At 40.0% G+C, this 114,705-nt stretch overlaps 14 protein-coding genes and 2 pseudogenes across 15 annotated transcripts; 11 read left to right on the top strand and 5 right to left on the bottom strand.

The window, feature by feature from the left end:
• Nucleotides 1–7,796: 7,796 nt before the first annotated feature.
• Nucleotides 7,797–10,097, bottom strand: LOC102710732. The gene has a single exon (XM_006661763.3). The coding sequence runs from the start codon at nt 9,978–9,980 to the stop codon at nt 8,055–8,057; it is 1,926 nt and encodes a 641-aa protein (XP_006661826.3). The 5' UTR covers nt 9,981–10,097; the 3' UTR covers nt 7,797–8,054.
• Nucleotides 10,098–15,348: 5,251 nt separating this feature from the next.
• Nucleotides 15,349–20,516, top strand: LOC102706324 (plant intracellular Ras-group-related LRR protein 8). The gene is made up of 10 exons (XM_006662347.3): nt 15,349–15,597; nt 15,696–15,790; nt 16,305–16,463; nt 17,197–17,307; nt 17,400–17,500; nt 18,116–18,253; nt 18,625–18,673; nt 18,783–18,848; nt 19,825–19,944; nt 20,264–20,516. Exons 1-10 carry the CDS (start codon nt 15,432–15,434, stop codon nt 20,384–20,386), a joined length of 1,128 nt encoding a protein of 375 aa, XP_006662410.2. The 5' UTR covers nt 15,349–15,431; the 3' UTR covers nt 20,387–20,516.
• A 3,793-nt stretch (nt 20,517–24,309) lies between these two features.
• LOC102706041 (NADPH-dependent aldehyde reductase-like protein, chloroplastic) lies at nt 24,310–25,374 on the bottom strand. Its single transcript, XM_006662346.3, has one exon. It carries the CDS (start codon nt 25,372–25,374, stop codon nt 24,499–24,501), a length of 876 nt encoding a protein of 291 aa, XP_006662409.2. The 3' UTR covers nt 24,310–24,498.
• Nucleotides 25,375–28,362: 2,988 nt separating this feature from the next.
• LOC102710241 (protein ENHANCED DISEASE RESISTANCE 2-like) lies at nt 28,363–39,170 on the bottom strand. 2 transcript variants are annotated; one of them, XM_040528080.1, is made up of 22 exons: nt 38,984–39,157; nt 38,390–38,650; nt 38,223–38,276; nt 37,795–37,860; nt 37,427–37,533; nt 35,456–35,535; nt 35,245–35,361; nt 35,113–35,153; nt 34,923–35,023; nt 34,734–34,829; nt 34,298–34,362; nt 34,095–34,166; nt 33,828–33,983; nt 32,233–32,444; nt 32,100–32,139; nt 31,861–32,015; nt 31,649–31,750; nt 31,152–31,196; nt 29,510–29,650; nt 29,256–29,351; nt 29,006–29,107; nt 28,363–28,914 (listed from the first exon to the last, which is right to left on the bottom strand). In XM_040528080.1, the coding sequence occupies exons 2-22, from the start codon at nt 38,621–38,623 to the stop codon at nt 28,816–28,818; spliced, it is 2,181 nt and encodes a 726-aa protein (XP_040384014.1). In that variant the 5' UTR covers nt 38,624–38,650; nt 38,984–39,157; the 3' UTR covers nt 28,363–28,815. The 2 variants fall into 2 exon arrangements, with proteins under 2 accessions (XP_040384014.1, XP_006661825.1); XM_006661762.3 differs by lacking the exons at nt 28,363–28,914; nt 29,006–29,107; nt 29,256–29,351 and adding an exon at nt 30,930–30,991 and having other exon boundaries at nt 29,562–29,650; nt 38,984–39,170.
• Nucleotides 39,171–46,979: 7,809 nt separating this feature from the next.
• LOC102709960 (glycine-rich cell wall structural protein 2-like) lies at nt 46,980–47,564 on the top strand. Its single transcript, XM_006661760.1, has one exon. The coding sequence runs from the start codon at nt 46,980–46,982 to the stop codon at nt 47,553–47,555; it is 576 nt and encodes a 191-aa protein (XP_006661823.1). The 3' UTR covers nt 47,556–47,564.
• A 5,978-nt stretch (nt 47,565–53,542) lies between these two features.
• Nucleotides 53,543–54,283, top strand: LOC102709680 (putative glycine-rich cell wall structural protein 1). The gene has a single exon (XM_006661759.1). It carries the CDS (start codon nt 53,569–53,571, stop codon nt 54,142–54,144), a length of 576 nt encoding a protein of 191 aa, XP_006661822.1. The 5' UTR covers nt 53,543–53,568; the 3' UTR covers nt 54,145–54,283.
• A 7,308-nt stretch (nt 54,284–61,591) lies between these two features.
• LOC102709402 (putative glycine-rich cell wall structural protein 1) lies at nt 61,592–62,329 on the top strand. The gene has a single exon (XM_006661758.2). The coding sequence runs from the start codon at nt 61,617–61,619 to the stop codon at nt 62,190–62,192; it is 576 nt and encodes a 191-aa protein (XP_006661821.2). The 5' UTR covers nt 61,592–61,616; the 3' UTR covers nt 62,193–62,329.
• Nucleotides 62,330–69,353: 7,024 nt separating this feature from the next.
• On the top strand, nt 69,354–70,084 carry LOC102709112 (putative glycine-rich cell wall structural protein 1). The gene has a single exon (XM_006661757.1). The coding sequence runs from the start codon at nt 69,378–69,380 to the stop codon at nt 69,951–69,953; it is 576 nt and encodes a 191-aa protein (XP_006661820.1). The 5' UTR covers nt 69,354–69,377; the 3' UTR covers nt 69,954–70,084.
• A 3,406-nt stretch (nt 70,085–73,490) lies between these two features.
• On the top strand, nt 73,491–74,216 carry LOC102708834 (putative glycine-rich cell wall structural protein 1). Its single transcript, XM_006661756.2, has one exon. It carries the CDS (start codon nt 73,517–73,519, stop codon nt 74,090–74,092), a length of 576 nt encoding a protein of 191 aa, XP_006661819.2. The 5' UTR covers nt 73,491–73,516; the 3' UTR covers nt 74,093–74,216.
• Nucleotides 74,217–77,839: 3,623 nt separating this feature from the next.
• On the top strand, nt 77,840–78,418 carry LOC102708560 (putative glycine-rich cell wall structural protein 1). Its single transcript, XM_006661755.1, has one exon. The coding sequence runs from the start codon at nt 77,840–77,842 to the stop codon at nt 78,416–78,418; it is 579 nt and encodes a 192-aa protein (XP_006661818.1).
• A 453-nt stretch (nt 78,419–78,871) lies between these two features.
• On the top strand, nt 78,872–79,460 carry LOC102708281 (annotated as a pseudogene).
• Nucleotides 79,461–87,083: 7,623 nt separating this feature from the next.
• Nucleotides 87,084–87,665, top strand: LOC102708000 (glycine-rich cell wall structural protein 2-like). Its single transcript, XM_015841814.1, has one exon. It carries the CDS (start codon nt 87,084–87,086, stop codon nt 87,663–87,665), a length of 582 nt encoding a protein of 193 aa, XP_015697300.1.
• Nucleotides 87,666–96,803: 9,138 nt separating this feature from the next.
• On the bottom strand, nt 96,804–98,244 carry LOC102705753 (annotated as a pseudogene).
• A 1,225-nt stretch (nt 98,245–99,469) lies between these two features.
• LOC102707713 (putative glycine-rich cell wall structural protein 1) lies at nt 99,470–100,169 on the bottom strand. The gene has a single exon (XM_006661754.2). It carries the CDS (start codon nt 100,167–100,169, stop codon nt 99,594–99,596), a length of 576 nt encoding a protein of 191 aa, XP_006661817.1. The 3' UTR covers nt 99,470–99,593.
• Nucleotides 100,170–106,560: 6,391 nt separating this feature from the next.
• On the top strand, nt 106,561–107,148 carry LOC102707433 (putative glycine-rich cell wall structural protein 1). Its single transcript, XM_006661753.1, has one exon. The coding sequence runs from the start codon at nt 106,573–106,575 to the stop codon at nt 107,146–107,148; it is 576 nt and encodes a 191-aa protein (XP_006661816.1). The 5' UTR covers nt 106,561–106,572.
• A 6,390-nt stretch (nt 107,149–113,538) lies between these two features.
• Nucleotides 113,539–114,204, top strand: LOC102707156 (glycine-rich cell wall structural protein 1.0-like). The gene has a single exon (XM_006661752.1). The coding sequence runs from the start codon at nt 113,539–113,541 to the stop codon at nt 114,115–114,117; it is 579 nt and encodes a 192-aa protein (XP_006661815.1). The 3' UTR covers nt 114,118–114,204.
• The last annotated feature ends 501 nt before the right edge of the window (nt 114,205–114,705 follow it).

The following is a 114,705-nucleotide window of genomic DNA, read 5'->3' as shown; positions in this document are numbered from 1 at the left end:
GAAATAGTGGAATAAAATTTTATATTGCGAGCACTTGTTCTGTTTATTCACTCAAATACGTTTTGATGATACAACACTATTGAAAACTGCGCAACAAAATCTTACACTCACAATGGCCTTATAGCGAGCAAAAATTAGTAGTGTACCAGTGTTAGGCTAAGTTTGACGTAGCAACTCGGCTGAGCTAACTTTCTCGTTCTTTATTAGCATACTTTTCGACTATTAAACACTATGTTTTATATAAAAGTTTTCTATATGAAGGTTGCCTTAAAAATTTAGCTAAACCCATTTTTAAGCTTAAAATAATTATTACTCAACTAATTATGCACTAATATCTTAAATTGTTTTGCGTGCAGTGAAGTTGCTATACCAAGGCCGCGGTCGGCGGAGAGCAGAGGTAAGTTAACTCACCCGACATGAAAAACATAGTAATAAATTAGTACATGATTAATTAATTATTAAAAAAATATATAAATAGATTAATATGATTTTTTAAAACAATTTTTCTATAATTTTTTTAAAAAAATACACCGTTTAGCAGTTTGAGAAACGTGCGTACGGAAAACGAGAGGAGCTTAGTTAACTTATCCCCATGGCCGAACACGGCCCAATTTGTTTGATCGAACTCACCCAGTTTTAGCTAGTTTTATATATACATTAAAATAAATGTATTAAATACATGAGTAGGAGAAAGAGATATAAAAATACTTGAGTCAACTTTATTGCTAATCTAGTACATATTTTAGCTCTAGAATGAGCTTAGAGCTATTAGTTGACTTTGCTATCGAAACTTGTTCTAACTGATATAAGCGGTCTGTAGAAATTGCCATGTCAGATGTTCTATTTAGAGAAAATCTAACAAATGCCATTGACAAACACTATTCTAAGAAATGCCATCGATGAGCGTGAGTTCTACAAAATATCATCAAACAAACAAATTTGTCTAAGAAATGCCATCGCCGTTAGGGTTCCGTTAACTTTTTACGTTAAGTGCTATAATATAAATAGTGCATTTAACGACAAAAAAATAGATGGAAACCTAACGGCAATGGCATTTCTCAAATAAATTTGGTTGTACGATGATATTTCTTAAAACTAGCATTCGTCAATAGCATTTCTTAGACTCGGACGTTTTTTCAATGGCATTTTTTAGATTTTCTCTTGTATTTATATGGAGGAGAGTGAAGAAAAAGCGTGCAACAGATTTACACCCTAGTCTTTTCACTTCTACTTCTATTTTATTTATAAACCAAAATTTAAATTTTTAACATTAAATTTGGAGTTGATTTTTGAGTTTTTCATATAAGTTTATTTTTTAGTCTTAGTTTTTAGATCACTAAGAACATGTATATATAAGTTTTATTTATTAATTATATTTTTTATTTGTGAATAAAACTTTTATATACGTATTTTTCACTATATAAAACTAAGACCGGAACATAAACTTCAGTGAAAACCTCCTAAAATCAATTTTAAAGTTAAAGTTAAAAATTTAAATTTTAGCTTATAAGTATAAACAGAATAAAAAAGATTAGAGTGATATTCCTGCATTGAGTTAATGACTTGGAAATGATGAAGCTTAGATTTTTTTTTTAGGGGGAATGGACGGCACCCCAAACCCATTAAAGGAAGATTGTTTGAGGGTCGCTCTCCATAACTGCCAAAATGTCTGGATACTGGTCTTTGTCACATAATCAGCAGAGGTGCCTTTGCCAACGAACTTCTGAGCTACGTACAGTACTTGTTTATTTTTGTCAAAAGGTCTGTGAACAAAGATAGGGGTGATTTTTTTCTTATTCAGGTAAAAGGACAAACAGTATATTTACAAATAAAAAAATAATTGATAAGTAAAATTTTTATATACTAGTTTTTAGCGATGTAAAAACTTTGACTGAAAAATAAACTACGATAAAAAAACTCAAAATTGTATTTTAAATTGAAGGTTAAAAATTTAAATTTTAGCTATAAATATAAGTATGGCTGTTATAGTACATAGGACTTGATCGATAGCACACTGTTAATTGATTGACTTTCGAATCCTCAGAGATGCTGATAGGTGAGTAGTTGATGATCAGGTGAATGCTGGGTTTTGTGATTAGGATGTGTTCTTTTGTCGGGAGCATGAAATATTATTTGATTTTTAATAGCTATTTAATAATAAAAATAATAAAAATTAATCACTGCAAAGTTAAAATTTTATAAATATAGGATGATAAATTTATATATACTCTCTTCAGGAAAAAATTATTGTTTAGGATAATATTTAGTCAAACTATTATAGTTTAGCTAAGTTTATATGGCTTGTAGTTTGAATAAATGTCAATCGGATACTGCCACCACTTCAATCTGCCACAGATTGTTTGGAATGTGGATACACGGGGTTAGAATAATCGCTAAAACAACCAAGTTTTGCTGGGGACAATTGGCAATTGCTATAGGACGATGTTATTGAGTTGAAATGATATGGTTTTTTTATAAAGCAAAAGTTTTTTCTACTATAAAATAATCTTTACAATACTTATCGAGTTTGTTGTCGTGCAAATAAGAATAGGACCATATAAAGATTGGAAAAAGCTAGAGGGTGTAATCTCGTCCCTATCACCATGCATGGTATCGTCTCCTCCAATCTTTCTACGTATATCTTTTCACTTCCTTTCTTTCCATATTTTCTACCCCCTTCACTATCCTCTTTGCTGGTCTACCCCTCCACCGCTACCATCGTCTCAAGTGATGATCGATGTAGGGGCATGGCTATCCTAGAGAGCTTGGGGAAATAGAGCAGGGAGGCTATCCGATACACAACAGAGGAACTCATGAACACCACGGTAACAGTGGCCATGTGTGGACCAAATCGATGTTGATGCCGACGTGGTGGTTGGTGGTGAGAGAAAAGATCGTGGATATAACACAGGATCTATTACACCACTTTTTCCTTTTAGTAGAGGGGTTTATCATTTTATTGGGCGGTTCTACCGTCCCCTGTGATACGAGTAGGTAAGCCACAGTGACGTCTCATCCCCTATAGCGCCCTCTCCTCTCCTCTCCTCATTCTTCCCTTCGTACTTGTTCCATCTTGAGCTCAATCTCTCCAATATGAGTTATCGGAGAAGGTTTTTTACGCCGTTGGAGTTGCTGAAAATCATTGAAGAAGGGGAGAGGGAGAGGAGATCGATGAAATTGGAAGATGATCGAATAACGACAAATCTAACTGGTCCAAATTAAAATAATAGGTTGAATAGTGATCCAAAATAAAACTTACTCCCTCTGTTTCATAATGTAAGATATTTGACTTTTTTGCTTGCAATGTTTGACCATTTGTCTTATCCAAAACATTAGGAAAGATCATTTTTTCTTGTGACTTCCTTTATTATCAAAAAACTTTAAGTACGACTTGTCATTTTTTATATTTATACTAAATTTTTAAATAAGACGAATGGTCAAACGTTATAAAAAATCAAACATCTTACATTATGAAACTAAGGTAGTAGTTAATAAAAAGTGCTCTAAAGCGTAAACTCTTCTAATTATATTCGCGAGAGTGAAGTGCACCAGCGGTCCCTAAACTTGTATGCATGAGTCATCTAAGTCCCTGAACTCTCAAAATATATTTTTGGGTCTCCGAACTTGTCCGGGTGTGTCATATAGGTCCAAACGGGCTCTGACCTGCTCCATCCGCTGACATGCCATACCACGGTGGCGCTTACCAGAAGGGAGAGAAAAGAATAAGGATAAGAGACATACTGACATGTGGGACCCACATGGCCACACCAACACGTAGGCGCCGCCGGGGCATGCCACGTCAGCGGATGGAGCGGGTCGGAGCCCGTTTAGACCTATATGATACCCCTGGACAAGTTCGGGGACTTAAAAATGCATTTTGAGAGTTCAGGGACCTAGATACCACATGCACATATGTTTAAGGACCGCTGGTGTATTTCACTCTATTGGCAATATAGACATACAGTACCCGCACATATGCACATATGTACGTATCGGTTCCACCGCTACGCACTCTCATGGCTGCTGGGCTGGACTGGGCCCTTGAACCAGGAGTCCGTACGTACTTGGTCCGTCGACCCAACAAACAGGGGAGAAACCGGTGGCAGAAAACGACCTAGCTACGCATGCCTGGACCCTGGATCACACGCCTCTCCACTACTGATCAGCACACGACGTGATGCCGCACTGCAACCACTGCACCTCCATGCTATGATCATCGTATCAACGGACCAAAATTGCGGTGTATTTTAAAAAATAATTTATAAATAAACTTTTATATATGCATTGTTACCGATGTTCTTAAAATATATTTTTTTAATAAAAAACATAAAATTAGCTAAAAGTTTAAAGTCATAAATTCATATTTTGGCTTATAAGTATAAGCAGAAACGAGCAAATTAGGGGGTAGAATCAAGTTTGCTGTGATCTGTATGTACAGCATCACATCAGCGCCCAGCCTAAGTGCCTAACAGTACGTGGCATTCTGGCTAATCAGGAGGCTTAGCTATTGCGCACCTGACCGACCGACCCATGATCCATCCATCCATCCATCTACCCAGTACCGGTGCAAAATGCAATCCAGGCCAGGCGTGTGGGGCGAAAAAAAAGTGGGGTGAAATAATACGTGCATCGCGCGTGCACGCGGTACAGTGGTGGTGCGTCCGCATCGCACTCACGCTCGCGGGGTATAGCTAGCTTAGATTCATTCAATTCCTACGCAGCCTTGCTTTTATCCCGTAAAAAGGCATGGCTGCAGTACTACCCCATCATCATCATCATCATCATCAGGGATGCTGTACAGCAGATTATCCTATTCAAAACTCCCACCACCTTGTTATCCTCTCTGGAACAATTTCGTTTTGGACGTACCGATTTATCCAAAGCAATTTTCCTAAAAATCCCATTCTCAATGTAGCACGATAAGCCAATGGGTTTTCATTTATCCCGTTTAATGAATCGCTTTTTATTATAACCTAGCCGAGAAGACTCTTTCAATTTATGTCGTTGTCACCTATAAAAAATGCTAACTAAATGAAATATAAATTTATGTTTTAATAATCTTATGATCAAACTACTAAAATATTTAAAATTATCAATATGAATAGAGGCATAGAGACGTAGAATGACATAGGCCATAATTGGGCTGACCCAAGGGCCGTCTTAAAAAATTAGGGGCTTCTATTCGAAATGCTAATTGGGGTCCTTTAATGAATGGCCAACGAAACTAATTTTACTCATCAAATACATAACTTAAATATATATTCTTCAATACAAATATACAATATGCAGAAATATAACAAACATCAACTCTAAAATAAAAAAAGGTATTGCTTACCTTAAGTTCTATTGAAAAGCATCATCCATCAGCGACGACGCAAGACGAAGAGATGAATACCATAGGGTCCAATGATACGAGATGAATATATAATACGAGAGGTCGTGATGATGCGACTCACAGCTCAACGATAGGTGATGAATATAGAATACAAGTGGTTATGATGATGCGACTCGTGGCTCACCGCTCGCGACGGTACTGTTGTTTCCACTTCTAACTATCGTGTGGTACTAGATTGATGGATGCAAGATGGAGCCCATGAATTTTGGGGCCATGTTCGGCCGTCCACCTCGCACATATCTATCAACGGCAGTTGACCAACCCATAGGGCCCAATGGGTAAGTCCACCCATGTCGAGCAGGATAGGGGGACTAGGGGTCTCGAGGTTCTACCATCCATGTTGAATCTGTCCCACATACGATGACGATGGTATGTTACTGTTGAGCGTTTGCTATACATACGAGAATATTTGTACGAGAAAATGTTTCTCTGCTAATTGGGTTTTAGGGCCTGCGAGCGCCATTACGTTTCTTTCCTACCCTTTCTGTTACGTTTGATCGTATCAAGACTAGAATAAATGATTGTATGCATATTATTTTCCGTTACTATTCTCCTATGCGTGAACCGTGGCGGCGCACGGGCTTGCAAAGTCGTGCGATGATCTATTGCCTTTGTACGCGCGTACGATGTGTCCAAAGTCGTCGACTAGCTGTATTAATCCTTCGTGCAATCGTACTCCATTTTCAAATAGTCGTTAGAGCATAAACACACTGCGCAAGTAGAATTCAGTGTTCCAATTGCAAAATTCAGTACCATTTCCGTTTGGGTCAAGCAGGTCAATTAACGCTCTTTTCTTAAATAAATACTAGTAGTATATCCATGCATTAGAACAGGTACATACAGCCCACGATGAACTACACAGATCCATGAGAAAAAGAACGATCCATACAACAAGTGATGATGGACCTCAGACTCATGAGAAAAAAGAAAGGTCCATATAACTACATCGGATGATGGAATGCACTGGCATACAGAGAAAATAAACAATCTTTTTAACAAAATCACTTGATTTTTTTGTGATATTTAAAGTGGTGGTTTTTATATGACGTAAGATAGAAAAGAGGATAGACGACTCCATTAAGTTATAGTGATACTGTGCCATCGCTCCGTTTGTCCGGACATTCCCCACATGTTAACCCCAAAACATTTCCTTTCACAATGTAGGAAAGGCCACCTTCTCTACATGTGTAGGGTTATTAATCGGCGGAGAAAATGCCGTAATAGATTAGTATATAATTAATTAATTATTAAAAAATAAAAAAAGATTAATGTGATTTTCAAAATTACTTTTATATATAATTTTTTCGTAAAAAACCTATCATTTAGTAGTTTGGAAAGTGTTAGTATGAAAAACGAGGAATCTGATTGTTAAATGGGGGTACAAACGAACTCGGCTGTAGTCGTCTTGTATAACTCACAATCGGGCCCAACGATAATGGGCCGCACGTGAGTTACAATGCCGTTCTGGGCCCATGTACTACGGGCCCACTCAAAGCGTCATAAGAGCGTGCATCACCGATGGATGGAGATAACACAGGGCACGCAATGAACCCGACAGAACCCTGAAGATGTCGAGACTGCAAAGGTAAAAAATGCAAAGGAACATGAAAACGCTCAAGGAGAGCCACCATGAAATATTGTGTTATGCAGTATTAAATCAAACCATACTGATGGACAATGCAAATTGAACTCTAGGTAACTGACGAACAAAATGGGCAAATCATGAAGAATCAAGAGAACGAGTCACATTGGCCGTGTGCATTCACCTTAGGATGCAGAGGCCGGGCTTTGCCCATTATCTAAAAAGGGAAAGACAACGAGTCACAAAAACTGTACACTCTAGTTTTTCATGTTTAACTCTGTGACGTTTGAACATGCATACTAATTTATATTTTTTTATACCGTGTGAAACTTTTAAATAAGATGAACAATAAAACGCATATCCAAAAGTAACGGAGTCGATCATTAAAAATCAGAGGCAGTAGAGTGTCAGCTGGCACAAATATAGAAATACAACTATAGAAACTTGCCGCACCGTCATCCTACTAAGGATTGGAAGCAAGATGAACAGAGTTCTTGGCATAACATGACAGTGTAATGTACAAAACCCCCAGATGGAAAAAAAAGATGCACCCAATCAATTATCTTCACAAAGCAATACTTCTTTTATGTTTTCAGCTCACACAAGAAAGGTACACATGCACTTCCCCTCCACAAAACGGAAGGGGAAAAACAATGTGCATCATAACTCTGTATATATACAAAACCTTCAATGTCATAGAAAAAAAATACTTCGGTTTTTTCAAACACTAATCTAAAAACGGAACTTTACTGATCTTCATGTTCGATTAAACTGATTTTACATCAGAATACAGAAGATACTAAAAACAGTAGACTTGTGCCTCACAATTGAGGCATAGCATGGTCACATTGAGCAAATTTCTCGTTTAAGCAATCAGTACAAACTACAAAGTGCTGATGCATGAATTCAACAAACTAATTTGATCTGGGTGATAAAATACAACAACAGTGTCATGCGGAAACACTCATACGAACTAGCTAGCTACAACAAAGCCACATGTGTTAAGATACACAGTAATCCAAAAATATCATATCAAGCACAATATTTGAGACTCAGCGCACATACTTCATGGGATGTTCAGGAGGAAGCAGGGCATGTGTTGACACCATTTTTGCAATCATGAGTAAGATCATTGAATGTCTCCAATTTCCTCTTCCCCCTAAGGAACACCTCAGTGTCAACTGCAACCCTCATGTATCCATCGAATTCAACAGCATTACCATTGCTCAGCTCTTTTGTTTCAGTGTACCATTCACTGTTCTCATCCCATAAATCCTTGAAGTCATCCAGGAAGTGTGTCCGATACTTACTCTTCATTGGGTCAAAGAATGATTTATCAGGTTCATTGGTTGCAATGTACAAATGCCGGCCAGCTCCAACCTTATCATTAAGTGTCGCAAGGAGACTATCCGGCGAGGTATCTCTATCAAGATTTGGCCACAACTGTGTGTTCTGAGCTTTCTCACCTCTCACAACGTGGACTGAATCAAAGTCCCAATCCATCCGGGAGGAAATGGCAGACACGATCTCCATCAGTCGCCGTGACTTCCACAATAAATACCATGGTCGCTTGATAACAGCCTCCGTTTCACCCTCACAAATGCGAGACCAGTAGTTATCCGGCTCAACATCCCCAAACTTCCTCATGATCAGTGTGTCTTTGACGTCACGAAGCTGCATTGGAGTTACCTTGATGTCTTCAGTATAGTGATTCTTCAACCTATCCTTTTTGTGCCACTTCCCCCAATCTGTCCAGAACTGGCTCTGGTCAATCACCGACGCCGATTGCTTCAAGTGCTCAAAATCAAAGTAGAGCCTAAAATCTCTATTCTCATCCTTGCCAGTTGCGGTATACCTAGAATTGAGGCAGACATTAAGGTCCATAACAAGCGTCCGATTCAAGTACTGTGCCTCACCAAGCGCGCACAAGAATCCCCAAACATAGTGGTTCATGCTCTTGCATCTCTCGCCCCCACCCATGTAGATGAGGTACTTTCCACGGCTGAAATCAGACTCCGATTCAACCACCGGTAAATTGTCATTGACAGCTTCACCAATAACCAGCACCGGCTCAGAAGCAGCTGTGCTGTCTGCATTGGCTGCGTTCTCATCGAGCCTCATCTGTGTCTTGGCCGGCACAAAGTCGGTCACCGGCGCCTCGCGCTTGCCCTTCTTCCCCTTCTTGCCCTTGCGGCGCCCACTGCGCTTGGCGCCAGTGCCCGAGTGGTACTCGCCCACATTGCTGACGACGAGGGTGCAGGTGTCGACGTCGCGGGTGAGCGTGAAGCGGCGGTAGTCCTTGTAGTAGGTGGTGCGGCCGTTGGTGTCCTCGGAAGGGCGGAAGCGCCAGGCGAGGTCGCACTCCATGGGGCTGCCGGGCACGGCGACGGGGCGGCCGAAGCGGTAGAAGTGGAGGTCGGAGAACTTCTCGATCGCCGTGCGCATCAGCAGGTTGAAGAGATCCTTATCCCCCGTGCAGTCCACCGGCGCCTCCGTGTCGCAGGAAACCGCCTCGACGATGGGGTTCTCCTCGGCCGCCCCGGCCGCCGCGGCGGCGCCCGCGTCCGAGCTGGCGTCGGTGTCAACGGTGACGGCCCGCTCCGCCGCCGCCCCGGCCGCCGACTCCTCCTTGGTCGCCACGTCCTCGAGCCTGATGAACGGGACGGCCTCGGCGACGACGCCGCCAGCCTCCCCTGCGACGAGGGCGGCATCGGAGGAGTTGGACCCGCCGGCGAAGTCCTCCCCGGTGCGGAGGACGGAGTCGTCGGCGAGGAAGGTGGAGTTGGAGGTGGCCGAGGTGAGGAACGCCGTGAGCTGGTGCGACGACGGGTGGAGCAGCGGGTCGTCGGGGCTGTGCACCGCGGCGAGGAGCGTGAAGGCCAGGACGGCCGCCACGAAGAGCGCGAACAGGAGGTTGCCCCCCGACCGCAGCGCCGCGCGGACGTCGATCCCGATCCCGATGCCGCCGCCGCGCCACCGCAGCGCCGCCGCCCGGCCCAGCATTCCGCCGCGCGGATCTGGGCTCGCCGGCGGGGCCGGCCGGAGACTGGGGCAGTGAGAGCGAGTGGAGGTGGGAGTGGGATCTGGGACTGGGAGGGAGGAGGAGTCGCCGACAAGGGGAGCGTGCGGGTGACTGCAGTGTTGGGTGTTTTTGTTTGTGCCATGGGGATGAGGCCGCGGTTGCTTGCGGCGGTCGCCGGCGATGGTGCGGTCGGATGGCCCGTTGACTGTGGAGGCCCGGCGATTCCGGTCTGTTTTTCCGGGCTTTGATGGGCCGGCATTGGGCCCTCTAAACAACGTTGTCCTTATAAATGAATAAGTTCATCACAGGTCCCTTGACTTACTTCGAGTTTGCGTGAGGTTCCTTAACTCTAAAACCAGAAATGTGCATCTCTTTAGCTCACAAAAAATATTTTACAAAAATCACTCAGTACTATTTTTCTTTTTCTTTCTTTCTTTCTTTTCTCTCTGTTCCCCTCTCTCTTCTTCCTCTTCTCTTTCTCTGTTATCTAACATGCATCTAGGGGGACAGCGTTGGTGATGGCGGGGGGCAGCGCTGGGGCACGGATGGCAACGAAGGCGTCAGCGTCGACGAGGAAATTGAGCCATTGGAATTGTGCGACGGTGAGCTTTCTCACATCATCGTGCGGGCTGGGGACAGGCTGCAGCGGCCGACTAGCTGGGAAGCGTAGGGTGGTGGGGCAAGGCTAGGGATGGGCGGCAACAACGGTTGGCGGGCTGGGGACGCACGGCAACAACAGACAAGCTAGGCACGGATGGCAAACGGCGGCGCGAGAGGGGGAGGGTGGGCAGCGGCGGCTAGCAGTTGCCGAGCTAGGGTGCGCAGGGGACTGTCGGCGATCGCTGAGTGAAGGAGCCAGAGGACGATGAATGCAATGAGCCGGCTGAGCTCCTCTTCTTGCTGCTCTCTATAGCTTTCTTCACGAATGGACTGTCACACCCGGAGTTTCGTCCTAAGCCTAAGTCGTAAAAAGAAATCCGTAAATAACAATTGGCTTAATTAGCTCAGGAAAAATCCCTCTAAAAGGAATTAACTCAATTAAATCGTGGCTCGCAAATCGACTAACAAGATTTAAATTCAAATTGCAGAAGTATAAAATTCGGCCAAACAAATTAATTTAAAACTCGGCAAAAGTGGGGTTTTCCTTTTTCTCTCCTTTTCCTTTCTTTTTCCCTTCCTTCTCAAATTGGGCCGAAGTCCAATTTTCCTCCCTCTCTCTTTTTCCTTTTTCTTTTTCTTTTTCTTTTCCTTCCCGGGCCGGCCCAGCCGAGCCGGCCCGTCTTCCCGCTCGGCCGGCCCCGCCGAGCCGGCCTCCCTCCGCCCGCCGCGCGCGCCCCCGCCTGGGCCGCGGCCTCGGCCCGTCGCCAGCTCGCCCGCTCGCCGCACCGCGAAGTCCGCGCCGCCTCCTCCTCTCTCCCGCGCCACTGACAGGTGGGGCCCACCTGTCAGTGACCGTTCGCCGCGCCGCGCCCGCGCCCGCGCCGAGTCCGACTCCGTCCGCCGCCGCAACCGCCGCTGCCGCAACTGCCGCCGCCGGGACCGCGTCGTCGCCGACTCGGTCTCCAACCTCCGCCCGCCCTAGCCGGTCGCCGCCACCCTATAAATCCCGAGTCGCCGCGCGCCGTCGCTCGCTCTCCATCGTCGCTCGAGTCGCCGCCGCGCTGCCGCCGTTCGCCGCCGCCGCGCAATCTCGCCACCAGTCACCGGTCGTCGCCGCCTAGCCGCGTCACCACCTCCGTCCCTCTGTCGCCGGCTTGTTGCCACCCTCGCCGTCACCAGGGAGCCTCCTCGGCGCCGCGCGTTCCCTCGTCGCCCGGCCGCCGCCGCGTCTCGCCCGTCGCTGCCGCCGATCGATCTCCACCGCCACCACCGATCTCCCGCACCCGCCCGCGTCGCCACCTTCGCCTCGGTCTCGCCGACCCGTCCGCGCCCTCGCCGCCGCCGGTGAGCCTCCGCACCCACCTCCCCTCTTTCTTCCCCCTTTCCGGCCACCGCCGCCGAGTCGCGTGCCGTCGCCGGACGAGGCCGAAGCCCGCCGCTCCCGTCGGCCACAGTGGTCGTCGTCGCCTCCGCGTCGCCGACGCCTGGCCGCCGTCTCTTGCGCCCGCGCGTGCCGCGCTGCCGCCGGTCCCGCCGGTCGCCGCCGTCCGCCGAGCCGCGCTCTCTCTGTTCCCTCTCGCTGACGAGTGGGTCCCACTCGTCAGTCGCTCCCCGGGCCCGCGTGTCAGCCGCCCATTCCCTCTCTCTCTCACCGACAGGTGGTCCCCACCTGTCAGCCGTCAGTACCCTCTCTCCTCGCTGACGTCAGCAGCCCCATTAATTGCGCAATAATTGATTTAGGACTTTTCTGTTTAGTTAAAAACCTAGAAAACTTCTAAAATTCATAAGTAATTCATCTAGTCTCCGTTTAGGTCCATTCAAATTTCATTAAATTCATAAAATTATCAAGAATCCATTAAAAATAGTTTCTTTTGCTGTTTCAGTAGAGTTTGTGCCTGTTTTATTTATTTTTGTGCTTTGTCGCTTAGATTCGGACCCCGCCGAAGAGCCGGTTTACTTCGAGATCGTCGCCGAAGTTCCCCAAGGGCCAGAGCAAGGCAAGTGACACTCATCCTTGAACATATTGAACCCATTATTGCAAATTCCCCGCTTTATTATTTCAAATATGCATTGTTTTAATTAAAATACTTACTTTATGCTATTTTCGGGTAAACCTTGTTATTATGCCGTTGTTTATCCAACTTTGTTCGTTGCTGGACCAGGGGTAACTTGATTAGAGTCAGGCCTAGGTTAATGCTTAGCCATGCTTAGAACAAATAGCTCATGGGATCACATATAATTATGCTTAATTCTGGATAGCCGAGATAATGATTCACTACCCGGTTCGGGTTAATGTCAACTAAAATATTGATAATGGTGGGCTGTGGGTGCATGGTTTCGAGAGTCGCACCCATGGTAATTAAGGACCGGTTCACGGGAAACCCTGGAAGTAAATAAGTGCTAACCACATGCCGAAATGGGTAAGGTGGGATTTGAAGCATGACTTCGAACTATTTGACGTACCCAGGCAAGGGTAGGCGTGATGGAGTATGGACGGGCAATCGTGGTGTAACGAAAGCTTCTCCTGCTTCCGGATCTACTGAGGCACAAGAGGGGACCGCCCGACTTGGTGTAAAGGAGGGGGTGAAACCTGAAGTGTGGTACGATTAAATAGGGAGGGTTGTGTAACGGGTCCTATCACGGTCTCCTTTCCGGTATGCCGTGGTGGTATGTCGGCGCACGTTCAAGTGTAGTGGAGTCGTGTCTTGTGGGTACAGTAGTACACCTCTGATCAGAGTATAAACTATTCGAATAGCCGTGCCCACGGTTACGGGCGAACTCCCAGCTTCACTGTGATTAGTGAACCCTAATAACTTGAGTAAAATCTGGTATCACTTGGGACTACTGCAACGTGGTGTAACGTTGAGTAGTGGTTGGGCCTGTCGCAACGTGGTGTAACGTTGGACAGTGTTGTGGTATTTTACAACTGCTTATTTTATTTATGCTTCACTGTATTTAATTACCTTTATTCTTTAAGCTCTGTTATTTATTTAAATTGCTGCTTTATCGCAACTAACCCTAGCCTGTCCTTGTTAATCCCTATGCATCATTTGTTTTCCCCTTGTCCGTGTTACTTGTTGAGTACGGTGGTTTGTACTCAGCCTTGCTTAACTTTCCCAACCCAGAGCTAGAAGCAGAGTCCGATGGAGGTGCCTCTCAGGAGTGAGCTGTTCCGCCGTCGAAGTGTTGCCTGTGGACTGGAGCCGTACCCGCTGGAGCTAGTCTACCCCTTTGTTTTTCTTTCCGCTGCATTTCCGCTAGAATAAGTGTAATTTTCAGTTGTTTCTAAGAACGATGGTTATGTAATCAACATTGTCTTTTTGTGTACCCTGGCTGGTCCTGGACAGGGATTTAATACACAATTAAGTTCAGAAATTCGTGTGAGGAATTTCTGGGCGTGACATGGACCACCCGTCGCTGCCGGACCAGGAGTATGCACCTGACTTTTGCTAGTAGCACGACCGTGTCGTCAACGGCGCCCCCAGCCCGCCGACCGCCGCTGTCCACGCAGCGAGCCAACTGCATGGGAGAGAAGAGAGATGGGAAGGGAGAGAAAAGAAGGAAAGAGGATAAAAAACTGACATGTGAGTTTTAGAAAACCGGATAAAAAATGAGCCGATACCGCCGAATAATCTTTTTTGAGTTAAGTTTTAGAAAACCACTGGGTTTTACATATGGCAAATAGTATAGTCTCAGAAAACCACACTTTAATTAAAAATATGACCTATGAAATTATATTGGATTTATAAGTTGCTTCCCACATCATATAAAAAGTTATATACACCTACCATTTTATCTTCCTACAGTAGCCAGTTAAACTGATTAATAGCGTGATTTTGTAAAACTTTACACGGCGATAAACTGATATACGCTATGTAGCAAAAACGAGATGGTTTTAATTTTTATATAACGTAGACCACCGTAAATCGTAATGCTTGTCGTGGTTGGGTTAATTTGATCCGTGCCATTACAACTATGCATATTCATATAAATACCATTACAATTCGTCTATTCATAAAGATGTCACTCAAATTTTACAAAATTGGAACCATGCCATCGCCGTCACGTTTTCCATCTTCTCCTCCATATGCACGTGGGACCCACATGTTAGATTCATCTTCCTCCTTTCAATCTTCACTTTCCTCAACCTCCACCGGCCTCCGTCTCCACGGCGTGGACCTGCGTGGTGGGCCTCGAGCGCGGCGGCATGGACATCGCCGGGCTTAGCGGTGACCGAGCGGCGGAAGTAGTGGGTGAGCCTCGGGAAGTTGAGCCTCGCTCCGAGAAGCGGTGGCTGGGCGGCGGAAGCAATGGTGTAGGCTGAAGTAGATCTGCGCGGCGGCTTGGACGTCGTAGGACTTGGCGGTGGCTGAGTGACTGAAGCGGTCGCGGATCTGGCTAGGGCACGAGTCGAGGCTCAACTCACCATGCTTCAGCGGTTTAGCCCTACCCTTCATTCTCTTGCTGCTTCGGTTTCAAGCTTTCACGAGATGAAGCTGAAAAAAAAGGAAGAAGATGAATCTAACATGTTGGTTCTACGTGCAGATTGAGGGAGAAGATGAAAAACATGACGACGATGATATGCTTTTAATTTTGTAAAATTTGAGTAGTATGTCTATGAATAAATGAATTATAATAATACTTAAATGAATATGTATAGTTGCGTTGGCATGGATCAAATTAACCCTAAATACTTCTGGCCTCCGCTCTCCCTTCTAATTTTTCATGAATCAAAAAACCAAGCGGGATATTACAAACGAACAATAATACTCTCTCCGTTTCATAAAAGAACAACTTGGCTTCTTCACTCGATCTTGCAGAGGGAGGCCGCCATGGAGAGCTCGCCGCCGCCGCCGCGGGCCATCACCGTGCAGGTCAAGTTCGGCGGCCGCACCATCCCGGTGGAGGTCCCCGCCTCGGCCTCCGTCGCCGACCTGAAGCGCCTCCTCCAGCCGCTCACCAACGTCCTTCCCCGCGGCCAGAGGCTCATCTGCAAAGGCACCGATTCCCCCCCAAACCCTTAACCTTCCTGGCCACCACTGGTCATGGATTCCTCATCGTTCTCGCTCTCGGTCTCTCTCCCATGTGGGTTGCAGGAAAAGTTCTCGCGGACGCCGCCAGCCTGTGCTCGGTGCAGGTGGGGGACGGATCCAAGGTCATGCTCATCGCCTCGCAGGGGCTCCATCAAGGGGTAACTCGCCTCGATCCCTCCTATTTTCTTCAGGTTTTAGCAATTTTTTTGGGGGGGATGTGGTGTGAGGCCTGGTAGGTCATGTGCAAAACTTCGATTTGGGGGTGAACTTATGTGAATGTGGTGAGCTCATCTTCATCCTTGAGATTTCGTTCACTGTGATGTTTGGGGCGAAATGGCTACACAGTCTCTAGTTCTGCCATATTCTTATTGCAATGCTAAAGCAGCGTGAGAAGTCGACCACCCCATCATTTCGCTTATGCTTGTAAGCCAAAATTCAAATTTCAAAGCTTACATTTTTGAAGTAGATTTTGAGGGTTCCTTTTACCGTAGTTTTTTTTACAACATTTGCTTTTAAAACGATATGAACACATATGCAAAAGTTTTACGCACATTTTTTTTTAAATTGCTAAAATGCCGTTTTGCTTATGTTTGTTATAAGCGAAAGTGCGAAACAATTGATTTCTTGTCTCATTCATTGCATTGAACTTACATGTGCTCTACTTTCCAAAAGGACGGCCCTATCACTAAGAATAGTAGCGCTCCAGCACCAAGAAGAGCATCAAATGTAAAGGAAGCCCAACCACAGAAGTCAGATACAAATGTCAGTAAAATCCGACCGGAACGCTGGAAATCAACTGGTATTATTGCATTGTCTGATTCCAGCTTGAAGGTATCTGATTCCAACTTTCTTATATTATTTTTAAACTAAGGAAATCAACTTAGCTGTTTTTTCCTTCTACTACCTCTGTTTTGTATTGTAAGAAGTCTTGTCTAAATTCATCAATTGATGAATGTATATAATTTATATATATATATATATATATATATGTCTAGATTCATTAGCATCCATATGAGTCTAGGCAAGGTTAGAAAGTCTTATATTGTGAAACGGAGGGATTGTGAAACGGAGGGAGTACCTAAAACAGTTTTAAGTGCCTGTGCCAAAACTGCCAATTGTTGGTGAGGAAAGAGATACATATGATTACAGTTATTATCTGTACACTTATGGAAATTTTTTTATTTTTTAAACCTTTTTAATAAATAATACAGTTATTATCTGTGTACTTTTGTAGTCACCATAGCCTCTAGGAGATAGTACAGTAGTCTTGAAGAGACTTTTTTACTGTACCTGTTTGCAAAATGCTATTCATGAATCATGGTTGAGAGACTGATTTGTTGCACAGCCATTTGACTGCTACTATCCACTGTATCAGGTCTTTTAATGCATATCAGACATTTATTATTCATCACCACGTGATTAAGCAGACCGTTTAGTTGGTTAACCATCCATTGCTTCTACAGAATGAATTTTATTTGCTGCTTCTGACACATTTGTTTGTCTAACACACGATTCACTTTTGGTTGAATTTTTGGACTTATGTTGTGGTTGTCTTTTTGAGTAGGCAGTGCCTGAAGAAGTATGGGGTTGTGGTTCTTCCATTAGAGTACTGGATATTAGTAACAACTCTGTTGAAGCAATTCCTCAGGAAATTGCTGCTCTGAAATCTTTACAAGTAATTGTTCTTTCCCAACATGTTGATTGAGGATTTTTTTTCTTTCAATCAGAAGGAAATATAATTGAAAGTACTATCCTTTCATCTTGTAGAAATTGATCCTGACAGCTAATGATATAGCCGATGGGAACATCTCCTGGGAAGGTCTAATATGTATTCAAACATTGACAGTTCTGTTGTTAAGCCAGAATCGGTAGGTTTGTTTTTGAACATCCTGTTTTATCATGCTATAAAAATTTGTATGTTGCCACTTGCCAGTGAATATAAACAACCCTTTACATTTCCCTGAAATGGTATTCTCTTTGTGCTCTTTCTACGATAGTGAAAACCACTAAGCTAAAATGTTTTTGCTCCCGACTCTTATATATGTTCTTTGATTTACTCACTCGATCATTGCCAAAGATGTAGGTGAGAACCAACTAATATTTTGTCCTCCACTTAATAGTTAGATTCATACATTGAAAGGAAAAAGGTAGCAATGCATAGTATCTTAAGCTGATAATTTATCTTGAATAGCTGGAGAAACCTTGAGGTGCTCAGTTTATCTCAATGGTTTATGTGGTGCAAGCTGTTCCTTTTATCCCTTAAGTTTCCTATCTTGTGACAACAACATCGTCATGTTGGGTCAGCAATATCAGAGTAATCTGTCCACAGTAGCAGCAAAGGAGGCTGGGGAAGGCATTGTAGACCTTCGATCTTTGTGCATTAGGAAGTTAAAGATTGCATTAGGAAGTTTTATGTCTATTGTTCTTGTTTAACATTCAGGAGGGCTAGATGATATGTTCTAACTTTCTAATTTGCCATGCAGGCTGGTCGCTTTACCTTCAAGTTTGGGCTCGATGACTCATCTACGTGAACTTCGTATTGCAAATAACAGGCTTGAGACCTTACCTGTTGAAATAGGATTACTGAAGCATCTGGAGATTCTGATAGCAAGTAATAATAGGTACTGTGCTACAACTCACTAGTTTGTTGAACTCTAGTAACTCATTGATGTCATCATGTCAGCATATTTTGATTTCCTTACATCATAATTTATACACTTTGTGCTCATATATATATGCCTGACTAAATTGATGTATACCGTAAGTGAAGCAATATGAAGTTACATCAAGAGAGATTAATCTAGTTGGTGGTAGATACTTTCGACTTGTGATCAGTTCTATAATAGCAAAACTTATAAAGAAAATACATTCTATCAAGCCATAAATTTGGTTTATCTAATACTTTCAATGAGAACTTACATAATTATTTTTGTTCTGAGAACTGGAAGGTATCCTGATCTTTGGCACTGCTACAATTTTCACTTGTTCTCAGGATATCTTCGTTACCTTCATCTATAGGAGACTGTGAATCTCTCAACGAGGTATGTGCTTTCTCTCTGTTTTAGTATTCTTCTAGGACGTATTGCGAACTTAGCTCTTCTGAGTTTACACCTGGCAATTTTTGTTCATAAAATAATTGAATTTCATTAGGTTGATTTGTCTTCAAATCTTTTGGCTGAACTGCCAGAGGCTTTTGGAAACCTTCAAAATCTCAAGGTATGTGCCTATATGCCAGACATGGAGAAATATATTCCTTAATTGAAGACTAAATCTACATGCATACTTCTGAGCTATCTTGCTCCTAACATTAAAAAATGTGCCTAAGGGGCTCATCAATCATGATACAGTATCTTGTTGATGATATTACTAGTACCCTTGATTTAAGATGGTACAACAACACACTTAATCCCCAACTATAAGGATGTTAAATCTACATGGGTGTTTAAATAGCAGGTCCACTGTTCTTTTGCATAATAGAAACTCCATATAACAAACCTGAGACGTTAGTTGTCAGCGTGAAATAGTCCATGTAATTTTGTAGTACCATGTAGCCTGTAGGTTCAATTTGAACCTAAACTAGTTTTGGTTTTTAACTTGAGAGTTGAGAAAGTCATTATTATCCATTATTTATTTGGTATATATGATTATTGCACGACATCAGTATTAAACTAGAGGATGGCTAGTTAAACTTGGTCAAAAACTACCCTGCTGTTCATACTTTTCATATCATTAAACTAGAGGATGGCTAGTTAAACTTGGTCAAAAACTACCTTGCTGCTCATACTTTTCATATCATTTACGTCAGGGCTGATGGTTTATTCATTCTTCTGTTGTGTTACATACTCCCTCCGACTTTTTTTTGTTTGATGCCGTTGACTTTTTTATCTATGTTTGACCCTTCGTCTTATTCAAAAAATTTATATAATTATTGACTATTTTATTATGATTTGGTCTATTACTAGAGTAACTTTAAGTATGATTTATAATTTTGTATATTTGAACAAAATTTTTTGAATAAGACGAAGGATCAAACGTAAATAAAAAAGTCAACGGCGTCTAAAAAAACCGGAGGGAGTATTTGTTTCCATTCAGTCCTTTTTCTTTTGTCTTGCATGGGTGTAATAAGCAGTTACACTGTACTGAGATCAGCTTGTAATGCTCCTTGCTTCTTAAAAACTTCATTTTCTATCAGGTTTTGAGTCTAAGGAACAATGGTCTCACATCCCTACCTTCAGCATTTTTCACAAAGTGCCGGCTGCTCATTACACTTGATCTCCATGGCACTGAAATCACAAACGATGTTCTTCGGCAGGTATAAGCCCCCTAAGTGACTAAACCCTTCCACAATTATTTAGTTTTTGCTACTTTGTTATTGTCAGTGCTCTAGTGGAACGAAGATTCCAACGAGCAAATGTTTAGACTTGGAGAATTGAGTAATCAATCTCTTGTATAGCTAGCTGGTTTCATTTTGGGACCCCCATTATGGATACCACGTTGATCAAGTCATATACATTGCTCCCGTTGTGAAATTGGCTGATAAGTACCTTTATTTGCTGTTGCCTGATTGTGGCTCCTGATAGAGATATTCCCAGTTTTCCACTGCTGACGCCAGTTTCCACTGTCCAAAACAGGTCGATGGTTGGGAGGAGTTCGACGAACGTCGGAGGAAGAAACATCAAAAGCAACTCGATTTCCGGGTGGGATCATCAGGTGTCTTCGATGAAGGTGCAGATGACGATCGCAGGCGTTCATAAATAATCTATCTGGATAAGATTGTGTATCTGTGCTTCATCTATTTTTTAAGAGTAAATTGCTGGTTAGTCCAACCATTATTATCAAAGTGTCACATTGGACTGCCTCTAACTCAATCTTTCACTTAAAGTCTGCTATTGTTATCAATCCTTTGCAATTTTGACTAGGGGTCCACGTGACTAGTGGCCCACATGTCCGCTGGAGTAACAGGGAAGCTCCCTGGGTAGGGATGACCACAGGTTTGGGAATATGTCGGTATATGATGGGCATGTGTATGGGTATAGGCGTAATTTTTTTTGTTCGTAGCCATGTCTGCCCCCAACCCAAAAACCTAGTGGTCTGCTATTTATGTAGAGGTTAATTTTTGTCAATCTCTTATACCTATTTTTCATTGGCACATTAAAATCTTGTATTTTGATGAAATTATGCTAGCTTAGTAATAATTTGCATTGCTCTTTTAAACCATTGGTTATAATTTTATGATTTATTGATTGTTGCTGTTTGTTCATAATGTATCTATTGAGATTTTACTCATGTGAAATCCATTGGATATCCACTTGGCATACTTGTGTCTGAGGGACACAGAGTTCTATGTACCAAAACCCTATTGGGCATGGATTTTTTGTTTTTTTTTTGGGGGGGGGGGGGTGGGGAGTGTAGGGGTGCTCTACTCATGTGTTGAAGGAGCGCAGGAGAAATCGTGAGAAGGCGTGAAGAAATCACATAGACAAAACGAATATACATGTTCGGGTCACATAAAGGCGAAATACCCTATTACCATGGGTGCTGTTATGTTTTGTGTGTACTAGAAGATGTATGAGTGGGAGTACTCTCAGTGGCTGAGAGTTTCCTTAGCTTGTGACATGTTCATTCCCTAGCTCTCGAATGCTTGTTTCTCTATATTAGTATATTAGTATAGTGGCTGTTTGGATCTAGAGATTTTTTTATAGTCCTTTGTCAAATTGGATGTTTGATGTTAATTAGGAGTATTAAATATAAACTGATAATAAAACTAATTGTATAAATAAATGCTATTTCATTAGATAATTTTTTTTAAATCTAATTAATCCACGATTAATAAATATTTACTGTAGCATTACATTTGCTAATCATGAATTAATTAGGTTCAATAGATTCGTCTCGCTAAATAGTATAGAGTATGAGATGAGTTTTATTAATAGTCTATATTTAATACTTCTAATTAGTATCAAATGACAGGAACTTAAAAAAAAAGTCCCTGGGGATCAAACACCCCCACATAGTCTATCTTATTTCCTCCGACCTCTTCTTCCTGGTTTGGTTTTTTTATAGTGTCAAGGGGATACCGTAGTGGTTTAGTTCTAGCTGAGGAATGTGCTATTACATGATCTTATTAACTCTGTTTTGTGTCTTCGGGGTAGCCATTTAATGGGCATGCTCTTTCCCGCTGATGAGACTTGTGATGGGACAAGCGTCGCTGGAGGCTAGTGAAAGTCCCACGAGGTCCATTTGGTCCTCTTCTAGCCACATTTCTAGGGTAGAGACAGAGCAAGTAACCCTTCGCTTACCATTGGACTTTTCATCGGTGGCCCCCATTGGCCTGTGACAGCGGATATTAGGTGACCACCAAGCTCGGCTAAGTTGCGTAAGTTATCATGAACTTGGGTGATGGTAATAGGATTGAGGGGACTCTAGCGTACACCTATGTTCCATACCTACTTAAGAAACCTAAGAAATGACAGGTGTCTTCGCGTTGCATTTAACGTTGTGGCGTGGGGCAAACAACGCTTGGTGCTGCGTGTGCTTGGCACCACACGCGCCTAGCATTAAATGTGGTCGATGGTATGTTAGAGCTAGGGGTGGATAACAAGCCGGCTTAGCTCGGCTCAAGCCGGTTCGTTATCGTAACGAGCTAAAAACGTAGCTCGGCTCGGTTCGTTATAAAGCTCGAGCTGACTCGTTAGACTTATGAGCTATATATAAAAAGTTAATCTAAACAATTTTTCAATAAGTTATACAAGCAAATTTTTATTTCAAACATGCAAATCATATGAAATTGTATTTAAATATTAAAGTTTGAACCAACAAATCACATGGTGAACTATGAAGTACTAAACACATGCATTCCACGGTCGAATCAATGAATGTCGGTGAATCGTGTGTCTTTGGTCTAGCTCGTTAAGCTCGCGAGCAGCTCATGAGCCAGCTCGAGCTAGCTCGTTATCTCTAACGAGCTAACGAGCTAAAATGCTAGCTCGGCTCGTTAGAAAAATAAAACGAGTCGAGTTGAGCCGAGCCGAGTTTGTCACAAGTCGAGCGAGCGAACGAGCCACGAGCTTTCTGTCCACCCCTAATTAGAGCCTTGTAGGCCTTCCAAGGTGAGCTCCTATCGTTGGGACCCAGTAGGCACACCACTCTTTCATGGAGGGGTTAGGGTGGCCCACCCCTTGTTGGGGGTGCACCGCTGGTCTTGAGGCGCCATGATCCACTGGTGAGGGAACCCTAGTTCCTATAATACCGACAACATGCTTGACTTGACCCATTGCCATCCCTGTTAGTGGGGATGATGACAACGAGTTCCTTTAGCATAGGTGCTCCCTAGTTGTGCCGCTCCATATCTACTTTGGTCTGCCATGACAAACAACATTAGTCCTCTCGTCTCTATTAGTGGGGATGGTGACAACGAGTTCTTCCAGCATAGGCACTCTCTAGTTGTTGCTCCACATCTACTTTGATTTGCCATGATAGAAAACACTAGTGTTTTCTCTATGCCTCTCTTCTCCTTCTTCGTCATTGTGCACAACAATTATTCTTCCTCTTCTCCACCATGGTGTATAGAGTCGCTTCTCCTTTGCTCCACACGTACATATGCCCTCCACCACATCCTCTCCTCCCATCATCATGCAAGATGTCATGATGGAGGTTGAGGCCAGCGGTACGAGGCCAGGGAAACTTAAGCCATAGTTAGGCTCGTCTTCATTGGATTTGACGGTTCCCCTAGCGACCTCATCTTTGGCTTCCATCGTTTTATTTCTGCTTCTGCTTATAAGTAAAAATTTGAATAAGTTTAATTTTTGAGTTGATTTTATATTATTCATGGTTTATTTTACATCATTTGCTTTTAAATTGCTATGGGTATACACATAAACGATTTACAAAAAATATTTTTCAGTTACTAATAAGTTGTTTTTTTAAAAAGCGAAACGATGGGAGCCTTTGTCACTACTAAAGAAGAAAGAGACGGGAGAAAATGTGTTTCGGAGGAGGGGCATCGACGAAGGTAGATGCAGCTTGTGTCGATGCACGCAAAAGCCGATGCGGTGGATCGCTAGAATCGGAGGTGGAGGTGGTCCAACTTGAAACAAGAGGTAAAATTGCTTGGTGATGAGCGCAAAGATTTATTTGTTGAGCCGTGGTCTAATGTGAAAATTTGGTAAAGAATACCCGATCCAAACTACAATCTACCCCTTTTTTTAAATAACAATATCTGGTTTCTTGCAAAATTTTAAAACCTTAAAGTTTCAATGCGCAAAATATGTAAAAATGTAACCGACACTTAAATTATCTTTAAGACAAATAAAGTTACAAAATAATAAAAACAATTACATAATTTTTCAACAAAACAAATGACTAAGACCCCCCGCTCTACACATAAGCTGAAAATGGTATTAAAACGAGCAATATGATTACCAATGATTACTTAGTATTGATTATTAAAATTTTACAAACTTTTAACGTTCGTGCCGACGGAAATTGAGGAAATAGCTATTCCCTCCGTTTTATATTATAAGATAACTTTCTGACATTGTCTAGATTCATTTATATGCTAATTAATCTAGAGTCCTAGACATATATACAAACATATACGTTAAGACATGTATGAATCTAGTCAAACCTAAAAAGTCTTGTAATATGAAACAGTATAGACAAAGTAATTAGAACAAAACTTAAATATACATCCAAAGTACACACTAGAGGGTATTATTGCTCACTGGACATTATATTATTACACAAACATACATTAATACTCATATCTTATTATGTCACTGCACGACTGCCACACTTCATGCCAAAGCTCCTCTTATTTCAACACTCCAAAAATATACACCAGCGTATATATGGGAGAGAGCCGCGCTCAGGCGAAGCCGCCGTTGACCCTGATGACCTGGCCGTTGACCCAGGCGGCGGCGTCACTGACGAGGAACGCCACCACGGGCGCGACGTCCGTCGTCTCGGCGATGCGCCCCATGGAGCGCTCCGCCACCTTCTTCACGAACGCCTCGTCCTTCCCGGCCATGAACAGCTCCGTGCGCACGGGGCCCGGCGCCACCACGTTCGCCGTGACGCCCTTCGCCGCCACCTCCTTGGCCAGGATCTTCGTCATCGCCTCCACCGCGCCGTTGGTCGCCGTGTACGCCGCGTACCCGGGCAGGAGCGTGCCGAGGATGGACGACGAGAACGTCACGATGCGGCCGCCGGCGCCGGCGCCGGCGGGTGGGATGCGGTTGGCCGCCTCCCGGCACACCAGGAACGTCCCGCGCACGTTGACGGCGAACATGGCGTCGAAGTCCTCGACGGTGGTGTCGGCCAGCGACGGGTACTTGGGCTCCAGGAGGCCCGCGCAGGCGACCACGATGCGCGGCGTCGAGCCGAACGCCTCCTCGGCGCGGTCGAACAGCGCGCGCACGGCGGCCGGGTCGGACACGTCGGCACGGACCGCCACCGCCACCGGGCCTCCGCCGCCGCCGCGGGAGGCGCTGTTGAGCTCGGCGGCGAAGGCGTCGGCGTTGGCGGAGTTGGAGGCGTAGTTGATGACGACGCGCGCGCCGAGGGAGGCGAGGTGGGCGCACACCTCGCGGCCGATGCCGCGGGAGCCGCCGGTGACGAGCGCGACGCGGCCGTCGAGCGGGAGCACGGCTGACGCTGGCGCGGCCATGGCTCGCACGCAGTGCACCTGATGTTCGCGTGTTGTATGTACGTGTTTTGTTGAGCTGCAGACTGACCTTGGCATCTATATATATATATATATATATATATATATATATATATATAAAATGAAACTACTCTCTACCTCCCTAGATGTTTGATGCTATTTTTTTATACGTGTTTGACTATTCGTCTTATTCAAAAAATTTATGTAATTATTAAATAATTTTATATCATTTTATTTATTATTAAATATATTTTTATGCATATATATATAACTTTATATATTTTAAAAAATTAAATAAGACCAATATTAAATGTTTATAAAAAATCAACAGCTTAAACATCTAGGTACAGTTGGAGTATAAATTCCGACGTCTGCAGTGACAGGAAGATACAGTCTTAATTAGGTTCTGAATTCAATTTTACCACGGAAAGAAAAATAGTTAAGTCTTTTCTTCTTTTTTGACCTGGCTGTCCCTGTTTTTTTGCGTACGACTAAAATGAATATAGACATGTTACTGTAATCTAGTACTAAAAGATCTTCTAAAATAAAATGGATGAAGGAAGTACAAAAAGAGAAAATAATTGTCTTCTTTGTGGAGCTTCCTCGTCTTCTTCCTGCTCCATGCTTCCTCTCATCTCTCTTTGCTCCACGTGGATCCGGGCCGGGGTACATATACATATATATATATACATATACATATAAATTTTAATAAGGTAAATTGTAATGCAATAAGCTACTACACAAACATGCATGTCTAATTTATATCTACACATCAAGAAATAAACACAATAAATTTTATCTGTGCTCCACAAGTACTGTTTGTTACCTGGTTGTGTTAATTTTTATTTCTGTAGTTGTAGTCAAATTTAGCCTTATATATTTATGCATACACCTGAAATCATCGTAACCAATGGTACTAGTTTAGTATTCCATGTGTTTTAGTGTATAAGATTTTTTTTGGCATTACATAGATTCATCCATGTCTCAATGTATATATTTTAGATATGTGTCTAGATTCATTAGCACATATATGAATTTTGCCAATGCCAGAAAGTAAACGGAAGAAATACTTTTCAAACTTTTTTACAATGAGTTAAAATCACAAGTATATAATGGGTGGTACATGAAAAGAAAATCTTTGTCCCGTTAGAGCCCTCAGTGATGTATGGGGATGATTGTTTTGCTTTTTCATGACGACATATTTGTAAATAAAAAATAATTCGTAAATAATAATTTTATATACGTATTTATAGTTGGCTTTTATAAAAGCCAAGGCTAAAAAATAAATTTTGATGAAAAATCTTAAAGTCAACTATAATTTAAAATTAAAAATTTAAATTTTAGCTTATAAACGTGGAAAAAGAGGGGTGATAGCTCGCATATACGTTACATCCGCGCATGGACTCGGTGACTCTATGAGATCAGCAAATAAGGCCACAGCGCAGGCGTTGGAGTTTTCTAATCAACGTATGGCCGGCGGCTAACAACAAGATATTATTGGCTACGTACGTTAAGAGCTTGGCCATATCTAGGGTTGATATGTACTGGTGGTTGGTAGTGTTAGAGATAGTGTTACAGTTAATCATAACTAGCGTATGAAGTTACACGTTCGCGTGACTCGCATCATGTTATAGTGTTGTGTTATTTTATTACAAAATATTTGTTTGAGCTAAGGCGTCTCTTCGTTAAATTTTGCAACTTCTTTGGTATAAACATTTTTGAGTATGAGCACAGATATTTTTCGAAATTTTTTTTACTGCCTATTGTAGTATAAAAAAGGGATTAAACAGTGGTTAATAAAATGCAAAATGACAACATCTGGCTATGAGAGTTGTGACGTACTCTCATTTACTCTCTCTTTATACCGTGGATATGAAGTTTCTTTTCAACTGCAAAGCTTACTGCTTTTACTTTACTTTGATAGTCCATTACTTCACAATTCGTATTAATAGTAAAATTTAGCAGTACGTTTAACTATAGGAGTATATATTCTATATATGCATGTAAGATGAAGTAAGCCCCAAATCTCTCTAATGTTATCTTTATTGCATAGTGCTGTGAACCATAAAATCATAGATAGAAATAATGTTTTAGTACAGAATTTAGGAGTTTTGTCGGGGTTACCTAACCCCAATGAAAAGGGCTAGCTCCGTACCCTCATGTTCATATACAACAAAACTTCTTTCTTCAATCTTTTGAGGGCCTTGTTCGGTTATTCCTCAAGATGGAGGGATCAGAGAGAATTGAAGGGGAATAATTCCACACAATAATAGCTGTGAAATAAATCTCTTCCTGATTCCCTTAAATCCACCCGAGTTAGGGATTAACCGAACAAGGCCTGAAGCATCCCACCACCATAGACATGAGAAACTCAGCAGGTTTCGTGAACTTGCTGAGCTCTTCAACTCCAAACAAAAGTTTGAATCCACAAATTCAAACAACGAATGACATCAAAAGTTCTCCCACCTCTCAATTCATGGCATATCCACCATACCTTGCCTCTAATTTCCATCTTTGCCAACCACGAAACTTCCAAGTCTTCAATCATGTAGGCTGTCAGTTAATTTTCTGACGCTTCAGTTATGTATATACGATGTGTATGTATTAATTTGTTCAGCAGGTTACATGAATGATACTATAAACGTGCAAATATGTTATTCTAAAATGTTGCACTGCAGTTTCTAAAATACCAGCCATGTTCCTTAGTTTCTTGCACTTCAGGTTATCCACATGAAAAAACGACTGCAGACAATAATGCAGATTGACGTTCACCTTGGTGGTCCTCTCTAAATATTACAAGGAAACAGCGTATTTATAAACAAAAAATAGTTTATAAATAAAACTTTTATATACGTATTCTTAGCGATCTAACAGCTAAGATTGAAAAATAAACTTTGATAAAAGAACTCCAAAATCAACTTCAAATTTTGGTTTATAAGCATAAACAAAAACGAAAACATGGAGATGATAATTCAAATCTGACATAATGTTGGTTCCTTACAAAATGGCACAAGACATGAGCTAGATCCATGACACCTTACCCTGAAGAAATACAATTTTAATAGCATCTTATCATATAAGTAACATTACAACGATTACATGCAAGATGGTGCAGTGTGTTTTCACCTTGCAGATGTAGGCACCTCAATTCCTTCCTTACTGCCTAACGTAAACAGAAGTAAACATGCCTTTTTTTTATTTAAGCTGAGCTGACCCTAACCTGGGCCTCGCCGGTCAGTCTCCTAATTTCTAAATTTAATCTCTTCTCTTTCTTTTTCCCACACAAGTCTAATCCTACCAGAATGATTGAGCACAATGCACAATTACATACATAGAAACATGAATCATTTTCTCCACTTCCAAGTCAAAATAGGCCAGATTGTTTGACATGACATGAGCGCCGGTGGTTGGTTCCTCTATCACTGTACACATGTATTGTATTGTATGCTGTCAGGAGTCAAGTAGATGGTGCCCAAAGTTGCGACCATCAGTGTGCAATAGGCAGCAGTAATTAGTTTGTTAATCTCCAAGCACCGGAACTATCGCAGATTTCAGTTCAATGTGTGAAACACGAACTGCACCGATCAGTCGTTCTGGGAGTTCCTCATATGTATTGCCCTATCAACAGTGTTCAATTTTGCCAACTATTAGACATTGCACCATTAAAATGATTTAGAGTTAAAACAACTTCGAAGCCAAAACTGCCTACCTGGACAAGAAAAGCCATGTCAACAACCAGTGTCGTGATCACACCACACACTAGCCCCAAAACTCCATTTGCAACTGTAGACGAACCAATGTCTACATCTATCTGCACCATAAAGCAAGCTTAATTTCTTAGCTAAAAGGGAGCAGCAGCCACAAACGATTCCTACTTTTACAAGCACAGGGAAAACTCGCATATCCAAATTTTGCTATGAAAAGGGATACCAACAAATGAGTTAAGTTACAAAACTTACTTCCAAATAATTTTCACCGCGGATATAGGTAATGTCAACTGCTTTGCCTAGCAGGCAAGGTGTGCTGCCAACGCTTTGACGGACAATCCATGAGCCCTGGGATTCAAATTACACACCATCAGATGGGGTTCAATTCACACGAACTAATGAGGATGAAGCTTACTCTTCCCTTTGTCATACTAGAGCAATTCTTATACTTTGCACTATAACCTTACAGATCATTTCTAAAGCATTACAGACAGAGAGCACCTTACCTTAGGGACAGATGGAATCAACTTAAACCTACTATTGCGGAATTCATCATCTCCATCAACAAAGCGTTGCAATAAGGAGTTTGGTATCAGTTTCTTCGTAACAAAATAGAACACCATACTATAGTTAGTTGTGCCAGGTACCTGCAATAGCAGTCTTCTGTCATCAAAAACCATATTGGAAATGCAGCAGTACAACATAATCAATTGTAGTTGGTTCACAGGAATGCAAAAATGATGGTACAACACATTACACACTGTTGTTGCAGTGCAACAGTTAGAAAATAAGGAGGGCGTTTGTAGGAGTATTTTTGACCCGAGTGTTACTGTAAACCAAAGAAAAGAAAGTTAAAAGAAAAAGCTCCCTGAAGTCTAAACTTGAAAGTGACTTTTTCCTCTACCTAAATTAATGTATATTGGCATAATCAGGCCATTTCAGTGATGAGTAAGGCTGCGCTTCAGCTGCGCCCCGCAAGTTAACTAGGCAGCGTTCGGCTGCGCCCCGCAAGTTAACTAGGAAGCGTTCTACTGTTTCGCAACGTGAGACGGCCGTTTTCTCCTTCACAGCGACCGTAAGCGGTGGAAACGGCAACCCCAGCTATGTTGACTCCTGTTCTCTCTCTCACGGGCTAATCCCCTTTGTGTGTTTCCCCTTTCCTTGTCGATGCTTTCCTTGTCGATGCAGGCCGAAGTTTTTGGGCACAGGCTAGTTTTTCTGGCCTTATCATGAAGCATGCTGCGCTGCATATATCCCAGCCAAGGAGCCACAATATGATATGCTAGACAGCGGCCGACAAACCTTGCGCCGGCAAGACGAGTGTCGGTCGACCCGACGAGGTGCGATGTGTGCAGGGGAGATGACGGCTGCGCGCGCTGACGATCTGCAGCCGACGAGGAGGACACGACGCAGGCTGCAACCAACAGGCAGCAGTCTCCGGCCGTCGCAGCGGCAAGCAGGGGCGCACCGCCGGAGGGCACCCTCTCCGCCACCCCAACCAGGGGCGCAGCAGCGCAGGCCACCCACTCCGTCGCGGCGGCAATCACATGACCTCCAAGCAAAAAACCGGATGCCTCGTCGCTACCTTGTTTGTTCATTCGCAGTCAGGAGAGGTTGGTTCTCTGCTTTTACTCCACTCGACGGCACCTGGGACGAACGTGACGGTCACCGACAATTTCCGTCCAGCCGCACAACCGTCCAGCTAACGGCATTCTACAGTGAAACACTGCCTAGTTAACTTGCGGGGCGCAGCCGAACGCGGCCTAACAAAGCTTGTGTGGTGTACATGATATTGATTTGAAGTGGAAAAAACAAGGCACATTATACCTATCCTATGAGATCAAAAATGAGAAAAGGAAAAAGAAGAGAGGGCCAAGTATCCCTTCAATTGATGGGCTACACTGGTAGAGTGATGGAAGAAATTACTTTGGCAATTGTGCAGAATAACAATGCTGATAAGGGGTGATTCATTGCCACATCAGCAAGTTCTGTTAGTATAGAGCGAAAAGGGTTATATGAGTGTGTGGACTCGCGAGCCAAGAAAGTATTTTTCATGTTTAGGGTATAGTGAGTGACACAAGTGTGCAAGTATATATTTTATTTTGTCAATGTAAAAGTATTATTTTTTTTGGTAACGGGAATACTTACTTGCAGATTTATTGCCAATGCAAAAAGTCCCTTCTCAGCAGCAACCTATTAAATAGAAGGATCACGTTAGCAGGTGCTATGGTTCACCACATAAACACAATACGAGGAAGCTCAACATAAATAAATAACAAAAAAAAAAGCAATCTGGGTTGGGAAATATCAACCATATACTACCTCCATCTCAAAGTATTACAACCTTTGTAGTTCAAATTTGAACTATCAAGGTAGTTGTAGTGAGACGGAGGTAGTACATAAAAGAGTGAAAACAACACAAGGCTGTCAGTATAAAATAAAACATGTTTTATCTGTAACAGATGATGTTCAATAAGCATCAATTTATGCTATAAATGATAATTCAAAAGTTGCATCAATAGTCATAGCAATATTGCAGTTTCACATACCAATGGGTGAGTTCTCCATTGAACGGAAACTAGAACCAGCACTGTTTATTTACATTATTACAGATTCACTAATATCAGGACAAAAATATGACTCACTTGTACTGCACAGCCTTTTCTTCTAGCAACATGATCCATTCGTTTGACATCTCTAAACCAGTCAACAGCAACAAGTTTCATAATAGGTTTTCCAGCAGGAATCTATGCATAAATAGTAAAAAAATTAGAAAGCCTGCAAAATAAAGCCAAAAAAGATTCCACAGTATTCTTAGCAAGATAATGTGTGGTCTATTGCCAGGGCAGATTAAAACCTTGCTTTTATCATATATAAAAGTCTTGCTGCGCACTCTGAAGTTATTCCCGTCAGATGTTCTCCAACAATCACGAGCATTGTCATTATCATTCCGGTGTAAATTTCCAGAAAACTCAGAAGCATCAATCTGATCTGAATCCTCCTCATCCAGCACTACAGTTAATGAAACAATATAGTATGCAGACTAGACTCTTATTATGTTATAAAAGTCTCAGGGAAAATGGAAGCACAATATACCTGGCAGTTTAACACCTGCATTAGGCCCATGAGTTGATGTCTGCATAGGAAACATAATCTTATTTAGAATGTAACGTGTGCGAAATTTAGGGGAAAAAACACTACAAGTAATTCATCAACGACTTGCTCAGACCTCAGATTCAGCTATTGGATCTTCATCTTCATCAGACTCCTCATCGAGCATTGTAGATTGTTTACTTTGGTCCATTGGGAGGCTGGCTTGCATAGTATTATCTTGTGCTGTTCTGCCTTTCTTAGAGGAAACAGGTGGAGCCATATTGGCCATAACAGGAATCCTAGGAAGTATCAGACTTTCATCACTTTGTGAAAACCATTCCCTAAGCCCTGTCAGCGGTAGGGAAAAAAAACGCGCATCAAAATTTTGTAAGTGAAAGAGTACAGACTGTAAGTCTGCAAGTAATGGAGCACAGCTCAACCACCCAACTCATGTAATAATGCTGGATATCCCTAAAATGTATTATAAGAATTGATTGAAAGAGTACTAAGGCCGCGTTCGCCTCCCCCTTAGTTACCCCAAATTCCCTCGTTTTCCGTGCGCACGCTTCCCAAACTACTAAACGGTGTATTTTTTGCGAAAAAATTCTATAGTAAAGTTACTTTAAAAAATCGTATTAATCTATTTTATATTTTTGATAATTAATAATTAATTAATCATGTACTAATCTATTACTACATTTTCTGCGTCGGATAACCCTTATCTCCCTCAATGCTGAACGTGGCCTAAAAATGGTGTCAGAGACAAAGGTGGTACAATAATGATACACTATATAGTGGCAATGATATATGCTAATTGGCTGCAGGACTAATCATATCTTAGTATAGAGAAAACACGAAAAATGCAACCTAGAAAACATGGAAGACAATCTTTTCTTTCACTAAAAAACAAAAATCTCCCAGGCCTGTGTCATGCATTCACTCAGTCATTCGCACAGATCAATATTTCAATATAATCTAGCAAGTAACAAGCATATACTATAGTTCCAACTTCCAACTCTCTCAGATATGCCCCTGGTTTAAAGCAGTTTGCCATGATGCAAAATGGGAAAACTGAAAACCGAAACTGTTGAAATCCTACTGTGAAACTGTGGACCCATGGGACCTTTGGTGAAATTAGCTTTGTAGATCATTCGCAGAAAACAGGTTCAAACCAACAGGGGGCAAGACAATGTGAAAAGAGAATATGTTGTTCGAAACAACATCCACAACAATAGTCATGTTAGTAGTGTAACATAATTTATTGCAAGCAACATCACTTAACTTCAATCTCCCAGGAAAAAACTGTTACTTATCCAACATTACTTGGAGTACTAGTTACTCGCAATGTATTAACACTGAATCTATCGCAAACAACATCACCTCATGCACCCAGGACAGAAACCTGTTGAATCATCCAACATTATTTGGAGTCCTGTTTACTTGCAACATATTAAGACTGAACCAGCTAAAATAACAAAACATGTATGGGAATTACACAAGCTAGCACCCTACGATGCTTAGACAATAAGAAACTGATCTAATCAAACCAATCCACCGAGATTAGTTAAAACATAAAGTCCTAAACCACACACCAGATAAAAAAAAGAATATCCTTTTGAGTGTTACAAAGAAATTTGCGGAGGAAATTAAGTGTCTATCTGAAAGAAAAAAGTTCATTCACTATATATATGGGAAACTTATGATAAAGTTATTCCAGAATCAAGAGTTTACCTGCAACACTGTTTAGCATATGAAGAAGACAATGCTGCTGAAAAGAAGGTACATAACCAACTCCCCAGCCCTTTAAATCTATCTGCATAAGATGTTGTACTTGAGTTCGGATTCTTCCATTACGGGATTTCAGAGGAGAGATATTAAAACCACCACCTAAAAACATACAAACGAGAAAATGGATTAAGAAAAAGGAAATAGTACCCACAGTACAATAGTATTAATACAGATGGTGTGCTATATTGAACTGAAAAGCAATTTCCTTACTCTCTATATGTGCCCTCACAAATCCTGGTTGTGCGCCACAGTTTGGGTGCTCTCTGGATTGGAATAGCACAACTACAAATAAAAATTGCAAAAACATAAACATCAATAAAAACCAAGAAAACAAACTAATCCACATCCATATATGTATGTATGGTGCACACAAGCATGACTAAACGACTGTCTAAAACCCCAAGAATACCAACCATAGCTCCCATCATCATTGCGTCGCCAATATCGCACATAACAAAGATCACGAGGCCAAACAAACCTGTAAGATATCAATCAGATCCACGTTAGACCCTATAGATATGTAAATAACTGTGAAACTCATCAAATTTAATGGGGAAATATGATGAGTAATGATAAATCATAAAGCTTAATGCAGAATATCAGAAAATGCCAAGAAGTATTAATTTAAGTTCACCTGAATTGTATTTGAACAAATAGATGCCAATATATTAACATTGTTAGTCTAGATGATTGTTTCTAATTATCAGCAGCACAGCAGAGATAAAATAGAGAGTGGTAAACATCTGTCAGGAATTTGTAAGTATAACCTATTTGCTTGTGAACTGAGTTAACCCTTGTGGACCAACAAAGGAAAACAGATAATGTTTCCAACAAAAAGGCAAAGCATACATTGAGAACCAATCCAGTTGTAGCCTATGGTACAATATTGCAGTGTGACCATCTACCTCCTCCACCAGACTACCATACTGGAAGCTGCAGTCCCACCTGGAGAAAAAAATAGTAAGGACAATTGTGCAAAGAGAAATGGAAAGCACAGTTTGGAATTAATTTAGAAAGTTGAAACAAAAGTAAATTTACTCATAACGGGTGGTATCCATGCTCATCACAAGCTGAAATATAGCCTCACAGGATGCCTCAACCACACCAACAGCCTTCATTGCTCTGCTACAACTTCTTGCCTGTCAAAATTACACAAGCATCAAGCAACAAAAGAATGTAGCCAAAGACTCAAACTACCTGTTCATACCTACAATCATCAACAACTTACAAGGTAATCAACATCTTGGAGCTCCTCAAAAATGCGTAAGCCTGAAGCCAAATTTAAATGAATACTGTATCAAAAAACCAAACAAGCATCCCAGTTACATGAGAGAAACTGGGTAAACATATAAATACTTGCCATTTTGGCATCTGACAAGGCGCCAATGTCTTCTAGAGAAAACATGATCAGGACTTCCTTGATTTGATATTCCCAAATCATTTTCACGTGTCCAATCATATAATGATGCTGGAGGACCTACAAATGACAAGAATAGAACTGTCCAGTTTGAACTAGAAAGAAAACATACAAGGAAGAACAGGCAAGTCACGCCTAACGCCATGTCACAGACCATTTCCAATCGTTGTTCTCCGCATTAATGATCGTTGATTGTCCTCTTCTTCTTCTTCCTCCTCCTCTTCATGACTGTACCTGACAGAACAAAATAATGGAACATGCCAGTTTCATAAAAGATATAACAATTACAACAGGCTATAAGTTGAACAAATGGAAACAAAGGTTATGCAAAGCATCAGTTGATGTGAGTAATATATATAGACAAACCTGAAAACTTCAAATATATTTCTATAAGAGTAAATTTCACAAAATCACACTTATTATGGTCTAATTTGCACAAAACTACAAGGGTTTTGGCATGTCACACATAGCCACTAGTATTATGGTCAAAGAGTTCCACAAAAACACCATTAATCATTTTAATGTGGTACTGTAGCAAAATAAAATGGCCAAGTCTTATATGGCTATAACTTGTATATGATGTGCAATATACATTTTAAATGTAATTTTATAACTGATAATTATGGTGGATCAAAGAATAATTGGTCAATAGTGTGGTTTATGAAACTTTAAGACCTTATTACTTGTGGTTATGTCCCATGTACCAAGAAACCTGTGGTTTTATGAAACATGGCGCATAGCCCCCTGGTTGTGTGAAATTTACTCTTTTTGTGTGGAGCTAAAAAGGTTTTAATATTCAACATCTACCAAAATTAAATGGGTTAATTAGATCAATGCCATTATAATTTTTCCTGTTTTGAAATATGTCATTACTATTCGACTAATTGGAATAATGTCATTACAATTTTAGAACTATTTAAAATATGCCATTGCATACCCCTTCGGTGCATTTAAAAAATTTTTTGGATCAAATTGCCCTTTGCACTTACAACATTGTCCCGAAGTGTGCAGTGAACGGTATAGAGGGCAATATGGTCCAAAAATTTAAAAAGTGCACTGAAAGGGTACACAGTGCCATATTTCAAATAGTCCTGATTCCTGAAATTGTAATGGCATTCTTACAATTAGTCAAATAGTAATAACATTTTTCAAAACAGGTAAATTTATAATGGCACGGATCTAATTAACCCAAATTAAATTGCTAAGGCAGTTGTTCCTTTATTTCAAGATCAGGTTTTTGTTCTTTCATCAACCATGATAAGTTTACAGCTCCAGAAACTATTGAAAAAACCAAGAGCATCCCCAACAGCTCATGCATCCTATCCTCCATCCTAGAAATAGAAGATGAAGAATAAAAGTTGAACTCCAGCAGAACATCTATCTCATCATCTATTTTTGGATGCCATCCATATTAGGAGAGAGAAACTCTATATTTAGATGTTCTCTCTCCGATCCTCCAAATAAATATGGAGGATGCCATATATAGATGATCTGCTGGAGTACAAAGGGATATGACGGATAAAAGTGTTTTAAATGATCATCCAAATGAAGATATAGATGACCAAATTTAGATGAGCTGTTGGGCATGCTCTTAATGCCAAAAGAGTTGAGACATTCTTCCTATATTTTTTTTATTTGAAACAAAATGAACTGATCAGATCACACAGTATGATCTCATAACAGCACACCACATAAATGATTAAAGAATGGGCGTGCCATGAAAGTCTGTAATTGTCTAACTGATTACTCAAGTCACTATGAAATTATTAAAAAAAATGACTACTCTGTCGAAGCACACGTTGTATAAATGCTAGCACCATCTCTCACAGGAAGATATGAAAGATGCATGCAAAAAATCATTACAGTGGGAAGAAAAATGCTGGTAACTTAACAGGTAACATTATCAAACTATGTTCTCAGCAGAAATAGATAACAATTGTTCAATACATTCTTTGGCATTTGATGAAGAAGGGCTCAACTGGGAGGCGTAACAACAGAAGGCAGAGAAGACAACATGGGGGTTCAATAAAAAAAACTAAGATAACCAAAAAAACAAAAGAGTAGATCACAGTACTAATATGACATGTAATTAACAGGCAAAAGAACATGACAGACATCCACTTACTGACTCTCACGATCAGAGAAAGAAGATTTCCTTCCATTTTCAAAGTTATCCTTTTGTTGCGATAAGCTACTGACTATATTACCATCAGATGCCACTAATCCTTGTTGCTGCATTAATTCAAAAGAGTCAATAGGTGTGGTAGTAAGTTAGTATCCAGTTAAGAAATAGTAGTGAAAGGTTATAGATGCTGCATTTATCATCTCCAAAATCTACATTACACAACAGTCCACAACATAGGCGCCAAAAAAGTAAGTGTGTTGTGTGTTTGGTGTGTGTGCGCATGTGTTTAGTGTCTCCATAGAGGAGCAATAGAGGTTAATTAAGCAAAACGGAGGAAAAGGCGAGATTTAGAGTTTGTCATAGTGAACCTGGTCAATGACCATTTCAATTTTCTCCTTCCAAATTAAAGCCTCCTGGATGTTGAAGGCAGCCATCTGGTACAAGTTATGAAACACTGAATGAGGACAATTAGATTATTTAGAATGTATGGAGCAAAGCTCTCTCCCCATGCCAAAAGAAAAGGGATGCCTGACTAAAACGAAATTGTATTTAATAAAGAAAAGTGACTTATATTGTTGGTATATCAAACATACTAAAAAAGATTAGCAGGTCTGCCGTTTGTTTGTGCTGAAAAAAGAAACACTAGATTTGCCTCGTTTATTTTCTTTTCACATGTAAAGGAAATTCCTTCCTATGAAAAAAATCATATGAGTGACAGACCATATATGCAATGCAGTGGAAGTAACCAGAAAAAAAAATGACTAATGTTAATGTGAAGGATAAGGGATGAATTAACCGTGATGCGCTGGTGCTTCTCCCTTTTGTTGTAAACGCACAAAACATAGAGCATCTGCAGGACATAAAACAAATGCAGAGAAAATCAATGGCATGGAATTCAAAGGCTTACAGTGAGAGGGGGGGGGGGGGGGGGGGTCAAGCGCATGGAAGAGAAGAGGTATATACATGGCCATGGTGCATCTTGAGGCCTCTGTCCTCAACCCTGCAGTTGCCATCGATGTGAAGGGACTTAATGGGGAGCTTGGGCATCTTGTGCTGGGGCTTGCGTTTGTAGTAGGACAGCAGTCGGGTCTCCAGCACGAAGTAGCGCATGTGGATGTACGACCGCCCAATCTTGCGGCGGCCATACCTGACCATCCACCCCTCATAGACCACGGATGACGAAGACGACGACGACATCCCCCACACCCTCCCAAGGAAACCGCACTGCAGACGCAGCAAACCAATTGCACAGGTCAATTATGCCATCAGCGAGTTAAAAACTAACATCGATTGCTATTTTGATCTACTTAGTCATTGCTACGCGCATCATTTACTTCACAATATCAACATCAATCCTCCGTACACATACCCAACTAACGTGAAACACCATCTACCTAAAAAGGACCACCGCAAGTAAAAATCGACACGACGAAACTGGCAACGATCCATAGACCACACAGCTAGCAAAAAGCCCTCGCACAAACCGAACTGATCCTCCGTACGAGCCTCCGGAATGGAGCGAGCGAACGACGCACCAAACACCTCTAGCCCACCCACCTCTCAGACAAGCACGGAAGCAGGGGCGCGGTCGCCGCCGCCGCTCGGGACGACGACTGCGGGCGGCGATTGGGGAGACGACGCCGACGGACTGCAGCCCCGGAGTAGCGGCGGCACGGGCCGCGGACGCTCCCCAAGGATCCAGATCTGGGGGAGGGGTGCCCCCACAGCGCCGCCGGCGTCGGCGGCGGCGGCGGCGGCTGGGGCGGTGCCGGCCACGTCGAGGTGGGGAGGAGAGAGAGTGGGGGGAGGGGGGGGGGTTGGAGAGAGAGTGGGGAAGTCCAACCCGGAAAGGGGTGGAGGAGAGAGAGAGAGAGAGGGGCACGTGCCTGCCGCTGCCGCTGCTGCTCCTTCCGGCGGAAGCCGCGGCCGAAAAGGTGGAGCGGCTCGCGGACACGTGGGCCCCGCGGGAGACGATGGGCGCCGGTGCGGGGTCACGGACATGTGGGCCCAGCCGTGGACAGTGGGCAGCGGGCATCCGCAACCGCTGCTGCCACGCAGGCGCACGCGCACGCGCACGCGCCAACGCCAGGTGGCCAGTGTTGCGGGGGCTTGGGCTAGTATGGCAGGCTAGGATGGGCCCGTGTTGGTGGGCCACGGCGAGCCACCGGAGTCCTTTGGTTGGCCGGGCCATGGAAGCAGGTGGAGGCCACCGGATGAGAGCCCATTATGGCTTTAGGGAAAAAAACTCTGCTCTACTGTAGCTCGAGTTTCATCTATGATCCCTCGACCATAAAACCACGGTATAGGTCTATAGGATGTTCTTCCAACTCTTAAAGCCAGTGTAAGTTAAGTTCTTCTGTAGATTGGTTCTGGCTGGTATCGCGCATACATGGTTTGTTTGATTGGTTTGTGTCGTATGTAGTGTTCACGTGGTGTTTATGTGCTATTAGAAGAAAAATGGAAATACTAAAACATATATATGGGACCCATATGTCAGAAAAAAGGAAGAAAATCTGGTCACCAGGACACCAAAAAATTCGTTAACTTATCCAAAATCTTGACATTGTTACCTACTAGATGTTGTCCTCGAGGAAACACACATCGACCCATCGTGGCCATGCTGCCTCGCCTCGCCGCGCCAAAAGCCACACCCCTATGCCACCTCCATCACCGGGACCCAAGGCAGAGGCGACGGCCATGTTAGAGCTCGATGACGAGCCAAAGGATGATCTTCGGCGTTCGTGGTCGTCTTCTCTCCACTTGATTGCTCGGACGCCTCCACCATGGCCACTACTGCTGTCACGATAAACTTCTGGTATGCCTCGCTCAGCTCGGTGCATGGGAGATCGTCTTAATTAGACATGGTCAGATTTTCATGGGCTGGAGTCCCGAGTCCCTGATGATGTTGGCCCTACCAGCTGCCTCCCTCATTTCTATGGCTGGACAAAAAGCTTGTGGTTTGTTAGTTTGCTTGACTCGTGGTTGGATCGAGTTGTTATATTTTCTTAATAAGCTGAGTTAGCATTTAGCTTGAACGGTACACGAGCCACTCGAGCTAGCGCACAAGCTATTCATGAGTTAAACAACATCATAGACCATAAGACATAACAAACTAACCCAAGTGACAAGTGCAAACATGTAACCCAACCCAATCTCAAAGACAAGAATTTTAGATAATGGATATAAAAGCCAGCCTCTATATCCACGGGGATACACAGACAAAACACTACATAAAGACTTAGCCTCCCATAAATAAAAAAAACAACCTCCCACTGAGAAACATAGACTTGAGCATGCAGGCTCCACACTACAACAAGTCGAACAATATGACATATAGACTAACAGTAGTTTTGCAACCTTTAAATGCATATCCTAGCCAGCGTAAGAACTCCATTTTGGTAGTTTCTGATCTCTTGCATCCTTGTTTTACCAAGTTCTCATCCTCTTTATTAAGAAATAAAGACCACTGACACTCCTAGTGCCCCTCCCTAAAAAAGCTCCTGCACAAACAATTAGTTTTTGAGTCTTTAAAGACGATATCTAGCCAAATAGCCCAACATAGTGCCCCAACTCCCACGAAAAATTGACCTTTTAACCAAGGCCTTAGTTTCCTAGTCCCGTAGGCCAACCTCCTAATAGGTATGCAACAGAAATGGGTGGATTCAACTCAACAATATCAACACCACTTCAAAGACAAAGATATAATCCCTTGATCCCTTTCCTAGTCCAAATCCAAGTTTCTTGTAGTCCTTCTAGACCCTAGCTATCGCCCACCTGGAGACAGGTCACCACCATGCTTGGTGCATAGCCATAATGTACCAATGGCTGGACTGGTTGGTTTGCAATTAAATTTGTCTTCTTGTTAGTCAAGACTCCAGTGTTTCATTGTTAGTTAGTCTTTGTCATGAATTTTATTACATCCTCTGTCGTTGTTTTAGCTACTAGATTCAATAAAAGTTCCTTCTGAGTTCACACATTTGCCTCTTCTCCTCTTTTCAGCTTGGTTTTGTTTTGTCTGATGAGGGTTTTCGCTTGTGCTAGATTAATGCTAAAATTTGTGTCTTCAGCCCACCATTACTCACTTTGCCCTTGCTTTGCCGCTTGTAGCGTAGAGAGATAAAGGGAGAGAGGAGTTACCATTTCACATGTAGGCTCCACACTGATAGGCAGATGGGTAAGAAAGAGAGAAGGGACTGGCTCATGGGCCACTATGCCCATTATTTTTTATTTTGTTTAATGACTAACATGTGAGTTCGGTTGAGCATTTTTATTTTTATAATAATTGAAAATGCTATATCTGTTTTATAATATGCTACTTTCTAGCATTGTTTACATTCATATATCTTACAATATAAAATAGAGGGAGTCCATGCAAGCATCGTGTAATCACCACGTAAGGCCAAGACTAAGTCAAAGTGAGGCGCCATGCAGCAGAAATCACTCTCAAAACCATTGAGGAACTCGATTTGCACGAATTTTACAAGGTACTGACTGGTTTGCAGTGAATGGATATATATGAATAAAACTGTACCTAGAGCTGAAGGACGTAAAATGCACTTCATACATGGATATATCATGGCCTGGTTTGTATGCGCCGAATATCCTGGCCAATCCAGATGTACTGAAATTTTAGCGTGGGCACCTCAACCATGGGCCAGGACTAGGCTTTAGGCCCTGGTTCTACTACATTATCATCACAATGAGACCCACAGCGAGTCAAAATTCAGAGAATACCACTCGCCTGAACTAGTACTGATCATCCCCACAATCGTTTAGGGTGTATTTGGTTGGTGGGATATGCCTGGATGAAAGATGACTGTCTAGGTTTTTGATGCGTTTGGTTCGTGGATAAAACTGGATATGGTGGTCCAGAAAGAAAATATTCCATAAAAATACTAGATAGATGTATCCGACTAAATTGGCCGGATTAGCTTGCTCGCGCTCGCTACTAGGGTCCTCGTCACAAGATAACCATACCATGGCATCGAGTTCTTCGATCACCACGACGACCTAGCGCTGGCGGTGCAATGCAAGTTGCTAGACGATGCGATCCAGAGCTAGCTAGCAGTGCAGCAAGTTGCTTCACGTACCTCGCGGTCGGTCAAATCCATGGAGTTTTTTCCACCTGGAACGATGAACAGCACGCAGATCGATCGCCCGGCATACACAACATACTGCACATTACGTACGGCAAAGTGCCTCGATCAGGCCTGCAATGTATAGTTGACCAACATGGAAATTTTTTCATTTAATAAACATTTTTAGTAACTAATTTTATTACTAAACTACCGGGCAAAATTTTTCCAAAACTAAACCTTTTGGCCACGTCAGTGTTGGTGACGTGGCAAGCCGTTTGATCGGTATGGCATGGCGTGACAGTCTTGGCACACCATTGTTGGTAGCGTGGCATGCCGTTCATGGGTGAAAATATTTTCTCCGAAGGTTTAGTAATAAAATTATTTATTAAAAATGTTTAAAAAATAAAAAAAATTCACCAACATGCATGCAGATTAATTAATTAACACGTACTGCACTACGGTGTGCTTAATCAACTTCTAATCAGTACGTAGTATTTGTCTACATGAGCTAGCTGACCGGGCTTGCTTTGGATGCAAGTTCAGATATTTGACAAGGTACTGTTGCTGCTTGTGGATCGATCGTTGCTTTGCTTTTGCAGTTGTGCTAGCTGGCTGCTTTGTGTCTGTGCAGTACTACCGTCGTCAGAAATTTCAGAATGCAATACGTATTCAGTAGTAACATTAGCACTCCAGGCAGGTGATCGATTAATTTACTAATCCAGTTCATATCAAACAATTACTAATTGAAAAGAGATCTATGGAGGACACGTCACACCCTCTCTTTTCGTTTCTGTTTATAAACCAAAATTTAAAATTTCAAACTTAAATTTTGGAAAATTTTCATCAAATTTTATTTTTCAGCCTTAACTTTTAGATGGCTATGAATACGTATATAAAATGTTGCCAATAAAGTACTAACTGTTACGGTAGTTAAAATAATCAACCACAGCTAGATCTGCATGCAAATGCCTTTAGCTAAAGTAAATTAATAAGCAGCCGTTGTGTAAATTTCAGTTTCTTTTTGCAAGTGTGTGTTGCCATGCATGTTCACCTACACTTATTATTCAATCTTTTTTTTTCGCGTGGAATTAATTAATTAATTATTCTGTCCATATATTACTACTGCACTTGTATTAAAATGATCTTGTCAGCGCGTCTCACTCATCCCAATCTCCGCATGCATAACATGCACAGTGTTCTTGATTGTATATGTAGCCAGCTGCGTGGTCAATCCAATGGTCGGATCGCCACTTTGGGGTGTTTAGATTAAGAAAATTTTTGGAAGAAATATCATATCAAATATTTGATCGGATGTCAGAAAGGGTTTTTGGACACGAATGAAAAAACGAATTTCACGGCTAGCCTAGAAACTGCGAGACGAATCTTTTTGAGCCTAATTAATCCGTCATTAGTATATATTGGTTACTGTAGCACTTATGGCTAATCATAGACTAATTAGGCTCAAAAGAACGTCTCGAGATTTTTTACATAACTGTGCAATTAGTTTTTTGGTTCATTTATGTTTAATGCTTTATTTAGGTGTCCAAAAATTCGATACGATGTTTTTGAAAAAAAAATTTAGAAACTAATCGAGGCTTATCACGGCGTACGAATGCGTCAAAGTCAGCTGCCATGGATTCGAGAGCTTCGAGGTCGCATCCTCTGCAGTGTCAATTCCCTGGATACAATTAATTATGTTCATCGGTAGATGCCTGTGCTTATTTGCATAAGTCAAGTCAATTACAAGACTTAATTCGGCTAGGCGTAGTAGTACGACTGGAGTTTTTTTACACATCGGTAGTTAATTTTTATGCGTAGGTTTAACCGTTTATCGTATTTAAATTTTATACGTAAATTATAAGTTACATTCAAAGTTCCTACCATAATAAATTAAATCACAATAAAATAATTAATAATTATATAAATTTTCAAATAAAACGAATACTCAAACTTATACCTATACCTATAGTGTCAAATAAAAAAAAAGTGAAGGGAGTACTGTAGTCTCCTGCGGTGTTCAATTAAATGATCTTTCATACTCGATCTCGATCGATCTTAATAATGCACATGGCTAGCGTAATCATGCTGATGCTTGCATTCTCTCCAAAAAGAGTAGTAAAAGAATTAACATTTCGGAGCCATGCATGCTAAGGTCTTGATTCGGATTTACTGTTTTATGAAGGATGTTTACGAGTACTTATGCGACCTAACATTTTTAAGAATATATGCTATATAAGCTATATATATATATTTTATTTTGAGTACTTTTAGAAGCCAAGAGCAGGTGCTGTAATTTTCAGTGTTAAATTAGTATGATAACATCTAACAAGTAACAAAATTTACAGTAAAAGTCGGAGATGTCTCTATACCTCTTTAAGAACTATAAAAGTTTCTCTTTGAGTTGCATTTCACATTAATCATTTTTACAATGAGGATTATCATAACTAGTTAAATTTCTTACACAAATTACCCTAGATTAAATATATTTTAAAATGTAATTATATGTGAAATTATATGTAACTATGTATTCAATTCTATAAATACAGTTATATTTTGCATATCTTAACTACTTCAAATTTAGGGACGGGGAGGGTAGTCAGTAGTTACACCGTCTCCCCTTCTTGTGCAGTGCATCCCCTCCCCAAGTAAACCCAAACAAAAACCAACCTATGAGAAAACAAAGTAAAAACAAACCGGTGTTTAATTTCTACTCAAGATCCCATTGCTCGGCCCATTGGGCCCGGCCCCTTTCCAAAAATCAATAGGTTATCATAATGCAATATATATCTCGTTACAAAGACAAACACCTTAAATTAATTCTAGATACGTCTCCAGCGGCCGGGCATACACTATCGTGGAGCTCGAAAGTAATTAAACTAGTGGAGCTACGAAGGCCTGTGGTATGGCAAACTACTAGAGCTGCATTAGAGGCCTGTGGTTCTCGACTTTTCACATGCATTATGTCCTATTGAACCGCTAATTAAGTAGTTATGAACATAAACAAGTTATGTAGCTTGCTTTTGCCTTACAAGTTCCGATATTTGACTTAAGGATGGTATCTAACCGTAGAACATGGTTTCAACGTTAATAGAGGCAGACATTTTTTAAGGACGGTAAAATTCCCTGATATAATTATATATTGTTTTTTCATCAAACACCTATATTATTTGAGACAGATCTAAGAGATGATCGTAGTCAGGACAGCACGAAATTAAGGACTTATTTTGCTAACATGGATAATAAGATCTGCAATTAATTACACCTTGCCGTAACATATTTAAAACGATTTTACTGTCAACGCCTCTCGCGCGCTAGCTCATCCCAATCTCCGCGTGCAGATCATGCAGCTATATATTCTGTGTGTGGTTGACCGGCCGGTCGATCGAATTGTCAGTTTGACGTCGCTTACAACGAGGTTTGATTGTGTCAAAGTCAGCTGCGATATCGATGGGATCGGAAGCTAGCTAGCCTGCAAGTCGCCTCTGCAAATGTCAATTCTTCTAGTACTAGCTGGTAATTTACGGTAAGAGTTTTTTTTTTCCGGAGAAACAGGAATATATTAAACAGTTCCAACTTACTCCATCACCAAACGTGCATGATACGAGGTTACAAGAGTTATCTCTCCAAAACATAGAACTATCGTGAGTTCTAGCATAATCTGCTAAAATCATGGCTAATTCTATTATGAAAACGAGTAATTTTGCGAATAACTATCTTCCTGCCTCCAGTCAGGAGACGCTTGGCTTCCATAACGTTGCAAAAGATCAGTTCCTTTGAATTTACTGTAAGAGTTTAAGCGGGCTGGGAATGGATCGGACTGTCATTTACCAAGTGTTTGAATTCTCACCAAGAGTAAAAGATACTAACATTTTGAGCTATATACAGAATTACAGAGGCCATGATTTAGAGACAATAAGTTATGGAAACTACCGATCCCGTTTCATTTTTTAACATTTGTATGTTAATGATTATAGACATATACATAAACAATATATGAATATAGCTATAGCCAGTACATTGGTTCGAAACTTTGCAACTTAATTTGTTTAAAAGCACTGTGTTATATATCTTGAGTCACCTTTTGTATCGTCTAAGTACTCACATCTTGTTTGATAGATGGGCACGCATGGTTGTAACTATCTTGTTATGTAGTTAATCCAGCTAGGATGGCCTTTTCTTATCGAACAAATAATAATTAGCTAGGATATCTGTCTCATGTAAACTCTAGACATATGGGATAAAATAGAAATGTAAACCTGCTGATGCACGCGATCTCTTGAAGTAAATGAACTTCTTTGCTGTAGTTTTTTAAGCCTCAACTTGATCACTACGGAAGATGCAAATGAAAAACTAACATGGATGCTATTAGGATGAACAAGTGATGCACGCGGCCTCAAGCACTATAAATAGACGTGTAATCCTTCACTCAACACTCATCGCTTCCAACACTCATAGCTTATAGGTAAGCTTTAACAATGGCGGGGACTAAGCTAGCAGCTCTTGGGTTTGTTGTCCTCTTGAGCATTGGACTAGTTAGTGCCGTGAGGGTAGAAAGATACTCAAATGCCCAAGGTTCGGGCACAGGAAGTGGAGAGGGGGTAGGATCCGTGAATGGTGGGGGAGCTGGGGTAGGAACAGGGAGTGGGTCTGGTAGCAGTGGTTACTATGGTGCCCACGCAAGTGGTGGAGGAGGAGGTGGAGGTGGTGGTTACAGTCAATACGGTGGGTCAGGATCTGGTAGTGGATCCGGCTCAGGCTCAGGCTCTAGTCAGACTAGCCAAAATGGATATTATGGTTACGGAGGATCAGCTAGTGCTGGTGGTAGCGGTGCCGGTGGTGGAGCTGGACAAGCTGGTGGTTACTGGCCATCCTACGGTCATGGGTCTGGCAGTGGTACAGGCTCAGGCTCTAGTGAGGCTACTAATAATTATTATGGTCAATACTCTAATGCAAATGCCGGTGGCAATGGTGGCGGTAACGGTCAAGGCCAATATGGTGGCAGCGGCAGTGGATCAGGTGTTGGATCTGGATACGGTGATGCCAACCCTTAATTAACTTCGTAAAGGAAATTCTTGAAATGGAGCTCACCTATTGTCATGTCATGTCTACAAACTAGAATTTATTCCTTTCTGTTTGTATTTGTTTCATATGTTATACAACAAGAAATAAAGGGCTTCATTGTTCCAGTAAAATTCACTGGGATATACCTAACACTATTGAGAGATTTATGTTTGCTAAGAGCATGATGCGATTCAATCGGATTGTTATCAGTCTAAGAGCGATGACTATTTAAGTGGTTTGCAGTCGGTTTGTTTGCGTATGCATATTACGCCGACCTGTCTTTAGCTTTGTGTGAGCTAAGGCTGCGTTCTTTTGTAGATGAAAAATCAAAGATTTTTTAATTTTTTAATAGGTATTTAATTGTATATATAATGGAATTAATCACTAAAAGGTTTAAAATGTACTCTATAAAGGCAAGACGATAAACTTTATATAAAAACTTTTTATAAACAATACACCATTTAGCTTAATTGGTAAGCGTATATGTAAAATCTGAGAAAAATCTAGCAAAATAAACAAGCCGTCTCAGATTAATCAATGTATATATTTAAGTGATCTGTGCCTTTTGTAGTCTACGGTCTACCGATAAGTTTCAGATGAAATCATGCCATTGCAGTTAGCCACACATATGGTACGGTTCCAATCGTTGGGAACAAGTGTTAGTACAAACCAGGTTGACTGGTCAGATCACACAAGCATGAAATCCCAATGCTATTAATTAGCTAGCTCACATGATTAAGAGTAAGCTCCGACACAACAAGTGGCCTGCAGGCCACTCCTTGTCTACACCTGATGTGGCCTATCATGTACCACCTGCGTGTAACATTCCATGCATATTTCACTCGAGTCTTGCCACAAGCTTTTCTCGCCTTTTCCAGAGGTACTATAACAGTATTATCTTTTCGCTTAAAATAAGCACCAGCAAAACATTTTATTAGCGATTAAAACATAATTGGTAAATAAAATTCTTATATGTGCATTCTTAATAATTTAAAGCAAATACTGAAAAATAAATTAGAATAGGAAGCCTAATATTTCAAATATTTAAAGTTTAATTTATTCATTTCGCCACACTACACTATTTCTTTTCAGCTGGTAGATGTTGCCATATATTAGGGGTTATTCATGCTCTTTCTCCTCCGTCTCATCATTCAATTTTAAGTGATATCTTGGAGCTTATGCTTAGGGCTCGTTGAACAACCTGCTCAAAGTGCACATGTATTGGTGGAGAAGATGGCGGAGAGGCGACCAGCCCTTAGGAGAGGACTTGATGATGTGATATTGGTGAAGTTGCATAACATATGATAGTAGGAATCGTCACCGGAAGGACGGAGGGAGGAGAAGAGTCTAAACATGGGAAAAGAATGACCCACATTCATAAGATCCATAAAAGACTACAAATATATATTAGTACAAGGTGCTGGTTGATTTATCGGCTTAGTTGATTTTTAGGAGAGATATAACCACCTAATATCTATCCGTAATCTAAATTCGTAACCCTAATGGCTATTTACTGTGATCGGTGGAAAACGAGCCATAATTGTATGTGGAAAAGCCCTCGAGGCACACCGGTACATTATATAAGAAAAGGAACCTACAGGACACTTGTGTGGTTTTCTACGTACTAAAAATTCATAACTAGACTCTCCCGTTCAGAGAAAAGCACTGGAAGGGTTTTGTGAGGTGATTCCAGGGTACTCCGCTGAAGACCCGAAGTTCAGGAATTCAGAACAGATCACTGGCGATCTGATTTCGGCGACGGCAAAGAAGAAAAAACAATAATCAAGAGAAGAAGAGAAGATGGATCTATGGCTTCGTTTGTAGGTACAATATTTAATTTCCGCATCCAAATTAACTGGTGATCATGTATAAGTTAAGTTTAAATTCATAATCTATTTTATAGATGTAATCATTTATCCAACATAAGGATGTTCAAACACATGGTCTCAAATATGAAGTTAAATTTTGTCGTCTCGGTTGCAATTACATCATATATATATATATATATATATATATATATATATATATATATATATATATGTGTGTGTGTGTGTCAATCCGAGTTGTAAATAGTGTGCTATAGTAGAGCTAGGCGACCGGGTCCCAACACTATACTTACTATCAGCACGTGCGGCTGCCGTAGTTGCTTCGATTCTCACTCCCGATCCTGAGTGCAATTGTTTGGCTTATTTAGAAAAAAAAATCAAACGATACATTTATAAATAAAAAATAATCGAAAGAACTCACGCAGAGTACACAGATCGATCGATGACGTTACTCTCTCTCAGACACCAGCAAATTAAATATGTGGGATCATATCATATCATCACGTCCAACGCATGCAGCTACTGGAAGCAAGGTCGGCCGTGTGTTACTTGACTTTAGTAGAGTACTTTCACATGATGATCACTCTTTCCCTAATCAATCACATGTATATCAGTTAATGGACTAATTTAATTCAACCTTACGTACGCTAGCTGATTGTAGCAAGTCGATTGCCTTTCCTTGCTGGTTAATTAACTACAGCTGCTGGGGCCAGTAAAGTGTGTGAGGCTGTAACTTCTGATCACCAGCTACTGGCAGCTGTCAAAATAAATACTGATACAAATTATAATTATTTTTCGATTGTTTATCATATACTAAGTAGATGTCAAAATATTCATGCTTTATCATCTTACTGGTCGATTTTTGAAATTTGAATGGATTAATTTTTTCCAATCATTTAATTGGCTCCGAAATCATTGGAATACTTAAAATAATGAGAATTAGTAAAAAAATATTTATATCTTACAATACAAAATTTAAATTATACAAATACTTATATTTTGGAACGGATGAAAGCATACAGGGATAGGACATAACGATGGTGTCGCAGTGGCATCCTGCAGGCTGCAGCTGGTTCATATTAAAATGATCAAGCAATGTCAGCTTAATAATTAGCTGTCTGATCTCTCGCTCATCCCAATCTCTGCATGCGTGCATCGCGGCCTCCTGCATGAAAGATTTTATATATAATTTGTGGTCGAGTTTCCACGTTTGAATATAGTACATGTCAAAGGATCAAAAGTCATCCGCTGAGAGAATTTCGAGGTCACCGCTGCAACGTACGTCAACTACGAGATATCATATATACCAGAAGGATCGTATTCTTTAGGGCGTGTATGAAAAAACAATATAAAAGTAACATTTTTTTCCAACAATTTCTGTCTCTAAGTTTAGTTTTTTTAAAACAATCCATCGGGAAATCACAGCAAGTTCACTACTCTCTGCTCTCCCACAGTCGCGCAGTGTCTGAAGATTGTCGAACTAGCTACAGTAGTCTGAAGATTTTCAGAAAACGAACGCGGAGCAGAAACAGTGTGTGGACATGCATAACAAAAAGGCAGCGTTCGAAGTTGACTATGTCACTGTGTGTAATCAGCGCATGTAAAACGAGAAAAGCCATTAACATATGATTAATTGAGTATTACCTTTTGTAAACTTGAAAAATGGATTAATCTAATTTTTTTAAACAACTTTTATATAAAACTTTTTTTTCAAAAAATATTGCGGAAAAAGAGAGAAAAGTATTGCTGCTTGGTCGGTTTCGAATGCAGCCAAAGTAGATTTTCAGTGTTTTCTTCTCCTTTTGTTACACCATAACAACCACTGGCATCGCCGGATCCGAACTCGCTAGCTCAGCCATCTACGACTGAAGAACCGGTAGAATGGCTAATTACCGAATGACTGATCCTCTGAAACTTCAGACAACCGTTACATGCATAATTCAGAGAAAACACAAACTGAACAAAAAGTGCAGCTAATCGAGAACAAAAGCAATATGAAGATTTGGGGCACAGGATTGTTTCTTAGTTTCTTCAAGAATTATCTGCTAGGTATTTGTCAGCATAAACGAGTATGTCCAGCTTGCTTTGCCGTGCAATTTTCGAGATTTGACGAAGGATGGTCATCTAGAACTAGAACGTGGTGTCCAGGGCATACTTGTTTGTTTTATTTTGCTCACAGCATACGTTTGTTTATTAAAGTTTAGAATGCATGCAATTTGTGTATTCAGTAATTAATATAGTGATGCACTGGCGCTGTACTAGACTACTAGGGCGATAGAGTTGAAGCACTGTTAATACCGATTTCAACCTCCTCATCTTTTCACTTATGCTTATGGTTATAAGCCAAAATTTAAATTTTTAGCCTTAAATTTAGAATTGACTTTAGGGTTTTTTACTTAAGTTTATTTTTCAGTATTGACTTTTAGATCGTCAAGAATATGTATATAAAATTTTTATTCACAAATTATTTTTCGTTGTAAATATATCATTTTACTTTTTTCATAAAACATCAAAGCAATCATCCCTTCATCAAACGGCAAGCTAGCTAAGTGAGACGGATCTACCACAACACTACATTACAAACTACACCGATTTACTCCCCCGTTCTAAAATATATGAATTCCTAGTGATCAATATAGACAAATACTTATCCAAATTTATTCCCAGAATCTCGCTATTCAGACGATCGATATCTGTAATAACTTTTGGCACTTTTACTCGGTGGTGCCAGTGTACATTCATCACTAATTAATCGCAATCCTTAGAAATCATCAGTAAAAACAATTACTGTATCAGCGCGTCTCGCTCCATGCAGCTAGCAGTGTGTCCATTCTTGCATTCTGTGCTTGGTCGGATTTGCCACTTGCAACGGCGTTTGAATGTTTCAAAGTCAGCTGCGTTAGTATCGAGATCCTCCAAGTCGTCGTCTATCTGTTGATGTCAATTCTTCCACTAGGCCGAGTTCGGCACCACCGGTTAGCTAACTAAGCTACTCTTGTTTTCGCGCACGCTTCTCGGACTGCTAAACGGTGTACTTTTTGCAAAAATTTTTTTATAGAAAAGTTATTTTAAAAAATCATATTCATCTATTTTATATTTTTTATAATTAATAATTAATTAATCATGTATTAATCTATTACCACATTTTTCGTGCCAGGGCATAAGTTAACTTATACCAATCTATCGAACGCGGCCTAGCTAGCTAGCCTTAATTATATTCATCGGTAGTGCTATGATCCCTTCGTTCCAAAATAACTTTATATTTCTGGTTCAACTTTGAATTAGAAATGTGATGTTATTTTGGGATGGGGCAAGTGGTAGATTGTTGTGTTGATTTGCAATAATAGTCGGTGCGAGGTCACGTTCTTATAATTCAATGAATTATTGAAACAAATATTTGCTTCATACTTCTATAAATATGTTTTCTCAAAACATTTTTTTCTTCCATATTTTATAGATCACTCGTTTTAGCTGTTTTATATTTTACAACCAACAGGACAATCTAAGAAATAATTTGTTTCAAACCATAACTTAACTCTTTCTCGTATAAGATCTTCCTCTTTTTTTTTCCCCCTGAAGACAGTGATCTTGATCTATGCTCATGATTAGCTTAATACGTATGACGTGTGGGCATAACTTCTCATCAAGACTAGTGAAATAACATAATTTTGAGAGATTTATATAGGGATCTTGATTCAAAGATATAATTAATGGCTACATATTGGTTTAGAACTTTGGGACTTTGTTTATTTCAAATAACATTTTGTATCACCTCATTTTTCGATGATAGATTATCACAGAATAAGTAACACATGCTTATAGCTATCTAAATACATGTAACAACTTGAGGATGTATTATTATATCGGACATAAAATAATTAGTTAGGATATACCATGCATGTAAACTCTAAACAATCTAAATACAACGGAAACAAATGAAATTGAATGCGAGTCTGTTAGTTAAAATGAACTAAATAACTAAACGAGCTTTGTCTTCTCTCTAGTTCTTTAAGCCTCAACTTGGTCCCTCAAGAAATTAATTGCCCACTAAAGAACTAATGTTGACGCAATTAAGAAACTAGTGTTGCATATGGCCTCAAGCACTATAAATAGCCATGTAGTCCTCCACTCCATACTCATCTCCTCCCACACTCATAGCTAATAGAGTAAGCTAACAATGGCAGGCACTAAGCTTGCAGCTCTTGGTTTTATTGTCCTGTTGAGTATAGGACTAGCTAGTGCCGCCAGAGTACAAAGATACTCTGCTTCCCAAGGTTCTGGCACTGGAGGTGGAGAAGGGGGAGGATATGTAAATGGTGGTGGAGCTGGGGCTGGAACTGGGAGTGGATCAGGAAGTAGTGGTTATAATGGTGCCCATGCAAGTGGTGGAGGAGGTGGCGGAGGTGGTGGTTACAGCCAATATGGTGGTTCAGGAGAAGGCAGTGGGTATGGCACGGGCTCAGGTTCTAGCCAGACTGCCCAAAATGGATATTATGGTTATGGTGGGTCATCTAGTGCCGACGGTAGCGGTGCTGGTGGTGGTGATGGACAAGCCGGTGGTTACTGGCCATCCAACGGTCATGGGTCCGGTAGCGGTACGGGCTCAGGATCTAGTGAGGCTAATAATTACTACTACGGACAATATGCTAATGCAAATGCTGGTGGCCATGGTGGAGGTAATGGTCAAGGCCAATATGGTGGTAGCGGACGTGGTGCAGGTGTTGGCAGTGGATTTGGTGATGCTAATCCTTAATTTCCTTCGTAAAGGAAACCGTAGAAATGAAGCCCAATGCATGTTTTGTATCATGCCTACAAAGTAGAATTTGTTCTCATATGTTTGTACTTGTTTTATGTGTTATGCAACAAGAAATAAAGGGCTTCATTTATTCAGTGAAATTTGGTATCACAGTAACTAACCTTGAGATTTACTAGTATGTGTGCTGAGATGGTCATGTCATTCGATTGGATGGTTATATGCTAATAAGCTAGTGTATACCTGCCGGGGAGAACATTACGCTATAATTCAAGAGCTTTTTTTTTTTACCTTTCTTGAAAAGTACTTCAATGTACCACATTAAAAGCCAAGCAACTTAAGGTACTAGTTACTAGAATTTTGCACTAAAAATTTTAATATCTCAAGGTTTTTTTAACTATGATAAAAACTCCCATAATTCAAATGGACTAATACATCCAAACCCAGTTAAATAAATGGTCTTTGATATCCTTATACGTCTACCTCTATTCAACTGTGTGTGTGACTCTGAGTAACAGGATGTGTGCTAGCTAACTTTGCAAAATTGAAGGAGCTGCAATGCTGCATTTATGCTCGCTGAGGATACCCATGGAACTTCACATATTTACGTGTACCATGGTCTAGCTAAAAACTTCTTGAATTGTACCTGCATGGCTCCAATTTGTGGAAAGTATTGTTAGGTTAGCCAAGTCCATAGTTAAGAGTCATGTCACATGAGAGTTTGGTTAGGTCACACATAGATGAAAGCCCAAGTATATGAGCTACCCCAACATAATAAGTGACCATGGCTCTGATCCTTTTCTGTACCTGTTGTGGCCCATGTACCCAACCCAGCTACAAGTTGTGTTACATCTACTCTATTGCTCTTAATATTTTTTTTTGACCAAAGTAAACAAAATTTTGATGCTTATATTTAGGATACACCCCACTTTAATAAGTAATAAAATATGACATCCTAACACCAGCTTGAGGGCACAATTAATAATTAAAAGTCCTAAACCCCATATTTTGCTTTGGCCAAGATATGGGTTTTTTTACCATTCTTGAAAAGTATCTTAAGGTACCAAGAATTTTAGTACAAATTTTTGATATCCTAAGGTACAATATACCTTAAAATACCACACCTTTTGCACTAAAAGTGTGGTAACTTGAGGTTTTTCAAGCATGGTAAAAAAACTCCCAAAATATAGGTAGATACTTCTGGAGCATTGGATGGGGCATTATTTGTCATCTTTCCTAAATAATTTGATTATTTTACGTTCATGCTTGCTAAGTAAGCTCTTCCTATTTGCCACTATTGGGCAGAGATCACTCGCAAGCAGCACCATTGCCAACTGGATGTGAACTCGGCCTGCACACCATATGATCTTCACAAGTACTATTTTCAAATGATTATTTTAGCACTAACAATCATGCATAGCATGATTTAATTACTTTGAGATCACACAAATTAAACTATAACTCCCTTCGACTTTTTTGTTTGATGCCGTTAACTTTTTATCTATATTTGACCCTTTGTCTTATTCAAGAAATTTATATAATTATTAACTATTTTATTATGATTTAGTTTACTACTAAAGTAACTTTAAGTATGATTTATAATTTTATATATTTGGATAATATTTTTGAATAAAACGAAGGATCAAACATGAATTAAAAATCAACAACTTCAAACAGAAAAAACCGGAGGAAGTATATCCCACTAGGAGGCAGAAAGTTAAACCACAAGTACCCTTCTGCCAAAAAAAATACATGATACCCAGCTCCTTTTACGGGGTTTGAGGATTTAAAGCCTTAGAGCTGCTTAAGCCGTTCCAGTCGTACAATCTACCAACCTTCTAATTGGAGCAATTTGTTCCAACGTAACATATATATAACATCCAATGAAATGTGCATTGGTAACTCGAGGTACCAAATCATTTTTTATCGTTAGATCATTTTTGGTCTTTAAATATAACAGAACACATCTTACTCAGCTAGATCTAATAGTAAAAAATAATTTGGTACCTCGACATCCAACGCATGCAGCTTCTGGAAGAGCAAGGTCGGCTTGCGCAGTGGCCGCCGTGTGTTCTTGACTTAGTAGAATACTTTCACATGATGATTATTCTATCACTAATTAATCACATGTATATCAGTAAATCGACTAACTTAATTCAACCTTACGCTAGCTGATTGTAGCAGGTCAGTTGCCTTTCCTTGCTGGTTAATTAACTACAGTTGCTGGGGCCAGTAGAGTACCGTGAGACTGTCACTTACGATCACTGGCTACTGGCAGCTGTCAAAATAGATACTGTTCTAAATTATAAGTATTTTTACATTGTTTATCATGTATTAAGAAGATGCCGAACGATTCTCTTTTGGTCATCTTACTGGTTGATTTTTGAAATTTGAATTCATTAAATTCTCTTCCTAAGCATTCGCATGATTGGCTCTGGAGTCATTGGAATGCTTAAAATAATAATAAGAATTAGTTTGAAATGTATATATGTGTTATAATATAAAATTTAAATTCTAGGTATACTTATCTTTTAGAACGGAGGAGAGTATATATACGGATACGACATAATGATGGTGTCGCAGTGAAGGCAGCAGCTGGTTCGTATTTCTCTAGGCTAAACAATGAGTATTTTAAGATATCACATGGTACCACTGTTTTATATGTAAAATTTAATACTTTATAGTATTTAAGATAATAAGAGATACCAAATTTTACGTAGAAAATAATGTTACCTTTGATACGTTATCAAAGAGGATAAAATTGCTCGTAAACAATACCGCGACGATGGTGGTATTAAAATGATCAAGCAATGCCAGCTTAATTAATTAGCTGTCTGACCTCTCGCTCATCCCAATCTCTGCGTGCATCGCGGGCTCCTGCATATATGAAAGATTGTATATATAATTTGCGGTCGAGTTGCCACACGTTTGAATGTACACTTCGTCAAAGGCTCAAAAGTCATCCGCTGAGAGAACTTCGAGGTCTCCACTACAACGTAAACTACGAGATATCATATACCAGGAGGATTGTACTATCTAGGGGCGTGAATGAAAATTTTTCACCGTACCGATAATGTTCCTGAAAAAAAATAATAGACAAGTAATATCTTTTTCAACAATTTTTGTCTCGAAATTTAGTTTTTCTAAACAATCTATTGGTGTTATATTGAAAGAACACTAAATAGTTATATATATATATATATATATATATATATATATATATATATATATATATATATATATAATAGTCAGACTAATACGCGCACCCCTTAGTATAAGTTATTCTATACCCCATCACTTCTAAGGCGTCCCAAGACCCATCCCACCCCTCTTTTCAAGACCTAAAAATTACCCCGACCTCATTTAAAGGTTGGCCAAACACTTTTCCCTATAGGTCAACCCATTTATGGGCTTTCCCTCATGTCTATTTAAGCCCACCCTTCGTCTCACATGAATTCTACAGTAACACGACAACTAATTTGTTATAACAACATCGAAACATATTCATGAGGGATCTGCTTTTTGAAAGCACTTTTTCTAATTCTAACAAGGTGGTACAAACATTTAAAAAAAATAATATACGAGGTGAGATAAAGTTGTTTAAAGTTTAAAATCTTAAGAAATATTTATAGAATTTGTATTAGTATACACTAATGTTATGACAATAGCTACAGTAACGCTACACATTCTATGTAGAAATAACGTCATGTTACTATAAAATATGTATATTATTATCGCATAATTATAGTAACGTAGCGATATAAGTGCAGTAACATAGCGATATAAGTGCATTAACATGTGCGCTGTTAATAACATCGTGATATAAGTATACTAACATCATAATTAAAGTGCAGTAACATAAGATATCACGGTATACTATTGCTACAGTACAACTAATACATGTGAGAGAGCTAAAATGTTGTATTCCCAATCTTTAGAGAGCAATATCTCATGTGTGTTATATTAATTTTTAAAACCGTTTTTACTAGAGTGGTTAAAAAAGTATGATTTAAAAAACTAATCTGTTATTATATTGTTACTGCATTTTATAAGACATGTTATTATATTTTTGCCTTTCGTGTTACTACACTCTTCAGATAGACGGGATTGGTCAAAGGTGGGGTGTGGAGGAATGTCAGAAGGATGGGTTTGACCTGTGGGAAGAGCTTTGACCAGGCCAGAAGACATGTTTTTGGTCCTTGGAAGGCGTGGGAGATGAGTTTGGACCTTACGAGAGCAGGAGGGTATACAATAGTTTATTCTAAGGGGTGCACGCTATTAGTTTTGCTATATATATATATATGTTTTATAAATACAAAAAATGTCTAATATTTTAAATTTATGATAGTTAATACTTTTTATGTTCCATAATATATAAAGTTTTAGAGCTTTACACGTGTATCAAGAAAGTTCGTAGAATTAGGTTTGGGAAGGTTGTGATTTGTTGAGAAAAGAAAACAAGTCAAAATTTTAGTGGTCGAAGTTTATGGTTAGCAAAATTAAATATAAGTGTAGAGTTGTTATATTTTGGAGCAAATTTTAAAAGCTAAAAGTTATTATCTTTTTGGACGAAGGCGTATTTAATGACATGACAGGTCTCGCGCGTGGGTGTTCAGCTCAGCGAACAAACTCCAGCGAACCGTACGAGATAAATAAACATCGAAATATGTACGGAGGTAACTCTCCCATGTATTTTACCGATAATATTTTTTACTTCGTTAATTATTTAATTAGTAGTATTTTATAAATTTATTTTTTATGCAATAAAGATGACAATAAAAAGAACGATATTACTCCTTCAAAGTTCTACTACACCGAATATTATTAATAGTATAATTTAATTATAGTCGTTCGACGAGAAAAGATCATAAATGCACCGGAGTCCTTTCTCCAGATTAAAGTTTGGACAGACGCCGACATGGGGGACTTCAATTAATTTGTGCTCGGATGATCTCCAAATGTGAAATTAGCTACATCTCTATGAGCTTTATATGGTAATTAAGGATTTGATTTACAATATGCTTTCAGCTTCTTCCTTCTAATCGCATTGCTGATCCAACAGATCATCGCTGATATGCAAACTAGGAACACCCCTGTGTTTCTTGACATTTCGCATGCATCAGTGAACGTTCTGTGTGCCAATCAATGTCAGGAAATGACAGCAAGTTCACTACTCTGCTCTCTCACACTCGCGCAATGTCTGAAGATTTGTCGGACCAGCTACAGTATTCTGGAGATATTCAGAAAACGAACACAGAGCAGAGACAGTGTTTGGACATGCATAACAACAAAGCAGATTTTCAGTGTTTTCTTCTCCTTTTATGTGTGATCGTCGTTACATCCATAACAACAGCTGTCATCTCCGGATTCGAACTTGCCTCAGTAGCCATCTACGACTAAAAGACCGGTAAAAAAAGCTAATTAATTACCAAATAACTGATCCTCTGAAACTTCAGCCAATCGATACATGCATAATTCAGAGAAAAAAAAAACGAAACTGAACAAAAAGTGCAGCTAATTCAAAACAAAAGCAATATGAATGAATTGGCGCACAGGATTGTTTCTTAGTTTCTTCAAGAATTATGTACGTACTTGTCAGCATCAACAAGTATAGCCAGCTTGCTTTGCCGTGCAATTTTCGAGATTTGACGAAAGGATGGCCATCGAGAAGTAGAACGTGGTGTCTGTCCAGGGCATACTTGTTTGTTTTATTTTGCTTTGCTCAAAGTTTAGAATCCATGCAATTTGTGTACTCAGTAATTAATATAGCTAGTGACGCATTGGCACTGTACTAGACTACTAGGGCGATAGAGTTGAAGCACTGTTACCGATTTCTTTTTCACCAAACAGCTAGCTAGCTAACTGGGACAGATCTACCACAACACTACATTACAAATCACAGTGATTTAATCTATCCATTCTAAAATATATAACACACCCCAGTTTACTTCAAGTCTAGTAGTGGTATGTTTTAGGCCTACATAGCTAATAAGTGAATGTGTAGTAGCGATTTAGTATCACCTTGAAAGTTTAGTTGGATGATGACCTGGTTATAAGCATCGATGCTCTGACCATAGTATTATTAACTCTTTTACACAAACCGGGGACTTACGAAAGTGTAAGCGAAATATTATACGAACCCAGTCAATATGCAGAGTGGACTAATACGGATGTTCATCACTAATTAATCGCAATCCTTAGAAATCAGTAAAAACAATTACTGTGTCAGCGCGTCTCGCTCCATGCGGATCATGCAGCAGCTAGTGTGTCCTTTCTTGCATTCTGTGCGTGGTCGGGTTGTCACTTGCAACGGCGTTTGAATGTTTCAAAGTCAGCTAAGTTAGTATCGAGAGCCTCCAAGTCGTCGTCTATCTAGCTAGCCATATTCATCGCTAGCGCTATGATCCCTTCGTTCTAAAATAACTTTATATTTTCTTGTTTAATTTTGAACTAGAAATGTGATGTTATACGGAAGATTTTTTTTCTAGATCACTCGTTTTAGCTGTTTTATATCTTACAACTAACAAGATAATCTTAGAAATAATTTGTTTCAAACCATAACTTAACACTTTCTCTTATGCGATGTTCCTCTTTTTCTTTTTTTTTTCCTGAAGACAATGATCTTGATTAGCTTAATACGTATGACGCGTGGGCATAACTTCTCATCAAGAGTAGTGAAATAACATAATTTTGAGAGATTTTTATAGGGATCTTGATCCAAAGATATAATTAATGGCTACAATATTGGTTTAGAACTTTCGGACTTTGTTTATTTCAAATAACATTCTGTATCACCTCATTTTTTGATGATAGATTATCACAGAATAAGTAACACATGCTTCTAAATATATGTAACAACTTCAAGATGTATTTTATATCGGACATTGTTAGAGATATGATCCGTATTATCATCTATAATGTATTTGGATTATATTAGTAGTTTCTTAGTAGGTTTTTCCTAACCGTTTCCTGCTTGGAGTAGGAGTAGGATTAGTTTCCTAATAGGATACTACAATCCCTTATATATATCTCTTGTAAGCTGGAAGGGAAGGGTGCGACTGCCCGGTGTATTCTCCTGCTATTGTAACCATCACCTCATAGTGGTGATTCCCGCAAGGGTTTTCTACGTTAAATCGGTGTCTCGGTTATCCGACCAATTTTCCTAACAGACATAAAATAATTAGTTAGGATATACCATGTAAACTCTAAACAATCTAAATACAAGGGAAACAAATGGAATGTGAGTCTGTTAGTTAAAATGAACTAAATAACTAAACGCGCTTTGTTTTCTCTAAAATTCTTTAAGCCTCAACTTGATCCCTCAAGAAATTAATTGCCCACTATAAAAAATTAATGTGGATGCTATTAAGAAACTAGTGTTGCATATGGCCTCAAGCACTATAAATAGCCATGCAGTCCTCCACTCCATACTCATCTCCTCCTACACTCATAGCTAATAGAGTAAGCTAACAATGGCAGGCACTAAGCTTGCAGCTCTTGGTTTTGTTGTCCTGTTGAGTATAGGACTAGCTAGTGCCGCCAGAGTACAAAGATACTCTGCTTCCCAAGGTTCTGGCACTGGAGGTGGAGAAGGGGGAGGATATGTAAATGGTGGGGGAGCTGGGGCAGGAAAAGGGAGTGGATCTGGCAGTAGTGGTTATAATGGTGCCCATGCAAGTGGTGGAGGAGGTGGCGGAGGTGGTGGTTACAGCCAATATGGTGGTTCAGGAGAAGGCAGTGGGTATGGCACGGGCTCAGGTTCTAGCCAATTTGCCCAAAACGGATATTATGGTTATGGTGGGTCATCTAGTGCTGGCGGTGCCGGTGCTGGTGGTGGTGATGGACAAGCCGGTGGTTACTGGCCATCCTACGGTCATGGGTCCGGTAGCGGTACGGGCTCAGGGTCTAGTGTGGCTAATAATTACTGGTACGGACAATATGCTAATGCAAATGCTGGTGGTAATGGTGGAGGTAATGGTCAAGGCCAATATGGTGGTAGCGGACGTGGTGCAGGTGTTGGTGGTGGATTTGGTGATGCTAATCCTTAATTTCCTTCATAAAGGAAATAGTAGAAATGAAGCCCACCGCGTGTTTTGTATCATGTCTACAAAGTAGAATTTGTTCTCATATGTTTGTACTTGTTTTATGTGTTATGCAACAAGAAATAAAGGGCTTCATTTATTCAGTGAAATTTGGTATCACAGTAACTAACCTTGAGATTTACTAGTATGTGTGCTGAGATGGTCATGTCATTCGATTGGATGGTTATATGCTAATAAGCTAGTGTACCTGCTGGGGAGAACATTACACTGTAATTCAAGAAGCTTTTTTCTACCATTCTTGAAAAGTATTTCAAGATACCACATTAGAAGTTTTTACTATAATTCAAGAGCCTTTTTTTAACTAAATATTTGATATCTCAATGTTTTTTTAACTATGACGACAAAAAATCCCATAATTCAAACGAACTAATACACATCCAAACCCATTTAAATGGTCTTTGATATCCTTATACGTCTAGCTCTGTTCAACTGTGTGTGTGACTCTGAGTAACAGGATGTGTGCTAGCTAACTTTGCAAAATTGAAGGACTGCAATGCTGCGTTTATGCTAGCTGAGGATACCAACTTCACATAGTTAAAAACTTCTTGTTGTACCTGCATGGCTCCAATTTGTGAAAAGTAAGTACTGTTAGGTTAGCCAAGTCCATAGTTAAGAGTCATGTCACATGAGAGTTTGGTTAGGCCACACATAGGGATGAAAGTGGTATGGCTAGTTTTCGAGTTCCGGACCTGTTTTCGAATTCGGATAGTTTTGGGGTTCGCATTTTTTTCCGGATTTTCTCGGATTCAGATTCGAATTCGGATATTTTTTATCGGATACGGATTCGGATACAGTAGTGATGTTATCTGACGGATAGCGGAAACGGTCAGAAACTATCCGGGACCTTTTACCGGATACCGCAGCTCTCATATGCCATAGGCCAGCCCACAGACCAAAATTCGTTAAAGCCCAATAGCTCATAACGAGTTAACCCTAAAAGCCCAAGGCCCCTGTGCTGTACTGCTGTGCGTGCGTGTGTGCGGTCATTGCGGTGCGGCCACCCGAGAGAACGAGAGCCCGAGAGGAGAGATTGAGAGAACGAGAGACTGAGAGGGCAAGAGGAGAGAATGCCGCCCCAGCCCCGGCCTTCCGCCGTCACCCGTCCCCAGGACCCCAGCCGACTCCACCTCTCCCGTCTTCGTCCTCGTCGTCCCCGCTGCCATCACCGACCCCCCCCTACCGTGTATGAGCTCTATCTTTTTGTTGATTTTAGAAGCTCGGTTTGAGGGGTTTTTATACTTTGGTAATTATCCATTACCGTATTCGTTCCATTTCATATTCGCTCCATATCTGTATTTGACAATATTCGATTCCGATTGCGTATCCGGAGTTTCTGATTCCAAAAAAAAATAAAAACGAATATGATAGAGCTAATTTCTGTCCGTATCTGATCCGTTTTCGTCCCTAGTCACACATCGATGAAAGCCCAACTTCCCAAGTATATGAGCTACCACAACATAATTAATCCCAACACAATAAGTGACCATGGCACTGATCCTTTTCTGTACCTGTTGTGGCCCATGTACCCAACCCACCTACTAGTTGTGTTGCATCTACTATATTGCTCTTAATATTTTTTTGACCAAAGTGAACAAAATTTTGATTCTTATATTTAGGATACACCCCACTTTAACAAGTAAAAAAATATGACACGATAATAATAATTAAAAGACCTAAACCCCATATTTTGCTTTGGCCAAGATATGTTAGATGCTTCTGGAGCGTTTTATGGTGCATTATTTGTCATCTTTCCTAGAGAATCTTGATTATTTGTAATTCATGCTTGCTAAGTAAGTTCTTCCTATTTGCCACTGTTGGACAGAGATCACTCTCAAGCAGCACCACCATCGCCAACTGGATGTGAACTCGGCCTGCACACCATATGATCTTCACAAGCACTACTACTTTCAAATGATTATTTTAGCACTAATAATCATGCATGGCTTGATTTAATTACTTTGAGATCACACAAATTAAACTATATATCCCGATCTCCGCGTGCATTGGGCTTCTGCATGATTAATGTATTTCTAATTAATGTGTGCTCGACTTACCAGGTTTGAATGCACATTTCGACAGGCTCTAAGTCATGGATACTAAGCTAGTACAACTTGTTGCTGCATGCATCCTTCATCCTCAAATATAACTAGACATTCGTGTAATCGAACGAGTGCGTTAGCACTAACGTGGCGCTGTCGTGGGCCGTCCGATCGGCTAGGTGATCGAGGCGTTAGATGCGATGAAGGGTCTTTTCCGGTGACAATAAAAAAAAAGGCCCACATGTAGGAATGGTAATGGGCCAAGGCCCTTGGGCTTTTTGACAACCCTATTTAATTCTTAAAAATATTTAGCTCAAAACTCTGTACAATTTTATTTTCAACATGTTTTAAACCTAGCCTTTAAATTTTGCAGGCAAAATGGTTAAGCTCATTACCACCTCTACCCACATGTGTGAATCGCCTGGTCATGATATATAGCTGGTTTATGTAGTTTGCCTCCTACATTTCTCCATAACACATAACTTGTAAATTGGGTATTATTTTTGAAATGTGTTTAAACCACCGATATTAATAAACGGTAAGAGAACATATTGAACACATTAAATATATCTAAAAGTAATTTATACAACAATGTAGGCCACTTCCGGCAATTGGGTAGGTAATCAGCGTGAAAAACATAGCAGTGTATTAGCATATAATTGATTAATTATTAACTAAAAAAACTTAAAAAACACATTTATATGATTTTCAAGACAAATTTTCTATAGAAAACTTTTACAAAAAACATACCATTTAGTTTGGGAAACGTGTGTCTAAAAAACAAGATAATATAGTTTGGAAAAATACGGTAAAGAACATGACTGTACAAGTAACTGTAGACATAGACATGAGTAAGTTTTTGTTGGAAATTTGGTCATTAATCAATATATTTTAATATAGAGAAAAGAAATACCGAGAATGATATCTAATGAAAATGATCTTGTCATTGTAACATACATGAGCATGCTATAAACAGTAAGAGCATCTACTATCAAAATGTTTAGCACAGTAGTGATAAAAGAATTATACCCTGATAACGTGTCCGTTCTCTCACTCGATGAGACAGTGTTGTTCGTGGTGTCTCCACCATTGCGGTTGCCTTCATTGCCATTGTCGTCACCTATATTGCCGAACTCATTGCCAAGGTTGGAGTTATTGCTGCGCTGAGAGATCAGGACATCAGACTTAAAGTCATCACCGTAGTCGTCAGCGGGGGTCAGAGTTGCTCTCTTGAACGCTGCCACAGTCGTCAGGGGTCGGAGTTGCTTCTGCGAACACCGGGGTCAGGGTCATTGCCGGCTCATCGGGGTCAGGGTCGTCGTTTGGTGGCACCGCAAAGATGGAGTGGTCGCCCAGTCGAGGTCATCGCCACGGTCGCTAGGGTTGTCAGGAGTAGTCACGTCGCCCTGATGCTCGAGAAGGTACGCTGACGGACGGAGCTTGGGAGGCCAACTCGTTCTACTCACTCGTGTGGGTAGTTGTGTGAGACCGGGGAAGAAAAAGAAGCAGCGCAAGACATACTTTTTTCTCCGTGAAAACTGTAACTCCTTTTTTATAATCGGAAGAGAGAAATTTGTGCGAGCAGGTAGTTGGCCATTGGCTCACTGACTGTTAATTCCTTAATGACCGAATCAATACATAATTAACAGTCCAACCATTATTGTGGAATCAATTCCAATATCGCCAAACCATGCACACACGCCCCCGATTCCCGAACTCGAGACCCATTACGGCCTTGGGACCCTAGGTACAGGAACCCTGCAGGTTCTCGGCCATCTATCTCAACTCCTAGGCTCGGGCTGCCGGCCTCGGGTCCTGGCCTTAGGACACCAGTCCCTGAGACCCCAGCCTCGGGTCTTCGAGCCTCGCGTCCTTGGGACACCAAATTCAGGTCGCGGCGTCATGTCCCCGTGCCACGGGACTCCTCGACCCCAAACTCGCCAGCCTCTAGTCTCCATACCCCGGGTTCCTGAACTCGGGATGCCAGCCTTGGGTCCGGGGCTTGGGTTCTTTCTTTTGTCCCTTGGCCATTAATGTGTGTATGTGTATTAATCAGAAATCTCGATCAAAATTTTCTCAGTAGTTTAACATTGATAATGAGTTAATGAAATTATTAAGAATAAAATAATTTTAATCAAATTATTCCAACAATTTTTGTTGCATTAAAAGTTACTGCACTGTGCAAAAGTATAAATAACTAACAATGTTATGTAAATTCACAATTAAAATGTATAAAAGAATAAACAAGTAAATATTGTACTTTTTTTATTTAATGATCACTATTTTATTTTGTAAGAAAAAGTAACTCCACCATATAGAAAGTATCTTTAAAAATATTAGAACTCTTCATAATTTTGCAAGTAACTACTCTGTTGGGGGAGTAATTCTGAAAAAAACACTTCATTATGTTAAGAGTAAGTGTAAATAGTTTACAAAGTAACTACAAATAGATGTAGAAGTAACTGGGTACGTTAGCAGAAGTACAAGCTAGCATAAGCTATTTTTTTTCCATAAAGCAAAGTTGGTGTTTTTTAGATCACCATAATGTATATCCGAAGAGTTTTTTTACCATCCTTAAAAAAAATACCTCAAAGTATCACACTTTTCAGTGAAAAAATATGGTACCTTGAGATACAAAAATTTATACTAAAATTTTTGGTACTTCAAGATACTTTTCAAGAATGATAAAAATCCCATATCCGAAACAAACGACGTACGTGTATTTTAATAATTTTGTAATGCCGTTTTTTTGCACATGTAATTTTTGACGTGGAATACGGAGATACAGCTGAAGCACTATCACTGAATTGTTTTCATCAAGCAGCTAACTGAGACAGATCTATATGACAGAAACTACACTGCAAAAGATGATCTGTTTTGCTATCTATCCAGACGATCGATCTACACAGTTTGCGTTAATTTCTTTCACCCAGTGGTTCCATTAATGTGAGCCTATACATTATTAATCGCAATCCATGCAAATTAAATTAGTAAAACGATTTTATGTCAGCGCGTCTCGCGCTCGGTCGCGTCCCAACAACGACGACCTCGCTCCATGCATGCAGAGATCATGCGTATGCAGCTGTACACATGTGTGTTCTTTCTTGCATTCTGTAGTGCGTCGATCGTGATATATCTCGGGCTGTCAGTCTGTCTGTCAGCCAGTAATTTTTGTTTGAATGTTTCAAAGTCAGCTGCGATGGGATCGAGATCAGCCCTCGAAGTCGTCGTGTGTCTGTTAATGTCAATTCTTCTATTCTTCTAGCTAGCTAGCTAGCTATATAATTAATGCCATGTTTAGATGGTAAAAATTTTTAGAGGGAAGGTCACATCAGACGTCTAACCGGATGTCGGAAGGGGTTTTTGGATACGAATGAAAAAAAATTTCACGGCTGGCCTGTAAACCGCGAGACGAATTTTTTGAGCATAATTAATCTGTCATTATCGCATGTTGGTTGCTATAGCACTTATGGCTAATCACGTACTAACTGGATGTCGGAAGGGGTTTTTGATACGAATGAAAAAAAAATTCACGGCTGGCCTGTAAACCGCGAGACAAATTTTTTGAGCATAATTAATCCGTTATTATCGCATGTTGGTTGCTATAGCACTTATGACTAATCACGTACTAATTAGGCTCAAAAGATTCGTCTCAGGATTTCTCACATAATTATGTAATTAGTTTTTCGTTTGGTCTATGTTTAATACTTTATTTAGGTATCTAAAGATTCGATATGATGTTTTTAGGTGAAAATTTTTTGGAACTAAACACCCCCTAACTATATATGTTCTTCAGTAGCAGTTTAGTAGTAGGGGTGTAGATGCTTCTACATGCTGATTTGCAATATAGGGCCTGTTTGGAGAGGATTAGATTTTAAGAAGCAGCTGCTGGTTAACCAACTTCTGAGAATATGGAAAAGATCCTAAACCCAGCTTCTTCAGCTTCTGGATTTTTAGTTCATTTTCTAGAATATGTATCAGAAACTGTGGACTGTTTGAGGCAGCTTTAGCAGAAGCAGCTTTAGAAAAAAGATGCAGTTAGGAGAAGTTCCCCAAACAGACCCATATAGTCAGTGCTTGCAAGGATTTTTCTAACTTTTCCAGAATGGATTATTTGGTTTAGACGACTTCTGCAAAACCTTCTTATGCTCGATAGATTATCTAGAAAATTCGTTTTGAACTACAGTATATGTTATTTTTTTTAAAAAAATCATTTGTTCTATAATTAACTACATAGTTCACAACAATAATCTATTCCGAACGCTACATATGAGTTAATTTGCTCTCTCTCGTAAGTCGTAAGCGATCTCGTTGTTTTCTTCAAGATTCGTAGGCAACCTCGATCTTAGTGTGCTCATGATTAGCTTAACACACGTAGGAAGTGTGTGAATTGTCACAAACATCAGTAGTGAAACAAAGCTGCAATATATACAGAGGTCCTGATTTGATGATAATTATAATGACCGCAATATTGGTTTAGAACTATCTGACTTAGTTTAGAGCACAGAAGTTATATCTGTATTTTGAGTAATATTTTGTATCAGCTCTGTTATATGTTGATGATAGATTTGCGCATAATAAGTAATACACATGCATGTAAGTATCTAAATATGCGATAATTCTAGGATGTATTTATATGAGACATATAATAATTCTTACGTCCACTTTACAATGTAAGACTTTCTAATATTATATAGATTCATATGGACGCTAATAATTTTAAACATATATATACAAACAATATACATTGATAAATTGATAAATCTAGACAGCCATAAACTAAGTCTTACTACATGAAATTGATCGCTGAGTACTTATTAGGTATGCCATGTAAAGTGTAAACATCGATCCTAAACACAATAGAATGTGAGCCTGTTTGTTACAATGACTTAGGTAATTAAATGATCTTCGTCTTCTCTAAAGTTCTTTAAGGCTCAACTTGACCCCTCTAGAAATTGCCCTATAAAAAACTGATACATATGCAATTAACAAACTTGTGTTGCATATAACATCAAGCACTATAAATACACATGCAGTCCTTCACTCCATACTCATCTCCTCCCATACTTATAGCTAACAGAGTAAATTTACAATGGCAGGCACTAAGCTTGTAGCTCTTGGTTTTGTTGTCCTGTTGAGCATTGGACTTGCTAGTGCTGCAAGAGTAGAAAGATACTCTGCTTCCCAAGGTTCAGGCACGGGAGGTGGAGAAGGGGCAGGATATGTAAATGGTGGGGGAGCTGGGGCAGGACTTGGGGCTGGATCTGGTAGTAGTGGTTCTAATGGTGCCCATGCAAGCGGTGGAGGAGGCGGCGGAGGTGGTGGTTACAGCAAATACGGTGGTTCAGGGTATGGTAGCGGTTATGGTACAGGCTCAGGCTCTAGCCAAACTGCCCAAAATGGATATTATGGTTATGGTGGGTCATCTAGTGCTGGCGGTGCCGGTGCTGGTGGGGGTGCTGGTCAAGCGGGTGGTTACTGGCCATCTTACGGTCGTGGATCTGGTAGCGGTACCGGCTCGGGCTCTAGTGTATCTAACAATAACCACTATGGTCAATACGCGAATGCAAATGCTGGAGGCAATGGCAACGGTAACGGTCAAGGCCAGTACGGTGGCAGTGGTCATGGTGTAGGTGCTGGAGCTGGATACGGTGATGCTACTCCTTAATTTCCTTTGCAAAGGAAACTCCATACATGAAGCCTACCGCGTTTTGTATCATGTCTACGTAGTAGAATTTGTTCTCATACATCTTTATTTGTTTTATGTGTTGTGCAACAAGAAATAAAGGGCTTCGTTGATTCATCACAAATTGTTAGCTCGTAACTAACCTTGAGATTTACGAGTGTTCAGATTCTCATGCCATTGCATTGGGATGTTTATATGCTAATAAGTGGACCTACCCGGTAATTAATGTTAATCATTCAAATCTACTTATACAAACCAAGCCCAGTTAAATGGTCTTTGTGGGTCTATATTTGCATGCAATGCATCTACTACATATGTCTATGTCTGAATAACTGTATGTATGCAACTTCTCCAAATGGAGCTGTGTTTATGCAACTACATATGCCAGGCCAGGCTCCGTTCGTACGTCATGGTTGATCAAATCAATCAAAAGGCCAGCAATTAATTAATGGCGTTGCATTTTGAGGACTATGTTAGATATCCAAGGCAACATGCATGTACACTAGTGTTTTTTTTTCTTTCACAGGAGAGAGTTAAAAAAACAAGACATTTTAATTAAGGCACGGGTGAATGGGATCTCCTCCTAGAGATACGGCGTGCAGATATATATGATCTCTACCTCCATGGAATGGGCGATGGCAGGTGGCGGCGCACTTCAAGATGGCCGGCGATCGGCCGGCCAGGGATAGGTTTAGGGCGACACCGAAAGGAGAGGGAGGTGCAACTCCGTAGGCCTGCTAATGGGTTGGATGGAAATGGGTTGAATAAAAATGGGTTAAATGGGTTGGTTTTAATTTGGATTGTGTTTGGTTGGGTGCAAATGGATTGTAACTTCAAATGGTCTGGATTGAATTGGGTTAAAAAGACAAATGGATTGGTATGGACTGGATTTGGTTAGGTTATTTTAGGTTCTAAATGGATTTAACCCATGGAGGGTAAATGGATCCTTTAATTGGATAGCTAATGGATAAGATAATAGACATATGTGGGCCCCACATGTAGAAATTAACCAAAATTTACACAAAGTTGCTTTTATACATAACAGATCATCCCACTAAATTTCAGTCAAATTTAATAAACTTTTATAGTGTGAACGCGAGTTTTAAAATTTTAGGTCTGAGTTTATACATATCAAATGGTGCATCCATTTTGTAAGAGTGGGTTGAATCCATTTTAACCAAATGGGTTGGTGCGGGTTGGGCTAAAATCAAAGTTGGATTGGTTTGGATTGGATCCCAATGAAGAATAATTGGTGCGGGTTGGTTTGGTAGACTAATTAGCAAAGAAATGGATTAGAGCGGATTTGGATTGGATTACAATCCACTGGCAGGCTTAGGTGCAAGGTGTAGGCCGGGCCACCGCCAGATGGAGCTGTCATGTTCATCTTTTTATGAGACCATGGTACGAAACCGGATGGTAAATAATTAAAGGCTTTGAGGGAATATGCCTCGAGGTAGATCCGTCCCTGGGTGCGTAAGATGATGCCGTGGCAATGAGCCTTAGGAAGACTTGATGCTGCCATAGGACGGGGGTGATTGTTTGTCTTTGGTAGAGAAAAAGCCAAGTGACATATATTTGCAAGTGAAAAATAATTTATACGTAAAACTATTATATACGTGTTCCTAGCGATCTAAAAAGAAAATACTAAAAATAAACTACGATGAGAAAAAAAGTTCATATTTAAGATTGAAAATTTAAATTTTAGCTTGCAAGGATAAATATAAGCGAAAAGATGAGGGTGAATACCGTTGGTCCGTTGGCATTTCTTAGAAAGATGATAGGAAGCTTTATTCATAATCTAATCAATTATACTTCAATTCTTATCCAACTACGCAATTCTTTTTTACCTTTTCCTTTGTATGCAGAGTTGAACGGATTTTGGATAGCGTGCAAAAAATTGAAAGCTCTTCAAAATTGACAATGCTATAATCCTTTTGTAATAAGTTCATCTTGGTGGATTCATTCATGAAGAACGATACCTGTAAACCACGTTCTAGCATACTAGCTAGACGACATCGATCATTTGTCAAATCTCTGAAAATTGCATGGCAAAGCATGCAACCTAAGATAAAGTCTCATTTATGCTGACAAATACTCCCTCTCCCTAAATATTTGATGTCATTTATTTTTTTATACACATTTGATTATTCATCTTATTCATTTTTTTAAAAAAAATATATGTAAAGCTATATATATACATAAAAGTATATTTAACAATAAATAAAATGATATAAAAATAATTAATAATTATGTAAATTTTTTGAATAAGACGAATTGTCAAACGTGTACAAAAAAGTCAACGCGTCAAACGTTTAGGAACGAAGGGAATAATAATTAGACCAAACACACACACACTTGGTTAAATTTTGGCTCACACAGCATCAGAAGTTTAAGTAGAATGCAGCAATTTGTGAGTTGAGTAATCGACCAACACGTTGTGAAGTACTGGCACCGTACTAGTCTAGGGCGATAGACGTGAAGCGGGTTTGAAATTAACGCTATTAAAACGATTGTGTCAGCGCGTCTCGCTCACCCTAATCTCCGCGCGCATATGGGTGGAAATGTTGGTCAAGTACAGGCTTAGCTTGGCTTGCTTGATAAAGAAATGATGCAAAAAAATAGCTCGGCTTGGCTTATTTCAAAGCTCGAGCCAACTTGGTCAGGATGTCAATGGTGCGGGGGCGTCAAGATCGAGTGGCATGGGAAGGGAGGACGGAGCCGGCATAGCCGCACAGGGAGGGAGGCGGTGCCATGGTGACCGGCAACTCTAGTGGTATTTATCTGACTCTCGTGGTATATATAACATGTTCTGCTTAGCCGCTCTAGTGTCCATATTGCAAGTATACATATATTATTAAAGTTTAGTTATTTTTATGCCTGCTTTAAATCTGGACTAATTACGAGCATATCTATTTAATTTCATATTTTTCTTAGTTCGGATAAATATTTAGAGAAGTGAATATAGTTCAGAACGGATGAATACAACATCGTTTGAATGAGTCAAAGTCAGCTGCGATCCGATCAGGCTAGCCTCTCGTAGGCGCGACACAGGCAGATTTGCTAAAGTCATATTGCATATGCAATTAATACTTTAACCAGGCTGGGTCCATTGACTGTAATTAACCAACTATAATAAGAGTCAATTAACTGTGTAGGATAGGAATGTAGTTTAACCTACCTACTAGAGGGGTGAACGATAGATACATCACAAATCTAAAATTTTTTGCGGAATTAAAAGATTTATCTCAGTTTAAAAAACTCATCGAAATATCTATATGCCATATAAAGTCTAAACAGCCTAAAGACAATAGAATGTGAGTCAGTTTGTTAAAATGACTTAGGTAACTAAATGATCTTCGTCTTAGCTAAAGTTCTTTAAGCCTCAACTTGACCCCTCTAGAAATTGCCTTATAAAAACTGACAAGGATGCAATTAAGAAACTTGTGTTGCACATGACATCAAGCACTATAAATACCCATGTAGTCCTTCGCTCCATACTCATCTCCTCTCTTACTCATAGCTAATAGAGTAAGCTTACAATTACAATGGCAGGTACTAAGCTTGCAGCTCTTGGTTTTGTTGTCCTGTTGAGCATTGGACTTGCTAGTGCTGCAAGAGTAGAAAGATACTCCGCTTCCCAAGGTTCAGGCACAGGAGGTGGAGAAGGTGCAGGATATGTAAACGGTGGGGGAGCTGGGGCAGGACTTGGGAGTGGATCGGGTAGCAGTGGTTCTAATGGTGCCCATGCAAGCGGTGGAGGAGGCGGCGGAGGCGGTGGTTACAGCCAATACGGTGGTTCAGGGTATGGTAGCGGTTATGGTACTGGCTCAGGCTCTAGCCAGACTGCCCAAAATGGATATTATGGTTATGGTGGGTCATCTAAAGCCGGCGGTGCCGGTGCTGGTGCGGGTGCCGGACAAGCGGGTGGTTACTGGCCATCCTACGGTCGTGGGTCTGGTAGCGGTACAGGCTCAGGCTCTAGTGTATCTAACAATTACTATTATGGCCAATACGCGAATGCAAATGCTGGTGGCAATGGTGGCGGTAACGGTCAAGGCCAATACGGTGGCAGCGGCCGTGGTGTAGGTGCTGGAGCTGGATACGGTGATGCTAATCCTTAATTTCCTTTGCAAAGGAAACTCCATACGTGAAGCCTACCGTGTTTTGTACGATCATGTCCGTGAAGTAGAATTTGTTCTCATACATTTGTACTTGTTTAATTTATGTGTTGTGCAACAAGAAATAAAGGGCTTCATTGATTCGTTTCAAATTGTTAGCGTGTAACTAAGCTTGGGATCTATGTATGTTTAGATTGTCATGCCGTTGCATCGGAAGGTCATATATATGCTAATAACTGGATCTACCCGGGAATGTTGATCATTAATTCAAATCTACTAACACAAAACCAAGCCCAGTTAAATGGTCTTTGTGGGTCCTTATTTGCATGCATCTACCATATATATATGTTTATATGTCTGAGTAACTGTATGTATGTAACTTTTTCCAAAAGGAGCTGTGTTTATGCAACCAGAATCAGCCCTGTGCAAAGCTTAGAGTGTGTGCTCAGTTCGCGTGCGTGTGTTTGTCCACCGACTCAAACAAGTGATTCTTTGTTAGTGCTAGTGATTAGCAATTAACCAATCCCAGAGTAGAGATTCCTAGCTAACATGGGTTTAGCCGTTTAGGGCGACGATGTCGAAAGGAGAGGGAGGTGCAAGGTGTAGGCCGGACTACCACCGGATGCAGCCGTACGTCATGTTCATCTTCATTGGTGTGGCTCTGTTGAACCAGATGATAAATAATTAAAGTCTCTATAGAATATGACACTATCTTTGATGGTGTCATTGACTTTTAAACACATTTTTGACCACTCATTTTATCTAAAAATTTAATGTAAACATGCATGCGAAAATATAAATTATAATAAAAATACAATTAGTAATGAATCCAAACACAAAAAGACATAGTTATGCAACTTTTTTAAATAAGACAAATAGTTATACGTGTGTCAAAAAAATTAACAGTGGTATCTATTAAATTACGAAGAGAGTATGCGAGAGGGTCTAATTTAACGTAGTGACAAGTAATAGAAAAAGAATCCCGAGTTATGACCGTGACCGCATCAGTGCATAAGATGATGCTGTGGCGAGCAGCCTTAGGAAGACTTGATGCTGCCATAGGACGGGGGTGATTATTTGTCTTTGTTAGAGAAAAAGCGAAGCTACCTATTTGCAAGCGAAAAATAGTTTGTAAACAAAAAATTATATACGTGTATTTAGCGATCTAAAAACAAATGCTGAAAAATAAACTACGATGAGAAAACCCAAAATAAACTTTACATTTAAAGTTGAAAATTCAAATTTTGGCTTATAAGGATAAACATAAGAGAAAAGAAGATGGTGGCTGCTGTTGGCATTTCATAGAAAGAAGCTTTATTCATAATCTAATCAATTATACTTCAATTCTTATCAAACTACGAATTCTTTTTAACCTTATCATTTGTAGGCAGAGTTGAACGTATTTTGGAAACCGGGCAAAGAATTGAAAGCTCCTCAAAATTGAGAATGCTATAATCCTTTTGTAATAATTTAATCTTGGTGAGGATTCATTAATTCAAGAAGAACGATACCTGTAAACCACGTTCTAGCATACTAGCTAGACGCCATCGGTCATTTGTCAAATCTCGAAAATTGCATGGCAAAGCATGCAAGTCCGTTTAGTTTCTAAATTTTTTTCAAAAAACATCACATCGAATCTTAATTTTAACATTTAAATGGAGCATTAAATATAAATAAAAAGAAAAATTAATTGTCTAGTTTCTAAAATTTTTTTTCAAAAACATCACATCAAATCATTTCACAAACTAACTACACAGTCTCGTTTGCGCTACAAGTAGTAGCAATTACTCCAAACGCACACAGTTGGTTAAATTTTGGCTCACACAGCATCTGAAGTTTAATTAGAATGCAGCAATTTGTGAGTGCAGTAATCGATCTACAGATACTAAGGCCTTGTTTACTTCTCAATTTTTTTTTCCAAAAACATCACATCGAATTTTTGGACACCTAAAAAATCATTAAATATAGATGAACTAAAAAACTAATTGCACAGTTACGGAAGAAATCTTGAGATGAATCTTTTAAGCCTAATTAGTCCATGATTAGCCATAAGTGCTACAGTAACTAATATGTGCTAATGATAGATTAATTAGGCTCAAAAGATTCGTCTCGCGGTTTTCAGGCTAGTCGTGAAATTCGTTTTTTTATTTATGTCCAAAAACTCTTTCAACATTCGGTCAAACATTTGACGTGACACTTCTCTCAAAAATTTTCTCAATCTAAACACCCCTGAGGTACTAGCACCGTACTAGGCTAGGGCGATAGACTTGAAGGCCGGGTTAAATTCCAAACGCTATTAAAACGATTGTGTCAGCGCGTCTCGCTCACCCCAGTCTCCGCGCGCAGATGCAACCACATGCATTCGAGCTTGCATTCTGTGGGTGGTCCGACTGGTTTGATTATTGGTTTTTCTGCTTGCACATCTGTCCACAAACAAGCTATTTTCAGTGTTTAAAATACGAGCAATTTTACGGTAAGTGTTATCAAAATTTTAGTGTTATCTTATATATATATATATAATATATATATATACACATTATAATTTAGTTTATTTATGTCTGCCTTTTATATACCTGAACTAATTACAAGCATATCTATTTAATTTCATATTTTCTTAGTTCTGATGGATATTTAGAGAAGTGAATATATTTCGGAACAGATGAATACAGCATCGTTTGAATGAGTCAAAGTCAGCTGCGATGGGATCGAGCTAGCCTCTCGAAGGCGCCACACAGGAAGATTTTCTAAAGTCATATGGCATGCGATTAATAGTTTAACCAGGCTGGGTCCGTTGACTGTAACTTACCAACTAATAAGAGTAAATTAACAGTCTAGGACAACTCTACCAGAGGTAGTGGATGATAGGTACATGACAAATCTAAATCTTTTTTGGAATTAAAAGATTTATCTCAGATTAAAAGACTCACCGAAATCTCTGTATGATGCCGATTTTACCGCTGAATAGCCATCGGTTTAACTGTTGATCGTCCAAAACCGAAGCTATCGATTAGACCTAGCGGTTTGATCATCCATATACCCATGGTCGGACCGCATGTGTCCCAGTGGTTTGACCGTCAAGGTTAGCATATCACAGAAACACTTATTCATAAACATATCATGCATGGACCACCAATTGTTCATCATCAAAACTCAACTCCTCAATCTTACAAACTGATCTCTAGTAGGCGATGTCGATCTTAATTATCTCAGACAATACACGATTTAGCTTAACTAGTTCTATCGAAGTGTTTTGAATTATCATATATAGATAGAATTGCAGACGTCTTGATTTAAATGTGGCTACAACATTGGTACATCTAGGTTATTTTCTAGTACTATTACTTTAACTGAGAAATCATATAATTGTACTATCTCTGTATGTAATGAGTAAGTTATTAATTTGGTGTGAATTTAATATTTATGTTTAATGTAACTCTAAATACAAGGGAAAACAAATAGAAATGTGAGTGATGTGTTCGTTACGTTGAAGAAGAAGAGTCTGTTCGTCGTTAGTCTTAATAAAAGAGTACTGGTTACATGTCTTTTAAGGTAATTGAGCTTCTATTGCTTTAGGTTTTCAAACCGCAACTTGATCCCTTGTGAAGTTGCCAACTAAAAAACTAACATGGATGCTATTGGAAAGTAGTGTTCCATGTGGTTTGAACCACTATAAATACCCATGCAATCCTTTCCTCAACACCCATCTCTTCCTGCACTCATATATATACTTTCACACACAAAAAGGTGACAATGACACACGCTAAGCTTGCAGCTCTTGGGTTTGTACTCCTCTTGAGCTTTGGACTAGCTAGTGCTGCAAGAGTAGCGAGATATTCTAGTGCCAATGGTGGGGGCCTGGGAACAGGAGAGGGGGGAGGATATGTGAATGGTGGGGGAGCTGGGTCTGGAAGTGCGTCTGGATCTGGTAGTAGTGGTTACTATGGTGCCCATGCAAATGGAGGTGGAGAAGGTAACGGTAGTGGTTATAGCCAGTATGGAGGGTCAGGGTCTGGCAGTGGATATGGCACAGGCTCTGGCTCTAGCCAGTCTAGTCAAAATGGATATTATTCTGGTTATGGAGGATCATCTAGTGCTGGTGGTAGCGCTACCGGTGGTGGTGCCGGACAAGCTGGTGGTTCCTGGCCGTCAAGAGGTCATGGGTCTGGTGGCGCTACAGGTTATGGCTCTAGCTCGGCTAATAATTACTGGGGAGGACAAAATGCAAATGCCAATGCCGGTGGTAGCGGTGTTGGTAACGGTCAAGGCCAATACGGTGGCAATGGCCATGGTGCAAGTTTTGGATCTGGATATGCCGATGCCAACCCTTAATTTCCCTCATAACGGAATTTATGGAAATAGAGCCCACCATATTTTATGTCGTGCGGATGAAGTACAATTTGTTCTGATTTGTTTGTACTTGTTTTATGTTCTATGGAACAAGAAATAAAGGGCTTCATTGATTGAAATTCAGTAGCCTGTTAACTAGCCTGGAGATCTAAGTGCGCCATGACAATCAATTGCATGTTATATATATATAGTCTAGCTATTGTAACTCACGGGCTACTCCGTGAGTCGGGGTCCAAAAACATATCAAATCACCTCTAAATTTTGATTTATATGGCTCACTAGATTCATTGTATCAAAATCTTATAGCACATAAATTTTTTTCATTTTTGAAGACTTTTAAGTATTTTTTTGAGATTTTTAAAAGTGTATTTATAGACAATGGCACATATAGAAATTAACACAATATATTTCGAGTCCAATGTGTATTTATAGACAATGGCACGTAATAAGCTTGTAGCTCTTGGCTTTGTAGTCCTCTTGAACATTGGACTCGCTAATGCTATAAGAGTAGCGAGATACTACAGTGCTGATGGATCGGGCACGGGAACAGGAGAGGGGGGAGGATACGTGAACGGTGGAGGAGCTGGGTCTGGAAGTGGGGCTGGGTCTAGTAGTAGTAGTTACTATGGTGCTCATGCAAATGGTGGTGGAGGAGGTAGCGGTAGTGGTTACAGCCAGTATGGTGGGTCAGGGTCTGGTAGTGGATCAGGCTCGGGCTCAGGCTCAGGCTCTGTCCAGTCTAGTCAAAATGGATATTGTTATGGTTATGGAGGATCAACTAGTGCTGGGAAGTGGTGCTGGTGACGGTGCCGGACAAGCCAGCGGTTACTGGCCATCAAATGGTCATGGGTCTAGTAGTGGTACCGGCTATGGCTCTAGCTCTAGCTCGGGTAACAATTATTGGGGAGGACAATATGCAAATGCAAATGCCGGTGGCAATGGTGGTGGTAACGGTCAAGGCCAAGATGGTGGCAATGGCCATGGTACAGGTTCTGGATCTGGATATGGTGATGCCAACCCTTAATTTCCTTCACAAAGGAAATTATGGAAATGGAGCCCACCATGTCTGTCATATTACTATTTGTTCTCATTTGTTTGTAATTGTTTTATGTGCTATGGAACATGAAATAAAGGGCTTCATCGATTGAAATTCAGTAGTCCGTAACCAGCCCAGAGATCTATGTGTGTCATGAGTGTCTCTTGACACTCGATTGAATTATTATATATATGCCGCTGAAGAAAAGCAACCAGCCTCTCCTAAAACGTTCTCACCATTCAAGCGGATTAACACTCCCAACCCTACTTAAACGGTCTTTGCAAGTCTGTGGCCAAACCCAGTTTGCATGCGTACTTATACACCGGCCTCTATTCAACTATATATGTGTGTGTGACTTTACGTGCCCTACCTTTTTTCCAAAGGAGAAGATTATTTTATATATGATCGCTAAAAGAACCTACGGAACTTCTCACGTAATTACAAATTGTACTGTGATAAGTGTTGCATGAGTCGTATTGATTTTTTTTCGACACTGTAACATGTCTATCTTAGTTTTATACTAAAGCTGGCTACGATATAAAGAGCGACCTCAATGTATATAATAAAAGTGGACGGTAGCATGGCCCCTTAATAAAGTGGTACTTGTATTTTACACCCACCATAATGTATAAGTGTACTATGAGATTTAAGTTGGGTCAACCATAAGAGAAATCATCCATCCTCACTCATGGACACAGTAAAATAATATTATTTGTTGAGCAATTTTACATCTTTAAGAAGGTACCACTATTTTCTATGTAAAATTTGGTATCTTAAATACTATTACTCTGTTTCATAATATAAGATGTTTGACTTTTTTAGTTGTAATGTAAGAAAGTACCAAATTTTAAATATAAAACAGTGACACCTCATAGTACTTTCTCAAGGATGAGAAAAATGCTCTTCTATGTTTATTTGTTGTTGGTAATAAGGTTACAGCCAGATAGCAGTTATCTTCTTTCACAATGTATATTACTTGATAATAAGATAATATTTATTTCTTACTGTCTGTTTTTTCTGGTTACCCTGATAGCCTTGAATGCTAGCACACCACTGTTAATGCGGTGTAAACCAGCGGGAATAGTATCACTGGCGGCTCACTATGTTTTCCAGCTAAATGCAAGCGAACCAACAGTGTTGCTTGGTATCACTGCCAGATTTTGGCCAGTCGGTTTAGGATAATCTGGTGGCAATGCCCCTGTAGCACTGCTGTGTAGTCTTGAACCGACAGCGAAATCCATTGACCCGCCTAGGTATTACAGATTTACAGGTCTTTGCACGAGCAACTTGAGATTCTTCTTCATCCAGGTTATTCTCAGCTTTTTACGTAGTTTTTATCCAAACATTTTCAGAACAGTTAAATGGGTGCTTTTTCAAAAAAAAATTGTTATAGAAATTCATCATTTTATATTACTAAAATAGATTTTTAACTTTACAACAGTTAATTTTATCTTTTATACTACTAAACGGTCATAACAAAAATAAAAAACTTTCATCCTTTACGGGAAAAATAGCACAACCATTCTAATCCGCTTGGTGCTTCTCTTTTTTTGCTTCTTCACTCCCCCTCTAAACCAAAGCCCTCCACCACCTTATTTCCTTCTTCCTGACCTCCTTATTTCCTTCTTCCTATCTCTTAAATTCATCTCCCTTTGCATCATGCATCCACCATTGGGTTGCAGCTAGGGGTGGTAATAGGTCTAATCATTTTGTCTACAAAATTTAAGGACCAGGTTTAAAACGGGTTAAAAATAAAATTGTATTGAGTTTTAAGCTAATTTTTTTTAAAGAAGTAAATAGGGTTGTGAACGAAACCCACGGGCCTTGACCCATTCTTCCCACCCCTAGTTACAGCTAGGCACAACAAGCTCGGACCTCTGTATCTTGCTGCCATGAGCTCGGGGGTAGCCACATTCATCATCATCGTTAGCCTTAGAGCATTCCTAACATCTCATCTATCCCATCCTCTATTCTGAAAATAGAGGATGAAGACTACAAATTGAACTCCAACAGAACGACTATCCTATCATCTATTTTTAGAGGTCATCTATATTAAGAGAGAAACTTCATATTTAGATGATCACTCCCCATCCTCCAAAGATATATAAAGGATGTCATATATGGATGATCTAGTGGAGTACAAAGAGATATGAAAGATGAAACTAGTTTAGATGATCATCCAAATAAAGATATGGATGATCAAATTTAGATGAGCTGTTGGGGATGCTCTTAGCTCATGCATGTACGTGAGAGGGGCCTCCTGCTCCTCCTCCCTCTGCATATCAACCTCTCCCCTGCACCTCTCCATCCGCCACCGGCCGGCTCCTCTCACTCGCCAGTGTTGTGTCCGTCACCACTGCTTGCCTCATCTTAGCCAAAGATTTTCTTTGGATGTAGCTAGCGATCCTAGCCTCTGCGTCGATGGATCGATCCAGCTGACCGGATCGAGGCGTGTTGCTGGCAAGGGAGCCGGCCCTCTCTACCAGATCCAGGTCCGTGGTATGCCACCGGTGAGGAAGGTGAGGGCAATGGATTCTTCAGCAGTGTCGATGGCGTGTTGCTGGCAAGGGAGTCCTCTCCTCTACTCTTTTGGTGGATCTGAAGAATTGGATCGAATCAAGCTTCGCGAATTCTTTTCTTTTTTTGAGCAAATCGGACTGCTCATAGGTGCTAGTTCCGAGTCCCCCACATTGGTGCCACCTTGGTGGTGCCAATCGTAAATATGACACATCCGTAAGGTTTCCAACTAGCACCTATCTAGAGTTTTAGATCGGTGTTACTAGATTGTGTTCTGTTGGTGATTAAAGATTATATATTTTTTAATTATAGCTATTTAATTATATAAACGATAAAGTTAATTACTATGAAAGTTAAAAAATTCTACTATAAAATAGTGAGATGATTAGCCTTTATATAGAAAAATTTCGAAAAAATACATCATTTAACAATTTAGAAGGTGTGTACATAAAAACCTAGAAATAATCTGTACTATAGGGTAAGTTAGACTGGATGCCATCGTGGCTGCCATAGTCGGTGTCGCCGAGCACAAGGAAAGAGCCTAGCTCGCACTGTTAGCATGAGCTAGCGTGTCTCTCCAGAAGATGCATGGTACCGATGCTAGAAGCCATAGGAAAACTTGAAAGCGTTGACAATGAGAGAGGAGACTTAAAAAATAAAAAAAAAGCCACCTATGTTTGGCCCTAAAAAGCTGAAAATTTTATAACAGTACTAAAGGTATGTTTGAACACACATGATGTTAAATATATGAATTTAAATTTACTATCGCGAGTGATCGCACAACATCTCGTACTTTTTTTTCTTCTGTTTATACTTATAAGCCAAAATTTAAATTTTATATTTTAAATTCAGAATTATTTTTAGATTTTTTAATTATAATTTATTTTTGCTTTTACTTTTATATCGCTTAGAGTATGTATATAACAGTTTTATTTATAAATTACTTTTTAGAAAAAAATATCTTTTAACTTTTTTTTCTGAAAGAAGTCGAGCAATCGTTCTCTCAACTGGTGAAAATTTCAAGACGATCGCGATGAATAAGAGAGCAAGCAAATTTCCAGGAACCAACTCGGTCGGCCTCCGCGCCGTACGTTCTTGACTAGCCAGTACTTTCACGTGATTACTTTAGCACTAATTAATCACTCATATATGACCTGATCTAGATAGTTTACTAGTAATTTTTTGCTGGAAAAATACGCTTCCTGTACGGTGAGTAGACCTCATGATCAACATCTGACAGAAAGATTTCTGCATGTTGATCTTTCACTCTAATCAACCATGCATCATACCCCAGCCTTTAATAATGTTCCGGCTCGTTAGTATATTACGTTCCGGTTCGGCCCATAGGCCCGAGTCGTAATAAAATTAGTCGCATTGAAAAGTTTATACATGTTTGAGTCAGCTTCTATACCCATAATCATAATACTTTTGGACTAATCAATTTACATGAAACGAGAACGAAACTAAATTATAAGTAGGGTGCCATGTAAACATTTAGGCTGTGGTGTTATAAATAATTTTCGCTAGGTATTATTTATTCGATAATTTTGATCGTTCGTTTTTATTCAAAAATGGAGGAAGTATATGCTGAGATGAAGTGTTAAAACAATCATGTCAGGCTGTATCGCTTCTCACAATCTTCCACGTTTGAATGAAATATAAAATGTTTGTGCTCGAATTGCCACGTTTGAATGTACATGCGTAAGATAAAAAGGTCAGGGGTTGAGAGCGAGCTTCGAGGTCTACTCTACGATGTCAACTACGACACCAGCTGCTGGAATTGACCATGTGTTCTTTAGTGTAAATTGAATGCTTAGCTTGTAGTGTTCCCTCGGTCTGATCCATGGTTATTGTTATCGAACTGGTGTGTGCAATTTGATCGTACGATTTCCTGAATGTGAAGGGAGCTGGTAATGCGGCTGGATTTCTTTTGCCGCTGAAAGACAAAATATTATCTGAGTTTTATGATAACTATTTAATAATATAAGTGATGGAATTGATAACTATAAAGTTGAAAATGTAAGATGATGAACTTAGAAACTTTTATTTTTGACAAAAACATGTTGTTTAAGAGATCATAAAGCATGTACGCAAGAAATGAGAAAAATAATCTATAAATACTCCAGCACAAAATCTATGATGAACCTCTAAAGTTTTACAAAATATCACCGTTTAGCACTTGAGGCCCATGTATTTTTCATTGTCTCTTCTGCCTTTTTCCAAACGTTTTTAGGGCCCAAATACGGCTAAATATGCATCTCCCTCCATATTCAAATATATTGACACTTTCTGGTCTTTTTAGCGTGTACTATATATACTAACAATATACCCGTGCTAACACTACGATTCAATTTAATATTGTAAAAAAATATTTTAAATTTGATTATTTAAACAAACTCTGACAAAAATTGTAACAAATCACTCGTTAACGATGACTATTATAGCTATGCATAATTGATTATAAGTTGGACCACATTGTAATTAAGAGTTTTCAAGTTTCAACAATAACTATAGAACTTGTAAGATCATGTTTATATGCTAAAGTTAGAAATATTGCCACAACAAATTGATACACTAATTTCAGAATGACTACATTACCAACTTTACATATTGCAAGGATAATTTTATTTAAATAGTTTATCCACATTATCTAATATTTAAGAAAAAATAAACTTATAAAGCTAAATTTAATGAAAACCACTTCATACAAATATGTGTTGCATAAGATACAACGTTCCATCTTCCTAAACGAATTTGTTTGCATAAATGATTTTTTACAGTGCATATATCAAAAGTAGAAAACAACTGTGCACCTCTCAAGTCTTAAATTTTTTGTAATTTTAGAAACAAATTTCTTTGTGTCTTGTTATATTATATGAAAATATATATATTTAAATCAAATATTAAGTGAACATATAATTCATAGAAAATATTTATCACAGGAGCTCTTTGTAGTTTCTAAAAAATATATAACAGTTTTTAACAAAGTGAAATTACTAATGATATTTCGATTAGTTATGTTTTCAGTGCATTATTATCGGGAGATGCAAATATCTTTTCATGATTTAAAAAATCTACAGTGATGTGTCATTTAAAAAATAAAAAATTACTTATTTCACATAAAAGCATGGTGCTAACAATTATTCTACAACACCAGATTCTCATTCCTATTTTATCGATATTTATATCTAACACGATTGTTAGTTATTTGACTATCTAGGCATCCAATAATAGTGGTCTGCAGCCTTGATCGATATTATGTTTAGTGCAATTGTGGTATGCCTTGTTCGATATTATGTTTAGTGTAATTGTGGTATGGTGTTGACCATGAACTTCATTGTTTTGATATATAATTATTGGATTTTCTAACGTTGTGATTAAAAATTGTGATTGAACTTTTATTGTAAAGATATATGCTACATATTTCCAGATATTTATGATTAAAAATTATATATTTATCTTGCGAAGATGATTTTAGCTGTCTAAATTGAAGAATGACAAGGGAAGTATGTAGGACGAGTACAAGTAGTTCGTTACAGGTAGATTAAATAAGGAACTCCCATGTAGGAGTATATCGGTAAGCTCAATCCTCATAACCAATCATAATTATTGGACATTAAGACATAAATTGATTAATAATACTTTATATTAGTCAATTGAATAAAATCTTAAGAGCATAGGAGTAATATACGAAAGAGTAAAGTACATGGTCGGTCCTTAAACTTGTAGCGTGGTACAACATAGCTCCATAAACTTAGAAAAATGCACGTTTAGGACCATGAACTTGTTTTAATGTACCATCCAGGTCCATGAACTTGTTTTAAATGTACCATCCAGGTCCATGAACTCGTTTTAATGTACCATCCAAGTCCATGATTTTAGTTCATGGACCTAAACGTGCACTTTTTAAGTTTATGGACCTAAATGGTACCGCGCCACAAGTTTAAGGATCGGCTATGTACTTTACTCTATATGAAATTTATCCGCAGGACCTTTTGTGTAGAACGAATCCTAGAAAATAAATTTATAAAATCCAATATGTTTATATAAGACAATACTTTTAAAGGAAAATAAATGCATGCTATTTTTTCATTAAGAAGGATTTAGAAGATAAAGTTTTGATGTAATCTTATTCTAAAAGTCAAATTTTAATGAAGGGAGTAATAGATTAATTGAGGTACAAGATGTAGTACAAATAAATAGAAAAATAGTATAGTTAATTATACATAACAAGTACGGATCAAAATCCTATCCGGACGGGATACATTATGAACGATATGATATTAGTTGGTAGATACCAACTGGTATCATCTGATATCATTAGAGTGGCACAGGGGATGCGAGCAAAGATCGGCACCCATGCACGGGGCAACACGGAGGTGCGGCGCCAACGAGCAGCATCGAGGAGCGACGCCGGAATGCAAGGCAGCGCAGAGGAGCGTATCGGCTGGCGAAGCAGCCCGTAGGAGTGGCGTCGGCGAGCAGGGAGGCGCCTGTGATCGGTTTATTTAGTTGATCCCATAAACTTGTTATGTGGCTTGGATCTGCAATTTGAGAGTATGAGAACCTAAATCACACCAATGGACATGTTTCTGGACCGCCATGGACAATCTGTAATAATATTTTAGCACTTTTGGGAAGAAAATATTGAAAGAAAAGAAAACACACCACCAAGAAACTTGCTGTGGATTAACTGATGAGTATTTGGTTCACAATTAAATTACTATCTCTGTATGGAATGAGTAAGTAATGTAGGATGAACTTAATAGGTATGTTTAATGTAACTCTAAATACAAGGGAAAATAAATAGAAATGTGAGTGATTTGTTCGTTACATCAAAGAAGAATAGTCTGTTCGTCGGTAGTCTTAAACAAAGGGTACTCATTACATGTTTTTTAAAGTAATTGAGCTTCTTTTGCCATAGTTTTTCAGACCTCAACTTGGTTCATCAGGAAGTTGTCAACTAAAAAACTAACATGGATGCTATTAGCAAGTTGTGATCCATGTGACCTGAACCACTATAAATACCCATGCAATCCTTCACTTAGCACCCATCTCTTCCTGCATTGATATAGCTCAAACAACAAGGTGACAATGGAACGCACTAAGCTTGCAGCTCTTGGGTTTGTAGTCCTCTTTAGCATTGGACTAGGTAATGCTGCAAGAGTAGTGAGATACTCCAGTGCTGATGGATCTGGCACGGGAACAGGAGAGGGAGGAGGTTACGTGAATGGTGGGGGAGCTGGGTCTGGAAGTGGGGCTGGGTCTGGTAGTAGTAGTTACTATGGTGCCCATGCAAATGGTGGTGGAGGAGGCAGCGGTAATGGTTATAGCCAGTACGGAGGGTCAGGTTCTGGTAGTGGATCTGGCTCGGGCTCAGGCTCTAGCCAGTCTAGTCAAAATGGATATTATTCTGGTTATGGAGGATCATCTAGCGCTGGTGGTAGCGGTGCTGGTGATGGTGCCGGACAAGCCGGTGGTTACTGGCCATCAAATGGTCATGGATCTGGTAGTGGTACGGGCTATGGCTCTAGCTATGCTAACAATAATTACTATGGAGGACAATACGCAAATGCAAATGCTGGTGGCAATGGTGGTGGTAATGGCCAAGACCAATATGGTGGCAATGGCCATGGTACAGGTTCTGGATCCGGATATGGCGATGCCAACCCTTAATTTCCTTTATAAAGGAAATTATGGAAATGGAGCCCACCATGTTTTCTGTCATGTGGATGATGTACAATTTGTTCTTATTTGTTTGTACTTGTTTTATGTGCTATGGAACAAGAAATAAAGGGCTTCATTAGTTGAAATTCTATAGTCAGTAATCAACCCGGCCGGAGATCTATGTGTGTCATGAGTCTATTGACATGGAATTGCATTATTATATATATGCTGATGATGAAAAGCAACCAGCCTCCTGAAGCGTTCTAACCATTCAAGGGGATTAACACTCGCAACCCTACTTAAACAGTCTTCTCAAACCTGCATGTGTCCAAACCCATGCAGCTTGCATGCATATACGCCGGCCAGTCAACTATGCATGCGTGTGTGACTTTATATGATCGCTAAAAGAGAACTTAACCTACGGAACTTTTTCAGTAATTACGAATTATATTGTGAGAAGTGTTACATGGCTCGTACTGTTTCTGTTCGATCGATACTGTAACATATCTTAGTTTTGTACGTACTAGCACTAGCTACACCATAATAGCCTATGAATATCACTGTGAATTCAGTGTAAACCAGCAGGGATAGAGTATCACTGGCGGTTCAGTACTGGTATATATCACTGCCTGATTGCAATGCCCCTATAGCACTGCTAGAGCAGTCTTGAACCGACAGTGAAATCATTGGCCCGCCTACGTATTACACGGTCTATGCACCGGCAACTTGAGATTCTTCAAGCCAGGTTATTCTGAGTACCCCGCATTGGTGCCACCTTGATGGTGCCAATTGTAAATACGACACATCCGTTAAGGTTCCCAATTGGTACATATCTAGGGTTTTGTATTGGTGTTATTAGGTCGTGTTCTTTTGGTGATTAAAGATGAAAGGTTATCTTATTTTTTTTATATAGCTAACTAGTTATATAAACGATAAATTTAATTGCTACAAAGTTAATAATCTACACTAAAATAGTGAGATGATTAACTTTTATATTGAAACTTTTACAAAAAATACGCCATTTAACAATTCGGGAAGTCTGTAAACAAAAGCCGAGAAATATATAATCTGTGCAAAAGAACGCAATGTTGTGGTACCAATCGATGCTAGCAGCTAGGGATGAAAACGGATCGGATACGGACGGAAACTAGCTTTATCATATTTGTTTTCATATTTTTTTTCCGGAATCGGAATCGGAATCGGAAACTCCGGATACGAAAACGGAATCGAATATTATCGAATACAAATACGAAACAGAACAAATACGATAACGAATAATTACCAAAGTATAAAAAAATCCCTCAAACCGAGCTTCTAAAATCAACGAAGAGATATAGCTCATTATTTATCTAAAACAATAGCTATACAATTCACGCGTTCTCTCGGTCTCTCTTTCTCTCCGAAAGCACGCACAGCACAGATGCACGCACGCACGAACAGCACAGCACAGTGTTAACTGGTTATGGTTTGTGGGCTTTAATGAATTTTGGTCTGTGGGCTGGCCTAGCATACGAGAGCTGCGGATATCCGGTAAAAAGTTCTGGATAGTTTCTGACCGTTTCCGCTATCCGCCAGATAACAACGCTACCATATCCGAATACGTATCCGATAAAAAATATCCGAATCTGAATCCGAAAAAATCCGAACCGAAGCTATCCGAATTCAAAAATAGTTCCGGAACTCGGAAACTATCTGTACCACTTTCATCCCTACTAGCAGCCATAGGAAGACCTGAAAGAGTTGACAACGCGAGAGGAGACTTTAAACAAAAAAGAAAATCGAGCCACCTTTGTTTGGCCCTAAAAAACTGAAATTTTTATACTGTACTAAAGAGATGTTTGAACACACAATCTCAAATTTATGAAGTCAAATTTTCTACCGCGAAAGTGCAATCCAAAATAGATGAGTGATCACACGACGACTCGTACCCTCGTCTTTTGAATTCTGCTTATACTGTAAGTCAAAATTTAAATTTTAAACCTTAAATTTAAAATTAATTTTAGTTTTTATCATAATTTATTTTCTAGCTTCTACTTTTTATTGCTAAGAGTTAATATATAACAGTTTTATTCATAAATTATTTTTTAAAAATATATCATTTAACTTTTTTCTTGATCTCGATCGAGACAATCATAGAGTGCACCGTGCCAACTCGATGTATGATCACCAAGCAGGATGATGGCCAACAACTCGAAGCCATTTGATTACGGATGGCAATTTCCCCCGCGTGGGCAGGGGCGAAATTTAGCCCCGTGGGGATTCGAGGCTAGGGCCCCGGTTTGGACCGGGGTGGAGACAGGGGAGGATTTATCCCGGCGGGATCCCAGGGATGCACTTTAGACTTAAAAAATTGATGTAACAAAACATGAGAACCCCAGCCTACCATCTCCCTCATCTATCTCTGTGCACGGCGGCGATGAGCTGGCAGCGGCAAGGACCCCGGTGACAGGCGTGGCGGGCTAGAGGCGGCGGTGTGGCGATTGCCGGACCTGACGTGGTGGCGTGGCTACTAGTGGCAGTGCTGCGACGCGCGGAGCTAGCGCGGCGACGCGGCTACTGGTAGTGGCAACCCCGGCCCCAGCCCCAACCTCGACTCTGGCCCTGCCGCCCACGTGTTAGCGCCCTCTCCGTCACCCGTGCGTCTCCGCCGCTCGCGCGCCCGCGCGCCGCTGTCTTCTCTTGCTCCAACTGCCACTCTCTCTATCTGCCAGTTAAGCACCTTCAACTTCTCTTGGGGCCAACGGTGCCCCATTCGGGCCCGCTAGGGACGAGGAAGGTGAGCGTTTTTCCTCGAGTTCATGTTCGGAGCCAGGGCCGATGATGGTTTTCGGGGACAGGGGCGGGGTTGTTCTTCGTATCCCCGGCCCCACCCTGCCCTCCTGCCAACCCTACACTCAACCACTCTGCGCGCCGCAAGTTGTTGACTAGCCAGTACTTTCACATGATTACTTTAGCATTAATTAATCAGTCATGTATGACCTGATCTAGTTTACTAATCTTTTTGCCGGAAAAATAAGTTTCTGGACGGTGAGTAGAGTGTGATAGTGTCACTTAAGCATGCAGCACGAAAGACCTCGAGATGGAAAAAAATTGGATGCGCCCGTCACGCATACACCTGCCAGTGCGCCCCTCCACGCGATGCGCCAGATTTCGCATCGTACGGCGACGGAAAAACTCCCCCGTGTGGCTACTTCCCTCGGCTCCTTCACGCGCCACATGCGAGGCTCGGCGGCTCGGCTGCACGCACTTCCCATCCGGTTTGCGCGCCAGCGCTCGTAGCGGCCGCGAGGAGGTTGAATGCTCGTAGTGACTTGAACGTTGTATTCAGTCTGTAGTATTTAATTTGGTGGATTTGGACATGTTAACAAAAATATGACTAATTCATGCATGATAAGTTTGTTAACAGAAAATTGATACTCCCCCTATGTTTTTTTATATGACACTATTGACTTTTATGTTTATGTTTGACAATCCATCTTATTTAAAAAATTTATCCAAATATTGCCAAATTATAATTCATATTTAAAGTTCCTATAAGAAATCAAATTATAACAAAATAATTAATAATTGTATAATTTTTTAAATAAGACAAATGATTAAGCATAAATATAAAAGTCAGTGACGTCATATAAAAAATATGGAGAAATTATAATTTAGTTCTAACATTTATGAGACAAAAGAAAGCGTTTGTTTTCCTAAGGTCCCTTCACAGCTAAAGAGCACAGTTATGCATGATTTTGCACTTCTCCATTTAACCAAACGTCGCTTGGATCAAGTCGGATGGGAAGTGCGTACAGCCGAGCCGTCGAGCGCCGATGCAGGTAGCCACGCGGGGGAGTTTTGCCGTCGCCGTACGATGCAAAATTTAGCGCATCGCGTGGAGGGGCGCACTGGCGGGTGTATGCGCGACGGGCGCATCCAATTTGTCGCTCTCGAAATCAACATCTGACAGAAAGATGGTACAGTGTGACCGGCATGTTGATCTTTCACGCCAATCTACTGTAATACCCCCCAGAATTTAGTACTGTTCCGGCTCGTTAGTATATGAAGTTCCGGTTGGGCCTATTGTTAGGATTATTATGCTGAAGTGTTTGGTCGGTAAGAATAGTATCACATGAAAAGTTTAGATATGTTTGGATATTCACGAAATAAAGACAAAAGTAATATCCCTGAATTTTACTTCCTTCCTTGTATATCCACAAAATTTGATTTTGATCTCTTCCATGTCTCTCACGTCAGTTGACCGTCTAATTTATATAAAATTGATCATTTACCTTTTAGATGAACCTATAAATTTATGAATTATATTATTAAAAATGTAAAAAAGTTTATCACATGAGACTACTAATAGTAAATCTGGCCCACCGAATTTATCCGAATAAATTATTGAAAAGAATTCACCTCACAAGTAAAATGAGAACACGCCACTCCGATACACTAAGAGGCTTCTCGTCGAATTAGGCCTATGAGGCTATAAGGTGATTCGGCCTGTGGCTTAATCCGTCCTACCAAATTCGCGTCCATAATTTCATCCCACGAAGCCCACTTAGTTCTTGCAAATTGGAGCACGAGAAGATTTGGCCCACCTACTTGTCATCAATAAATTCAGTCCAATTATAGATTTAGGCCGCTTAGCTCTCGCTAAACACTTTAGTCCATAACTAATTTTGGCCCACATGTAGCTCGTCAACTGAATTGGACCAAAACTGAATTCGGTTGGCCTAATTGAATTCGGCCCACGATAAAATTGGTCTCAATTAAATCACATCAACCATTTTGGACGAAATATGAATTTAGCCCATCGCTGATTTCGGCCCGTTAGTGTATTGGGCCTACCAAGATTTTGGACCAAATATGAATTTAGCCCATCACTGATTTCGGGCTGTTGGTGAATTGGGCCTATCAAGTGCTCGTTGGTAGATTCGGTCATTTGGCCCACTTAAATTATGTCACGGATTCGCCCTGTAATGAAGACGGTCCACAATTCGGGACATTCGAATAAGGCTATTATTTGGCCCATTTGCATTTACAGTCCGTACGAGTGTGGATGAGTAAAAACGGCCCGCCGGTAGGTATTCTTACCAGGCTTTTCGTTGGCCATCATATTTTATTGGCCCATTGTCAACTCATCTTAATTTCGCCCACGTACCTTCATGTGCCTAGAGTTGTTGGCTTCTTACCAGGCTTTTGGCGGGCCCACAATTTAGGCCATAACATTTTCATTGGGAATAAGTCTAACACAGGTCCCTAAACTTGTAGACGAGTTTGTTTTTCGTCTCTTGACAACAATACCAGAAATGTGTACCCCTAAACTTAGAGAACCTGTTTAAAAAAGGTCCATCGACAGTATTGACCTATCTTTTGACCAGTTTCACTGACATGGCGGTGGGTGAGTCCTACATGTCATAATTTTTTATTTTTACTCTCTCCTTCTCTCTTCCTCTTCTCTCTCTCCCTTCCTATCCTCTTTCTTTCTTAACTACCTCCTCCAGAGCACGTCGGCGGGGGCGGTGGCAACGCGGGAAGGCGGCCATGCGGCGGTGGTGGGCGTCATCCCGCACGGGATGGAGGGGACAGTGGCGGCCGGGCCGGCTGCGCGGCGGTGGCGGGCGTCGGCTGGCGCGGGAGGGCGGGGGCGGTGGCAGCCGGGCCGCGCTCTGCGTCGCGTACACAGCGGTGGTGGAGCGCGGCGCCACGCTCGCCGCCCACTGCTCGGCGAGAACGCCAACACATTGAAAGGCCGAATTTTCTGGTTGGGATATAATGGGCTGAGTTCATTTATGGACCGAATTCATTGACGAGAAATAATCAAGCTAAATTTGTTCATGGGCCAAATCGCTGACCGAATTAGGGTGGCCTATTCTCTGTGGCTGAGTTAGCTAATTTTTGAACGATATGTAGCGAGAAAAGATACATTGTGAATGGAGGAATAGATTGACGAGTAGCTTTTAAGTGGTGTAATTTTTAAAAATACCTTTGATATATATATTTATTGTTATAGCGTTGTAATTTGACTTTAATACATAATTGTTTTATTTGCACCCTTGAATAATTATCACGAACCATTGATCTATTTAGCCATTCCCAACACGTCTAACGCCCAAATATTTTTCACTTTTGCGTATACTTAAAATCCTAAATTTATTTTAAGATTTTTCATCAAAGTTTATTTTTCAGCCTTAGCTTTTATATTGCTAAGAATACATATTTAAAAGTTTTATTAATAAATTATTTTCCATCTGCTAATATGCCTTTCAACAATCTCCCCTGGGTATTTAACACACTGCACACCAGATACATTTCGTTACAACTGCCTAGAGCATCATGTTACTAAACGCTGGACAAAACGTTGACACTGCACATGGGACACTATTGAATCAACAGATACCTAAAACTTGATAAAATGACTCAAATCTCCAACATCAATACCCCACACCCTCAAAACCTGGAAAAATAAAAACAAAAGCTCTCCTAAATATCAGAAAATGAAAAATGGATACATTCATCTCTCCTAAACTGCATTTCACTCTTTCCATTTCACCTCCTATATTCCTACACCATGCTACCATGAAACATAGGGGCAACGAAGAGACAAACGCAAGACACATGGATGAGAACTTAAACCCTACACATCTCCCTGCACTGCAGCAAGCCGTATAAGATATAATATTGAACAAGGAAATTTCACCCCAGAACAAATGAAATAAGGGAACCAGATAACTGAGAGAAGTTCACAGGATGGGGACCAGGATGATGAGAAGAATGTGGCGGTAGAACCGGCGGTACGCCGCGGAGAGCCTGAGCTTCACACGGTGCTTCACCATGGGGATTCGCCCACGCTCACCACCTGCTTGTGGTTTTGCCCGCCCCGGAAAGGAGCCGTCGTGTTCGCCGTGGCGGCCGTCGAAACTGTAAGATCATAAGCATGATTAATATTTTCTGATGAACAATTGGCTTGTGATTTGGTTTATAAATTGAATTTGGTTTGAAAACAATTAAGGTGTTGGTGCGAGTGTGTGTAACTAATGTGAGTCAGGTTGCGATATCTGTGCTCGGAAACGGTTGGTTTGTCTCTAGTTGTGCAGGTGACTTGAGGTTAATATTGGTCAATGGCGGTGGGATCGTGACTAGGCTCAGGGAAGAGCTGAGGTCCGGACAATCGAGGATGCCAGGTGACGATATTGAATACAAGGTGACACACGGTGGAAGAACATCGTGTGGGATAGAATCGTAACGTGCTTCACATGTTGTATGTGTAAGCGCTGGAAAAATCACGAAGTAAATCCGATCAAAATTGGACGAAAAAGAAAAGGAAATTCGCTACAGTAATCAGGGCCGGATTACTGTAGCGCGCGGCACTATAGCAACCGGATCGGATTACTGTGGTGACCCGGATTACTGTAGCGCGGCGGGTACTGTAGCAGTCGGACTATTGTAGCACGTTTAGACTTCTGCGGCTGTGTCTGATTTTGGCATGTTGGATTTGATTAGGAAAACTAAGAGATGAATCATATTAGTATAAGGAGTCCTACTTCTATTTGGTGATAGACTTTTCGATATAAATAGAGACCGAGGGCTATGCCCCCGGTGTGCTTTTTGTAAGATTTAGTTGTTGATTCTAGATCGACGATTTTGATAGGAATATTGTTGGTGCACTTTGTAAATACCAGTTGATGCAATAAAGTCAAGATCATTTAATCTACGTTTTCGGCTTTCATCTACTGGTTATTTTTGGATTCCGACGATCCGATCGACGTCATAGGAGTGACGCGATTCGATGATCTATTCGGCGGCACATGAGCGGCGCGATCAAGGTAGCGGCGACACAGGAGCGACGCGATCAAGGTAGCAAGCCTTCGTCAATTTCTTCGACAGAGATAATCCTTTATTCCCTATCATTCACTCCTCCTCTGGTGGGTTTATTTGATCTTGTTCGATCATACAGAAACGGAGGGCCGGTGCGAGGGCACGCAGAGAGGACAAATCATGCTTTCCCACTGTGGCAGTGAGCTGGCCGCCAACAGCAGGGACGGCGACGGCGGCGTCGGTCGCTTCCGTTGCTACCCGTTCCGATCAACGGAACAACAACTCGGATAAAATCCACTTAGACGGAAAATAAGTGGGCCTAATTTATTAACGAGAATGGAGTGGGCCAAATCCACTAGGGATCAAATTCGGTAATGAACTGGGCCAATTCACTGGCCAGCCCAACTTATTCTTGGGGCAAAATCTCTGATGCCAAATTAGTAGGCCAAATTCACTAATGGGCTCAATTTGTTGCTAGGACATTAGTGGGCCAAATTCACTGGTGGACCAAATTTGGTAACAAAGTGGGCCAATTCACTGGCCAACCCAACTTATTCCTAGGCCGAAATCTCCCATGTCAAATAAGTAGGCCTAATTTACCAATGGGCTGAATTTGGTAACGTTAATGTAGAAGGTCATATACTGTAGTGGACCGAATTCTCTAACTTCAATTAGGTGGGACAATTTACTTGTGGGCCAAATCGTTGACCGGATTAGGGGCGACCTATTCTCACTGGGCAGAGTTAGATAATTGGTATTTGGTGGGCTAAATTCGTATACGGGCTGAATTCGTTGATGGGGATGGGCTGATTCGGGGATGGATGTTAAGTTGGCAAAAATTGATTGAAAGACCGAATTTGCTTATGGGAAATTAGTGGGCCGAATTCACTTGAGGTCCGAATTTGTTGGCACGAATTAAACAGGCCGATTTTATTCATGGGCCAAATCTCTGACCGGATTAGGAGTGACTTAATCTCTCTGGGCCGAGTTAGATAATTGGTATTTGGTGGGCCAAATTCATATACGGGTCATATTTGGTGGGCCAAATTCATGGGCAAAATTTCATGAAAAGGCCGAATTTTCTGGTTGGGAATTAGTGGGCTGAATTCATTTGTGGACCGAATTCATTGACGAGAATTAATCAGGCTAAATTTATTCATGGGCCAAATCGCTGACCGTATTAGGGTGACAGCACATCAAAATGACTTAGTTGCCCTTAGAGTTGAGAGACCATTTTAACAAGTTGGTTTCCTTCTGCGGCATTCGGAGATTATATTTGGTTGGTTGCATCTATCAAATATATGATATCCTAGTGTTCTTCTATTTGAGATGGTTCTGGCAACTTGCATGCTTGCAGCTAAAATGAAAATGGATAGTCTCATGGAATTTGTTCAGTGCAATCCTTTTTGTTCAGTGTTCACCATGCAATCATGCATCACATAGTATGTACGAATGTATCCTCTCTAGCTATAAGTTCAAGCAAACAAAGAGTAATAATACTATAGTAGTGAGCAATTGGAGATGGCTAGCTCGCTGGGCTGCGTTCAGGGGGCAGCGTTGGTCGCGTCCTGACGTTCGCAAGCATGAAGACGGCGTTGACCACCCTCGACGACCGCAGCGGCTCTGGCACCCCCTTCAACGCTACCATCACTGTCGGCACGAGGAGTCCGGCGACGATCACCGACGCCGGCTTCGTCCAGGACACCTACGTCGTCGAACAGATCGGTTTCGCGACAGGGACAAGTAGAAAGGGGGGCCGACCCAGCTGCTGGGCGCTACCTTGGGCTCATCGATCGTCGAGTGCGATGACGGCGCCGTGGTGGATCGGCATGGCGGAGTAGCCGCCGGCGGCTGGGTCGGGCCAGATCCGGAGGCCACGGAGGGACGTCTTGGGCGCACTGGTAGCTACAGAGTTTGTTTGAAGCCAGCGTCACGGGTTCGACCCCTGCCATATCTAATTTTTTTCTACTAATTATCTGCACAATTACCACCTAGGCCCATGCTCTCCAACAAGCAGGCCCAAGAGCCCACAATTTTTTTCTACTATTATCTGCACAATTACCACCTTGGCCCATTCCCTCCAACAAGCAGGCCCAAGAGCCCACGACATCGGATTCACTCTGACATGTAGGCCCGAGGGCCCATGGGTTCTGATTAGTACTTACACGTGGGACCCACTTGGCTACTTGGCATAATATGGGGCCCATGGACAAGTAGGATACCACATGAAGCACTGAGTCCCCGCTTGGTGATTAGACTTAATTGTGACGAATAATCTTTTATCAACAATGTTGAATGTTTTCTATGACAAAATCCGCATCGTTTCCATTAAAACGTAGTGTCGCAGTTTACTAATGCATCTTGCATCGCACCATCTGTGACAAAATAATGTTTGTTCTAGGACACTGTTTTCCCTTTCGTCATAAATTTTTAGTGGTCCCAGCCCCAATCTAAGTATCCATGATGAACCAATGTATTTCGTCACAGTTAGACTCACACCGGTGATAAAATTTGGTAGTGTCATGCGTAAAACGTCATAGATGGACCCTTTTCTACTAGTGGGCTTGAAGGCGAAGAGCGCCCAGAAGCCATGCTCCGCCTAGATGGCTTAGACCTAGAGGCGGTGACAGCAGGGGCCCACCAGGGGCGACCGGAAGACGGCAACTGGACCTGCACCTCGCCGGTAGAGCCGCACCTCCACTGACTGGTCACGAGGGCTCACCGCCGGCTCGAGCAGCGGCGCAGTTAGCGACACCATGGCTGCGACCACCTCGTCATGCATTCACCGGCGAGGGGATTCCGTGCTTGTCCAACCCGTCGTCGCAAGGGTTTCGCTGCCGCGGACAGAGGGGAGTCGAGTGAGAAGAGAGAGCGATTGAAAGGGTAAGATGGACATTGTTCTTGCCTGGGTCCACATGTCCGAGCTTTTAAATGGTTAAACCCTAACATAATAGAGACAGAATGGTATAAAGGGCGCGATAAAGTTTGACGATGATATATAGGGAGGCTCGAAATTTTTAGTGGCACAGAGACATGCACCATCTTTTTTAATGACATACAGGTAAAAACCTCTCAGACTGGCCCTTTATGGGCCATGTTCTTTAATTTCAAAATTTTATTCAAATTTGGGTGTTAATTATAGAATTTAATTATGGGCATATATCAAGTTTCTTTAGTTCGTCCCAATGGTGTCTCCAACATGCTATACATATATCCTTGTGTCCAAACTGTATCATTTCCGGGACTATATATACTTTTTTCATCACATATATAGTTAACTTCGTTGTAATGATAATTATTATCTGTCTACTCTACGCATATATATATATATATAGGAAAATTAGATCCTACTACCAGGTGTAGCTACTCCCTGCACGTTCATGATGAAAAACATTTTCATAACTGTTTCTGTTCCTATCAAACAGAAAGTATGGACACTATTAAATCTCATGTGAATGATATAACTACATGTATAGAGTTTGTACTTTCTGTATTACATTCTTGTTAATTAGATCTAGCTCCATAGGAATGCATGCAATGCAACACTTGACCAATTAAATTTCACAGGATATATATCAGCTCCCGAAGGAATTTGGTCCGATTTTATAACAGTTCAACCGCCACATCTTGTGAAATTTGTTTATTTGTCTTCTTTTTTAATTTGCGTGGCTGGGGTCCGCACGTGTGAGGTTATAGCGTTACAGTTTAGTTTAGCTCTCCAAGGGCAACAGTTCGACTGTCCTTGCATGTTAATGAATGTGCCAATTAAGAGAAAACATACTCCATATATCATCATATATACTGTATATATAAGTTCTCTTTTAATTTAGCATGTATCATTTCGTAGGAATATCTCCCTGAATAAGAACAAATATTGTAAGCGACATGCAGAAGGACATGATATATACTATACCCATTGAGAAAAAAAATGTGTAGAAGTGGATTTTCATTAATTCCGATCAACAACCAAGTAGAGTGTCACACAACATACCAGGTACATCTCTTGAAACAGTAGAGCCCTTTATTTGCAGCTACATAATGAAGACACGAAGTAGAAATAGGAGTAAATACGAATTCAACAACCAACACTATTAGTTGGGCTCCAAATTTGCATTGTTTGAATTATGAAAATCACGGAGTCGCACTACCATCGCCAGACCCATTTCCTCCACCACCACCACTCCCACCATTCTCACCACTACCATTGCCACCACCAATACCATTGGCGCCTGCACCTGCGTTTGACCCATACTCGTTATTATTAGCATAGCTATATCCAGAGCCAGTGCCACTACCATATCCATTGCCAGTGGAACCATTATACCCTCCAGCCTGACCTCCCCCACCGCCACCACCACTCCCATCAGCGCTAGAACTTCCACCATAACCAGATTGTTCCCCATTGCTATATTGGCTAGAGCCGGAACCTGAGCCAGTTCCAGAACCATATCCCGATCCACCATCTTGGCTAGAACCACCACCGCCGCCACTTCCTCCGGCACTTGCATAGGCACCATTACTATCACTATGACCAGACCCATTACCACTCCCAGACCCCGAGCCGCTACCGCTGTCATACCCACCACCCCCTCCCTCACCAGTTCCAGCTCCATCAGAGCTTGAGTACCTAGCAACCCTTGCAGCATTGGCTAATCCCATGCTCAAGAGAACAACGAAGCCAAGCGCTACTAGCTTAGTGCCAGCCATTGTGAATTGCTATAGTATGTCTCAGTGTGATGAGTTGTGAGCACAAAGAAGGTTACATGCGTATTTATACTCCCAAAGCCATGCAGTTGCTCTATATCCTAATAGCATGTTGTTAAAAGATAGCTTGTAAGTGTTTCCATTAGGATACCAAGACAATGGAGATAAAAAGAACATATATAGGCTTGTAATGTAGCCTATTGACCTCACTCATCATGCCGCCAATGAACAGATTATCTACTTACAATAGTTTAAAAACTCACGCCACATGCATCCATGTGTTCTATTTCATCTTTTTTAGAAATTTTAATTTCTGAAACATACCTTTGTGATCACTAGTTTACATATCTTAAGTCCACCCAAGCCCTACGGATGTAGTTCTTCTCCGCATGCAGTTCATTATGACTAACTAATGGCCGGGATTTTTCTTCAATAATATATATGCACGTGCACAGCTGATCTTTTTCTTGTAAATAAAATTCCACAGTTAGACATAGTAATCAAAGTGGTCAACAACAGTACGTACATACATGGTATTCTCTCCATTTTACGTTATAAGAGTTTTTAGCATTGCCTAGATTCATACGTGTGCTATTGAATCTAGACACATATGCATATACAGAACATATACATTGATATATGGAGGAATCAAGACAAACCCAGAAAATTATATATATAAAATAGAGAGAGTAATATATATATATATATGCTAAGACTATTTGTTAGACGATATATATATATATATCTATCTTTGTCCCTGCTGCAGGTTTAAATATAGTGCATAGATAACCGTGGCGGGATACAGCCTTCACCTAGAGGCTAGATCACGTTTCATTGAAGAAAAAACATAGCTAACTATTGTTGTGATCTTATATATCAAAATATCTCCCTTTGTGTTTGTTTTGTTCCTCAAAAGTTCAAATATATGATACGGAGAGTATATGTACATAATTAGTACCTACATGCAGTTATGTCCTCCCTCCCTCCATCCCTAAATATTTGATGCCGTTGACTTTTTTATGTACGTTTGATTATTCGTCTTATTCAAAAAATTTAATTATTATTATTTATTTTTATACCATTTCATTTAGTGTGAAATATATGTTTATGCATATATATAGCTTTACATATTTGACAATTTTTTTTAAATAAGACGAATAGTCAAACGTTTATAAAAAAGTCAATGACGTCAAATATTTAGGGACGGAGGTAGTATTAAGATTAATTATAGAGCTTTCTTTATATCTATGAAAAAGTATATTGAGGTATAATATTTTTCAGTATAAAAATTTTGTACATAGAGGTACAGTATACCTTGGGGTACCAGAATTTTACTTTTTTAGCGTCTCAAGGTACTTTTCAAGATGGTAAAATGCCCTAATCAATATCTTCAGCTTTATCACTGCTTTAAAATGATTGAACTCTTTAAAATAAGTTTTGAAACAATAACTGTAGACTTCTTGGAAGTTTCATAAATTAGTCTGTTACTTATCACCAAGAGCCATAGCTTGGTTAATCACATATTCATGCTTTATGAACTATACATAATTTTATAATGGAGAAATGCTTACATTAGAGCACACATAACAAACAAATATAAGAAAATGAAAAGTAAATTGAGTTAGCACACCCTCGACACCAAAGATTCTAGACCGGTTCATAAGTATCACTACCCCTATCACTAATAAAATATCTTCTATGACAGGCCATAGGCCATGATAAAATATCTTCTATGACATGCCATGGTTATGACTATGACCCATGACACAGCCTCTCATTTGCGACGGGTCATTCTCAGTAACCATATCTCAAATGGGATGTTTTTCAACTCGTTAGAGATGAGTCATCTCAAACAGATCGCATTGAACCATCAAAGATAACCCATCACGAATAGTTGGTTCTTTAGTAGTGAGTGGTCAAAATAAGATATGTATGATTTTTCTTTTTTATCACACTATATATACATATATATCATCTTCTCATAGTCTATTGCTTACCTTTGTATGTGTTATGTAAAACGTTAATTAGGATATCTCAAATGTGGTAAATAAGATAGGGCCTTAAGTCTTTTAGGGTGGCCTTACAAAGTATAGAGATGTTTTGAGTTGCCAACATATAAAGATGACACCAATGTTTTCTTAGACTAGCTCTGCCCATGGAGGTCACCCAAAAGCCTGTGGTGAACCATAAAAAATAAAACAAACTCTGTTTCACCTCTCCTCTCCCAGTAAAGCTAGCTCTCTTTCCAGACCCACATATAATCAGGGGTAGTGCTAAGTAATGAAGGAGGAGTTCCCAGACACTCGGTTTAGAAAATTCTATAGGTAGAGCTTATGTATTTTTACCATATATACACCCCTCTTGATCTAAGCTTAGGCACCGTAGCAGTCTAAACTCACTTCAAAAATACCAAAAAGCAAGTGAATGACACTCTTCTATATTTTGTTCTAACTCTGCCGCAGCATATAATCTCTCTCCCTTTGATGCCACCTCATGGGACGTTTGGTTTAGCGAACATCGTAACTAGAGCAACTACTAACACAAAATTTATTCAGCTTAACAATGATATGACCTTAAACATCGATGATGCCCTTAAACCTCTCCTTGGCGACGAGCATATATTCTAACACACTTTTGCAACTTATTTTGACCATGCATTTATATATGGAAGCTTCGTCGAAAGAGATCGAGATACCACGTGTTCATTCTTAAACCTAGAAAATGAATTGCATGATCGCCTAGCTATCATCTTCGATAACAGTGAAGTAAACGAGATGACCTTGACTATTTATTTATGAAATCACAATGCAATCATCCCCTAATAAAAAAGATTACTGATCGATATACACACTCCCTCGGTTTAAGATGTCATGAAGTATGCCTTCATATTGTTATAATTTGTACTTATATATAATGATCAGTAAATGATTTTCTATCACATACTCTTTTTTTATTTGACATAGTTAATATCTAGACCTTTGACTATTAGTCTTGTTCAAAAATTTATATAGTTATTAATTATTTTATTATTAAAGGTCATAAAACTTTTCAATAAACAGTCAAACATCTCTACTACTTATAAGTACATTCGTCAATCCTTTTCGCTACACCGCATCACACAAAAACCACCATTTCCACCAAAAGTAAGAAGAAAATTAATCAACTATTTTCTTGGATAAAAAACCAAAAGTAAGAATAAAAAACCACGAACCAATAGTCGCTAAACTAAAATGGAGATAATGGTCACGAGAATCTCGAGGTCGCCTCTGCAACGTGGATGTCAATTTTCTAGCTAGTATTCCACACACCCAAGTACGTACTCGATCCGTGCATTGCATGCATGGGTAGCACGGACGTCGGCAACTTGCAACGACGCTCATACGTGTAAGGTAGGAGACGCCACAGTAAAACGCGAGAGCATCGAGGCCGCCAGTACTGCAAATTAATGTCAACTATACTTAATAGCTCTTAATTAGATCATACTGCCTGCATTTTGTCACTGCAATAAGACAATTCTCAATATCCTTTTCGTTTGGCATTAATTAGATGTCACATCAGATTTTTAAGATGACATAACAAGTATTTAATTAGGAAAAAAAACTCTTTCATCCTAGTGCAAGGCTCGTGGCGTTGTTTCCAAATAAATAAAAACCAAATTAAAGTCCATTGAGACCAAACATTTCTTTCATCCAAATGTTGTGTGGGATCTACCTTCTATTTTCCTCTCATACAACAATTGTATGCTACATTTGATCATACTCTTGTGCAGAAATTTAATTGTTTATTAAGTCTATGAAACTGTGAAATAAAAGAGACTATTGAGAGATGCTTTTTCGTTTCACATAACAAAATTAGAATGCTGGCACGTCACACTTGAAAATTATGAAATAAAAGAGACTACTGACAATGACCTTAACAGCTAACCCCATCCCACCCGTTATGTCGTCGTTTACACTTGCTGTTATCGAACTGATCGATATTACTCCGATTTTTTTATTGACACAGTTGACTTTTGGATTTACGTTTGATTATTTGTTTTATTTAAAAAGTTTATCAAAATATATAAAATTATAAATCATACTTAAAGTTACTTTAATAATAAATCAAATCATAATAAAATAATTAATACTTATATAAATTTTTTAAATAAGACGAGGGTAGTCAAACGTAGATCTAAGACTCAACGGCATCAATTAAAAAACCAAGCGGGTAATTATTACTAGTGGTACAGTTTGAATAGTCGATCGTTAATTACCGCCCTGCGTTTTAATTACAGTATTATCGCCCTGCGTTTTAATTACAGTGTACTGATCTCATGATACAGCAGTTAATTAATTACTCCGCAACGTGTGTGCAGATGCACTATATGATCTATTTATTTTGTACTTCGCGATGGGTTCAGAATGTGGAGAGGTATATATAGACAAATACATCCATGGATCGAACCTTTGCCACGCACGCTGTTAACCTGATATAACATTAAAAATATTATTATAATTCTTTTATAAAAAATCCACCATTCGTAAATTAGCTTGTCATCTTGCACGCCAGGTACCATATGCACATGAGATACATACCTGTAATTGTGAAACCTACTGTCTTCATTAATGATCACTACTACACCATAGTCTGTATATATATAAACCTCATAGGCCCTGTACGTTGCGCTAGATAACTTATCTAGTTTGCCTCGTTTTTCATAGGCATACTTTCCAAATTGATAAACGGTGTATATTTTTTAAAAAATCTATAGAAAATTTGCTTTAAAAAATCAAATTAATTTATTTTATATTTTTTATAATTAATAATTAATTAATTAATCATGTATTAATTTATCACTATATTTTTCACGCCAGATAAATCTTCTTTTCCTCACCGCCGAACACAGCCATGGAAGTAGAGGTTGGGAAGACCCGTCAGTGCCGATAGTTCAACTAGCACAATAAGTTACGTACGCATAAGCAACGTATGAAGACGACGTAGGTTATATAGATGGGACCCTTCATAGATAACATTAGTTATAACAAACTCTACAACAATGCTTATGTATAGAGTAGAGAGCAAAGTGAGTTCTAAAAAAAAAGAATATGTGAGCATTTATTCTTATAGGCAGTCTATATAGCTGAGACCACTTTAGTCATTAATGCTATAGCAATAATCGTCGATGTCCTAATAATCGAGCTCATCGTCACTGTTGGATGTAGAGCCGACACTGATGTACGATCTCGAATTAAATTTTTTAAAAAAGATAGCCGGTTCAATGAGCATATCAAGCCATTGGTTTGAGTCAAAAAGAAACCCTGCCCTGCCTACCACCTCTGTCCCAAAATAAACAAATTCCTGTGTTTTTTAATTTTTGACTCTTCGTCTTATTTGAAATTTTTTTATGATTAATATTTTGTTGTTACTATGTGATAAAATATGAATAGTACTTTACGTCTGACTAATTTTTTTTAATTTTTTAATAAAATCTTTAAATAAGATGATAGTCAACCGCTCTAGAAATTCTTTTTTTATAGGACGGAGTAGTACGTGCGGATGCGGACGGTGCTGCCGTGGGCTGGCGGAGGAAGGTCCAAAGGGAGGGAGAGAAAGGAAGCAGGGAAAAGGGACTCCGTTTGGCTGAAATGGCCCAAGAGGTGGGTGGAAAATTTATTTTTAATATTTTATTGTTAGGGACTCTTTTAGAGGTTTCCGTTGCTTTGAAATTAATTAGAATGCTCTGAAAAATCTAGTAAACATTTGGAGGCATGACAAATTAATTTACTGGAAAAAACAACAAGCCAAGTTGAAGCTCAATCTTTCCAATTAATTGTTGCAGGCTCCAATGAACTTTCTCAAATTTCCAGACATTCATCTTCAACAACGATTTTATAAATTAGGGTGATTTTAGAGTGCTGCAGAGTTGTACCAATAACCATTCAATGCCATTCAACTGCACTTCAGCGGTATTACCTGACGAAGTCCCAGAATGCAAATTAAAGGTTGGTTGCACAAAGTATTTAAAAAGAGGCATCAAATGTGTTCGCTCGTTTGTGCAGTATATATGTGGAGTTAGATTTAATTATTGATGTCAATGACTGTAGATATGCACGGAAATAATTATACATGGGAAGCAAATCTCATCTCTAGGATGAAAGAAAAACACGAGTGTTTATTGTTGTTTTAAAACTATAATTTTATATTATATATTGTTTATTACTGTCATGATACAGGAAGTCAATAGGCTCCATGTCAAGCTATATATGTTCTTTAAGCCCCCAGTTGCATGCCTCGAACTACAAAGTGCTACTGGAAAAATAAAACAACTGCATGCATCACCTCAAGGCTCAAGCACTATAAATATGCATGTCACCATCTTCATAGCATACACCACATCTAGATATTAGCCAGTAAGAAGTACACAATGGCTGGCACTAAGCTAGTTGCGCTTGGCTTCATTGTTCTCCTGAGCATGAGCTTAGCCAATGCTGCAAGAGTGGTTGGATACTCGAGCGCTGATGGGTATGGCAATGGAGAGGGAGGGTGTGTTGGTTATGTAAATGGTGGTGGCTCAGGGTCTGGTAGTGGTTATGGGTTTGGTCAAAGTGACAATAACGGTGCTCATGCAATAGCGGCAGGCAGTGGCGGCGGTGATGGTGCTAGCCAATATGGTGGATATGAATCTGGTGCTGGGGATGGTTCAGGTTCAGGGTCTAGCCAATATGGTAATGGGGACGATTCTGGTTATGGTGGCAATTCTAGTGCAAGCGGTGCTGGTGGTGGTAGTGGGGGTGGACAAGCAGGAGGCTCTTACAACTCGATTGGTAGTGGATCTGGTAGTGGCACCGGTTATAGTTCTAGCAACTCTAACAATAACGGGTGGAGCTCTAACACAGGTGCAAGTGCTAGTGGCACTGGCGGAGGCAATGGGAGTGGCCAGGATGGTGGGAGTGGTGGTGGCGGAGGAGGTGGATCTGGGTATGGTGATGCCTCTCCTTAGTTTTCTTGTGCATCAGTTAAGCCAACGACGGAGTCCATCGCGTAATGTTATGGCAACTTTTTAGTAATCCATCATCGTTTATATTTACTTTTTTTTTCACTAGGTAGGAAAAAAAAATAAAGGACTCCATTGTTGTACTAATTAGGCTACTGCGGCCTACTGCTCATGCAATGTACGCACATGTTTATTGTTCCCGATGGAATGTTACTTAATCTCTATACAAATTCTTCTTGATGTGTACCGCCTTTATATATGTGAGCGACAATGTAATGTAACTAAGGAGGCATAATAAGGAGCAGCAGCAGTAATAATAATAATAATAATAATAATAATAATAATAATAATAATAATAATAATAATAATAATAATAACGACGACGACGACGATGATGAGAGAAAATGATATATATATATATATATATATATATATATATATATATATATATATATATTAGTCCCCACAATAATTGTTTTACAAAGATGGCCCACGAGAAAATCGTAATAATAACCTGGTTATGCCGTACAGTGGTATAAAAAAAAGATTAGGAAGGATTAATGTCTTCTTCAACCTTTGTTCAAACTGCTTCCTGACGTCTTTAGCCATTCCTTCCTTTCAGTAATGGCAAAAAGGCAAAAATTTTATTGGTAGAACTAAGAGATGCTCCAATGACACGATTCGATAGGGTCTCTAGCCCACCCAGCCTGACTGGCAGATCTGCCTGTGATGCGGTATTAATTAGTGTGAGGACAGAAATCTAAATAGAAAGGGAATTATATATGTTGCACACCTTCCAACTAGTTGGAATTGCATGATCTATTAGTATTAGCAGCAAAAAGATTATGTAGTTGTTCTCTCCCGTTGTTGAATCATGATTTGGTTGGTACTTTGTCTAGGGCTGACTTAAGTGTGATATGTACAGTAGTATCTCCGTTTCATATCGGAAGACTTTCTAATCTTGATTAAATTCAACTATTGATAAATATTGTATATAATTAATTTATATATATGTCTAGATTAATTAGTATTCATATAAATTTAGATAAATTTAGGTAAGGCTACGAAGTCTTACGTGTAAAAGGGAGGGAGGACAACCGAGTAAATTAATTAAGCCGAGCGTGTCCCATTTATGTATACAACAACACTTCAAACAGCTGTGTCTCAAGTAGACGTCAACGAAACTGATTTTCCCATCCGATGGCCTTTGCCAATAGCATGACGTAGGGCTTTAATGGGCTGGGCTAGTTGGACCTTGGACCCATGCATGGGCCGAAAAGGCTCACAACGTGATTAGCTGCATGGCTGCTATCTCCCGAAGAGAGCCAGGTACTACAACCTCCCATAGACCATAGCTGCTGACCAATGGCAATGGCTCGGCCTCTACATGTGAAAATATCTTTTTTATATGTTTTTTGATTAGGGTAATTTTACCCGGTCTCGATATCCAACCGGATTTATAGAGATATATTTTTTTAGTTCGGGAACTTAGCACATCCAACCCAGTAGGAAAATAACCAATTGATTTGAACTCAGGACCTTAGATGCTACTTAAATCAATACAATCACTAAGCTACATGTCATTTTACTTTTTTTTACATGTGATTGTACAACCATTTGCCCAACTTGATTTTCAAATGTCACCCACCTGTGAAAACCTTTTTTTAAATAATTTTCGTATTATGAGCACATTTGTTTCTATCATGTTTCCAAAAAGGTAAATGAAATTAGATCAAAATCTATATCTGTATTAGTACTCTGCTACCGTTGACGATCAATATAAAAACATGTGATGGTCAATTATCGCCATAATGTTCTAAACGAGACATGCATACTTTATCAGAGGTCACGGACAGTATAGTGTCACCAAGTAGCAGTATAGGTTGAGTACGTGTTAATTGTATAGTATATACTCCTTCCCCTAGCGGTGGTATGGTTGCACAAGGCTAATGTAATCAGGAAGAATTAAGCAAGTGAATTAACTAATGTTAGCATTAATTGTTCGTCTGTCGACCATACATTGTTTTGAGAAAACTCTGAGATTCCTTCTGGCATATAATTTAGTAATTTCTCAGCTTGGATTCCGTTATTTGAATTTTATAATTATATGTTTTGTATATACGTGCCCACATTCATTAGCACATCCATGAGTCTCAATGCTTGAAAATATTAGGCCACCTCCAATAATAGACATAACATACTATCTCTAAGCATTCTAAAAGACAACTTGTTCCATGGTCTAGCTCTTAGCAAATAACTTATAGTATAATGACCCCATAATTCATTCTCACTTGACATTAGAATATGTGCAAGAGACTATAGCTTTTATCTCTCTTCTATTAAAAAAATTATATAGTATCGCTTATAGATAGCTTATAGATACCCATTGGAGGAGGCCATAACATGAAACAGAGGCAATATATGCTATATTCATCTTTTTCTTGGGACTCGATTAAATTAGGCCGCATCCGCCCCTCTGGCTAAGTTAACTTATATTTAAAACGAGTATAGATAGGGCATCTATGTACGATAATCGCACTCTGGTCCATGCAACATTCGAAATCTGTAGTGTCATGTATCTTACTGAAATGGTTTAAAAAACATATATTTTATTTTGAGGATAAACTCTTACATGTATTTATAAAAGTCACAGATGGATATAATTGTTTTGTTTTGAGGGTAATTCGACAATTTTATGATGTTACTAAGTTTTCTAAATACGTGGGAATACAGAACCGCATCCTTTCTTTCTATCAAGTTAATGCCCACTAAATATAGTTAATGCTAATTTTCTTTTCTCTCATAAAGCCATGTGACCTTAATTATTTTTAGCATTACGATGATATATCAAGGGTGTAAATTACATCTCTTACCCAAAAGGCACACCATACAACCCAATTATTTATAACATATGGATAATTGATAAAGACACAAAAATATATAAACACATGAAAAAACGTATATTAGGTAAGAAAAATCCTTTTGAACTCATATATACTATATTATCACACAGTTCTCCCGCAGCAACACGCGAGATATCCATCTAGTTATCTAGATAATCAAATTCATTCAGTTTGATGCAAACAAAGAAATTTTGTGTCCTAATGTTCCTCAAACAGGTAAAACATATCTACGAGAATAACAATCACGAGCAACTGACATCCAACTAAAACAAAAGAGGAACACTGTAAAACAAAAGAGGAACACTGCATAATATAGTTGAGTTGTAGATCAGTTATTTGTACAGAACATGTAATCGTTATTACCATTAAATCTAATCCATAAGACCCCGCCAAGAAAGTCCTAACATTTAAAATTTCATCGTCACTGTGTTTTATACCGGAGAGAAGGTATTAATATTAATGACATTATTTCAAAATGATATGGCGCCCTGCATGTCATAACTATTCCTCTTACACTAACAATGAAGTCCGCATAATCATTTTCGTCGATATTAGCGGTGAAAACAACAAAGAAATTGGTCCTACCGCCGTCACATCGCCACCACCATGAAACTCCGGCAATGGTGGTAAACAGCTGTACCGAGGATACCGGCGAAGGTAGGCAGCGGATGATTGATATCGTTTGTTATTATGTCACTGACAATATTAGCATAATTGTAGAAGATCGAGATCCGGCGACGGAGGCTTCTTGGATTGCCGCCGCATAAATCCGTGTTGACGAGCTCGAGGCTGACGAAGATGCGCGCGGCGCCTCTCGCCGGCCACCGGACCAGATGGGGAGGTGGCGCTCCACGCAGCGCCGGCGCGCGCTTGACGTTGCCGAAGATGCCGGCGACTCGGCGAGCGACCAGATCGATCGAGCTTGGCGGCGGCCAAGCTCTGCTACGTACTTCCCTCGGTCGCGACGCTAGCTGGTCAGCTGATCCAGATCGACCACCTCCAAGTAATTAACTAATTAATTCTGTCTCCGCGTGTATCGTGTTCTAAACTATGCATGCAGCTGCGTGGTCGGATCGGATACTCGATCCGATTGCCAACTTGCTTAGCTCATACAGACAGGTCAAAAGTCAGCTGCGAAAACTTCGAGGTCGTCCTCCGCAAATGTCAACTGCCATGCATATGGGCCGCAGAAAAATCTTCTGCTCATCAGAGGATGTGAGTGTTTCGATCTCTGAACATGCCACTAGGAGTTAATTTATCCTGGTTCACCATTTACTACACAGAAATATTATATTGCTGTTACGAGATATATAGACGATTATATTCTCAGCCTCTACGTCTAGAAAGAATTAATACACTCTTATACTCCGTATATACCTAAACTGATACTCATATAGTTTATATTACAATACTACATTCATTTCATGATGTAAGATTTTCTGATGTTATTTCTATTTTTATGGATGCTAATTCATCTATACATATATACAAGTCGTATAAATTTATTAATTTATGAATCTAGTTAAGACTAAATTGTATATCAATAGATATGTTATATATATATATATTTATATTTATTAGAATCTATATAAAACTAAATCTAGATAAAAACATAACATCTTATAACATGAAATATAATAATTATTTTATAACAGGACAATTTAATGTAAGACGATGATAAAAGAAATCTTCTTTATTCATTTCTAACTCTTATAGAGAAGCGAAAACCTCTTCTACTTATAGCACCTGTTTATATATGATTATGCATTGTGGTTTTTTTTTTCATTCTTTACGTTGATTTTAATATGGCGTGTTTCATCAACAAATTTATATAAAAATTTTGTTGGAACACTTTTCATACTTTTCTGAAATAACTCTTCAACTTTGTAGGAGTTGTTTTATTCGTTTATGTCTTGAAACAACTATCACAACAATAAGACAACATAAGCTTACTGGTCTGAATTTTAATTAGCTATCTTAAATGAGGCCACATAAGCTTATTTTCGGATTCCAGTAGTACAAAACAATTAAATTAGAGGCAAGAATCTAAACCTTCCGAGCGAGCTACATTACTAGTAAGAAGCCAAACGACATATTTACAAATAAAAAATAATTGAGTAAAATACATGGGTGGTCCTTAAAACTTGAGAGCGAGTGTAACTTAGGTGCATGAACTTGAGAACTGCATATCTAGGTCCATAATCTTGGTTTAATGATTCGTAGCGGGTCCAAACCTCATTTGACCCTAGGCTGTTTTGCCTACGTGGATTGCCACGTTGGGAGCCAGCCTAGGTCAAATGAGGTTTGGACCCGCTACGAATCATTAAACCAAGATTATTGACCTAGATATGTGGTTTTCAAGTTCCTGAACCTAACTGACACTTGCTCTCAAGTTTAAGGACTGTCTGTATATTTTACTCAAAATAATTTATAAAAAACTTTTTATATACATATCAATCTAAAAACAAAGGCTGCAAAATGAACTACGAAAAAAAATACCCAAAATCAAATTTGAAAGTTAAATTTTTGGCTTATAAACATAAGTAGAAGCGAAAAGATAAGGCTAATATTCTTCAAGTTGCTACAATTACTAGAAGAGGTCTACTAAACACAACCATAATCATGCATGCATCATAATCTATCTCAATTTATCTGTAGTTGTAATGAGCCCAGAGGTAATGCATTCAACGATAGAAGTTTTGTAGAGAGAGATCCTCCCACCACTAACAAAAGGAACAAATCATTTTGACCGAGACATCAGTGTCGGTTATTTTAGAACCCGCACTGACAGGTTCTCTCTCCCATTCACCGAGCATTGGCATGTACTGCATCCTCAAGAACTGGCACCAATGACAAGTATCTGTACTGGTTCTAGCTATGAACCGACACAAATGATTCGTTCATAAGTATCGATTCATGGTAAATGTTGATGACAATGTTTCTATATTTGAAAACTAATAACCTCATTGGTCTGTGTTGGGTCCATATCCGACACCTATAAGTGTTACGAACCAGCACATATGGATGTGTCTCTGTAGTAGTGCATCCATCACTTTGATGTAAATCATGGCATAATTATTTTATGTACCAACTTGTTTGGGCACCAGTACTGTGATAACTAATTAATCCAAACATGAGAAAGAAGATATATCATATATGTGACTAGGAGAGCATCTAAACTTGATAAATGAAACATAAGGACCATGGACACATCGCAAGTGGTAACGCTATACGAAGTAATTAATTAATCGCGTCATCTCGATCAGGCTTGTTTGATTTAGTCTTGGTCAACAAGCACTGCATTAATTGGTCTAGGTTGTTGTTTTACACAGGTATACCACCACTTGATCTCCTACAGAAGCTGAACACAGTGGTACATCACTAGCTAGGCACAAGTGTGCGCTAGATGGCTTTTATGCCCTATAAATACGTGCACAATCCATTGCTTACCACTCATCTCACGGTTAACCAGATCTAGCAAAGTAAGTTCACAATGGCAGGAACAAAACTTGCAGCTCTTGGGTTCTTCGTTCTCTTGAGCATGGGGCTAGCTAATGCTGCGAGAGTAACTAGATACTCTAGTGCTGATGGAACAGGTACGGGAGAAGGGTGGGGCGGTGGAGCTGTCAATGGCAGTGGCTCTGGTGCTGGGGCTAGTGTCGGGGCCGCACAGAGTGGCTCGAATGGTGCCAATGCTACCGCGGGAGGCGGCGGTGGAGGTGCTGGCACCAGCCAATATGGTGGATACGGGGCGGGTGGCGGATCTGGTGCAGGTTCAAGCTCTAGTCAGTATGCTACCGGGTATTACTCTGGTTATGGTGGTTACTCTAGCGCTGGAGGTAAGGGTGCAGGCAGTGGTGGAGGACAAGCTGGAGGATATTGGCCATCTACTGGATCAGGATCCGGTAATGGTACTGGCTCTGGCTCTAGTTCAGCCAATACATACTATGGCGGACCAAGTTATGCGAATGCTGGTGCTAATGGAAATGCTAATGGCCAAGGCAATGGTACCTATGGTGGGAGCGGTAGTGGCAAAGGCAATGGTTCGGGATATGGTGATGCTAATCCGTGATTTTAGTCGTCGATCTGCGATCAAAACATACATGAATAGAGCCTGACGTGTGATATTTATGCGTACTCTATTCTGTCTAGTAAGAAATAAAAGGCTCTATTGTTTTGATATAAATGTACTAAAACCGTATGTTTGCTGATGAGTTGTAGCTTTGTAGGTCGGTGTCATGTCTAAAATTGCATTACTGTGACACAGTTAATCCATATACGCATGGACATTTGTCAATCGCCCATAAGAATCCAAAAGCTTTCGTAGATACCGTCGGCAAAATCAAGTTCGTAAGTTGGAAATAACATCGAGAAAGACCACATTTCTCATAGAAATATACATCCGAAACAACCATATCCATCAAGGAGCTATAGAATTATTTTCAGAGAATAACACCTAGAAGCAAAACGGTTTTTGGTCTATGCCATATATTGCTTCGAGCTACGCCTGGACTTCGTAGTGCAGCGGCGGATCTATTATTTAGCATATAGGTGACCCGCTCTTAAATTTTTGTCTAAACATAGTAAATTTAACGGTGCTAATATACTGTGTAAGTATATATAATAGAAGAGATTTGCTCCGGTCCAACAAAAAGTGCCT

The sequence above is a fragment of the Oryza brachyantha genome, chromosome 10 (assembly GCF_000231095.2).
Source record: "Oryza brachyantha chromosome 10, ObraRS2, whole genome shotgun sequence".
Taxonomy (NCBI): Eukaryota; Viridiplantae; Streptophyta; class Magnoliopsida; order Poales; family Poaceae; genus Oryza; species Oryza brachyantha.
Note: the sequence above shows the minus strand (reverse complement) of the source record. Positions and strands in the feature narration are given on the sequence as shown.

Excerpts from the sequence above, each read along its gene's own strand:
- LOC102707713 (XM_006661754.2), bottom strand. The coding sequence starts at position 100,169 with ATGGCTGGCACTAAGCTAGTAGCGCTTGGCTTCGTTGTTCTCTTGAGC.
- LOC102709402 (XM_006661758.2), top strand. The coding sequence starts at position 61,617 with ATGGCAGGCACTAAGCTTGCAGCTCTTGGTTTTGTTGTCCTGTTGAGT.
- LOC102708000 (XM_015841814.1), top strand. The coding sequence starts at position 87,084 with ATGGAACGCACTAAGCTTGCAGCTCTTGGGTTTGTAGTCCTCTTTAGC.
- LOC102706041 (XM_006662346.3), bottom strand. The coding sequence starts at position 25,374 with ATGCCAAGGTCAGTCTGCAGCTCAACAAAACACGTACATACAACACGC.
- LOC102706324 (XM_006662347.3), top strand. The coding sequence starts at position 15,432 with ATGGAGAGCTCGCCGCCGCCGCCGCGGGCCATCACCGTGCAGGTCAAG. Across the intron at positions 16,464-17,196 it reads TGTCTGATTCCAGCTTGAAG|GCAGTGCCTGAAGAAGTATG; the intron begins GTATCTGATTCC and ends CTTTTTGAGTAG. Across the intron at positions 19,945-20,263 it reads CAAACGATGTTCTTCGGCAG|GTCGATGGTTGGGAGGAGTT; the intron begins GTATAAGCCCCC and ends TGTCCAAAACAG.
- LOC102710241 (XM_040528080.1), bottom strand. The coding sequence starts at position 38,623 with ATGTCGTCGTCGTCTTCGTCATCCGTGGTCTATGAGGGGTGGATGGTC. Across the intron at positions 37,861-38,222 it reads AGAAGCACCAGCGCATCACG|ATGGCTGCCTTCAACATCCA; the intron begins GTTAATTCATCC and ends AACTTGTACCAG. Across the intron at positions 33,984-34,094 it reads TGTGAGGGCACATATAGAGA|GTGGTGGTTTTAATATCTCT; the intron begins GTAAGGAAATTG and ends GTATGTTTTTAG.
- LOC102710732 (XM_006661763.3), bottom strand. The coding sequence starts at position 9,980 with ATGCTGGGCCGGGCGGCGGCGCTGCGGTGGCGCGGCGGCGGCATCGGG.
- LOC102707433 (XM_006661753.1), top strand. The coding sequence starts at position 106,573 with ATGGCTGGCACTAAGCTAGTTGCGCTTGGCTTCATTGTTCTCCTGAGC.
- LOC102709960 (XM_006661760.1), top strand. The coding sequence starts at position 46,980 with ATGGCGGGGACTAAGCTAGCAGCTCTTGGGTTTGTTGTCCTCTTGAGC.
- LOC102709680 (XM_006661759.1), top strand. The coding sequence starts at position 53,569 with ATGGCAGGCACTAAGCTTGCAGCTCTTGGTTTTATTGTCCTGTTGAGT.
- LOC102707156 (XM_006661752.1), top strand. The coding sequence starts at position 113,539 with ATGGCAGGAACAAAACTTGCAGCTCTTGGGTTCTTCGTTCTCTTGAGC.
- LOC102708560 (XM_006661755.1), top strand. The coding sequence starts at position 77,840 with ATGACACACGCTAAGCTTGCAGCTCTTGGGTTTGTACTCCTCTTGAGC.
- LOC102709112 (XM_006661757.1), top strand. The coding sequence starts at position 69,378 with ATGGCAGGCACTAAGCTTGTAGCTCTTGGTTTTGTTGTCCTGTTGAGC.
- LOC102708834 (XM_006661756.2), top strand. The coding sequence starts at position 73,517 with ATGGCAGGTACTAAGCTTGCAGCTCTTGGTTTTGTTGTCCTGTTGAGC.